The sequence below is a fragment of the Artemia sp. Qi Xiang Cuo genome, chromosome 15 (genome assembly GCF_049724085.1).
Source record: "Artemia sp. Qi Xiang Cuo chromosome 15, ASM4972408v1, whole genome shotgun sequence".
NCBI lineage: Eukaryota > Metazoa > Arthropoda > Branchiopoda > Anostraca > Artemiidae > Artemia > Artemia sp. Qi Xiang Cuo.
In genome coordinates this window covers 63227024-63348919 of record NC_142808.1, presented here as the reverse complement: position 1 = coordinate 63348919, position 121896 = coordinate 63227024, and the positions used below count along the sequence as shown (strand labels likewise).

At 36.1% G+C, this 121896-nt stretch overlaps 1 protein-coding gene across 4 annotated transcripts; it reads left to right on the top strand.

Annotated features, from left to right (window-relative positions):
- The first annotated feature begins 632 nt into the window (after window positions 1-632).
- On the top strand, window positions 633-118221 carry LOC148943977 (uncharacterized). Of its 4 annotated transcripts, XM_089101548.1 has the most exons (12): window positions 633-766; window positions 10213-10452; window positions 15256-15560; window positions 34176-34345; window positions 41121-41314; window positions 46293-46498; window positions 53087-53746; window positions 65019-65122; window positions 73093-73287; window positions 86781-86869; window positions 98672-98747; window positions 117876-118221. In XM_089101548.1, exons 1-12 carry the CDS (start codon window positions 708-710, stop codon window positions 117990-117992), a joined length of 2415 nt encoding a protein of 804 aa, XP_088957674.1. In that variant the 5' UTR covers window positions 633-707; the 3' UTR covers window positions 117993-118221. The 4 variants fall into 4 exon arrangements, with proteins under 4 accessions (XP_088957674.1, XP_088957675.1, XP_088957677.1 ...); XM_089101549.1 differs by lacking the exon at window positions 73093-73287; XM_089101551.1 differs by lacking the exon at window positions 86781-86869.
- The last annotated feature ends 3675 nt before the right edge of the window (window positions 118222-121896 follow it).

Genomic DNA, 121896 nt, shown 5'->3' with positions numbered 1-121896 from the left:
TTTTTTTTTTTTAATAGTTCAACATCCACCTAGACATGCCCTGAAAGCTTCAACTTAAGGCACGTTGCTGGTCCCGCGATATTTCAGATGTGACCTATTGGCAACTCTCTGCACAACCAAGCCACCCGAAGCCAACAGAGCTGCTGGTGGCAGCTGCATTGGACGTGATTATTCAATTAAATTTTTGCGCTTTTCGGGAATTATTTATTTCGGAATTATAATTTCTTTTCGGAATTATAATTTCTGTCCATTTCATGTTGGAGTTATTATATGTATCTGTTTCTGCTCGTCTCAGGATTTATTTGGGTCTCTTGTTCTCTTTCATTTTATATTTTTAGCACCGTGTTTTGAAACGAATTAAAAATCAGGGGCTTCGTTCTTATTTACTGTGCTACAGAGAAGGAGCTTAATTTTGCAATCCCTTACGGACTAACTCAGATATTTCAATAAAGAGGTTACATCTTAGGGACCTGAAAATATTGTGAGTCTAAGGGTGCACAAGGTTTTTATCATTCTCCGTAGCCCAAACAAGCCCCAGCTGGTAAAAGGTATTATATGCCATCTAACTTAAAAATCTATCTGTCTGCTAGATGATGCGGTAAATTACTCAATTGATGTTTACGGTTTTTCCAGGAACTTCAAAACAAGGTTGCGTACTTGGCGTAAGAGAGGGGTGAATCCAGTTGATCAGCTTGTAAGAAGGTTGAATGAGTTTAAGGATACATGCTATAGAAAAAATGTCAGATATACAATCGAAACCTGACGAGTGAGTAACTGGTTGATACAGTACTCCTAATAGTACATAGCTTAGTGCTTCCAATGAGGTGTTTAAGGGCTATAGCCCTTTGAAGATATTGCCCATGACCTTTGTTTTTATTTCTTAGGTAAATGGGGTAACGTTTACATTAACGAAATATTCAGGTAGCTAAGAAATAAACTTACCTCAATAGTTAGAATGGTACTTATGCACTAATTGGTACACACCGCTATAGACTGTATGAAGGAAACCAGACACGAAACCCGCTAACGGGTATTTGCAATAGAGAAATGGAATGCAAAACGTGGTTTTCATTGTGTTTACAATATTTAAACTGTTGTTTTTTGGGATTTAGGCGGGGGAAAAAGGTACCTAGGCTAGGTTAGGTTACGTTACGTGTTTAATATTTACTTTTCTTTCCCCTCCCCCCCCCCCCTAATGTGCAAATATATAGCCAAAATTTATTTATAAACTATTATATATTCATCATATTTTATTTTGTTTTTTGTTAGCATTAACCAAACTTGACTTCTTTCGTGTGTACCATTTATTGCACAAGTACCGTCAGAATTGCATCCTGAGTCCAAATTTAAGATGTGTATTTCCGACGTAAATGGATTTTAAATTTGGATTCAGGCTGCAATTTTAACTATAGGGGTAAGTTTGTTTCTTAGCTATCTGAACAATCCGTTAATATAAACATTTTTAAGACCCTATATTTTTCTTTTGACCTATATTATAATTTGAAAACCAATTATTACACACTAATTCTGCAAAAAAAATATATTGGTAATGAAGGCGGGTTTTTTCGGTGAGGGTATAAAAATCATTTGGATCACAAGTGAATTTCACCCCCTCCCCCTGATGATAAGATATATAGCCTGAATTATAAAGTTGCATTGAATTTTCTATTTATTTATAAAGCTATTAAATCAATTTGAACAAGTGACATATGGAAAATTCAGTGTGTATATACAGTTTAGGCAACATGTTTGACCATTATGGGGGGGGGGAGGTAAAGCTCATGTGTGATGAAAATAAATGTTTCGTTTGAAATTACGATGAAATTCTGATTCTTAAGATACGTCTCTTTCTTAGCTATCTTAAAATTCAGTTGATCAGAGTAGTAGCAATATCCCTCTCAAACCCAACTCTTAAAATTTTATTTTTGTAGTTTTGATTAGAGAAAAATAATTGGTTTGGTATATTTGTTTTCAAAATAAAATATAATTATCCAGGATAAATTCTCATCTCCATAATATGGAGAGAGCTTTTGGTCCCTCGGGCCTCCAGAGTTTTTTTCAAATGAAAGTAAATTGGGACATTAGAACTTACATCAAAGAAACTATTTATGTAAAGGGACTGTCCCCTCTTTGATCCCTCCTTTTCGACCTAAGGTTTTATAGTGGTTTGAAAGTGCTTGTATCTGAGTAGTCGTTCTCACAAAATTGGAACATAAGTCAAACTTTAGCATAAAGAAAGAGGAGCGGAAGAGGGGATAGCCCCCCCCCCCTCATATACGGAAGAGTTTCCGCTTGTTTTAAGTTTCAATTTTGCGTTTACTTTCATTTGAGAAAACTTATTCTTTTATTTAATTTCTTTTGGTATTTGTGCATTATATCTCATCCCCCGCTAAACACGAAAGAAGTCAAGTTTGGTTAATGCTAATGAAATAAAATAGGGTCAAAATATAATAGTTTATAATCAAATTTCGCCTTTTTTTGTACATTAGGGGGGGGGGGGGTAAAGCATAGCATATATTAACTACTTAACCTAACCTAGGTACCTTTTCTCCCCCTAAACCCCCCAAAAACAACAGTTTAAATATTGTAAATACAATAAGAAATCCAGCTACCAGCTAGTTTTAAACAACAACAAAAAGAAATTTTTTTCGGTACTTGTGCATTATACCCAATCTTTTATGTATCTCAAATGAGACGCGACAATTACCAGGACCAAAGTATAATCACCTACGGAACAAGTACTGACAAAACCTATCCTCTCCACACAAAAAAGTGACCCTTTGTATACCTATGCGAACCTGGCAACTAGTTAAACAATTCATCCTGGTCACTCGTCGCCTGAATCACGCTCTAGTATAATTATTGGCCGGAGCAAAGTACTTTGGCTTGGTGCGATTAAGTAGTACAACATTTTGCGTCTAGAGGCGCTGAGGTACGCGGGGTCACTTTTGGAGAGTTTTGTCAGTACTTGTTCCGTAGGTGATTATACTTTGACCAGGACAGATGCAGGAGAGATATACAGGAGAGATATGCAGGAGAGATACCCGAAAGCCGATCATAAAACAATTGTTAGAGTCGAGTTATGTGAAACGGGTGATGTAAAATGAATGACAAAATTAAAATTTGGAATTTGCCAAAGACAGAAAAAGAGGAAGTTGAATTTTTTGAGGATAAGGGTTTATTGCCGAAGACAAAAGAGTGTAAAAATGGACACACCATGACTTTAATCCATTTTGGAGGTGTTGTAAGATAATGGTAATTTTGTTAATAAACCATTGTAATCGGGTATCTGTCTTTTTTTTATCTGTTTTTTTTCTTTACCCCCTCCCCCCTATGTGCAAATATATAGCCCAAATTTTTTTCTAAACTATTATATATTCATCCTATTTTATTTTATTTCATGATCATTAACCAGACTAACAGTTTATGAAAGAGTGGGTATAATGCACAAATACCAGGAAATCACGCTTTGCGACCCATTTGCCCATTGGAAATACCCGTTTGACTGGTTTCCTGTAGTATTTCATTGTACAGTATATAGCGATGGGTGAGATATAATGTACAAGTACTGTTCTATTTTTTTTTAACTATACCCAGGGTTATCGTAATACGAGTCGGGCTACCATCCCCCCCTCAAAGCCAACTCTTCAAATTAAAATCTAATTTTTGCACATGGTTGATTCAAGAAAAATAACTTGTTCAGTGTATTTGCTTTTCGGAATAAATTATAATCATCTAGAATAAACTATTATCCCCGCAATGTGGGAAGAGCTTTTGCCCAAACTGTTTGATTTTTTGCTTGAAAATTCTCACCATCTCTTTACAATGCCATGCTTTCCAGCACAGTTTATAGAATTAGCAGTATGATTATTCTCTATCTCACTCATTATAAAAACCCGGACCGGGGTGCGAGTGCTCCGGAGAACGTTTTTGCAGATATAAACATAGGCGAAGTCAGATTAGCGGGAATGCAGGTTAGTCTGTTTCCGATTGTTTCCATCAAAGTGCATTGAAACAATCGGAAACAGACTAACCAGCATCCCCGCTAATGCAGAAATAAGTGGGAGGAGCTTTTTGTTCGCACCGAGAACGAAGACCAGAAATGATCTGCGATAAGCTTACTGGTATATTCTGTCTACTGTGCTTTCCAGCATGTAATTTTTTCGTGTTTTTTACTCCTACTATTTCTTTTCTGCAAGGCTACAAACATACATATTTGAAAAATTGGTACATAACCCCTTCTTCAAAGGCCCCGCCAGAAAATTTACCAGGGGGGCGGGGGGCAGACGCAAAAATAGCAGTGGTGGTTGGGTGACAGTTCAGGTGGTTTAGGGCACCAAACTACGATTTAACCCCGAAGGGGGTGGATTTGCAATCAATTTAAAATCCTGAGAAGCTAATTGATTAAATTAGCAATAATTATATTTTAGGCTTCCCAGTTGCAAAAGAAATAATGCCACGCGGTGGTAGTACTGGATTTAACCACGTTGATTCGCTTTATTTCGGATGAAATTAGGCTACGTTTGATGATCTGTAATTGCGTATCAGCTATAGTAAGGTGGTGGAGGGGGGGGAGTCATTGTTTAGATGGGGGTAATGTAGATTCCTAAAAAGTACATTTTAATGGACAAACTGATTACTCTTCATGAGGCTTCAGATAAATGTTGAAAGAGCGGGGGGGGGGGAGTAGGAATTAATTACATTGTCTGTCTATACAGCTAATATGTTACATTTCCATATCTACCAGCACAGAGGTAGAAAAGGCAAGGCAGGTCATCATCAGCCCCGCCATGAAATTTCTTTGGGGTGGCAAATATTGCTAAGAACTTAGTTTTTAGCACTTTTAAATGGTAATATTTTTCTTTTTCTATTTATATGAGGTACTTCAAGTACTTCTATTTAAAAAAATATGTGTAAAATATTTATCGATAAGAAAATCCTATTCTAGAGGTTGCGATGGCTTCAGTTATGTAGAAGATCAAAAGTGTCACAGAATTTCCATCCATACAAACAAACAATAATAGGCCCTACTCCTTTTCATCCGACCAAAATTGCTATCCATCGCCAATTTTTTAAATTATATTCAAATTTTATCCAAAATTGAAATTGCAAATTTAACGTTGAACGGTGCTAATCAATGTACAATTATTGATTTACACATTTAAAAAGCAATTGACCAAGGATTTAAGGGACCGATACCTCCAATTATATCTTGGTTAGGCCTGGGTATGATTTGGAAAACAATCAGAAATTAAATAATAAAGATCTTTTCAACTGAAAGCAAGGAACAAATTTGAAACCCATTTGAACAGGTTATTCTTTGTATGAAGGGGGCTGTCTCCTCCTTACCTCCTTAGTGTTTAATGTGAAGTTTGGCTTTTTTCCATATTCGTTAAGAAAATTTGCAATTGGAAAAAAATTCAAAGCACTAAAAAACTTTTTTTAATGAGCGAGGAGTCGAAAAGGGGGCAGTCCCCCTTATGTATTTATATTATATTTATTTATATTTTTTTATTTATATTTATATTTTTATATTTTATATTTTTATATTTTTATTTATATTTTTTATATATTTATATTTATATTTATATATATATATATATTTATATTAAATTTTTTTATTTATTTATATTTATATTTATTTATATTTATTTATATTTTATTTATATATAGTAATTTATATTTTTTTTAAGTTTTAAACTTGGTCTTTACTTTAGTTGAAAAACCTTTCCTATTTGTTTAATTACATTTCATGAAACTATAAAGTTTTATGAATATAATACTTTTGGCAACGAATAAAAAACGAGCAATATTTCAATGATTTCTGTTTTAATTCTTATGGGTAATCAAACAGTTCGTGGTAACAAACTGAAAGTAAGAAGTGACCTGGCTAAATAGTAACCAAAACTCTAAAAACGGAATTTTGATACCAACAGATATATAAAAAAAAATTGGCTTATTATGCTGATTCCAAATATATTAGTTTCATTAAGTCTAGTCTTGCCTATCAAAAGCTACGAGCCTGAGAAATTTGTCTGATTTCCGAAAAACGGGGAAAGACTCTCTTGAAGTCATATAATTTTAATGAAAATCACACCATCAGGTTCAGCGTATGAAAGAACCCTACTGTAGATGTTTCAAGCTTATATGTGCAAAAATGTGGAATTTTGTAATTTTTACAAAAAGAAAAATCACGATTGCGTGTTTTTTCCCCAGGGGTGATCCTACCGACCCAGTGGGCCTAGAACGTCGGGAGAGCGCTCATTCTAACAGAAATGAAAAGCTCTAGTGCCCTTTTTAAGTGATCAAAAAAATTGGAGAGCAACCAGGCCCACTTCCACGCCACTTTTTTCCGAAAATCGTCCATAAAAATGTCGAAAATTTTTTGGTTTAGCATAGTTGAAAGGCCCAATACTATATCTTTAGAGACAAAATGACCCCCTACAGCCCCTGGGTCCTGGGGAAAGTCTTTTAAGTTATAAAATTCGCTCATTGTTTTATTTGTTATTGGGAAGTATGCATACATTTTTCGATTGGGGAGGGAAGGACGAATTTTCAATGGAGAGGATAGTCTCAAAGGGGGTGAGATTTTGAGAGAAAATTTTACACAGACTGAACTTGCCAGAATTCGCATACAAAATTTCTTTATATGTCTTGCTTTCTCTTTACCGATTCAATTTTACGCGTGGAGATGTTAAGGGTAATTGTCTGGGGTAAATTTTCACCAGAAATTGACTGTTCCGAGGATATTTCTATGGGGAGGCGGATTTTTCCGTGGAGGTGGAGCCAGTTATCCTGGGGTTATTTAAAAAAAGATCAGAAATTAAAAATAAAACAAATTTTTTTCACTGAAAGTAAGGAGCAACATTAAAACTTAAAATGAACTGAAATTATTACGTATATGAGGAGGTTTGCCCCCTCTTCAACATCTCACTCTTTACACTAAAGTTTAAATTTGCTTTAAAAGTGACTCCTGAAACACAAGGGTCGTTTAATTAGAACAATAAGTAACTTTTTGGAAGTGGCAAAAAACTGTAGCCTGAAGAGTGAGGTGCTGAGAAAGGGGTCATTCCCCCTCATATACGTAATAATTTATGTTTGTTTTAAAATTTAATGTTGCTCCTTACTTTTAGTTGAAAAAAACTCTTTTTTTTATTTAATGAAGCTTAGAGAAAAACAATTTCTAAAGTCAATTGAAAAAGTATGTCAGTTAAAGTAAAAGCTAAAAGTATATACAAATGAAAAAAAGTAAGTAATTACAAAAAATACACAAAACAATAGCCTACTTAAAAAAAAACTAAGATATAAACTCCCAGCATTCAGTTCTATTGAGCAATGCCGAAGCATTGGACGGATATTTTTTAATAATATCGACAGTTTGAACTTGGCTATCAAACACCACAATATTTAATGCCTTTAGACTCAGTGTTTATAAAAAGTAACGCATTACCAAAGTAGTTTGTTAAAAGTAAAACATTAAAACTAAAGTTAAGAAAATTAAATGAAGAATTTAAATTCAATATTTTTAATTTAACTTTGAATGCCAAAAGCTAGTATATTCGACACCTTTATGCTTCATAACTGTAAAAAATTATATCTTTTTCAAAATGACAACTAGATAAACACAATCACTCCTGGAAATTTTTTTTTAGATAAAACACAAAAAACGTATCCGTTCAGAAGGAAAATATAGAAATTCCCAACATTCTGTGCAGGAGAAACAATTATGCTTATAGTGGCTTAGTATATAAGCTTGTGGGTACTCTTGCAATGCAAGCAAAGGTTGACGGAATATTACCCCTTATTATACGGAATGTTACCGTAAGAAAAAATTCTTGCTAAAATTACACCTTATTAAGTTGTTTTCTTTGGGTTTTCTATAATTATACCAACTTTATTGTGTTCTAATAACTGCACTAATTACTAATAAACAAATACATAGGCTATTTAGGATCGCCATAAAAAGCTGATTCGTTGACTGAATGCCATCAATACTTAGGCTCTTATACTTTCGTTATTGATAAGGATCATTATTTACTTACCATTAATTACTATGAAGAATTTAAATTTTGCTCCAATCAAATCATATAGAAAAAATGTTTGTGGAAAACTGGTTAGGGGTTACTCAGTCAGAAATTTGAACTTATATTTTCCTTATTATGAGTCGAAATCTATTGGCAGGCAGCCAGCAATGGGGCAACATAAATTTTCTCCATGATTTTCCCCTATTCTGCTCTCGTTCCTTCGGTTTCCTTATAATTGCTTTATAGTCTCAAATTTCCCGGGGGGGGGGCATGGCCCCCTGCCCCCCTGCAGGTGCCCTTGAACTTCTGAGTTACTCTATTCGATTCATCTACAGGATCCCGTGTCTATGAGCCTGAAAAAAAATGTCAGTTTTGCACATGAATTTATGAGTAAACGAAAATGCCAAATTACCATAGTTTCTTATAGAATTTTTGTTGTATTTTAAAATTCTTATATCGTGGCTCGTAAAAGACTATTGAGAACCTTAGAAATTAGTATTTCACATTCGCAAGCAATTTATGTACTTCTCTGCTTCTAATAGAACATCCTGTTTTTGGGCGGGTTTTGTGTTGTAAGTAAAGTACCATTGTTTCAAAATTTTACAAATACAGAGTAATATCAAAAGTAAGTTTGTTTGATCTAGGTTTGTAGATATATTTTGTCTAAACTGCACCTATTTGTGTATAAAGAGTACTGATTATAGAACTACCCTCTCAATGGTATGTTTCGTGTTCTTCCTCTCGAGTTCGTTTCCCCTCATCATTTACAAGTCAAGCAGGATTTTTTGTCGGAAGTTGATATCTGGAATGGAATCGGTATGTGTATTTGGCAAAAATTGGTGCTGGCCCCATCACAAAATAGTTCTCGGCAAGGGCTTCGTTTGGGGGGGGGGCAAGGGGGAGAGTTGCCCTCCCCCAAATAATGTGGAGAAAAAAATATACCAAGGCCCTTGACCATCCGAATATGGACCCCTCTTGCCTTTCAATAAAAATGCTGGAGATTCACCTCTGGTTCTTGGATTGCATTCGCCTGCTTGAACTAAGCTTAGGGTTTCTGATTTGAGTACAGCAGTGAAGTGGCAGTTTGGTTAAGAAGTAGACCCAAAACCCAAGTTTTAAAGCCAAATTAAAATTGACAACAACTTGAAAATTTATTAAATTTTGTAAAGTTATTATGAGATTTCAGGAATCACCTGAGATTTATGAGATTTCAGTTATTATGAGATTTGAGGAATCACCTGAGATTTAGTGAGATTTCAGTTATTATGAGATTTCAGGAATAACCTGAGATTTATGAGATTTCAGTTATTACGAGATTTCAGGGATCACCTGGTGAATGTTCCTGAATGAGATGTTGCCTGGGTGCACCAAACATTCTGGTAAATTCTGGTGGATATTCTGACGCAGCTTTCAACAAATTCTGTTAGACAAGTTTCAATAGGTTTCCTGAATCAACTGTATAATCCTTTAAAAAAGAAAGAAAATGTGGCAGATTTCCTGAGCATGAGTATGGTTGATTTCATGAGCCAAGTTCTGGGAACTTCATCAGCCAAATTCCAGTACATATTTTAAGCATAAAAATTCTACGTAAACTGCCAGCTAAATATTTCTGTAGATCACTGACTTAAATTCTGATTGATTCTCTTGGTCGAATTCTGGTAGACATCGCTCTACCAGTTTTCAGTATAGAATTGCAGTCAAATTCTACTGAGTGCCTTGGGCAAATCTCCGATAGATTCACCGAGCAATACTCCACAAGGTCTTCGGAGCAAAAATCTGGCACAGCCCTTAAAAAGTAATCATGTTGAAGTAAATTTAACCAGTTTTTTATTGTTTAGAAGTAAACCAAACAGAAATGTTTGATGTATATTATGGGGGGGGGGAGATTTTATCACACTCATTTCCCTATTAGAGACAGGACAACGCGGGTCAATAATTACGATATATCGTAATTATTAGAATAAAATATTTTAATATTTTATTTAAAAAATAAAAACTATGAAAGTCTAATTGTACTAAAACAAGGAGAATTGTGAGCCATCCCTTCCTTTCCAAAAGAAAGAAGACCTCCCCAGTGTTTCTGTACAAAGCAAACATAACTGAAGAGACGTGCATATTAATCAATAACAAAGATTAGAATTATTTTTTGGTTAAAATAGATTTGCAATTTTAAAGATATCTTTTATAGTACTTCAAAACTTCATAATATTCCGCATGAACATGAGGCTTATCACCATGGTGGTGGCGTTCTTGGAGTTATTGGTGGATTAGGCCACGCCTTAGAAGATGTCCTTGTATCAAATAGTCGTAAAAGAATGACGTCGACAGGGGAAGAGATGACGACAGATGAGCGTCACTGGCGTCACGTTGCCGAAGAAGAAAGAACCTACAATGATGTTCATCCCGAAGTAGCTCCAGACACAAAAGTGTAAGGGTGTTTTTGTACTAAGGGAATACCCGACGATTTGTAACTATTGAGAGGAAATATAGTTTTACCTGGAATTATAATTAACCGGTTAATTTCCGGTCAAATTGCCACATGTACAAAAAATCACTAATCTGATCAAAATAATTTCGGATGAATTATAAGTTTGGCAAAAGATGCAAACAATTAACCATGATCAAGTGTTTTCCTCTTCCTGGATACAGGAAGAAATTAAACCCAACCAGTCATGTTGCTCAGACAGCCTTATGAGACAGCCATTTGGCTCAGCATAGTTTAAAGACTCAGTGACTATACCTCTTTGGATAACATGATCCCGCTGCCCCTAGGTAAAGGGCAGGAGTGTAGCTCCAGCATTTTATTGGGGACAAGAGGGGTCTCCATCGGGAGAGTAAAGGGGCATGGGCTATATAATACTTTTCTCTCCAAATTGTTGGGGGGTAACTGCCCCCCTCCCCCACCCGAAACAACTCCACTGGTAAAGGGGTTCTAAGTTATGCAATTTGCCCATTATTTACATATAGTAGACTAATTATTGTTGAGAAATATACGGAAATTTTTGGGGGGGATTTTTCCGGGGATAAAAGTTTCCATGGAAATTTTATATGGGGGGGAGAGGATTTTCATACGTGACTTGAAAAATGGTCACAAGTGAAATGAGAGAACAAGTTTTCTCAACTGAAAGTAAGAAGTACTATTAAAACGCAAATCGGACAGGAATCACTACGTACATGGGGGGGGGGGCCTGCGCCTTCCTCATCCTTCGCTCTTTACGCTGAAGTTTTAACTTTTTGTCTCAATTCTTTAAGAACGACTCATGAAACACAAGGGCCGTTTAACTTTAATGAGAATCCTTTTTAAAGATCGTTGAGACTTTAGCACAGAGAGTGAGGGATGAAGGGGTATCTCCTCTGGCATACGGAGTAATTTCTGTCTGCTTCAATATTTGTAATTTTGCTCCTCACTTTCAGTTGAAAAAATTTATATTTTATTTAATGACGTTACAAATATAATATCTGCTATACCAAACTTGGTGGCCGATGTTTATCCCCCGGCGATTCCTCCCACCCCCCGCCAGAAAATACTCCTCCCACGGAAAATACCCATCCCCCCGTGGAAAATACCCCCAGCGGAAAATACGCCCGGAAAATCCCCCCCCCCCGCGCGAAAAACACCTCCACCCCGCAAAAAATATCCCCCGCGGAAAATCTCCCCGTGGAAAATAAGGCTTTCCAAATTGGAGAATTTTATTTGAGTTTTCTTATTTATTTCCGTAGGGGGAACGGGTTTTGATACTTGTGTATTATGCGCCACTCACTCAAGTTTAGGGTGTGTAAAATTCGAGAACACACCAGTTTTTCCGTTAGTTTCTTCGTTACTTTAGAAACAAATTTGGGCTATATATTTGCACATTAGGGGGCGGGGAGGGGTAAACTAGGTACAATTATTCTGCATATTATGAAGTAAGACTTGTTTTCTGACTTCAAACTATCCAAATACTTTACCCCCCCCCCCCCCCGGGGGAAAGAAAGCTTTCCAAATTTGAGAATTTTATTTGAGTTTTATTTTTTTAATTTCCGTAGGGGGAAGGAGTTTTGAAACTTGTGTATTATGGGCAACTCACTCAAGTTTACTCTGTGCAAAACTCGAGAACAAAATAGTTTTTTTTCAGCTTAGGGCGAGACAAGACAAAGACAAATGACAGAATGCATGGGAAATATATAATTTGGGCTATAAATTCCACAAAGGGGGCGGGGGTAAGGTATTTGGATAGTTTCAAGTCAGAAAACAATTATTTTTAGGTATATGGCCACTAAAAAATTGCAGAAGAATAGCGAGGTATCTAGAAAAAAAAATCCTAGTATAAATGTAATGTTTTATTTTAGTATTTTATCCACGTGTTAAATATTTTTTTCTCAATAAACGTTTTTCCAGGTAATAAGTACTATTATTAGGTTAATGTAGTGTTTCATTCAAGGGTTTTATGGTTTTCGCTGATCAAAGTTTATGTTATTTGTGCCTTTCGTTTATGTTATTTTACTATGTTCGTAGCCGTGTTATTATTTGGCTTTAAAATACACTTATTTATCTAGAAATATGCAGACTAATTGTACCAAACAGATTTTTTATACAGACCCGCTATACTTTACCCTCCCCTCCCCTAATATGCAAATCTATAGCCCAAATTTATTTCTAAAGTAACGAAGAAACTAACGAAAAAACCGATGTGTTCTCGAATTTTAAACAGAGAAAACTTGAGTGAGTGGCGCATAATACACTGTTTTAAACTTGCTAATTACTTTAGTTGAAAAACCTTTTCTATTTGCTTAATTACAATTCCTGAAACTGTAAATTTTTGTGAACGCAATACTTTTGGTAGCGCAGAAAAAACTAAAAATATTTCAATGATCACTATTTGGATTTTGATGGATACTCAAAATGCAGAACAACGGGACCAAACATATTTTGTATACAGACCCACTGTGTTTTACCCCCCCCCCCTAATATACAAATCTATAGCCCAAATTTATTGCTAAAGTAACGAAGAAACTTAAAAAAAAAACGGTGTGTTCTCGAATTTTACACAGCGTAAATTTGAGTGAGTGACGCATAATACAGAAGAGCAAAATTCCTTCCCCCTACGGAAATTAAAAAAAATAGAACTAAAAAAAAATTCTCAATTTGGAAAGCCTTTTTTCCACGGGGGGGGATATTTTCCGGGGGGTATTGAACGAGGGTATTTTCTGCAGGGGGGTATTTTCCGTGGGGGTATTTTCCACGGGGGGTATTTTCCGGGGGGGGGGGGTGCGTAGTCACTGAGAAGGTAACGCCTAGAACCACCAAACTTGTATATAAGAAAACGTCAGTTTTCCAGGTTATTTATTCATCGATTTTATTCTCATGACAAACACAAATTATATCCAAGAAATTGTCACCCATGATTGTTGTAGCCACATATAGACGGAAGGAGCACAGGGTTTATCCACCCCCCCCCACCCCCCTCAACATCCATTGCACCCATGGTCTTTATAACCAATCAGAGATGTTCTGATGATATCTCGCTAGGTACAAATATATATCTTACTATCCCTGTCTGTTTACAGTCTGTTTTGTACTTTTTTGACCCCTTCCCCCTGCTAAGAAGTCCATTCCCTACCTAGAAGAATTTCTTCTTATGGGATTACAAAACCTCTTAAATAATAATATGTTCTTTATGAATATCCACCCTATTAATATTATTTTAATCTTATTTTGTGCCTTTCGTTTATGTTATTTTACTAAGTTCATAGCCGTGTTATTATTTGGCTTTAAAATACACTTATTTATCTATAAATATGCAGACTAATTGTACCAAACAGATTTTTTATACAGACCCGCTATACTTTACCCTCCCCTCCCCTAATGTGCAAATCTATAGCCCAAATTTATTTCTAAAGTAACGAAGAAACTAATGAAAAAAACGGTGTGTTCTCGGATTTTACACAGCGTAAACTTGAGTGAGTGGCGCATAATACACTGTTTAAAACTTGCTAATTACTTTAGTTGAAAAACCTTTTCTATTTGTTTAATTACATTTCATGAACTGTAAAGTTTTATGAACGCAATACTTCTGATAGCGCAGAAAAAACTAAAAATATTTCAATGATCTCTATTTGGATTTTGATGGATAATCAAAATGCAGAATAATTGTACCAAACATATTTTGCATGCAGACCCGCTATATTTTACCCCCCCCCCCTAATATACAAATCTATAGCCCAAATTTATTGCTAAAGTAACGAAGAAACTTAAAAAAAAAACGGTGTGTTCTCGAATTTTACACAGCGTAAATTTGAGTGAGTGACGCATAATACAGAAGAGCAAAATTCCTTCCCCCTACGGAAATTAAAAAAAAATTAAATAAAAAAAATTTTCAATTTGGAAAGCCTTTTTTCCACGGGGGGGGGGGGGGGTATTTTTCGGGGGTATTGAACGAGGGTATTTTCTGCAGGGGGGGGGGGTATTTTCCGTGGGGGTATTTTCCACGGGGGGTATTTTCCGGGGGGGGGGGGTGCGTAATCGCTGAGAAGGTAACGCCTAGAACCACCAAACTTGTATATAAGAAAACGTCAGTTTTCCAGGTTATTTATTCATCGATTTTATTCTCATGACAAACACATTATATCCAAGAAATTGTCATCCATGATTGTTGTAGCCACATATAGACGGAAGGAGCACAGGGTTTATCCACCCCCCCCCCACAACATCCATTGCACCCATGGTTTTTATAACCAATCAGAGATGTTCTGATGATATCTCGCTAGATACAAATATATATCTTACTATCCCTGTCTGTTTACAGTCTGTTTTGTACTTTTTTGACACCCTCCCCCTGCTAAGAAGTCCATTCCCTACGTAGAAGAATTTCTTCTTATGGGATTACAAAACCTCTTAAATAATAATATGTTCTTTATGAATATCCACCCTATTAATATTATTTTATTCTTATTTTGTGAGTAAAAAATAAAACTATTAAGCCTGGTCTTGGTAGGGACGCAAGCAAAGGGAGCTTTTTGGACCCAGCTCTTCTTCTGAAATTTGAATACTTGTCTAAACCTTTTGCATACTTACTTCACGGTTAGCTAAATCATTCTTTCTTTGGAATGAAAACAAACGCTATGTATGAGGTGAATCAAGGGTCCTATTTAAAATATTACTGAGGCAATGACACTTCCCTGCACTGCTCCTATAGTAGGGCACTTTATAGTTCTAGTTCTAGTAACTAGTTCTAGTTTATCTTTATTTTAGAAACACAAATCCAACGCCATCTGATGATAAAACAACAACCACTGGCCAGCAGCACATTTCCCATTTGACTCATGCCTGGCCAGAGCCAGATTCAAAGCTCATGGTTGGCAGTAATCCTAAAGCTACTCCGAGCTCACAAGAGGAAATGGAACAAGTGCGAGTTCATATGGAAAAAATGGGAAAACAGCCATTTAACAAGACGGTGTCCCACCCTGAAAGTGTTCCCCGTCCAGTAAAAAAAGAAATCAGCGGAGAGGAACGACCAGCCATTTCAGAATTCGACAGAGCTCTTGATAAACTCACAGGTAACTTTGAATATTGTTTCGGCTTATACTAGTGAAATTTGACATTCGAAAAAGGACATATAGTAATAGCAATGCTTTTTCTCCAAAATGTAAATCGAACCTCGATAACTCGAAATCCTCGATATCTCGAGTTATTTTCAATCTCTTGGAAAAGCCTGTAAGTCAAAGAAAAAGCCATGCATAACTCAAAATAATTTTTCGGTTATATTTTACCTCTGTAAGTCGAAGGAACCCGCAGAAATACCTGGTTCAAACCCGAGTCTTGCGTTCATTGGCGATAAATTCAAAAATGCCTTACCATCCTGAATTCACAGCCCATGAAGTTTGCTTACTGGGACCCCAAACAGATGATTTTGAATTGAAAATCAAGTATTTTGCAGTAGGCATCAAGACATGGCTAATTGTAGAAAAACCCAAGACAGATAGTCCGAGTAATTTAGAGGGAAATTCTATTCCTCAGCATCAAGCGTTTTCAGCTGCGAAGTTTCAACCCCGTGTTTTACTCCAGAATTCGCTTTGTGAAAACGCTTGATGCACTAGACGATAACAACCCGGGTCTGAAGCCGCTGAGCCTGAAAACGAGGCTCTAGAAAACTAAATTTATTATTGATATTTGATGAGATGAGATGGGTTTTATTTTCAACTAATAATTACATCATACTTAACTGGCACTTACCACATTTTTAGAATAACATTATCAACCAAACGTAGAAATAGTAAGAACGTATGACGTTTTATTAAGCCACTACTGTCGCTTGAGCAGCGTCACACAATCTTTCTTCATGAACCAAACTCATTCGCTCTTCCTACTCTTTTCTTACCTTTCAAAACAATTTAACTCTCCCGAATTAAAAAAAAAGATAACAAACAACAATCAAAAATATTTAATTCCCACCCAACAAAAACTTTTTAAATCTAATTTTAAACTGAAACTGGTTTTCTAACTCCCTAATGCTCTCCAGGAAACCATCCTATCCACTAGTTTATCCACTAGCTTTACCCACTAGTTCTTCCAGTGACCGTGCAGAAATCGTCAAAGCAGTATCATATGCAAATGCTGTAAAAGTTGCTTTAGGCATATAGAACCTCAACGTATCGACGTTTACGAGAAAGAGTAACGGACCCAGGATTGAGCCCTGTGGAACTCCATATTTTTCAGGATTGACTCAACTAACGATGTCACCTAACATTACTTTAGTTGATTTTCCATACAAATATGATTTAAACCAATCCAAGCAAATATCTTTATCCCCGGACTAGACAGGCGACACAGCAACAACTCAAAATCCACAGTGTCGAAGGCTTGTTTGAAGTCGACAAAGATCGTTAAAGAAATGAAACCTTTTTCTAGAGCTCCATTGACTACATCCAGAAGATGGTGAACAGCATGGCTAGTAGAATGTTTACTGAGGAATCCGAATTGGCTGTCACACAATATTCTTAGTTTATCCAAATATTCCTGAAGTCTCCTGTGAATTATCTTTTCATAGATTTTTAGAAAAATTAGGCAATAACGAAATTGATCACCAATTCGATAGTTCTTGTTTATTGCCTCCTTTATACAATGGTATTACCTTTGCCAGTTTAAGACCACTAGGGAATTCACCGGTCTGGAGTGCTAGATTTATCAAATGAAGTAGACAAGGTAATATATAAACTAGGATAGCATTTAAAGCCCTAAGATTAAGTCCGACTATTCTAGCCAAGTTGGACTTCAGTCCTTTCACTGTGTTCTCGATCTCCTTTGCTCAGCACTTCTCGAACGAAAAACTACGCCCTTCGCCTCGATTATCAATAAAGGACTTTTCCAGATGTCTTCCAGACTTTTTAGCTACTTCACCTTAATACTTGCACCTTTGTTTGTGAAATATTTTCCGAATCCCTCTGCCATTTCCTGTTTATCAGTGATTTCAGTTCCATTCACCAAACGGCTCTTTACTCCATCATTATCATTAGTCTTCCCTTTTAAAACCCCATTTATTAGTCGCCAGGTTCCTTTTGCATCACCACTTTTACCAGAGGCAACGCTATAGCGTTGCCTATGGTAAAGACCATACGGCTCCTATGTTTTATTATTATTTATTTATTTGTTTTTTTCCCAGAGGTACTTCATATGAAAGGGGTCGTCGTAGAAACTTCAAAGGGGGCTTATTCGATTGGAAGTCGAGAGTTCTAGTGCCCTTTTTAATATTCGAAAGTGATTGGAGGGCAACTAGCCCCCCCCCCCACATCCATGATTCCTCCAAACACATCCAATCAAAATTTTGAAATTGCCATTTTAGTTGATTTCCAGATAGAAAATATGTTTTTGAGGAGGACACTCCCCAAGAACCCTCAGGGCAAGGGTTTTAAGTTTCGCCCTTATAGAAGACGTTGTCGTAGAAACTTCAAAAAAGGCTCAATCGATTGGAAATTCAAAGGGCTAGTGCCCTTTTTTATACTCGAAAGTGATTGGAGGGCAACTAACCCCCGCTCACACCCACCTCTTCCCCAAACACATCCAATCAAAATTTTGAGATAGGTATTTTATGAAACGTAGTTTTAAGTTCTGGAAATTAGGTCTTTTAGGATGACAACTCCCCCACAGCCCTCAGGGCAAGGGTTGTAAGTTATGCCCTGGGGGCATATAAGGTTTTGTATGTACAACGTTGTCGTAGAAACTTCAGAAAGGGCTCATTCGATTGGAAATTTAAATGGCTAGTTCCCTTTTTAATAGTCAAAAATGATTCTAAGGCAACTGACACCCCTTCCACGCCCACCATTTCCCCAAACACATACAATCAATATTTTGATATAGCCATTCTGTTCAACGTAGTTGAAAGTTCTGGAAATTATATGTTTGAGCAGAAAACTCCCCCCACAGTCTTCAAGGACAAGGGTTATAAGTTATGCCCTGGGGCAGTTCATGTTTTTTGGATTTTGTGCAAATCGCGGATATTGGCGAATAACTCGCTTTTATGGTTGTTAGGTAGTTGGTTTTAATTCTTTTAATTTTTGGCTTTTATTGATTCATCGTTTCGTTTCGCGCTGAAGAAGAGAGGCGTGTGTCCTCTCGAAATATTAGCTTTGTATTTTAATTATAGTCATTTTGCCTACAAAAAACCCCATTTTTCTCGTTTTTCTTTCTTTATGTGATGTCAGGCCAATGTGGTTTAAGAAATTATCTTGGGCATATATAGTTCTTATGGATCGGATCCTCGTATAAACTTCGGAGAGGGCTCATTTGATTGGAAATTGAGAGTTCTTGTTCAATTTTTAAGAGTCAAAAGAGATCGGAGGGCAAATAGCCCCCCCCCACCACGCCCTAAATGCATCAGATAAAAATTTTAAGATAGTCATTTTGTTAAAAATAGTTCAAAGTTCTGATAACAAAATTCCGGTGGCGACACAGCCCCCCAGGGCCTGGGGGTAGGCGTTGTATGTTATGCCCTGTAGGCATATATGGTTGTTATGGAAGGGATTCTCGTATAAACTTCCTAGAGGGCTCATTTGATTGGAAATTGAAAGTTGTAATTCACTTTTTAAGAGTCAAAAGTGATTAGAGGGCAGGTAGCATCCCCCCACACTCCATTTATTTTTTTCCCAGAGGCTGTTCCTATAGAAGAGGGCGTCGTATAAACTTCAAAGGGGCTCATTCGATTGGAAATCGAAAGTTCTTGTGCCCTTTATAAGAGTCAAAAGCGATCAGAAGGCAACTTGTCCCCCAAGCTCTTTCTCCCAAATACATCTGATAAAAAATTTGAGGTAGCCATTTTGTTAAAAATAGTTTAAAGATCATATAACAAAACTCCTTTAAGTATGGTCATTTCGTTAAAAATAGTTCAAAGGTCACATAAGAAAAACTCCTGTGTCGACACCCCCCCCCCCCCGGACCGGGGCAGGCGTTGTAAGTATTGCTCGGGGGGCATATATGGTTCTTATGGAAGGTATTCTCGTATAAACTTCACAGAGGGTTCATTTGAATGGAAATTAAAAGTTGTAGTTCACTTTCTCAGAGTGAAAAAAGATTGGAGGGCGACTAGCCCCTCCCGCCCTCCACGCCTTTGGGTTTATCGGATGGATAAACCCATCCGATAAAAATTCCAGGTGACCATTTTGTTAAAAATAGTTCAACCTTCAGATAATAAAACTCCAGGGTCGACACAACTCCCCAGTGCACAGGGACAGGCATTGTAAGTTATACTCTGGGGATATATATGGTTCTTATAGAAGGGATACTCGTATAAACTTTAGAGAGGGCTCATTTGACTGAAAATAGAAAGTTCTAGTTCACTTTTAAAGAGTCAAAAGACACCGAAGCTTAATCTAGTCCCCCCCCCCACGCTCTTTTTCTCCAAACCCATATGATAAAAATTTTGAGATAGCAATTTTGTTAAAAATAGTTCAAACATCAGATAATAAAAACTCCGAGGTTGACACAAACCCATTTTTTCACTTTGATACCAGTTGATAATTTGATGAATATTTGATTTATTTTTTTTTTTTTAAGTTTGACCATGAACTAAGGAATTTTATAAAACTTGAAATTTTTTGCAATCAAAAACTAACAAAAATTAATTTAAAAAAAACTTTCTGAAAAATAAGTTTTTCAACGGAAATTAAAGGCCATTTTAAACTTTAGCTTAAAAGATACAAATACCTTTTAAAATTCAAACTCAAAACGATCAGAAATTACTATTAAAGAATAAATGAAACCCAAAACGAACAAAAATTAATTAAACAATCATAGCAAAAACATGCAACAAGTAATAATATAAATGAATAAATAGATCTTAAAGCGAGTAATGCTTAGATTGAATATGAAAATCAAGCTTAAGACGAAATAAATCTTTTCCTATTGAAGTACAAATGAAACTTAAAATAAACAGAAATTAAATAAACAATCAATGCAAACAAACATACAATACATATTAATGTAAATTAATAAATAAATCTTAAAACGAATGAAACTTAAATTGAATATTTAAATCAAGCTTGAAACGAATAAAAATCACCACAAACAAGAGTTTGGGTATGACCATCTCTCACTGTAAAAGTCTAAAACCTACTGCGTCATTGGCGCTTTACTGAAAACTATATGCGTCTTGAACAGTCTTAGAAAATATAAACAACATCAAATTGAATATTTGATGTATAAATATATTAATTGTTGAAAGATCCATCAGTTCAAGAATTTATTTCACTGTAATTGTATTTTTATTTTCAATGCTGTAAGAACAGGAAAAGAAAATATTTGTAATATAATTCGTTTTCAGTTAAGCACCAATGACGCAGTAGGCTTTTGGTTTTTATTTACAGTTAGGTAAGGAGGCAGTATCCAAACACTTGTTTGTAGTGAAACTATATTCGTCTTTAACAACTTTAAAAAGAGCTAATAGATTAAACTGAATAGTTAATGTATAATGATATTATAATGATATTAATTGCTGAAAGCTCATCAGTTCAAAATGTTACTATAATTTTAATGTTTATTTTCAATATTAAGTACAAAAGAAAATATTTGTCATATAATTGGTCTTCATCCCATGCTATAGTACTAACTTGCTCTTTCAGCTTTCTCAAGTTATTCTCTCTCTTATTTCTGTAAACTCTCTTACTTGGGTTTTTAGCCGAAGTTGTAATACTATTTATCATACAAACAATCTGGAGGTGGTCAGAAGCAGGTTGAAGGAGAACATCACAGAATGCTTCCCTCAATAGATTTGAAGAAACAAATATGATATCAGTTAATGTTGCCGACTGAGCAGTGATACGGGAAGGAATCAGAATCACTGGGTACAAATCATGAGATAATGCAAGATTTTAAAATTCTAAATTAAAACCATTTAAATTCAATAAATCAAAGTTAAAATCTCCCAGAATAACGCACTTATTTGAAAGTCAAATCTTGACATTAAGTAAAGTCTTGAAATTTCAAGTCTGTAATATACTAATATAGTTATTTTTAACGTTGTAGCGGCTATAGGAAGTAAATTTAGCGATTTCCTACCTCTGTATTTTGAATTTTCCTTTGGCTTATCTCTATAACTCGTTTCCTTTATATGTCCAAAATTATACAGAATGACTTCTATAACTCGGATTGTGCATAAGTCGAACCAAACGTAAATCAAAGGAAAATCTCGTGGTCCCGTGAATTTCGATTTAGCGAGAGTAATTCTTTTATCTGGCATAACTGAAAAAGCGTCGCACGGGTTTCTTAATATTTTGTTAATATGAGTTACGTTTAAGTGTAAACTTTCCTACTTTAACAAGTTCTTTCATGCTAGGTAAAACAAAAACCCATCAACCCATCGTAATCACTATCTCAAATCATCACAATTATCATAACTATTCAAAATCTAAATACGTGGCATGACGATTGAACCTCTGCTTAAACGTGAAATATTTTCTGTGAAAAGTTTTTTAGTTTTGTTCTCAAATTTATTAATTGCTCATCTATATATTGTATTTGGTTGCTATTAGATTGACCTTTCCGTAACTTTACGGAAAACTGCGTAATGTAAAATTCTATGTAGAAACGTAGTCCGTTCGGCATTGTCTACGTCACTGAAAAAGCGTTTCTTGTAAGATTAGGGCCGTTTTTTCACTCATCAATGTACTAAGATCTTACATCTTTTGTCAGAAAACGCTTAAAAGTGAAATCTTTGAACTAAGATCTTACATCTTTGGTCGTTTTATTCAAAAGTCTTTCATCGTTCTTCTCTGATCAGCGGTCTGAGAACAATGATGAGTAGATCATCAAAGTTCTCTCATCATTGTTCTATATGGGAGAAAAGTGGCGGTCTTCACACTTATTGCTAACATTAGTGAGCTGTAAGATCTTAGAACAAAGATGAGTTAAAAAACGATAATCTTTGCAGAAAGATGTGAGGTCTTAGTGCTAAAAAACGGGCCTATTGTATAACGATATGTATACGGTTCCTGGGGTCATTTGAAAGAACCGTTGAATGACTCTATCAAAAGATAACTAATACATCCTATTAAACAAAATACGTTCGAATAATTGGTATAATCCATGTGCCATGTCTCAAGGCGATTAGAAGTTTCTATTTTTACTGAAAACGCATCATATTCATTAATTTTTTTTACAATTTTTAACTTTCGTGTAAGAAATGTTTGTGATGAAAGCTAGAAATAATCTTTATTGTGCAGACATCTGTTTCTCAATAACTATCAAAACAAAAAAAACGATTTTTTAGTTTATTGTCGGTGTCAGAAACACCGTTCGAACTATTGTCACCAGTTTACTCGTAAAAGATGAGCCAAGATTTAAATTCAAATAATTAATTTGATTTCAATAATAGTCTAAATTTAAATAGTATAAGATGAACAAAAAATAGGTCACAAAAGTGTTCATCAAATTCATTCATCTTCTAAACGGCTTTTTCTAAGAACAAAAAAGGATTTTTTCGGCTTTTTGAGGAACATAGAGCTACTAGTCACTCCGATTTTTTCTAAAAATACTATTAATACCCCCGGACTTTCGTGGAAAACAAAAACTGTTGCATTACTCCTCTGCTACGTAGATCATAATTTAAATAACAATGTGGCCCCAACTAGGGTCCGAGAGGGTGCTTTCGAAGGTCTAATTTCATTTTGTTCCCCACTTTTGAGCTATGAAAATTTTTTTGAATGTTCCTGTGGCTTTTGTAAAAAAACAAAAAACACCTCACTTGGATAAGAATCGGTAACGTAGCCCCTTTGGTGCCCAGGTTGGTGCTTCTTTGGATCTAAACTCGGGGTTGTTCTAAGCATACATTGAACTTCAGTATTCTCAGCTTTAAGATTCTAATAAATTACAATCTCATCGCTATTCTGTATACCCGAAGCCACCATCGTCTCATCCAAATTACTTCATTGGCTTCCATGAGTTCCAGAATTTATAATCGACAACCCTGATTTTAAATCCATTCAAGTTTCTTCGGTAACAAACATGGCCGTAACCAGGGTTTTTGTTCGAGGGTGGGGGGGGGGGGTATTTTTTCAGGGGGATGTGGAAAAACTTTAAAAAACGCATCAAAAAATTGTTTATATGCATTTTGTTACGTTTTTACGAGTCGGACAAACATTTCAGGGTAGATTCAAACCCCCTAACCCGTCCGCTTGGATGTGGCCTTGGTACCGGAACAAGTAAGATGCTGCTCTGAATTTAGATCTCAAGACCGCCTGACCCGGGTATTGAACAGGGTTGCCATCATACACACTTCGTGTGAAATGCCTTTTTTTTACCTTAGAGAAGATGCGGAAGAGTGAAAATCACTCTTTCTGAGTGTTAGTTTTCATTCACTCTGAATATCAGTAGTTGGCAACTTCGCCAGAAGTGTAATTAACCCATGGAACAGGGTTACCAACTTGCACACTTTTCGTTAGAAATGCACTATTTCATACCTAAGAGGTGATGCACAAGCAGCGGCAACCGTGTGCCTCTAATTTTTTTGAATTGCACCCCTGTTGAGCAAAAATCACTCTTTTTAGGCCTTGATTTGCACTTTTTTGGACTTCAGCAGCTTGCAACCCTGGCACCAAAGAACCAACTTTAGTTTTACCGTACTTCCCGTGAGAAGCAGTTCTAACGGGGATAATTTTTTTCTTCTTCAAAGCTATCACATGTCTTCAGAGTATCTTTATAATCTTAAAAGTAGAGAATAAGTAGAAAAAATGTCTCATAAGCTGATTTGGCCCGTAGATTGTTTTTGAGTGTCCCACTGAACGACAAAATCTGGAACGCAAGTTCTCAAGAAGCCATTCAACACTAAGGTACCAAGGACATTAAAACTGAAATATGATAGTTTGATTTGGTTTATTGGAGACTAATAATGATATTTATCTTCAAAATTATAAAAATTTGAAATTTCAATTTTTAAAGAAAAAGACCTCAATGTGTAGTTATATGGTATTGGTTTTAGTGGGCACCAAATAATAATAATAATAATAATAATAATAATAGCAAATGAGGTGGGTGAAAAATCCTAAAAAAAATACGCTAGAAACACATGGCACGAAACAGCTTAATAAAGTGCAGCTTTTCTTTGAAGATGTTTTTATCTTTGAGAATCAAGTAAGGTTTCAATCTGTCCAATTCCCTACAGAGATTTATAATCGGCTTATTTTATTTACTTGCTATTGACATTTTTGCTGCTTGAACTTAAATTGACTTGGTATTTAGTGACTTAGTAAGTACTAAGATTCAGACAGAACGATTTAATTACCTTAGAGGATTGTACTATTTGTGCATAGCAGCGATACTGATAACATATATTAGGCAATAAGCAAAAGAGGGGAGGGTTCCTGCCGCAAGTGCCGTATGTACCTGCCGGTATTTAGTTACCCTTAAATTGCGGGGAATTGGTGAGCGGGTCCCGACGCTTCCCACGTTCCTAGTATTGTGTGATTCAGTGGACTTCGGCTGTTTTTTTTGTGAAAGTGATGACTGAAAAGCTGGTATTCAACCCAGTTCTGAACGTTTTGAGCAGATCACTCATTGAAGGGGTGAAATTCGATCAGATTGTGAAAAGCGCAGTGAACTATTTCGAACATGATACAATCATACAAGCTAAAAAGACCCTTCACAGCGAGTTGGACATTCAAAGCCGGATGGGTTCGTATGCCAAAGATGAGGGCAACATTACTGATGTGTGCAAGTCGCTAGTCTCTGCGGCAAAGCAAAATGTCCCGATCCCGAAATTTGTGATATTTAGTCCCTGTGTAGTACCTGCCATCGGTGAGGCAGTTCACGCTACAGTAATTTCCAAAGTAAACGAACTCTCCAGAAAATTGGATGGAGTTATGCCAAATACTAGCCGCTCTACAGTCACCCTGCCAGATAAATCTCAATCGTCCCAACCACACCCCTGAGGCCGCTTTCCTCTGTGATACTAAAAGACCCTCCAACAGACTTAAAATGCCCAAGCGAACGCAAAGCATTTATCGACAAACTGTGCCCATGTCCAGACGGCGATATAACCGAGTTACGCCACTCTAATACCGAGTGGAAACTCGTGGTTCGTTCCAAGCAAACCGCGAGCCAGATAGTGGATGCAGCTAAACGTGCGAAACCGTCGCTCAACATCTCCCTCAAGGAACCTGCTTTTTTAGCTGCGATCAAGCGAGTGCCGGAGGATCTAGACGAACAGTCTCTTAAACAGCTAATCCCCAAGTGTAATAAAACCCTACAGTGTGGCTAGTCTCGAATATTTAAAGTCTACTTTCCGACACGAAATGACCTCGATACCTTTCTCAAAGTTTCAGTGAAAATCAGATATGAATACCTCCCAGCTGATGAGTTCGTGTTCTTACCTCGGCGCTGCTTTAATTGCCACGTAATCGGTCACCTAGCCGCAGACTATAAGAACGGTTCATTATGTTCCAAATGCGACTCCGCCGATCACAAATCTACGTCCGATACCCCGTGTCATAAGGCAGCCTTTTGCGTTGGTTGCAAGAAGCAGGGTCATACTTGATATAGTGTTATGTGCCCGAAAAACCGTAACCCCTCAATTTAATGACCTCGTCAATAATTCTTTTATCGTGGAATATAAACGGCTCTTTTATCAATAAACTTCCGTTTCTGGAAAGCCTCCGTTCTGAGTTTAGTGTGATTTGTCTCCAGGACATTTTGTTACTAAACATGGTCTGAACATACTTGAGCTTGAGGATATGACAACTTATTGTGTACCCGCTAGACAGCTGAACAATAGAGGCCGACCCTTGGGTTGACTTATTACGTTTGTTAAATCAGCTCTCCGTTCTAGTATCTTCGAAGCAAATTATTATTATCTAGCTGTGAGAGTGGATTGTTCTGTGTGTATTAGTGTGTATCTTCCCACAGACTATAATAATGACCAGTCTGAGCGTAAATTTGCGTTATCTTGTGAAAAACTAGGTTCATGTATAGACAAAATTCAACACTTAACACCTTGCATTATAGCCAGCGACTTTAATTGTAATATGTCAGAGCCGAATTATCAAGCTTCACCGTGTACAACACTAGTTAAGGGCTTATTTAGTGATTTCTTGTGTGTTTTAATATATCATCCGATTTTACGTATGTTCACACGTCCTCGCGAACTTCCAACCTGGACCACGTTGTAGTATCGTCAGATTTGCGAGCGGATATAGCAAAGGTTGTGTTTGATTATCAGTTGTCTGATCATCTTCCCATAACTTGCTCTGTCGGTATGCCATCTTCTGGTCACCAAACCACACCTCTTGCTCCTTCAGCACCTCGACACCGTCGTATCTGGTTGAAAATTGATCAAGCCTTATTCATCGAGTTGGTAGATTCAGTCCTGAATAAAATCAGCGTCCAATTTCATCTCCTTCAGAAGTCACTCCAGTTACCTCAAAAAGAGGTTTCGATTTGTCTAGATATATATTGATTGGGTCCCGACGCTTCCCACGTTCCTAGTATTGTGTGATTCAGTGGACTTCGGCTGTTTTTTGTGTGAAAGTGATGACTGAAAAGCTGGTATTCAACCCAGTTCTGAACGTTTTGAGCAGATCACTCATTGAAGGGGTGAAATTCGATCAGATTGTGAAAAGCGCAGTGAACTATTTCGAACATGATACAATCATACAAGCTAAAAAGACCTTTCACAGCGAGTTGGACATTCAAAGCCGGATGGTTTCGTATGCCAAAGATGAGGGCAACTTGCACTGATATGTGCAAGTCGCTAGTCTCTGCGGCAAAGCAAAATGTCCCGATCCCGATATTTGTGATATTTAGTCCCTGTGTATTACCTGCCATCGGTGAGGCAGTTCACGCTACAGTAGTTTCCAAAGTAAACGAACTCTCCAGAAAATTGGATGGAGTTATGCCAAATACTAGCCGCCCTACAGTCACCCTGCCAGATAAATCTCAATCGTCCCAACCACACCCCTGAGGCCGCTTTACTCTGTGATACTAAAAGACTCTCCAACAAACTTAAAATGCCCAAGCAAACGCAAAGCATTTATCGACAAACTGTGCCCCTGTCCAGACGGCGATATAACCGAGTTACGCCGCTCTAATACCGAGTGGAAACTCGTGGTTCGTTCCAAGCAAACCGCGAGCCAGATAGTGGATGCAGCTAAACGTGCGAAACCGTCGCTCAACATCTCCCTCAAGGAACCTGCTTTCTTAGCTGCGATCAAGCGAGTGCCAGAGGATCTAGACGAACGGTCTATTAAACAGCTAATCCCCAAGTGTAATAAAACCCTACAGTGTGGCTAGTCTCGAACATTTAAAGTCTACTTTCCGACACGAAATGACCTCGATACCTTTCTCAAAGTTTCAGTGAAAATCGGATATGAACGCCTCCCAGCTGAAGAGTTCGTGTTTTTACCTCGGCGCTACTTTAATTGCCACGCAATCGGTCACCTAGCAGCAGATTACAAGAACGGTTCACTATGTTCCAAATGCGGCTTCGCCGATCACAAATCTACGTCCGATACCCCGTGTCAGAAGGCAGCCTTTTGCGTTGGTTGCAAGAAGCAGGGTCATACTTGATATAGTGTGAAGTGCCCTAAAAACCGTAAACCCTCAAATTATTCACCTCGTCACTAACTCTTTTATCGCGTAATATACACGGCTCTTTTATCAATAAACTTCTGGTTCTGGAAAGCCTCCGTTTTGAGTTTAGTGTGATTTGTCTCCAGGAACATTTTGTTACTAAACATGGTCTGAACATACTTGAGCTTGAGGATATGACAACTTATTGTGTGCCCGCTAGACAGCTGAACAATAGAGGCCGACCCTTGGGTTGACTTATTACGTTTGTTAAATCAGCTCTCTGTTCTAGTATTTTCGAAGCAAATGATAATTATCTAGCTATGAGAGTCAATTGTTCTGTTTGTATTAGTGTGTATCCTCCCAAAGACTACAATAATGGCCAGTCTGAACGTACATCTGCGCTATCTTGTGAAAAGATAGGTTCATGTATAGACAAAATACGGCACTTAACACCTTGCATTATAGCCAGCGACTTTAATTTTAATCTGTCAGAGCCGAATTATCAAGCTTCACCGCGTACAACACTAGTTAAGGGCTTATTTAGTGATTTCTTGTGTGTTTTAATATATCGTCCGATTTTACGTATGTTCACACGTCCTCGCGAACTTCCAACCTGGACCACGTTGTAGTATCGTCAGATTTGCGAGCGGATATAGTAAAGGTGTTGTTTGATCATCAGTTTTCTGATCATCTTCCCATAACTTGCTCTGTCGGTATGCCATCTTCTGGTCACCAAACCACACCTCTTCCTCCTTCAGCACCTCGACACCGTCGTATCTGGTTGAAAATTGATCAAGCCTTATTCATCGAGCTGGTAGATTCAGTCCTAAATAAAATCAGCGTCCAATTTCATCTCCTTCAGAAGTCACTCCAGTTACCTCAAAAAGAGGTTTCGATTTGCCTAGATATATATTGCGCAGAAATCTGCAATGCTCTCCGCTTCGCAGAAAAACAAGCTGTTCCTCTGCAAAGAATTCGTAAATGATTCATTCCCGGGTGGTCGTCAAATCCAGATCTCGTCATTTCATGTGGTCAAGCAAAATTTTGGTTTTCAGTATGGAAAGAGTGTGGACGTCTGAATATGGGTCTTGTGAACAGCATACGGATTTTCACGAAGTGAAAGTTTTCTATGGCCCTGGCTCGGCATCGGAAAAGTCTAGTCAATCATTATTCTGCCCCTGCCAAACAAGATAGAAATATGATCTTCAAGTTTGTCTCTCGTTCTGCAAAAAATTCTTCTTCACCATCCCCAGCCGACATCCCTGAAGATGAATGGTATGCCCATTAAGAATCGGAGTTCTCAGCTCCTGACCCCTCCATCGAACTACCTTACGAGGCTGCCTTGGATCAGTTTCTATCTTCTCATCCCTAGAAGATTTTAACGTCAGTACCCGCTCTGTTGAAGATGCCATCTGTAGACTCAAATGGAAAGGCTCGTCGAGCATTGACTAAGTCAGTGTGATCCACTTGAAATATGGAGCTAAACTTTTTGTGGCACATCTCTCTCTGCTTATGCAGATGATTTTCTCCCAAGGGATTGTTCCTGCCTCTTTCTGCATCGGAGATCTGAGTCCCATTTCTAAAAAGGGAAAATCTGAAACTCAATGTACATCATACCGTCCACTTACTGTAGCTACGTCACTGTGCAAGCTCTTCGAGTTACTGTTTATACAGGAACTCGAAAAAGTATACTACAATCCTCCGCATCAGTTCGGCTTCAAGCGAGGAACTGGATGTGCTGATGCCTTAGCAGTCATTGCTAATGTCTTGATAGATGCCCAATCTTCTGGAGAAAGCCTTTCTTTGGCAGGACACGACATTAGACGTGCATTCGACTCTAATCCATGCTGCGATGCTTTTGAAGGCCGGTAAACGTGGGTTGAATCTAGCTGTCATTCGTTCTCTCAGGAATCTGTATTCTAGATTACGGATCTGACTGAAACTGCCTCCTGACAAGGGTTTGACCCCCATTCCACGCACCCGACTAGTTCCAGTCAAGAAAGGAGCACGTCAAGGAGTAGTCACCTCTCTCGACCTTTTCAATAACTGTGTCCTTGATGCACAAGATCAATGTCCATCTTCGCTGATTCTGTCATCTGCTAACTTGTCTTTGGTATGTTACGCGGACGAAATCCTGAATTTTAGCCGAACCCTTCAGCGAGCAATTGATATCTTCGAAATCCTTGAAGCCGAATATCTTAAAGTTGGACTTCAGTTCAACTCTTCAAAATAGGAAATCGTCCTATTTAATTGGAAAACTGATTTTTGTGTTCTTGCTCTGTCAAGCCAATGGATCACCTCATTTATCTAGGTTTACCCATAGGTTCGTCTATCCGTCACACACCAAAACTTCTCCTCGAATAGCTTAAACGACGAGTTTCAGCGTCTTACGCTTCAGTTGTATCGTGCAAACTCCGATTCAACCGGCTGCTTCTAGCAAGCTTGTATAACCCCATCGCTCTTCCTCACATTTTTTATATGCCACGCCCTTCTGGAAACTTCTCACTAAAACTGACCAGAATATAATCAGAGCAATATATTTTTGTTTTGCGAAGTATTTGCTTCGTCTACCTCCGTGGTATAGGAACTCGCATTTAATTGAAAATTTTAAAGTCGCAGACCCTGACGTCGCCGTCGCTAGACGAATAGCGAAGCATAATAGAAAAATACGCCAAAATGAACACGAATGGTCCCCTCTGCTCATTCAGTGAATCAGTGATTCGTTTTCTTTGTTGATTCAGCTTATTGTAGTTTGTGTCTTCTTTTTTCTTTTAAGTGCTCCGTCTTGTTGTATTATTTGACGGGTTTTTCAATTAAAATGTAAATTTAAGGGAGGAATTCGTTATCAAATTTAACCAGTTAGTTTTGCTTATCTATTTTTATAGTAATAATTTATTTTTGGACCCATTAAGATTATAAAAAAGTGGAGTAACAAAAGAAAATCATAGGCAGCGCGCTAGCACTGCCTAAGTAAAGAACGATGTGGGCACAATGTGTTGTTTTTCTCCATACCCGGACACTTCGTATCGAAGGAGTCGTCGTAGAAACCTCGAAAAGGGCTCATTCGATTGGAAATTGGAGTGGCTAGTGCCCTTTTTAATGGTTGAAAGTGATTGGAGGACAACTAACCCCCTCCCCACGCCCATCATTCCCTCAAATACATCCAATCAAAATTTTGAGATAGCCATTTTGTTCAGCGTAATTGATTTCCATATAGAAAATATCTTTTTGTGGAGGACACTCCCCCACAACCCTCGGGTTAAGGGTTTTAAGTTATGCCCTGGGGCATATAAGGTTTTTATAGAAGGCGTTGTCGTAGATGCTTCAAAAAAGGCTCAGTCGATTGAAAATTCAAAGGGCTAGTGCACTTTTAATTTTCGAAAGTGATTGGAGGGCAAATAGCTCCCCCCCCTCCCCACGCCCATGATTCCCCCAAACACATCCAATCAAAATTTTGATATAGCCTTTTTGTTGAGCGTAGTTGATTTCCACATAGAAATATCATTTTGAGGAGGACACTCCCCCACAACCCGAGGGGCGAGGGTTTTAAGTTATGCCCTGGGGGCATATAAGGTTTTTATAGAAGGCGTTATCGTAGAAACTTCAAAAAAGGCTCATTCGATTGGAAATTCAAAGAGCTATTACCATTTTCTAGTAGTCAAAAGTGATTGGAGGGCAACTAGCCCCCCCACGCCCATCATTCCCCCAAACACATCCAATCAAAATTTTGAGATAGCCATTTTGTTCAGCGTACTTGATTTCCAGATAGAAAATATGTTTTCGAGGAGGACACTCCCCCACAACCCTCAGGGCAATGGTTTTAAGTTATACCCTGGGGGCATATAAGGTTTTTATAGAAGGCGTTGTCGTAGAAACTTCAAAAGAGGCTCACTCGATTGGAAATTTAGAGGGCCAGTACCCTTTTTAACAGTCACCCGAGGCCAACAGCTGCGAACACTCCTCTTCCACTCTTCTCCATTCAAAGCTTCCCTCTTTACACCCTCCAAAGAATTTCCTTTGAATCCTTACTTCCCGCCCCATTCTGGGACGACAACTGCTTTTCGTTAGGCCCTAGAAGAGTAGCTAAAAAAGCTTCACATTCATCATTTATGAACAAACAAAAGAAATTGTAGAAAATGGTGGTTTTTGAAAATTAAGGCGGTTTTTTGGAAATGAGATTGATCTAAAGGGGGTCCAGAAGGGGACTAATCATGATTTTTAGCCTGAGGTAAATGATACTGTCTTCATTCGCTTTTTTAGGTGAGGCTTACAAGTGAAGGTAAGGCGGATAATGGGACAATTATAATTATATCACCGTTTTGGGTAATGCTCATTATCATGGAAAGGTGGAAAACGTGCACCAGCTATTATAAGCTAGCTAAGCAGTATTGCCAACGAGGTACAATTGTACCGTTCTTGTACAATCTAGAGGTCCTGGTACAATGCGGTAGTTTGGGACATTTTTTGGTACAGTCAAATTTTCCGTAACATATTGGTTTTGTTTGCTCCTTTTTTACTCAGATATCTCTTGCAAGTTTAATTTCATCGAAAATTTTATTCTTGTTATGGCAAATTTTTTATCTGCTATTCAGATGGTACAAATTAGTCTCTTGTGGTACAGTTTAGTCGGAGAACTGATACAGTTTATTTCAAAGCGTTGGCAACGCTGTAGCTAAGTACCTGCTCAGTGTGCCGCCTTGGAATTCAAATTCTGAACTTAGCCAAAGATATTCCGCCATAGATCCGTGCACTAAGTGAGTCCAAATCGATCAACGGGCGTATAATCAAGCTTTAGGTCATTTGTACGAGTCTTCGCTAACTCGTTTGTGATTTATGTAGTTCGTCTCGTGACGTGGTATTTTGTATTTATTGTATGTGTGTTTTGTTTCCTTTCCTTTGTTTGCTCGTTTATTTCCTTTATTAGTGTTTTTTCTTTATTAGTGTTTTTTCTTAATTAGTGTTTATCTTTAGTATTTTTCTTGTATTTATTTTTTTCATTACTCCACTTGTGATTTTGTATCTTTAAAGTGGGCAATAAAACACATTCAATCATTCATTAAATGTTTTTTTTTTCAAGGGGGAAGATATTTTATTCATAACCTCAACTGGCTGAGAAGTTTTGAAAATTCTCAGATATCCTGTGTATTCTAGAATTTTTTCTTAACTTTTACATAAATCTAAAAAAAAAATGCAATTTTTTTATAAATGAAAATTTTTGATGAAAGCAAAAATTGCTTTAACTCTCCTTATTGCAAATACAGCATGATCAACATTATAGTCACATTTGTAAGTAAGATCAAGATTTCACATTTCTACAGTAACAATAATGTATCCTGTTCGTAATTTGTTGTTGAGTAACGTTCAAATTTCAAACATAACGAGTAAACAAATTACTGTTGATGTGACAACCTTACAAACGTAAAGTCTTGGAGCTTCTCAGATAAACTGTGCGCTTCCAATATTTTCATATATTTTTACGGAAAAGAGAAAAAGATTAAGTAAAATTCTGTTATAAGTTGGAAATTTTTTTTTATAAAAACAGACTTTTATTTAAAAAAAAAAAAATGATCCCCATTAGAGTCATATGTGTCAACAAAATCAAGATTTATCACAACTACAATATATCAATAATGTATCATGTTTTGTTCATGTTATGTTCATACATTCATGTGTTCGTTATGTTCATATGCTTAAAATATGTCTGTATTTTATGAGTAATGCCCAAATTTCAAACGTACTTTATGAACAATATAATGTTAATATGGGTTTTTAATACGATTTTATCATTTTAATTTCCCCCTATCTGCATGGCAGATCAAGGGGGGGGGGGGCTAAAAGGCGCAAGTGCCCTGGGCGGCATGCCGGGTGGCTAAATAAGCTGAAATTGTAATATTTTTGGGCAAAGAATTTTATGTTTACAGTAGAGGGCGGTAGATACTGCAGCAGGGGGCGGAAAAGTCTATATCCCCCGAACCTTCCGGTGAAAAACCTAACTCTGGATCTACCCATCTGTATTAAAAATGGGATGTTAAAATTAAGAAAAAAAATCATCCACAAATCTTGCCTGTTTTATCAACAGGTGTGATTGTGATTTGGCTCGAGCTTAATGAAACTTGTATTTTTAGGGGTTTATAACAATGCCCATCTAATGGCCGAAGACATACATTCACACCCTGAATTGTCCAAAAAAACTTATAGAAGGCACAAGAGCGAATCAGAAACCAAAACGAGCGAAGAAATATTTGAAGAAGCACTGGACAAAATAAGTTCTGCCTATGGAAGTAGTCACATAACAGTAAGTTTTTAATTAACTATTAAACAGATTTAAATAACTAATTCCGCTGGGTTTCTCACATAGAAGTACAAGCTGTGTCGCACAAGCCCAAAGTTAAGAATTGACTCCCAATACTCGATGGACTGAAAAGTTATTTTTCGAAAGGACTAAATTATTATTTCTTTAAGTTAGTAATTTTTTTTGTATCAAGTTAATTATCAATTAAAATTAATTTTAAAATCATATTAGGTAAATATAATTTATAATTTTAAAACATTTTTAATAAATTCATTTTTGGTATGCTTCATAGAACATTGATAAGGTTTTAATAGCAATTTCACTGAAGCGTTAGTTAAATGCTGGTTTCTGAAGTATAAGTTTGTTGCAATATCACTAAAGGCAGTTCTTTCACTTTAGCGTAGAGTCAAACTTTAGCGTAAAGAGCGAGGCGTTGAGGAGGGGACAGCCCCTTTCATATTTGGAATAATTTCTGTTCGTTTTAAGTTTTAATGTCGCTCCTTACTTTTAATTTAATTTCTGAACGTTTTTGAATTAATGCAGCTTTGATTTTGGCTCACCGTACACGAATAATTAGAACGAAATTTGCATATTAATTTATTGTTTTGGCTAAATGGCTCTCTCGAAATTTTGTTGTGATGTAACTTACGAATTGAATTACGTAACGATCTTATATATTTGTATGTTTGTATTACGTATATTAGTGAGATACTCCTAGTCAATACCTCGCTCTTGACGCTAAAGTTCGAATTTTTTTCCAATTACAAACCCCTGAATAGCAAAGGCCGGTTAATTAGAATAGATAGCTATTTTTAAAGTACCAAAAAAAAAACTTTACCGTAATGGGTGAGGTATTGACTAGGGGGTGCACCCCCTCATATACGTAATAATTTCTGTTTGTTTTAAGTTTTAATCTTGCTCCTTACTTTCAGTTGAAAAAACTTGTTTTTTTTTATTTAATTTCTGATATAATGCTGGGAAATCCGGCGCCCCCCTTCATAAAAATGTCCCTTCCCCCACGGAGATATCCTCCCCCGTAACCCCCTCCTCTAGCCCCCTCCCCCCACCACCGTAAAAAAATCCCTCCTGAAACGTCTGTATAATTCCCATTTACCATTACTAGGATATATGTAAACAATAGGCAAAGTCCAAAACATGCAGTCGTACCTTTGATGACTTTGGGAGACTGTGTTGTCCTCAGAGAAATATTAATCAGATTTTCGACTAGTTTAAACAAAATGGCCATCTCAAAATTTTTATTGGGTTACTTCGGGAAAAAAATTACCATGGGAAGGGGCCAAGTTGACCTCCAATTTTTTTGGTCACTTAAAAAGGGTACTAGAACTTTTAATTTCCATTCAGATGAGCCCTCTCACGATATTCTAGGACTAATAGATCGATACGATCACCCCTGGAAAAAAAAAACAAACAAACAAACAAACAAATAAACACGCATCCGTAATCTTTCTTTTGGCAAAAAATGCAAAATTCTACATTTTTGCAGATAGGAGCTTTAAACTTCTATAGTAGGGTTCTCTAATACTCTGAATCCGATGGTGTGATTTTCATTAAAGTGCTATGACTTTTAGGGGTTGTTTCCCCTTTTTTCGAAAATAAGGAAAATTTTCTCAGGTGCTTAACCTTTAATGAGTAAGCCTAAACTTAATAAAACTTATATATTTGTAATCAGCATAAAAATCTGATTCTATTGATGTATCTATTGGTATCAAAATTATGGTTTTTATAGTTTTGGTTATAATTGAGCCGGGTCGCTCCTTACTTAAAGTTCGTTACCACGAACTGTTTGATCTTGACAATTAATTTCTAATAATTTTATTATTTCTAAAAATAAAACTAGACATATTAATGAAGTTTTTTATTAGGTATATCGGAAATCCAACAAATCATCATTTAACATCAGACCAATTCTGGTTCATTGTTTGTTCATGTTGAAGATGATAACTCATGACAATTGGTTTTAGGAGGAAATTGGTCTTAAAAGGAAATTGGTCTTGTCATGACATACGGGGAATACAAACACCCCGGGCACGTGGTGATTGAGAGAGGGTATTGGTGGGCAACTTGAAAATTTAAATGAAAAACAAAATTCTGTTAACTTGTAAAAATATTCTTTTTCGTAGCTCAGTATTTGGGGTAGCGCCCGAATGTCTCCTTGGGAAATAACCATGTACCCCCTATGTATTATTATTGGTTTATTTATTTATTTTCTTCTCCGGATTACTTGTAAGGATTGATCATAATCAACTCGGCTGGGTGCTCATTTTGATTATAAACTTAAATCTTTTATACCTTTTAAAGCTTCAAGAGTCATTTGATTTTGACCCGCTTCCTCTTGATCCCACTTTATTCTCACAATCCCATGAGGGTGGACCAAATATTTTAGGTAGCCTTTTTGTTCAGAATCGTCGAAAAGTACAAGAAATACGCCTCCAGGGCAACATGGATCTTGAGCGCCCGATTACCACAAGAGTGTCGGGAATCACTCCCGTTACTATAAGGTCCACATAGTTTGTTAGGAGGTGGAGGGTGTTAGGGGATCCCAAAGTGAATAAAAAAAACTTTGCCCTGATTAGTTTGGAATTCTTAATTTGTTGAGCTAAGAAACCCGAATTGGGAAGAAAAATCCAAAGGGAAACAATCGTTTCCCCAAAAATGGGACACGACAGAGGTTCAAAAAAGACGGAGAACCGTTTTTCCTGAACGGCTTCAAACTTAAAACTGAGAGTCCCTAGACCAAGGAGACCCTAAAATACAAAATTAGTTTTAGTTTGAAGAAACAGACTCCAGAATGTGACCCTAAAATGAAAAAACGTTTTCCAGATTGGCTGAAACTTACATCCTGAAGTCCTTGGGCTTTGGTGATCCCAGTCTACAAGAAAAATTTGAGAAGAACATTTGGTTCACTCCCAACATGGTGACTGAAATTGACCCCTGTTGTTTTAAGCTGGGGCAGGGCCCCTCCCAGATACGGGGTTTCAAAATTCTATAAGTAACTTTCAAAATTTGCTTCTTGTATCGGACGCAGTATCAATAAATTCTTTAATTATATATTATTTTAGGTTTCACCTTAAAAGTTTCTTTCTAAGAGAACGTTTTCTCCAGATGTGCTTCTTTAACATCTTGTAAATTTAGACTATTTTAAACAAAATTGTCACTGCACAATTTCAATCAGATGCGTTTAGTGAAAAGAGGGGAAATTTTTTAATTTCTTTTCAATATCAGCTGTTTTGTGTTACAAACTTACAAGAACCATTGCACAACCCAAGGTAACCATACATTTTGTCGGGAGAAGAAGGGCGCTACTGCACCCGGAAATGGGCCATAGAACTTGTTGTCTCTGACTAGTTTGAAAATTTCAATCATAGAACATGGGTTAAGGGGAAACCTAAGAAAAGGTTATTTTGCCCCCCCCCCCCGTACCGAAGTAGAACCCTAAAAGTGTAAAGATTCTTCTGCGACCTGTTCAAAATTTATAACCTTGTTACGGGGTTAAGCGAGCTCCAATGCACAGTAAAAATCATGAAAAATGCCCTCCCCCCCCCAAATAAGAGTCAAAGGGCTTAAAACTTCACCCGTAAATACGTTGACAAAGGAAGCACCCTCGTGCGAAAAAAAAATTGAGAATATAAGCCCTAAAACTAAGACCGGATTTTTTTTCTTGAAATTAAACACTCATTAAATTGAAACTTATATATGAAAGGGATCTATTTTTGTAAGAAAATTCACCAGAAAATATGGTAATTCTTCCAAAAAATGGGGCTAAAAATAGAGCCAGCCAACTTTTATTTCTGAAAGTCATGAAACTGATACTTGTAAGTTTTTGGGCAAAATGGACCCTAATGAACAAAAATTATGTTGGGTGAACGGGTCCTTAAAATTTAGATTGGGTTTGAACATTTTATGTAACTCCTTGTATCTAAAGACACCCGATTCACCAAAGATAAATATTTCACCTGAAACTGGGAATAAAAAGGGCAAACAAATTAATTTTCATAACCAGTTTCAGACTTAAAACCGTATTTTCCCTGGCAAATAGACCCTAGTTATGCTAATTTAGTTGGGGGCACAATTCTCCTCCTAAAATATGACCCAGAAAAGGGCCAAAGAATTTTTCCAAAATGGCTAGATTTCTCAACGATTGTTTCCTCGGGTAAGGGGACGACACATTTTTGGGAAGCGGAGTGTTAGGGGGTCTGCAAATGAGTTGAAATAATGTTTCCTTAATCAGTTTGAAACTTTCTACTATAAGTCCCGGGACTAAGAGGAATCTAATTTGTAAAAAAATTAGTGAACCAATTTGGGCCCAAAAACTGGCCAATAAAAATTTTCTTTTTCAAAACAGATTTTGAAAACCATAGATATATTTCCTGATTGATTTTAGAAATATTCTTTAAGTTAGCCTTGATTAAATGAAAGCTGTACAACTATCCATCAGTGCAAAAGAAGAAAAAAAAAACAGAAAAAAACGTCAATTCAAGCTTCGGTCATATAACCTGACCAGCGACATAAAACTGATCTCATTTTTGATTGTCGGTCCTAAGTTCGAACCACTCAGAAAGAAAACCAATGCATCAAGTACTTGAGACAGAATTTTATTTAGAAGGCAGACCTATTCATAATAAAAAAAATTCTTTAGATAATTTGACTTTATCGATTCGTGGTGCCAGAAAATGGGATTAAAAACTGCTTCGTCTCTAATAGGCTTGAAACTGACGGGTACGTTTAGACTAAGATGGGTAGAACTCAAAAACGCGAAGGCGCCTCAAATTAACTCAAATATTGTTTTGTCCAATTAGCTTGTACCTTGTTGAGCATATACACTGGGTAAAATAGAAAAGAAATGAGAAAAGATAAAAAGAAGCAAAATGAGAAAATGAAAATAGTAAAATGAGAATAGAAAATGAAAAAAAAAATTAACCGAGCATTCTTTTTTCCTTTGATCGGCATGAATCTTTTAGGGTGATTAGAATGAATTAGCAGTACATTAATGAGGATAAAGAATTTTGGAAACAAATTGTTGTCTTGACTCTTAGTAAATCAGTTCAAAAAATTTGATATTTTTTTCTCAGTAAATCTAATAAAAATTTCAAGGAATGTAGACAGCGCCATGAAAATCGCGATTTAGATAAGAAGCCGAGAAACTAAACCTGGCATTGATTTGCGACGTTTGATTTTATCAAGATATCAAATCTTAAAGATTATCTTTTAAGATAAGAAATCATTTATTTAAACAAAAACAGTTAGAAAACTGGGTTATAATTTTTTTCAATAAAATGATGAATTTATTTAAGAGCATGTTCAAAGGTGTCCACAGAATAAAGGTCAGGATGGTTTCTGCGCTATAGACGACCAAAAATTAAGCAGATTTTCAATCAATAAGAGAAAAAACCCCTTTCCATCCAAAATTTTATAGCAAACATATTAGTAGAAATTTTTTAAAAATACTAAAGCTGCTCAAAGATTCTCACTGAATATTCAAATTTTGTCCAGAATTTAAATTACAATCAAACATTTAAGTTTTTAAGCAGAAAATATAAAAAATCCCTATACTTACAAAATTGATTAATAACAAATTAATGTCAATTAAAAAAAGACTGAAGTTAGTTAGAAAAACGTTCTTTAAAAGAGAAGCTTTTCAAGAAGTAAATAGCCAAACATGCAATTCACCATCATCATAATATTTTGATTTATAACCCATCACAAAAAACTGGGCAGAGCCCACAAAAGACAGTAAAAATAAAAACAAAAACCCAGAAACAACAGAAATAAAAACTCACTTTGACAACTACAAACAAGGGACAAACAGAAATGACCAAAGATGGGAAGACTTTCTAGCATTCAGTAGAGAAATCACAAATACGCTTCTCAATAATCCAAGCTGGGTCTGCCAATCGATACTTTCTTTACAGAAAAGAGTTGCTTGCTCACACTTTGTTGTTGTAATTGAAAAGCTGTTACGTGATCTCTTTTCCAATGAACGGATATTTAGCTCACTCGATTCAGCTCAGCACGTTCTATAGATTACTTGCGTGTTTCCCATATGAGACCCAGGACCAACGATGCTTGGAAGTTTTCACTTCTTTTCTAAATTCATTTTGTTCCATTTTCTCACTACTGCATTCCCCAAGAGATTTGAATCTCGGCAGTTGGCGGCGGCCAGCCTGTATCTGCCGTTAGCCAGTTGAGAAAAAAAAATATGGTAGCACACTCTAATATAATTATTTCCCTGTTTCTCAAATCCCCTACCCATTTATAGTTTCATTGCAAAGAGTAAGGGTAACTTACAAGGATTGAAACTGGCACTAATGTCGACAAAAAAGAACCCTCAACGCTGTCTAGCGTTTGGAGACACTTGACATTTATTCAGTGTAATATTTGATTCAATTTAAATATTTGAATTATTTAATTCAATAATATTTAATTCAATTTGTCTATTTGGTAAATTAGTGTAGTAATAAGTGTCTAATCTCAATTCTTGACAGAAAAACGATTACAGAACTTGAAAAAATGTCGTTTCGCTAAGCGCTAGATGGCGTTAACGGTTGTTTTCTCCGACACTAGCACCCCTTTCCACTCTTATAAGTTACCCTTTGGGTTCATCTTTCAGAATAGTCATCTGTTTTGAATCATCTCTATTCAGATCTGTTCTAAATTCTCCTCTATTGATGCTTAAAATTCATTTCATTCATCAATTCTGTCTTTTTTTTATATTTGGAAAAAGGTGATAATTTAAGTAATATGCTATTTTCTTTCTTAGGCAAGAGATAGACTATCTGGGAAATCAGAGGAAGGTGTGGCATATCAACGGCGGTTCAGTGAAAAGGGTGATTCTCGAAAACAGCTCGATGAAGCTCTTGACAAACTTACTGCACCTTTCAACTCAACCCGAATTACTCCAGAGGAGATGCTGACTGCTACTACATTTCCTTCCAAAGAAACTATCAAATCTGGGTATTTATATAGATTTTTGTCATTGCAAACTAGTATAAAAGTGTAAAAGACGTTCTTTTTTGAAAATTTTCGTTTTAAATCCCATATTTTTGGTTCTAAATCCCCTGTACGTGTCCGATTTCAATTGTATTTTTTTTTACTGGGTTAAATGCAAGCGCGAACCACCAAAAGTCGAAACCAAACGCTTTTGGAAGATCCTCAAAGGTGAATCACTGTGTATGCCTTCTTTCCCCTTTGGATGTGCCTGACAGTTTCATAATTATGTCAAAATCCTGGAGAGTGGGGGGAAAGTTGGAGCCAATAATACTAAATCAAGTGGAAATGACAGTTAAAACTGATAATTGAGCCATATTCTACCATAAAGGGGAAGATATCCTGAAGAAAACTAACCCGTTTCTTGGATGCTTGAATCATGCAGGCTTATCTTAGTTTTGACAAGATTTTTGAAGAAACTAAATTTCAGCTGGGAGGGCAAACGGGAGTCGGGGGGCAAACTGAGGCTTGGGACAGGAAGTCTCCACCCTGCCCCATAGCAAATTACGCCCCTGGTGCCAGAATTTTACTTTATTTTATATGAGCACCCGTTGACCTGTTTAATGTAATAGACATAACGTATTTACGTTTAAGATTTATAACGTATTGCTTTATAATATCACGCAGCTTAACGTATTTGTGTCCAGGTGTGTCTTAACGAAAAACTGCCAATCGGGAATATTCAATGGAAACCAAAGCTGGCATGTAGGACTGTCTTGTGCAAACTGTCAACTGAAAAAGCAAATTATTTGGAAATTGACCCAAGATTTTAACACAAATTAATTAATCTTTTAATTAAGATAAATTAAGCTTAAAATTAGGTTAAACTTCCATCGTCCTAGTCTGTTTTTCAACAATCTGGCGTTAGTGTTTGTGCCTCAGTTTATAATTCAGCAAGCTTTTCAAGAATATTGTTCATTTTTGACGTTGCCAGTTCAGAAAATAACAAAAAAAGGGTAATTCAAAGGTGTCGGTTCTCACTAAAATAGGGCCTTGGATGGCTGGTGGTTAGTGCTCCTTTGGACCCCAACCCGGGGTAGTAGCTTTCAAATCTTGGGACGCTAAGGTATCTAAGGACGGAGAGGAGCTTGATGATTCCAGTATCCGTTAGAAGCCATTAAGCGAATCAAACAGCTCGTGGTAACGAACTGTAAGTAAGGGCGACCCGGCTCAATAGTAACCAAAACTCAAAAACGGAGTTTGATACCAGTAGATATATCAAAAGAATAAAATTTTTATGCTTATTTCAAATATGTAAGTTTGATTAAGTTTAATCTCACCCAAAGGCCGTACCCAGGATTTTTTTCCGAGGGGGTTTTACTCCGAAAAAAAAATTCTCGAGGGGTGGGGGCTAACACAAAAAAAACCCAGAAAAACCGCTTACAAAATTTGTTTTTATCCATTTTTGTTACGTTTTTACGTGTCAGACAAATTTTTTTTTTTGGGGGGGGGTTCAAAACCCCCTAGCCCCCCTTCTGGGTATGGGCTTGATTTCACCAATCAAATGTTAAGAGCCTAAGAAAATTTGCTTGATTTTCGAAAAAAGGGGAGAAAACCTCCAAAAGTCATAGAATATTAATGAAATTCACACCATCAGATTTAGCCTATCAGAGAGCCTTAATGTAGAGGTTTCAAGTTGCTATCTGAAAAAATGGGGAATTTTGTATTTTTTGCCAGAAGAAAGATCACGGATGCGTGTATTTGTTGTTTTTTTTTTCTTCCAAGGGGTAATCATATCGAACGAGTGGTCCAAGAATATCGTGAGAGGGCTCATACAAACGGAAATTGAAAGTTCTAATGCTCTTTTTAAGTGACCAAAAACATTGGAGGGCAGCTAGGCCCCCTCCCACATCCTTTCTTTTTCTTAAAATGGTCTGATCAAAATTTGAGATAGTCATTTTGTTCAGCATAGTTAAAAGACCGAATAGCTATGCCTTTAGAGATATCATGACCCCCCACAGCCCGTGGGGAAGGGTCTTTAAGCTGCAAAATGTGCATATTGTTTACGTATTTTTTTATTATTGGGAAGTATGCATACATTTTTCGAGGGGCGGGGGACGAATTTTCCGCTGGTGGGATTTTCCATGGGGATAGTTTTTCATTGTCCAAAATTTTTATACAAAATATTTATTATGTCTGGCTTTCTCATTGCCGACTCAATTTTATGCTTGGAGATGTTAAGGGTAATCGTGCGGGGTAAATTTACATCAGGATTGAATTTTCTAGAAAGAAAATCCGTGGGGAGGAGGGATTTATCCGTGGTGTAGCCAGATATCCTGGAAGTACTTAACAAATGGTCAGAAATTGAATAAAAACATAATTTTTTCAACTGAAAATAAAGAGCAATATTAGAACTTAAAACGAACATAAATTATTACGTATATGAAGGGGGGTGCTCCTCCTCAACACTTCGCTCTTTACGCTAAAGCATGGATTCTGTCCCAATTCTTTAAGAAAGGCTCTCAAACAGTGTTCAATTAATTAGAACAATAAGAAGCTTTTTTCTAAAAGTACTAAAAAACTGTAGCGTAAAGACCGAGGTCTTGAGGAGGAAGTAACCCCTTTCGTATACGTAATAATTTCTGTTTGGTTTTAAGTTTTAATGTTGCTCGTTACTTTCAGGTGAAAAATCTTTATTTTATTTAATAACATGGTATAAATCGTGTAGAAAATCAAAATCTCCCTGTATATAACAATAAAAAAATTTAAATAACATTATTAATAACAATTTTAGATAACAATTAAAACAATTAAAGATACTATGTAGTAAAACTAGACTTTTAATTCTTATGACTTCTTATTATTGGCTCTTGGCGGTAATAAAGAGCATGGAGGTAATAAAGCATTTAATAGGTAATAAAGAATGTAATAAAGCATGTACGTAATAGAGCATGAAGGTAATATTCTATTCATCTATTCATTTTCTATTCATAGTACTGACTTCTGCTTTCTTAGTGCAACGGTTTTAGCAAGCATTAGCCAAGAACATATAGCCAAATCTTGAATTCATTCTATATATGCTTACTTCAACACTCTTGTTCATAGCAGCCTAACGAATAAGATCTGAAACACCGTATTGTTAACTTGTTTAATAGTAAAATTTAATATTATGCTATCGAATACTATATATTATATATTCTATTATAAAATCTGTCTGAAAAATATTTCTTTCTGGAATAGCTTTTACTGCGGCTGATAAATCATCTCCCGTCACTCAATAGTCAACTGGTAATTTTTTGAAGAGTAATTTTAAAGACATGAAAACAAAATTGGACTAAAAAAAAGAAAAATTCTGAAAAATTTGACTTAAATAAGGAAAAGATGTTAAAAAGCAAAAAAAGAATTGAGAACTGGACTCAAAAAATACTTCTTTCTGGAAGTTTTTACAGTGGCTAATAAATCATCTTCTATCTACAAATAATCAACTAATAAATTTTTATAAAATAATTTTGAAGCCATGAAAACAAAATTGGATTATAAAAGTAAAAAAAAAAATAACAAAAAAAATTAGGCTCAAAAAAGAAAAAAATAGGGAATTGGACTCCGAAAAATACTCTTTTCTGGAAGTTTTTATAATGGCAAATAAATTATATATCAATAAATAATCAACAAGTAAATTTTTATGCCAATAATTTTGAAGCCATGAAAATAAAATTGGATTCTAAAAAAAAAACTATATCAAACAAAACTAGACTCAAAACAGGAAAAAAAATTTATCAAAAATGAAAATAAAATAGGTAATTGGACTGAAAAACACTTTTATATGGACTAGTTTTTACAGTGGCTGATAATTCATCTTCTATCACTTAATAATAAACTAGTAAATTTAAAAAAAATAATTTTGAAGCCATGAAAACAAAAAACAAAATACCAAACAAAATATGCTCAAAAAAGGAAAAAAAATTGAAAAATTCGACTCCAATAAATACTTCTCTCTGGAATAGTTTTTACAGTGGCAAATAGATCATCTTCTATCAATCAATAATCAACTAGTAAATTTTTACAGAATAATTTTGAAGTTATGAAAACAAAATTGGATTCTAAAAAGGAACAAAATATCCAACAAAGTTGGACTAAAATAGGAAAAAAATATATAAGAAAAGGAAAAAAGTTGGGAATTAGACTAAGAAAAATACTTATTTCTGGAATATTCTTTACATTGGCAGATAAATCATCTTCTATCATTTAATAATGAACTGGTAAATTTTTGCAGAATAATTTTGAAGCCATGAAAACAAAATTTGATTCAAAAAAGGAAAAAAATACCAAAAAAAGGCAAAAAAATCAAATTATATAAAAAAGGAAAATAATTGGGAATTGAACTTCTCTCTGGAATAGTTTTTACCGTGGCTAATAAATCGTTTTCTCCAGGATAATTTTGAAGCCATGAAAACAAAATTGGAATTCTTAAAAGGAAAAAAAATATCATACAAAATTGGACTCGAAAACGAAAAAAATATCAGAAAAGGAAAAAAATTGGGAATTGGACTCTGAAAAATGCTTCTTTCTAGAATATTTTTACAGTTGGTGATAAATCATCTTCTATCTCTTAATAATTAACTGGTAAGTTTTTACAGAATAATTTTGAAACTATGAAAACAAAATTGCAAAAAGGAACAAAAACATCAAAAAGGAAAAAAAATTAGGGATTGGACTCAGAAAAATGCTTTTCTGATAAATCATCTTTTGTCGCCCAAAAATCAACCGGTAGCAGATCTGGTTAAGTCACTTGTAAAATAGAAGTTGTATCATACAGTTGTAAAACAGAAGTTGTAAAAAAGAAGTTGTATAGTTTTAAAATAAATAGTTGTAACGTAGAAGTTGTGTTATTCAGTTGTTAAATAAAAGCTGGAGATTAAGATTGAGTCGTAAAACAGATATAAATGTCTTCCAAACTTGCAAATCAAAATGATTTAATATTAAGAATGTCCATTATTTATTTCAGAATTCAAGAGCCAGGTGAAAGTCGAGACTATTTCGAAGAAGCTGTCCATAAGTTAACAGCTGTCTATGGTAGCTCAGCCGGCCAAGCGGATGATATTCAACATATTGTTGATGAAGAGTTCCATACAACGCATGGCAAACCTCCAGCTGAGATTCCAGAGGCCCGTAATCGGACACCTTTGGATGACGCTCTGGACAGTTTACAAAGTTAGTTCATATAAGACCCTATTATCCTTAACTTCCTGTCCCTTCAATTTGTTTTATTTTCCTGGAAGGCGATCCATTCCAGTTTCACTGGAAATAACTGGAACTGGAATAACTGGAAGGGATCTTCAGATTCCTGGAAGGCGCTTAACTTGGTAAATAAAGCTTTTAGGAATAAATTTAGAGCAAAAATACTGCTTCGGGAAATTATCTTCTAGCTCATAAAAAAAAAGAATTATCACATAAAAAGAACTTGTACCTTAACTATTCAAGCTAGAATTGTGAAATTTTTGCAAAATAATTTTGAAACCGTTAAAACAAAGTTGAACTCAAAAAAAGAAAAACAATCAAAAAAGAAAAAAAAATGAGAATTGGACTCCAAGACAACAAATATATGAGATCGAAAAGCTTAAGCTATTGACTCAAGTGAGCAAACCAAGCTGAGGGAGAAGAAGTCAGGCTGTATTCCCGAGGGCTGAAGGCCCTAGGGAGTGGAGCAAAATCATATTAAAGCTGGCTAAGTCCGATCTTTGGCTGGTCTATTACAAATTTGAATTGAAACAAATTTTGTTTATTCTTGTTTTTCTTTTATAATTGTAAACTTATGCAAATTCTAAGTGAAATCACTTTGCCAGGCCTTAAATACTCCGTTCTTTGCTTCAAAATTTCCAATTTTCTAATTCAAAATTTGTTTTTTCTGCTTAAAAAAAAAACTTGTTCACCCCCTTGGACGAGTAACTCTTTTTGTCCCAAAAACTTAAACTCATCTTTTTAGCTACAATTATTGATATAAGAGTGAAATATTTTAAATGCTTTGCCAGTAAAATTAATCATGATTATCATGATTAGTCATCTCTGTTCTCATGATCGAAAAATAGCTTAATTTTGCTCAGTGTACAATTTTTGGTTTTCGTTTTATTTTTTTTTTCCCCCTTTTTTTCCCTTATGTTGTGCTCGGTCATTTAGGGGCTCTGCGCTCTTTTTTGTTTTGACAAGTTGTAAACATGGGCGTACGTAGCCTCTTGTCTAGGGGGGGGGGCAGCCGATTATGTGATAAAGAGAGGGGAGAGGAAGCTGAAGTTATATTGTCAGTTCACAAAACCTTACATTGCCAGCAAGTTCTATCATACCTATGAAATCTTTATTAATAAGTAATCATCAAAAATCCTCAATAAGCTTCAGCATTAATCTTCCTGGATTAGAGCTAAATCTTTCCAAGATATTATAGATAATTGCTTCTTGTTTTACTTTTATTCTGTCATTTCGGCTGTTTATTCCCAACTTTTTCAACCATCTTTCTTTTATCAACTGCTTTTTTAGCAATCTACCTTTTTTTCAACTGCTTTTTTAACCTTCTGCTTTTTCAACCATCTGCTTTTTCAGCTATATTTAGCATAAATTTGAAGTTGTAGGGGGCAGCAGCTCCCCTGCCCCCCCCCCCCCTCCGTACGCCCATGGTTATAAATAAATTGAATTGTCATTTCATTAACATTTCGATTCTTTCGATATGAACCAGTTGATTCTTCATTTTATTTTCTTTTTACCGTTCCAAGGTAGTTTCCATCATCTTTTTCTTCCTCCAAATTTTATCCTTCATCTTTGTATTTCAGTAAGTGGCTGAACTCCGCTTTTAGTAAATCTTCAATGTGAGCAGTGCTCTGTTGCGTCCTGGCACATAATTGTTTCTGTATTTTTCACTTGTATAAATACATACTATCTTTAGCTGTGACTTATATGAGTGATACACATTGATATTTTAGATAATATCAGCTCGTTGATCTGAAATTGCAACTTATCTGAATGTCAGAAAATTCAGTTTATTCAGAAAATTCAGTTTATTGAATATGAAATTTCTGCTTAAAACATATGTCTGGCTTCAAGAAAAATTCCACATGAAAATGAGTGAAATTGAAATTATAAATATAGAATTTTTAATGTTTTAAGAATTTCTGAGTCATTTTCTTTGTCTTGGATGCTGACACTATCAGAGGTAATATCTTAGCGATACCTTAGCAAAAGCCATGTGCATATCATGTATTTTTTTTCCTGCCACTTTTGATAATATGGGTTGTCATGAAAACTTGAGTGAGTTCATTCAAACAGATAAAACAAAAAATCGTAAAGAAGAGATAAACGAGGACAAAAACAGCCTGTGAAAAACAGAAGAAAAAATTATGCAAATATTTCAGTTGAAACCGTAACTCAAATGTCCTCAGTGCAGAATAATAAAAAAAAAATGAAGATTAAAGTGCAATTTTTTACATTTATTTATTAATGTTTTTTTTAATACATTGTTTTTATTATTCTGTACTGAGGGTTCAGTGGAGGTCTCAGCCGAAATATTTTTATGTATTTTTCTGTATTTTCTGTATTACATTGTTTTTATTATTCTATACTGAGGGTTCAGTGGAGGTCTCAGCCGAACATTTTTTTTCTGTTTTTCACTGGCTGTTATTGTCCTCGTTTCTCTCTTCTTTTCAATTTTTTTTTGTCTTGTCATGATTAGCCAGTGTGGTCTCAGAAATTATTCAACCAGATATTAAGGCTTTCCTGCCTTTTTTGAAGTGGCAGGTAGCCCCCCATGGTCTTTTCGGTGCCAATCCCTTCAGAAGTCCTCCCATGATATCGAATCAAAATTTTGAGATAAAAATTGAATGAACTCGAAAATGAGATGAACTTGAATGTGTGCTTGAGATGAAGTATTTGCATTTTAAAGACAACAAAATGGAACTTCTGTTATAAATGACCTTGACATGACCTTGACATAAATGACATTGACATGTTTTATATTTTATATTGTATTATATTATATTTATATTGTATGTTTTATACCTTGCCATGCATTTATAAAACAAATAAATCAACAGTTGCAACAAGGTAGGATATGAAAAAGCTCTTAACAGAGTGGTATGTGAAAACAATAGTATATATAAGAATACCTAAAGGGTGGGGGTTGGGTCGTCTTTAGCCTGCTAGAGGAGGAAAACTGTGGATTTTTTACCTAACTTAAATAAAAATATCCCTCCCTCAAATTTTGTAACAGGGATGCAATTTAAAAGTTAGGCACAAAACTAGAGCTAATCGAACATTTTGACTCAAAATACAAGTCTTACTTAAGATTTTAGTTACAATTCAACATTTTAGTTCAACTGACAAAGTAAAAGAATTTAAAAGTATTTCTAAAATTAACCAATACTGAAACTGCATGAAAAAAATAAATGGAAGTTAACTTGAAAAATTCCCCCCCCCCCCCAAAAAAAGGTTTTTTTCGAAGAAAGCAAAGAATGATATCGAAAGTCAAAGCGAACAAAAAAAAAGTCATGCAATGTGTCAAACTTAAAACAAACGAGAGATTGCTGTTGTCGATGAACTGAAATTCAAATTAAAATGAATAAAAAATGGATAATTAAAATGAGCAGAATTAAAATGAATAACTACATCATAGGCAGCGCAGTGGCGCTGCCCAAGTAAAGAACGATGTTGGCACAATGTATTATTTTTTTTTCTTTAGACCTGGGCACTTCGTATCGAAGGAGTTGTCGTAGAAACTTCGAAAAGGGCTCATTCGATTGGAAATTGGAGTGGTTTGTGCCCTTTTTAATAGTCAAAAGTGAGTGGAAGGTAGCTAACAATCTATCCACGCCCACCATTTCCCCAAACACATCCAATAAAAAATTTGAGACAGCCATTTTGTTCAGCGTAGTTGATTTCCAGATAAAAATTATGTTTTTGAGGAGGACTCTCCCCCAGAGCACTCAGGGCAAGGGCTCTAATTTATGTCCTGGGGGCATATAAGGTTTTTAAAGAAAGTGTTGCCGTAGAACCTTCAAAAAAGCTCGTTCGATTGAAAATTCAAAGGGCTAGTGCCATTTTCAATAGTCAAAAGTGATTGGAGGGCAACTAACACCCCTTTCATGCCCACCTTTTCCCAAAACGCATCCAATCAACATTTTGAGACAGCCATTTTGTTCAACGTAGTTGAGAGTTCTTGAAATTAGGTCTTTGAGGATGACAACCCCCCACAGTCCTCAAGGCAAGGGTTGTAAGTTTATGCCCTGGGGACATATAAGATTTTTTTTTATAGAAACTTCAAAAAGGGCTCATTTGATTGGAAATTGAAATAGCTTGTGCCTTTTTTAATAGTCGAAAGTGATTGGAAGGCAGCTAACACTCCTTCCACGCCCACCATTTCCCCCAACACATCCAATAAAAATTTTAAAATAGCCATTTTGTTCAAAGTAGTTGAAAGGTCCGGAAATTATATCTAAGAAGCTGACGCTCTCCCTACCGTCCTCAGGTTAAGGGTTGTAAGTTATAACTTGTCTGCATTATAAGTCTTCTCTTGACTGCCTTGTTAATAAGATTTTAAAAAAGGCTCATTCGAATGACAATTCAAAGGGTTGGTGCCTTTTTTTATAGTCGAATGGGATTGGCGGGCAACTAACCCCTCGCTTACGCCCACCATTTCCCCAAACACATTCAATCAAAATTTTTAGATAGCCATTTTGTTCGACGCAATTAATAATTTTAGAAATTAGGTATTTGAGGATGATAGCCCCCTCAAATTCCTCGGGGCAAGGGTTGTGAGTTCTGCCCTGAGGACACAAGGATTTTATAGATAGTGATGTTATAGAAACTTCAAAAAGGGCTCATTCAAATGTAAATTAGTTAGGCTTGTGCCCTTTTTAATAGTCGAAAGTGATTGGAGGATAACTAACACCCCTCTCACACCCACCATTTCCCCACACACATCCAATCAGAATTTTGAGATGGCCATTTTGTTTGACGTAGTTAAAAAGTCTTGAAATTATGTCTTTGAGGATGACACTCCCCCTTTCAGCCTTCAGGGCAGGGGTTGTAAGTTATGCCCTGGGGCATATAAGGTCTTATAGAAAGCGCTGTTGCAGAAACTTCAAAAAGGGCTCATTAGATTGGAAATTTAAAGGGCTAGTGCCCTTTTTAATACTCGGAAGTGCAGAAATTATCATGAGAAGGGCTCAAAACCTCTATGCCTTCCCAAGGCCGGAACATAATTTACTCTTTACTGAAAAAATATAAATGCTTTTACTTTTATAACTTTAATAAATCAAATAATATTACCATTTTGATTACTAAATATCAGTATATGTGTATTTAACTGACAATGCACATTAAATTGTATTTGTTTTTTTTTTGTAAATTGCAAATTATGCTCTGGCCTTGGGAAGGCTTAGGGGTTTTGAGCCCAACTCATGTTTATTTCTGCGACTCGGTTATTTATTGTAATTTCTTTTCGTTTTGGGTTTCATTTATTTATCGATGCTGATTTGTGGTAATTTCACGCTTGGTAGATGTTTTGATCTTATTTTTGCTCAATTTCGGTTTAATGGAGTTCTTCACTTTTCTTTGAAAAACTTATTTTGTGGAAAAAGTTTTTTTAATTAATCAAACATAAAGACAATAGGTGCTAGCACTTAAATTCCAGAAATTCGTTTGCGTCTTATTCAACACAAAATATGGTTTTAAATAATTTTTCTGTATAACATCGAAAAATGCCAAATTGCTGAGACTTTCTTGAATTAAAATCATTATATTTTAATTAATCTAATCTCATTCTTCAAACATGCCTTGTGTCTGCATCCATAATTTCTTCATATTAAATAAATCCCTTTCAAATAATCAGAAAACCAATAACTAAATTATTAATTGATTTTAACAATTAAACTATTATTTCATAAAAAAAAGAAAAAGATTGCTTCAAAATTATGAATGCTTATTTTAAAAGTTTTATTTTAGCTTCAATTTTCTATATGTTTGAATGAAACGGAGAAAAAATATGAAAAAGTTGTGACAAAAATTGTACTTTTAAAATAGTAAATCCAAAGTGAAAGTCACAAAAGTGATATCTCTAAGATTTTTTTCTTATAAGTTTTTGAGCCTTTCTGAAGTATTGAGAGGGGAAGGAGTAGCTCCACTCTTATTCGAGGTCGTTTTAATGAGTATACTTTGATTGTATTATATCTTGTTTTTTTGGGTTGCTGATGTTTTAACAAATAAAACAGACTGATCGAAATAAAAATGGTTTATAATATAGGACAATGATGTGCTGGCCCTTATGGCCGCATCCAGGTCATGGTAGCCCTCAAGGCCGCATCCAGGTGATGGTAGCCCTCAAGGCCGCATTCAGGTGGTGGTAGCCCTCAAGGCCGCATCCAGTAGGAGGGTTAAGAGGTTTGAATCCTCCCCTTAAATGTTTGTGCAACTCGTAAAAACGTGGCAAAAATGCATATAAACAAATTCTTGATGTGTTTTTTAAAGTTTTTCGTACCCCCCCCCACCAGAAGAAATTGTCTCCTTCCTTTAAAAAAATCCTGTATGTGGCCCAGGTTGCCCTGCTTTTACTTTTGTTAATTTGGGTTTTATTTTGACTATTCATATTAACTTCTGTTAGTTTTGGTTATATTTTTTCTTTCACAGTAATTTCTTTCTGCTTGAAGTATAAATTATTGGATGGCATAATTTTTATCTGTTTCAGGTTTTGATATGACCCTATTTTTTTGACAATCTTATTTTCTAGAAACACCCTAAATAATTAAAAAAATTCTATTTTAGATAAGCTACATAAAGGCCTGCACGTTGAAGACTTTCCCCGCTACCACTGGCCCGAAGTTCCTCAAGAGCAGAGGCCAAAAGAGGGAGAAGCTCACCCCATAACTGATGCAGTCAAAGACTTGATGGCCAAAAGCAAACATATGGCTGGACAAGGATTGGAAAAAAGCAAGGGAATAGCAGAACAAGGAGTGGAAAAAGGGAAAGAACTAACCGGATCTGCAACTGAAAAAGGAAAAGATTTAGCTGAGTCTGCTCTTGAAAAGGGGAGAGAGGTCACTGGATCTGCTATTGAAAAGGGGAAAGAGGTCACTGGATCTGCTATTGAAAAGGGGAAAGAGGTCACTGGATCTGCTATTGAAAAGGGGAAAGAGGTCACTGGATCTGCTATTGAAAAAGGGAAAGAGGTCACTGGATCTGCTGTTGAAAAGGGGAAAGAGATGAGTGGATCTGCCGTTGAAAAGGGGAAAGAAGTCACTGGATCTGCTATTGAAAAGAGTAAAGAGGTCACTGGATCTGCTATTGAAAAGGGGAAAGAGTTCACTGGGTCTGCTATTGAAAAAGGGAAAGATGTCACTAAATCTGCTGTTGAAAAGGGGAAAGAGATGAGTGGATCTGCCGTTGAAAAGGGAAAAGAGATGCTTCCGGATGTAGAGTTTGCAGGTAATATTCTGTTATTAAAGATAGGTTGTGAGTTTGCTTTATCTAAAGACTGTGCATTAGATCTTTTGATTATTGGAGTCCTCTTTAACTGATATTTGACTTGATCATGGGTATTTTTTCAACTATCAATCTTTTTCATATAACCTTATAACATATACTTCATGCACAGTCAAATGCACCAAGGACATTAAAATGAAAAAATGTTTTCTCCCTGGACCAACCTTGTGTTTATTCATACCTAAGAAACACTAAGAATTTTCATTTGGTTGTTTAGAATCATGAAGTTTTAGGGCAATGCCATGATTTCGTCAGTTTTCTCGCAGTGAACCATGAAAATAAATAAGCATAACAGATCCGTTAAATTTGATAATGATTTTATCAGTGAAAACCTCAAAAATTCACAATCTATTAATTCTCAAGAAAAATAAACCTGCAAATTTAGCTTATTTTTTGCTAATCTTTTGCTAATTTTCACATCGTTTCCGTTTTTAAATTTGGCACCCGCTCTTATAAAAAACTTCATAATTCCAATATAGAGGTGTTTTCATTAAAAATTGAATTTCCAGTTTCCTGAATTCTTAGACACACCTGGTTGGACAAGTTTCCACTGAACCAATTCAAAAAATCAAACTTCCCTTTCACTTTTTTCAGTATCTCAGGAACCAATATTCGGAATTGGTTGGAGAAGTCAATATTCTTTAATGATTGTAAATTCTTTATTGTTTTTGTTATCCAAAGATTATTGCGTTTTAATAAGTAAGACCTCGTAACGAAAAAAATGTCTTCGTTAATAAAAAGTCCAAATTGTTATTCTAGTTCTTCGGGAAAAAAATAACTTTTTATTTGCATTTCCTTTGCACAATTGTTCTTTGAGCTGACCACATTTGTGGCTCTTTAAATTGCTCTCAAGAAAGTACTGGTCACATTTTAAGTTTGCCAAGATCAATTAATCCCCCAGAAGAGATGGGGGCTTGAGGATGGAAGTTTCCTTCACATATAATATGAATTTCGACCCTTCCTCAACTTTCTTGACTTTACTTTCACTATCATATGAAAACAAAAGGAATGTAAAGAAAGTGGAGAAAGCATTAAAATATGAACTAAGGAGGTGTGAAGTAGAGGCCATGGATAAAATTGCCGAGGATCTGGAAGATGCAGCTAGACAGCATAATAGTAAAATATTGTACTGACATGTTAAAAAATTGAGAGGGAGTAGTCAATGCGGACTTGGCCCAGTTAAAGATAAGAATGGGGCCGCAATTAGCGATAAGGAAAAAACTAAAGAGAGATGGGCCGAACATTTTGGGAATTTGCTTAAGTTGAAGGAAAGAGTTGAAGGAAAAAACATAGAGGAAAATAAAAAAGTTTGTGATACCTTGGATGTGAAGGAAGATTTTTTTTTTGTGAGGAGGAATTAGCGACAGTACTAAAAGGACTAAAGAATAATAAGGCTCGTGGTGCTGATAGGGTGGTAAATGAGTTTCTTAAATATGGTGGCTCTGAGGTTAGAAATATGTTACTGAAGATTATGAAAATGATTTTTTAAAAAGAGGAACTACCTAATAATTTTAGGAAAACTTCAATCGAACCAATTTAAAAGAAAGGAGACAAAAGTGAGTGTGGTAATTATCAAGGGATTAGGCTAGTCTCCGTAGGTAGTAAATTACTGAGTAATATGATACTTTCTAGACTGAGAGATGCGGTAGACAAAGTTTTAAGAGAAGTACAATGCGGTTTTAGAATAGGCAGAGGATATGGCAACCAAATTTTCACTTTTAACTTAATAATTGAAAAATGCCTAAGTTGTCAAACAGTTCTAGTTTTCAGTTTTATAGAATATATGCAGGTGTTCGATTCTGTTGATAGATGACCTTAAGCAAAGGTTTTATCCTTGTATGGTATACCGGACAAATACATTAAAGTGACTAGTGCTATGTACGAGAATAACACTGCTGCGGTTAAGGTAGGAAATGAGGTTAGCAGCTGGTTTTGTATTAAATCAGGATTTAAGCAGGGTTGTGTTCTATTCCCCTTTATAAGGATTATTTTGATGAATTTTGTTTCAAGAAGCACAAGAAATGTAATGGGAGACCATGCAATTAAATGGGAAGGAAGAAGCTTCTTAAAATTACATTTTGATGAGGAATCAAGTATCCTAGATGAAAGTGTGATCAAAATCAATGAAGTTTTAAAGGTTTTGCGAGTTCAGGGTGCTAGAATAGGTTTAAAAATTAATATTAAGAAGACTAAGTCACTAAGGTTAGGAATGAGTGATGATGAAAAGGTGATGTTGGGTAATGAATAGATCGATCAAGTGGACAGCTTCACTTACCTTGGTAGTATTATTAGATAAAGATGGTGGGAGCTGTGAAGATGTCAAAAGTAGAATAGCCAAGGCTCAGGGTGTTTTTTCACAGTTCTGAAAAGTCTGGAAGAATAGGAAGATAAGTCTGCAAACCAAGATTAGAATATTAGAAGCTACAGTGATGACAGTGGTCAAATACCGGCTGACTGACCGTATTTCAAACAATAGACTATACGAAAAATGTGGTTCAATACCGCTCTCTAGGGCTGTAATAAAGGAGAGGTTGAGGTGGCTAGGGAACGTTGTGCGGATGAAGGATGACAGATTGTCGAAGATTGTTCTTTTCAGCCTACCGTCTAGGGCTAAACGGAAAGCAGGTCGTCCTCGTCTGGGGTGGGAGGACGTCATAAAGAAACATTTAATGGAAATGGAACTTCAAGGGTTGGCGTAAAAAGGGAGACTTTGAATAGATTGGGATGGAGGAGGAGCGTGCATGGCTGTGTTGGCCTCAGGTGGCTAGGTGCTGCGGTGAGTTGTTAGTAGTAGTATTAGTTATTTAACGTAATAAACACAAATATTAACTATTATAGATATATATCATTACGCCAGGGATCAATTTAAGTTTTGCTAATGCATAGCAATTAACTACAAAAGAATTTCAAAAGGTACCCAAAATTTAAAAAAACTACGTAAACATCCATAGACGCATCCTGTACTAAATAAAAGACAATAATAAAAAAGACAATCGCCTTCTCCCAAAACGCCCCAGGCTAACAACCACCATCCAAATGCAACTCCATCCACCCACACCCCTTCGGCCCACTCCTCCCTTCAGCCATATAGCCCCCTCACATCCCCACGCTCTTTACACTAAAGTTTGAATTTTTTTCAAATTCTTTACGAGAGACTGATCAAACACAAGGGTAGTTGAATTAAGATGTATTTTTTAAGAGTTTTAAGAGTTTAGCGTAAAGAGCAAGTGCTGACAAATGGCAACTTCTCCTCATATACTGAACAATTTCTTGTCCGCTTTAAGCTCTTTGCTCCTTACTTTCAGTTGAAAAAATTTTCTTTTTTTTAATTTAATGACATAAAGTGGCTAAACATTCATTTGTAAAATTAGTTTTCAAAATAACATTTCCGCGATACTACGGAGGAAACTGTGGGGGGGGGGGGTCAGGTTGAAACTTTCAGAGAGTGTTTGGGGAGAGTGGACATTTAAATGTGACTTTGGGGGAGAGAGGGAGTGTAAACAGGCTTAATTTGCCTTGAAATTAACACTTAAGACAACGAAAATTGTATATAAGGTGAAACTAAGTAGAACACAGTCAATTATAACAATAATTTATTGTTACCCCTTGTCCATAACAGTGCTGCGTGGAAGGGAGTTTGAAAAAAAGTGAAAAGGACTCTGACAAAATTATGCACAGTTATCAACAGCTTTAACTTTCATGCACTCACTCAAAATATTACAAATTAGTGTGACACTTTACAACTTATGACAGTGGGCGCTTGATAGAAGAGGCATTAAGGAAAAACCGGCAATTGCATTACACTGGTCAGAAGACCTGCGTGACAGTTTTTCCATCTTTGGCAAATGTCCAAATACGCCATACCGTCAGGAGATGGGGTTATTACGAGTTCAAATAGGGATACTGAAGAAATACTTGCGAACCTTAAGATGAACGATCGGGGTTTGATTTTTGTTGGTGGCGGAGAAAAGTGTTAACAGGGATGTCAGAATCAACACATGGAATGCGGAAGACACATTATACAGCCAACCAAGGGTTCTCTTATCAAATTGGCCCTTTACACTTGCAAGAAGCCAATGGAAGTTCTATTTCGAGAAATCCGTTATAAGCTTTCTTATGGATACATTTAGTATTCCAAATGGAAAGCCTGAATACCTAAGTGAACTGAAGAATAGCCTATAGCTGAACTAACCTGGACTGTATCAGTGGAGGCGGTCTATGGTCCAAAAACAAAAAAAAACTCAGGTTTCAGAGTGGCAGCTGAGAGACCGATTTCATTCAGTCTGGAGCAAACAGCATCAATGGGGTTCTGTAGTGTATCAAATTATTAGCTAAAAGAATAACATATTGAAATTATATTCAATATGTAGGAAATTATTTTCTTAGAAAATTTTTCTTGTCAAAAATAGTTTTTATTTTGTTCACACATCTGAAAATGACACAATTCCTTCTAGGAATGACGAAATACCCAACTTAGTTTTAGCTAGTAATTTTTTGTTAAGTCAACCTCAGCACGCTGAGCAATCAAGCGTACGATCAAAGCTTACACTAGCTTCTCAAAAATTCTTTTCAAAATTCTAAAAACTCGGAAAAGTCCTGCGAAGTTTTTTTTTGCTAGTTTAGTAGATGGAGACTACCCAGAATGCTGGGTAGTGACCCGTCTAGTAGTGACATGTCTGAAAACAAATCTATGGCATTTCTCCGAGGAAGTCTTAAACAGCGCTGGCAAGCACCTCTAAAATGTTTTTCTTCTCGTTACACTCAAAACCATTTCCAATTTTTCACACTTATCTTCGCGGATGCCAAGGCGAAAGAAAATTTCATATTTTTACAGAGAAATAAAACAGAAGTTTGAACTCTTTGAAGAAACATTTATTTACTTCATAATTGAATTGTAAAAATATGTAAATTAATTTTCTTGTTCGGACTTTACTTAAGCTTGAAACGTGTCTCGAGTGAGGTTTTAAACCGTCCCCTTCCTCACGCCCCAAAAAAGTCTTTATAATTTCGATATCAGTTTTCTATGCTTTTACCAAATTAAAATACAAGAAAAAATCTACTGCGGCTTCTGTTAGCAGATTTGAACACAAACAGCTGAATATCATCTTGCGCCCGAGCCATATTATAGTCAGGTCGTCAGTAAAAATTTAAGATTTGTGATTGATTCTTCTTTGACCTTAACATCGTATTGCAGCTACAGAAGTGGAACATTGAAATTGCATAAATTTAAATGAAAAACGTTTAAAAATTTAAAATTTGTGATTGATTCTTCTTTGACCTTAACATCGTATTGCAGCTACAGTAGTGAAACATTGAAATTGCATAAATTTAAATGAAAAACGTTTAAAAATTTAAAATTTGTGATTGATTCTTCTTTGACCTTAACATCGTATTGCAGCTACAGAAGTGGAACATTGAAATTGCATAAATTTAAATGAAAAACGTTTAAAAATTTAAAATTTGTGGTTGATTCTTCTTTGACCTTAACATCGTATTGCAGCTACAGAAGTGGAACATTGAAATTGCATAAATTTAAATGAAAAACGTTTAAAAATTTAAAATTTGTGATTGATTCTTCTTTGACCTTAACATCGTATTGCAGCTACAGAAGTGGAACATTGAAATTGCATAAATTTAAATGAAAAACGTTTAAAAATTAAAAATTTGTGATTGATTCTTCTTTGACCTTAACATCGTATTGCAGCTACAGTAGTGAAACATTGAAATTGCATAAATTTAAATGAAAAACGTTTAAAAATTTAAAATTTGTGATTGATTCTTCTTTGACCTTAACATCGTATTGCAGCTACAGTAGTGAAACATTGAAATTGCATAAATTTAAATGAAAAACGTTTAAAAATTTAAAATTTGTGGTTGATTCTTCTTTGACTTTAACATCGTATTGCAGCTACAGAAGTGGAACATTGAAATTGCATAAATTTAAATGAAAAACGTTTAAAAATTTAAAATTTGTGGTTGATTCTTCTTTGACCTTAACATCGTATTGCAGCTACAGAAGTGGAACATTGAAATTGCATAAATTTAAATGAAAAACGTTTAAAAATTTAAAATTTGTGATTGATTCTTCTCTGACCTTAACATCGTATTACAGCTACAGAAGTGGAACATTGAAATTGCATAAATTTAAATGAAAAACGTTTAAAAATTTAAAATTTGTGATTGATTCTTCTTTGACCTTAACATCGTATTGCAGCTACAGAAGTGGAACATTGAAATTGCATAAATTTAAATGAAAAACGTTTAAAAATTTAAGATTTGTGATTGATTCTTCTTTGACCTTAACATCGTATTGCAGCTACAGAAGTGGAACATTGAAATTGCATAAATTTAAATGAAAAACGTTTAAAAATTTAAAATTTGTGATTGATTCTTCTTTGACCTGAACATCGTATTGCAGCTACAGAAGTGGAAGACTGAAATTGCATAAATTTAAATGAAAAACGTTTATCAACACAAATTTGTTGCCCGGTTTTTTTACTAATACTTTGTTTTTGTGTCTTTTAAGTGATGTAAACCGGCGTCTTCTACTTTGTAAGGTTTATTAATTTTTACAAAAGCCTACCTTCATCTCAATACGAAATTAGAATATAAAGTTAGGTACTAATTATTAGTTTACCGCCATTTCTCTTACAACCAATTAAAATGGTTCAAATGTTTTTAGCTTCAAATTCTTACGGTTTTTAGGGACTTGAACATCACAAGAAGTCGCGAGAATAGGTGCAGGCTGTGCATAAAAAGTTTCAACTGATATTTTAGTTTTCTACTAAAAGTATGTTTGTGTAAATCCTCAATCCGTGTTTAACTACTGCTACTGACAACTCACGCAGTACCAAGAGCCTGAGGCCAACACAGCTACGCACGCTCCTCTATCCCAATCTATTCAAAGCCTCCCTCTACAACCTCCCAGGAAGTTCTCATTTCCTTTAAATCTTTCTTTATGACTTCCTCCCACCCCAACCGTAGACAACCAGTCAGTAATAAATTGATACAAAAGTCTAAAAATTCTAAGAAATTCTGGATTCTCAAACATCTCAAAACTCCCACCGAAATTAAAATACTGAGCTTCAGGATAAATCTTGCAAAAATGAAGGCACTGACTTCAGTTTAGATCTCAGAGCACTTCTGCCAATTAAGGCTGAGAGCAAAGGGCGAGAAGAAACGTAGAAAGAACTATATAGTAAGAGTCATATAAAGGGAGTTAACAATTCAGTAATAAAACTAACCTTGGAAAAATAAGATTAAGTTCAAAAATTACAAATTAGGAAGCGTTTAAATAGTTTCCATATTGATTTGTTGCTAACACCAATCATGGTTGCAGCAGCAGCTGCAACCTAGTAAAGAGCGAACCACAGCCCATAGTAATCAAAAGTTGAAAAATGCGTTTTCAAAAAAAACGGTCTAGTGACAAAAAATTGCCATTTGAAATTGAATCAGGAATTGTAACTATTGCTTCGGTTATTCTCAGAAGTAAAAGTTTATTGGGAAAAGAAATTTATGGTGATTTCGAGAAAGTGCCTGAAACCCCTTGAGAATGGTGTCAAATCGAAATAAAAAGTATACCATTGGAATTAGCATGGTCGAAAACCTTGTGTTGGATAATTACAATCCCCCACCTTGAACAACAAGGGAAATGACTTTTTTGCATGAGAAGTCCTTTTCTAGAAGGACTAGGGGGTGCCCAGAGCATCATGGAGAGGTGTGTAATAGCTCATTCAAAAGGGATTTAAATTTGTAAGTGCCCTTTTTAAGTGACCAAAAATATTGGAGGGCAAATAGCCCCCTTCCCTACAGGCCCTCCCCCCCCCCCCAATTAGTCCTATAAAAATTTTGAGATTAAGTTAAAAAACGTAAAAAAAAATTCATCTGACACTCGCCAAAAGTTACAAAAACGCGTTTAAAAAAAACTGCCTAGTGAAAAAAATTAACATCTGACGCTGAGTCAGAAATGTTAACTATTATTTCGGTTCGTCTTAAAAGTAAAACTTTATCGTGAAAAGAAAGTTATGGTGATTTCGAAAAAAAGCCTCACACCCCTCGAAAATGGCGTCATATCAAAATGAAAAGTGTACCATTGGAATCAAAATGGTCAAAACCTTGTGCAGGAAAGTTACAGTCCCCCTCCCTGAACAACAAGGAAAATCACTTTTTTGTATCGGTAGCATTGAGATCTGTCTCCCGTTCTTTTTTTTTCAACAGGTCTAGCGGGCTACCAGAACATCATAAAGAGATTCTTAATGGCTGATTCAGAAGCTATTTTTCATATCTACGTTATTTTTATAAATTCTGCCATATGCAAGTGCCATATGGCACTCAAATGGCACTTTTTGTGCTATTTCTACCAGAACATCGTTGGTAGATCTTGAATAGCTCATATAAAAGATATCGCACATATCTATTTCTTTCATATAAATTCCATCATCATCAAGTTCAAAATGGCACTAAAAACGGCACTTTTGGTGTCGTGTCTCAAGTGGAAAAGCTGCACTGTAAAAAAAAAAATTATTTCCAACACGATGTTTTGCTTGAATAAAAAACAGTCAAAAAAAAAAATCAAATGTTTATATTGAAACCGCGACTCGTTTATTGAAGTCCACCAAATTAGGAAAATTATTAAGTTTTATGTACTTTTCAGTAGAAAAAATGCAATTTTCATCGTAAATAGACTATATTAATCAACACGGTTTGAACTTCAACAGTAGTTTGAAGTTTCTTGCATATCATTTTGACTATAGGACCATTGAAAGTAATATGTTCAGTATAAGTTCAATTCAAATATTTGAATTATAGCAGAAAAGAGGGAATGGTAATTGAATTTTGAGTATGAAAAGATAATTATAAAAATAAGGAAATATATTTGTACTTTGAAACAAGTTTAGCTCTCTTATCTTCAAAATGAACACACGGAAATTTATGTACAAAAATTACCTTTTAACGTTTACAATCGCTTTTTTTGTGCTAAATACATTTTTTGCGAGGTTTTGTGGGTAAACAGTCTCTTAAGATGCTACCCTTATCATAAAAGTACTAATGGGAAAAATATATGGTTTTTCTTAACTCAATTTTTTCTAATTAAGAACGAAAATCCTTTTGTGGGAACAACTTATGTTTTTGCGATGAACGTCATTTTTGTAATGAGACCCAAAAAGCGTTTAAAAAAAAAATCCCCTGGATTTTCCATAAATATGCTGCTTTCGCTGAATAGCCAAGTAAGCAAATATATCGAAGAAAAGAAGACGCCTGCAAGGGTATTTCAGTCCTTTACATACACATAAAGGAACCAAAAGTTTCCCCAAAAAAGAGAATTTTCTAAAATGGTGCAGATTTCAACTGTACTCAGAAATACTACACTTTAATAGTATGAATCGTGCTTCAAAAGCTCATGTTTGCTACAGGATTAATTAAAAAATAGGACGTTGGCCCAGTAAGTTTATCAAACAGTTCATAGTGTTAAACTGTAATTAACGAACGACTCAGCTCAATTGTAACCGAAAATCAAAAATGAAATTTTGATAACAATTGATAAGAATAGGGTTTTTATGCAGATTGCAAATATATAAATTTCATTGCGTTTAATATCTACCCACCAAAGGCTCCAAGCCTCAGAAGAAAAAGGGATTTTGATGGATTAAGGGATTTTGAAAACAGGGAGCCTGATTCACGAAAAAGGGAGAAACACGCCCCAAAAAGTCAAAAAATCTTAAATGTAAATTAGACCTTCAGATTCAGCGTATCAGAAAATGTTATTGTGGGGGTTATGATCTTCTATCTGCACAAACGTGGAATTTAGGTTTTTGCCAGAAGACTGATCACGGATTCGTTTCTATTTGTTGTTCTTTGTTCTAGTGTCCTTTTTAAGAGACCGTAAAGATTGGAGGGCAACTAAACCTCCTCCCAACACCTAATTTGTCGCTTACTTTGTTTTCGAATGCTATGATTTGAGATCAATTTGACAAACAAAGAATCATCTCCTTCAACTACCAACAAATGTATAATATTGGAATATAATATTGCCTATTCATTGGAAAAGGCACTTGTTTCATTTTTAAAAGTCGGGGAAACAACCGAAAGTGCACTTTGTGGGAAGGTGCCATCAAGTAAAATTTATAAAAAGTGATTAAATATAAATATAAGCTTTTAATGAGCCCTTAAAAGGCTTTCTTTTGTTACAGTAGCCATCTAGTTTCTGCTACTCAGTTGGTGACTTATAAGATCCTTTCTTCATTGTGGCGTTTTCAGGCAAAGTGGACCGAGTAAAAACCGTTTTTTGCTCATTGGAAAACAAACGTTCCTGAAAAAAAATTTAATGTTTTGCGAAGCACGGATAGTGAACTTTATGTTACAGACTAAAATATGTTATATAATATAATTATAGACTAATATATAATAGAGTATAATATAATTATAGACTAATATATGTTATATATCTTCCCCTAAGAGTTTATTTTTTTTACAATGTCAATGACAACAGGGGAATTGCTTGTGCCGCTAGTGAGGGAACATTTGAATCAGGTGGCGATATTGTTTTAGTTTTTCCGTGAGGGATGACTAAATAGTCCACTAAGTCCACTAATAGCTTTGATAAAAAGATTCCTGTCTGAGCAAAATCAAAAGTTATTCTGTATTTTTTTTTAATAGAAACTAACTGATTTTATTATAATTCAAATTAACCTGAGATCAAATTTAGACTATGATTTTTCAAAGGAAATTGTTAGGTCTGGTAATTATCAGATTTATCAGACCTAAATAGTCCACTAAGTGGATAGATCCCCTCCCATCTAAAATAAAGACAGAAAACATGCGTAATGACCAGGAAAAATTCTGCTTGATTTAAAAGGAATATTAAAGGGAATATTAATTTTTGTGAGGCTGATTCATCCACTAGTGAGGGATGACTAAGGATGACTAAGGTGAATGATTTTAGAATACAAGTAAATTTACCAAGATTTTGAAGTTTTGAAGGGAAAAGGACTGAGCCCAAACACATCATTCACGAAGTTTTCAGATTCAGCTTTGGTGACAAGGTATACATGCACAGTCGCAGTAACGTCAATAGAATTTAGTTTTAGACTAGGCATAGAGACCAGATAAAAATCTTGCTTTTAAAAACAGCTTTTGTCAATTACAGCCAAAAAACAAAAAACGCACTTTCTGTCGGATCGATCGCATATCTTTTACCGTTTTCTGGTAATTCCAGGTGGCAGAAAGGAGCCAGTAAATCAAACCTATGCGCCTGCGTCCGATATCCCAGAGCGGGAACAGAATGAACGAGCCGTTGAATCCATTAAGCATTATACAAAGGTAAGTTGCACTAAATTGTTGTCGGCCGGGTGTAAAGGGGATCTTAGAGAGACCTTGGGCTCTTTGGCTTTTCACTCATTCTAAGTCAAGATTAAAGTTATTACTGTAGTTTTAGAGTTGGATATCCATCGGGAGCCCTAAGGGAAATAATGGAAATAAGCCAGTAATAGGAAAGTTATCGCCAGCTCAGCACTCATATTGCATGCTTAGTCAAAATATATTCTTCCAAACGAAGGGTGAGCAGGAGATGAAAAAATAAATATTTTAATGATTGCTCCTTCATTTACCAATATTTTACCACTCTTTCAAATGTAATCACACAGAAACAGAGGAACTACTTGCAACGTTATTATAGCTCAAAACAGTTTTTATTGGCTGAAAATTTCATACAAAAACCCAGGAGGACCAATCAGATCTCAAAAAGGTGGGGGTTTCTTTTCTGACATGAGCTTAAGGAATAAGATGATTGCTGTCTTCTTGAAAGATATAGAGCAAAGAAATTAAATGAATGTCTTTACTAAGGAGTTACAGGAAAGAAATCTCTCTTTTTCTCTTGGTGTAATTCTGTTGACCATGATCGTCACCTTCTTCCTGTCCTACCTTTTTTTTTATTCACTACTAAATGGTATTAATTGGATAATATATACCTGATTTTTCGGGGGAGGGTGAAGATGATGGTCTTCCACTGAAATTGGGGGAAAAAACTCTAATGCCACCAGAGTAATCTGGCGGTACCCCAAAAGTCAGTGCAACTTCTACGGGCCACGGATTTCTGCTTTTCCCGTCTCTGGACGTTTACACAACCGTCAGGGTTCTCTGGGGGCTTACACAACCGTCAGGGTTCTCTGGCAAGTATACTTTCCGCGTGGTTTTCGTGTGTCATACTATTTGGCCTCAGGTACCATAAAGATCAAACTCCCCCAATTCCCCCCTCAAGGAAAGATCTCTGGCTTAGTATACGATCTATACCAAGCTAATCTAATGTCAGTCTCGCTGTAGGCTGCCGATCCTACCTAAGCCAATCAAAATAGGTCAAAGATATAAAGGAAGATTTCTTATCTGTATTCACAACAAAATATATATATATATATATATATCAGAACTCAAAAACGGAACTAAAGATAAATCTCCTACAATTAACGAATACACTTTAGGACACGCTTTGCGCGCGCACGCATGACCAAAGGCGCTGAATGGCCGAGTCAAGTTAAACTCCCAGCATTCTTTGAAGCTATAAATTTAAGCTGTATGAGTCATTGCTCACCTGGCTTTTTCAGACACTAGCTAATTGGGTGTATCCCATTTGAGCGCTTTCCCATTTGAGCGCCATGGCTCGCAAATGGGAATTTCCTATTTGCGCGCCGTATTTTAATTAGTTCAGTTGTGTCCCATTTGAGCGCCAGATAATATTTTGCGTTTCCTCTTCATGTTGAAAATCGCTCTTCTCTTATCCAAGTCCGAAATTGAACTGAACTGAGCTAACAATCTTGCACCCTCTTATAACATTTACTTCGAGCGCCCATTAATCCTAATTTACGATGCAAGGTCAGGTGACCTAATTGCGTAAGCGATTGCACAACCGTTTACCCACAAAATGCAATAGGATTTAGTGTGGGGGCATATTTTTTTACCCTCTTATAACAAGTATTTAATGATGCCAGGAACAATATTTCTGGTTAGTATTAATAAGTCAGTTTGACAATGAAGAGCTCCAAGAATAAACAACTGCTAGAACACGACGGTTTCGTCTACAGATTCGATAAGCCGATTTCTGGAGGAAGAAAGAAGAGCTGGAGATGCATGAAGAAGGGATGTCTTCAGTGGATTCATCAGTGGCTTCAGGACTGTCATTAGTGGATTCCTTCAGATGTCTCGTAATAAAAGATTTCCCGGGGTTTAGACATTGAAGATAAATGAAGTTCTTCATAAGAAGGGCATTTTTCTGAAACAAAAGGGGCCAACTAATTTTTAGGGACTTTTTTCAAATAGACTACAAAGTGGTTTCAGATTGGCTAAAAGGGCTTATTGCACTGACTTACTGACTGTAAACTTGTTTCTGATTCGTAGTTAGTTTGAACATTTGTATACTATTTGAAGTTCTTTTGTTATGTTGCTTACGTTACGGAATGGCACATGGGACCAGGGTAATAAAAAAAAACTATTTGGATAAGACGTTCCTGAAAAAAAAAATAGAATTTTGATAGAAGAAAGCCCCGAGGTTCATCCCTCCCCTCACCTGAACTAAATCCTTGTCATGTTTACTCCGTGAATAATGTTTTGCATTAAGTCGGACAATTACAAAAAAAACATACCACTTCTCATCTTGTGATTCGCTGACAGTTGAGCCAAAAGAGCAAACGAAAGATCACTTTTGTATAAGTACGCATTAAAATTATTAAAAAGGTTCTTTCATTTCATTGATTTACATCTATGATACGTTCTCATCAGCCAATCAGATTATTGCTTACAGTCCTGCATTTTATAACCCTATTAATAAAAAAAAAACTTTTGCACACAATAAGTTTTTCAAAAAAAACGAAAGAACTCCATTAAACCAAAAAAGAACAAAAATGGAATAAGATATTCTACCAAGCATACAACTACCATAAATCAGTATTAATAAATAAAAAAACCCAAAACAAACAGAAATTAAAATAAGTCAAACTCAAAACGAGCAGAAATTAATCTGAGTAGGGTTCTAAACACTGCTTTCTAACAGCCAGAATATAATTTGTACTTTACCGAAAAAATTCTTTTAAATTTTTTAACTTTTATAACTTTAAGAAATCAAAAATTAATTTTTGAATAGAAGGTTTAGAACCTACTCAGATTAATTTCTGCTCGTTTTGAGTTTGACTTATTTTAATACTTTCTTTCAAATGTTTTCAATTTTTTTTTAATGTTTTCACTTTTATAACCTTAAGAAATCAAAAATTAATTAAGATTTTAAGGAATAAATATCGGCATATGTATATAAAACTGACAACGAAATTTTTTTTTGTAAATTAATTTGAATTTTTTCAGTAAAGTACAAATTATATTGTGGCTGTTAGAAAGCAAAAACTTATTTTGTGTGAAAAGTTTTTTTGATTAATTTCTGTTTGTTTTATATTGACGTAGTCTTTTTCAGAGAGAAATACTGAGCCTCTTCTGAAGTTAAACAACCAATAGCTATCTCAAAATTTTGATTGGATATGTTTGGGGAAAAGGTGGGCGTCGGAGGGAGGTTAGCTGCCCTCCAAACTCGACTATTAGGACACTAAACCTTTGAATGTCCAATGAATTGAGCTATTTTACGAATGAGCTCTTTTAATTCTCTGGGGAGCTCTGGGGGGGTTTATCCTCAAATACATAATTTCCAGAACTTTCAACTACGTTGAACAAATTTAGGGGGGGGTTAGTTGCTCTCCTTTGACTTTCGACTATTAAAAAGGGAACTAGCCCTTTCAACTTCCAATCAAATGAGCCCTTTTTGAAGTTACTACAACAAAACTTTCTATTAAAACCTTATATGCTCCTAGGGCATAACTTACAACCCTTGCCCTGAGGGCTCCGAGGTGGTTATCATCCTCAAATTCTTAATTTCCAGAACTTTCAAGCTCTGGAAACTTGGGTGTGAGAGGGGGGTTAGTTGCCCTCAAATCCCTTTCGACAATTAAAAAGTGTACTAGCCCTTTGAATTTCCAATCAAATGCGCCCTTTTTCAAATTTCTACGACAAAGATTTCAATAAAAACCTTATATGCCTTCAGGTCATAACTCATAACCCTTGCCCTGAAGACTGTAGGGGGAGTTTCCTGCTCAAAAATATAATTTGCAGTACTTTCAACTGCCTTGAAAAAATTGCTTTCTCGAAATTTTGATTGTATGTGTTTGGGGAAATGGTGGCCGTGGAAGGGGAGGTAGTTGCCCTCCAATCACTTTTGACTATTAAAAAGGTCACTGGCCCTTTCAATTTCCAATCGAATGAGCCCTTTTTGAAGGTTCAACGACAATAATCTCTATAAGAACCTTATATGCCCCCAGGGCATAGCTTACAACCCTTGCCCTAGGGGCTGTGGGGGTTTTCATCCTCAAAGACCTAATGTCCAAAACTTTCAACTACGTTGAACAAAATGGTTATCTCAAAATTTTTATTGGATGTGTTTGGGGAAAAGGTGGGCGTGAGAGGGGGGTTAGTTACCCTCCAATCACTTTCGACCATTAAAAAAGGGCATTAGCCCTTTGAGTTTCCAATCAAATGAGCCCTTTTTGAAGTTTCTACGACAACTCCTTCGATACGAAGTGCCCTGGTCTAAGGAAAAAATTAATAATACATTGTGCTAACATCGTTCTTTACTTAGGCAGCGCGATTACGCTGCCTATGATTGGCTCTCCTGTTTGAGCTTTTAAACCAGGCAAAAGAACATGAAGCCAAATTCTAACTGATTGGCTCTAATTTTTAAAATAACAAGCCAATTAAATGAGTGAAAGCTTATTTTTTATTTTAGGAAGATTTACCGCAAGTAGTCCCTCTTTGTCTGTAACCCAATAATGTTGAACTGTCCTTTGAGATACAAATCGAACTACAAATTGAAGACCGAATTTCGGAATAAATCCGAATCAATGCAACATTTAAATGCCTAAAAATTGGCCGTGCTAGTCAATACTAGATTAAACCAATTAAGCCAAATTGAACCAGATTGAACCAAAATAGATCGTGCCAGTCTGTACTAAATTTAATATTTAGAACGAGCTAAGATAAATAATGACGAAAAGTGAGGAAGATTTTAATTAAAAAAAAAATTGCTATGTTATTTTTTGAGCAAGTTTGTTTTCTTTTTATATTGTATTGTACATATTGTACATGTAACTTTAGTGTTAATAGATTGTACAACCTTGATATTGTTTTCACAAATTCATAATTATCTTTTCTATTTTTTTGTGAGATAGGATGAAGTTTCGAAAAAGAATTATATAATGATTACAACTCCCATTAATAAAATTTCTATATTATGTATTTGAGAGAAAAAAAAAACAAAAAAAAATTGTCGTCGTTGAAGAGAAAATTCATTTTTCCTAGTCCTGTCACCGTTCATTCAATAGAGCCTTTATAATCCCTAAACGTGTTTCTAGTTCTGCCCAGCAATTTCCATTTACAAATCTACTATTCAATCAAACAAAATAGTCTCCAGTGTTGAGCTAGCCACAAGTTTCTGCACGCTGTACAACAATGTAACAAACTTGATAATATAATTTAATCTTTCAACTTTTAACCAATTTACTTTAATTACCCATTTTTTTTCTTCTAATTTTTTTTTCAGTGTCACTTTAGTTTCTTTTTTTATTCTTTTGGTCCTTAACAAGTTCCCTTTTAGGATCTTTATTGTTATTCATGTTTGCGTTATGTTTTTATTCGAATAAATTGAATAAATGGAATTTCGAATAGGGGCTGAAAATATAATGCAATAAACTTAGTAGAATAAAAGATAAGAAGATGTACGTAGATAAAAAAGATAATATTCTATTTAGAAGGTTGTTCTTACTAGCAGAAAAATCAATTTTGTTTCACATAAAAAAACAGAAATAAAAAAATTTAGCTCAATTACATTCATGTATCAATGGTAAATTAAGCAGATGCATAAAAAGAACAGTCAAAAAGGACGAGAAACAGTCAAGTGAAAATAATAAATGACAAACTGATAATCGGTCAAAAGTTAAATTAAAGAAGAGAATTTTCTGAATATTCAAATTAAATTAGGGGAAAAGTAGCAAAAAGTGAAACATAATTTATAATAGGTTAAAATCTTATTCCATACTGCCTACGTATCTGAAATTCTTTGATGTTTTCCTATGAGATAAGGTACGTGTTGGTCTACCAAGCCATTCCTAAGATATTAAAAAATGCATTATTTGGCTTGGATGCGTCAGGACATCGACACGTCACGACCACTACCGTCAGGACACCGACAAAATCTGTCAGAACCACCAACCGTCAGGACATCGACAGTCATAACATCGACACGACAGGACAATGACAAAATCCGTCATAACATCTAAAATTGTAAAACAAGTTTTTTGGGATTTAGGGGAGAAAAGGTACCTAGGTTATGTTAGGTTACGTATTTAATATATGCAATGCTTTGCTCCCCCCCCCCCCCCTGATGTGGTAATATATAGCCGAAACTTTTATATGCTTATTACTATTATATAAACTTATAATTTTTTTGTCGATGTCCGGACGGATTTTGTCGATGTCCTGACGTGCCGATGTTATGACTGTCGACGTTCTGACGGTTAGTGGTTCTGACGGATTTTCCTTGTTGACAAAATGACGCTTAGTGCTTGTGACGGTTAGATGAAATGGTAGAACCCCTATTTGGCTAACCACTTTCGACTTTTCTGAAGAAAATTACTATCTGAAAATTACATAACCATTTATTGGGAATTTTTGGGGTTTGTACCGAAAAAAGTCGCATTGGAAAGGGGCTGGTTGCCTTCCAATCACCTTCGATTCTCAAAAAGGACACAAAAACTTTCAGGTTGTAATCGAATGACCCCTGCCCAAGTTTCTACCACCCCTTCCATAAAAATGAACTTCCAACCCCGTTTTTCAGTAAAACATACTTAAGGTATAGTGCAGCTATCGAAAATTAAAGCCATTTTGAGTAGTGCTCGTAGACTTTAATTGGATGCTAAAATTAGGATCAGCAGCTGCTTCCGCAGTGGCATTCAAAAGGCTTTATGCTACAAAACATACATGTTAAAGGAGAATGGATAACTTTCGAAATTCATTGTATGTTTTTGACTGTTTAAAATTCCTCTTTGTAATTTTTCTCTATTTGTGCGAGAAAGACTCTTTTAAGGGTTCAGTATGATAATAAAAATAGGTTATAAAAAATAATAAATGATTAAAGTAAATTCAATATCAAAAGTTCCATTTAACTTGTTTTACAATGACTGAGAAAAGGGAAATATTGCCGTTAGAAAAAAAATTTCTCAAATATCTTTAAAAACTAGACACATAAAAAGTGGATTATTTATTTTTATTACCTACAAGAGTTTACCTCTGTAGTATACCTCTATTTTTATACTCTGGTGTATTTTGGAATACTCAATTTTTAAAAAAATTTAATAAATTGAATTTTTTTAAAGAAGTTATTTTTATTAAGAAAAAAGTAGGTGACATTAGATAAATTATGAGATATTTTTAAAGACAGTTTGAAGGCCACCGAGAGGAGAAGAGGTGGGATATAAAAAAAAAAGAAAAAAAAAAGGAATATAAACAAACAAACGTACAACCTATCGCAGAGTAATAAGAAAAGAGGAGAAAAAAAAACACAAAACAAGAATATAAACTCCAAGCAACGACACGAAAGGCAGAAAACAACTACTATCAAAAAAAGAAAAAACCAAAACACAGGCTCATTCGAGTATAGAGGTCATTCGAGTATAGGAGTCAACCTTTTTGTAGCATTTGCATTATCTGGAAGCAACACTTTTTTGACATGATAAATGCATAAACAATTTACAATATTTGAAAAGGATGCTAAAATCTAAAATTCTAACTCTGTATATATTTGAATTGAACATATAACACATTCCAGAAAAAGCAGAAATATCTAATTATCTTGAGACCAGAATAAGATATCTGAACGCAGATATTTTGTTTAATCAGGTGTGTTATAAGTGAAAATTTTAATAACAAGCAGTGGCGGATCCGGGGAGGGGGGGGTGATGGGAGCTTGCACCCCCCCCCCCCAACATAGTCTAAAGTAGTGTAATTTACGTAATTAACGCAAGTTTGAGTTAGTTAAACTTGCTCCTAACGCAAGTTTGTCGGATCAACCTATTTTGTGACCCCCCCCCCCTAAAAAATCCTGGATACGCCACTGATAACAAGTGTCCTTTAATGTCATCTGAAATCGCAGTAGCTGGTATGTATGTCAAGATTAAAGCCCTTAGACTAAGTATATTTGCCCTTTGTTGCAGCCCGTGCATCAAACTTATGAACCTGCGAGGGATATTGACAGAAAGTCAGAACTTGCTCGTGAAGGAATGAGTACTGCTGACTCAACAATAGACAAAACAGGGCTGGATTTCGAAAGATACCGTGGAGCTGGCTCAGGAGCTCTCCGTCAACGCATCCTTCAAGAGGGGCAAGAAGGGAAAGAACCAGCTGAAAGGGTAAGGGCGGAATTTCCTATGACAATTGACAATATTCTATTTCCTATGCAGTTAAGTTTGATTACAGTCTTTTAAATCAATGCAATGCAATACACCGTACAATGATATTCTTCTTCTTCTTCAATAGGTTGTGGCGCTGTTCAAAATGTTTTTTCGGGTTTTTCTCCAAATGAGTTACTGATGAGTAGGAGAATTTCGCTCTCAGGCCACAAATTTTGATTAGGATTCTCTAACGCTTTAATTGGTAGATGAAAGTCCAGAATACGATCTAGGGACCAAACCAATGCTGCGTATATTTCCTAGTGATTTTCGATGTGAACTTCATGGCCATGTTTTATTATATAGCAGAAATAATTGTTAAGTAAAAGATCTGGAGTCGAACTTGCCTGCCATGACAAAATCAAAGAAGAAAATCTTGAAAAACAACAGGTCTATGGCCAGAAGGAAGAAATAGAAGAAAAATCACACGAATTTTTTTCCTATATACATCAATGCATCCTCAGTGTTTAAAAGGACAGAATCTAAACCGTGAACAATTTTTACAAAGTGAAATCTAAAATCATAAAAAGTGAAAAATTGAAAATCAAACCAATATACACAATTGCTACTCCATGAAGAAACCAAGGAAGTAGAATATATTACTACAATGACGCGCTCTTCTAACATCACAACCAGGGTTGTTACCACTTGTGATTTATCACTATTTCTAGTGATTTTTATATTACCTAAACAAAAAAAAATCACTAAATTAGCACATAAATCACTAGATTGTTGAAGAAATCACTAAAATCTAATGATTTTTCCAACGGGTGGCAACCCTGATCACAACTGCAACGTAGAAGTAGTCATTGTTGTGCTATCATAGAGTTTGTCAAGCTAACGCTCTATGTTTCCCGATTTTTTTTTTTATTCTTGGCTATTCTGTGGTAAAATTGAATAATCGAAATGACCCTGCTGAAAATTTTTTGCCTTAGACAAAGGAAGAGCACATTTGTGATTCTGTTAAGAAGAGCAGAAGAGCACATCTGTGATTCTAGTGTAGGAAGTTAATGTTGCCATGAAAATTGTGGGAGAACAAGTTGAACACCTTCCTTGAAGTAGAAGAAAGAGGTTTAGTTGCACCAATTCGTGAAAATATGAAGTACGAAATAAAATATCTAGTTGGGGGTGGTATTTTGGTTTTCTCTGACTATTTTTAAATGGAAAACGCCAAAGAAGGACATTTTCGAAATCTAAGGAGGTTTCTTTTTAGGCTATTCGGGTTTCTCAATTTTTTAATAAAAATAGAAAAGGGTATTTACAAAATCATGGTGCCCCTGACGTCAAACTGGTATGTAATACGGTTTCGATTAAAATAAGATCGAAATATTGAAGACGGGTAAAACTTTTAACAAGACAGTGAGCTTCGAAATATTTTTTTAAAGGTTTCTTGTGGAAGTAAAGAGCCAAGTTGAAACTTAAAATCGAACAATCTACAGTAGTACCTCGAATAAACTGACTCGTGTAATTTTCCAATTCCCTTAGAAATCTAAAAACTAGTGCTTTACTGAAAACACAAAACCCACTCCCAAAAAAAAAGGACGTTCAATTTGGAGCTGAAAATCCCATAATTATTATGAAAAAAAAGACTAATTTACAAGGCTCTATACCGATTATGAAATTGATAATTTTTGGTATACAATTATAACTGCAAAATTCGAGCATGTTCAGTATTCAATAAGGCGCAAGTTTCAAGTTGTCTAATGTGTGAAGCAATAATTTTGTTCCTTTTAATTTTAGATTTTTCCCTACTTCTTTGTGAAAAACTTAGTTTTTTAGGCTGATTTCTGATCGTTTTATTCTTTTCCAGAATAGACGATAAACATTAAAAAAAGGGATCTGTTTAATATGGGGAATCAAACTTATGAAGTCTTTAGAATTTTTTGTTAAAATAGGATATTAAATATAGGAATTAAATATAGGTTTTATTTCCTACCCCCTTAAGCTGGCAACACAGCTAAACACTTGTTTAGTTCTCACCTACCGGGGGGGATTGGATGGGGAGTATACAAGAAGGGGGCTTGTAATCCTTCGGTTAAGGGTTTTCTACAATGAAGAATATGATGGTTCGCTTTTTATCCTTCCCAGCCTTTTCCACTCCAGAAATAGTACCAAAAAGTGCCATTTTCGGTATCATATGGCGCTCAACGATGGAGGCATTCAGACAAATTTACATGAGGCCCATAGTGAAAAGTGAAGCCTCCTCATGTAAGGAATAATTTCTGTTAGTTTTAAGTTTTGATGTTGCTCCTCTCTTTCAATTGAAAATACTCGGTTTCTCATTTGATGACATGCTGACATAGAAACTTTTTTGTTTTCTAGCTTCCCCTTCTCAGTTTATTAACATGCCAGTACAATATTTTACAATTATGCCGTTATCTTCTAGATCTTCGGCAATTTTATTCATGGCCTCCATTTCATATCTCCTTAGTTCGTAAGTAGAGATGCCTCAGAAGGTCCCAGGACTCACCCCTGCTGCCACCTACAATTTAGTTTAATGCTGTCAGAACACCATATATGTGCATAGAGTCATTAGTGAGAATGATTGCGTAATCGGTCAATGACCTCTTTCTCCAGGTGTGTTTTTGGCACGCTCTCAGCGAATGTTATGCCGTCCAGGAATTTGGAGCACCTGTGCTGACAGTCATTAATCAAATTGTTTCCAGGGACTGTCTGACAGATGACGTCAAGTTAATTATTGTCTTTGGAGTTCGAAGAGAACTGTCTCCGGGGAAGTTAATTAATGTCTGACAGATGATGTCATGATTGATTGATTGACACAAAAGGGGAATTAATTTGTTGTTCTAAAGAGAATTGATTTATGAAAGGGAAATTAATTTGTTGTTTCTAAAGAGAATCGTTTCCGAGCAAACGTTTTGATCTTAGCGCGCGAAAAGGTTTCCAAATAATTTGAAATGCATGAGCGCAGGGACGCCAAACAAAAGGAACATGCCGAAATTCCGTTTAGGGATAATTTGGGCGAAACTGTTTTAGACAGGTTATGGAACTATTTCGGCGATACAGCTAGAGACATTTTAAAAGATGATTTTTGAAGAGATTTTGGAAGAGAATTTGAGTGTGGTCCTTATAATACACAAGTTTCAATTGAACAGTGTTGTGAGGTCCTCTAACCCAACCCCAAAGGTTCCGATCCCCCTACCCCAACCCCAAAGGTTCCGATCCCTCTACCCCAACCCCAAAGGTTCCGATCCCTCTACCCCAACCCCAAAGGGTTCCGATCCCTCTACCCCAACCCCAAAGGTCCCACGGGCTCCCAAAGGACCAATCGGCCCTCAAGTGCCGCCCAGACCCCTAAACACCCTCCCCAGGGCCTCAAAGGCCCCCCCAAGCTCTCAAAGGGTCACCGGAGCCCCCAAAGGCCCTCCCCTGGCCCCCAAAGGCCCTCACCCGGTCCCCAAAGGCCCCCCGGACCCTAAAATGCCCTCCCCCGATCCTTAAAGGCCCCCCAGGCTCCCAAAGGGCCCCCGAACTCCCAAAGGCCCTCCCCCAGTCCCCAAAGGTCCACCGGGCTCCCAAAGGCCCTCCCCGGTCCCCAAAGGTCCACCAGACCCCAAAAGCCCCCCCTGTCCCCAAAGGCCCTCTCCCGGTCCCCAAAGGTCCCCCAGGCACCCAAAGGGCCCCCCAGACCCCAAAGACCATCCTCCAGACCCCAAAGGCCCTCCCCAGACCCAAAAGCCCAACCCGAGCCCCCAAAGGCCCTCCCCCGGCCCCAAAGGTCCACCCGACCCCCCAAGACCCCCCACCAGTCCCCAAAGGCCCCCTCCCAGTCCCCAAAGGTCCCCCAGGCATCCAAAGGGCCCCCCGACCGCAAAAAGGCCATACCCGAGCCACCCCACGGCTTGCCCCGGTCCCCACAGGGCCCCCTGGGCTCCCAGATGACCACCACAGCCCTCAAGGGCCCCCCAGATCCCCAAAGGGCCCACCGGACCCCACAGGTCCTCCCCCGGTCCTCAAGGGTCCCCCCAGACCCCCAACGGACCCCCCGGGCCCCACAGGGCCCAATCGGTGCTCAAGGAGCCCCCGGCCCCCCAAAGGCCCTCAACCGATCCCCAAAGGTCCACCGAGCTCCCAAAGGACCAATCGGTCCTCAAGGACCCTCTCAGACCCGCACAGACCCTCCACAGGCCCCCAACGGCCCATCCCGGTCCCCTAAGGTCCCCTCGGGCTCCCATATGACCACCCCACCCCTCAAGGGCCCCTGGATCCCCAACCGCCCTCCCCCGACCCCTCCAAAGAGCCACCTCTCCCTTTTTAACACTTTTTATGGCTTTATTATATCCTTTTAGAACAAGTTCCTTTCATAATGTCATTCCTAAACCCATTTTCCAACTTGGAGTACCAATCCCTTCACTCACAACTAGACCTTACAGCTTTTTGGATACCTCAACATCAAGAAATACTTTTCAAAAGTCATTTCAGAGCAAGTTACTTTCTTAATGTCCCTCCTAAACCCATTTTCCAACTTGAAGTACTTATCTTTTTCACCCACAACTATACATTACAGGTTTTTGGATACCTCAAAACCAAGAAATACTTTTCAAAAGTCATTTCAGAGCAAGTTACTTTCTTAATGTCCCTCCTAAACCCATTTTCCAACTTGAAGTACTTATCTTTTTCACCCACAACTATACTTTACAGCTTTTTGGATGCCTCGACACCAAGAAATACTTTTCAAAGACCATTTCAGAGCGAATTACTTTCTTAATGTCCCTCCAAAGAAATTTAAAGTTCAATTCTAAATTTTTCGGTGGAAGATAGAAAAAGTAATACCATACTTGTGAATATTTTCACGGAAGATAAAAAGTTCTAGTTCAATTTAAAATTTTCTCAACGAAGTCAAGGAAAGTTCAAGTTCTCTTCTGAAATTTAGCAAAGAACACGCTTCAATTCTAATTTATCCAGAGAAAATAAAAATCTTCCACTTCAGTTCCATATTTCGCAAAGACATAGAGAAATTCAAAGTTCAATTCTAAATTTTTCGTTGGAATATAGAAAAAGCAATACCATACTTGTGAATATTTTCACGGAAGATAAAAAGTTATAGTTCAATTTAAAATTTTCTCAACGAAGTCAAGGAAAGTTCAAGTTCTCTTCTGAACTTTACCAAAGAACACACTTCAATTCTAATTTCTCCAGAGAAAACAAAAATCTTCCACTTCAGTTCTTTATTTCACAAAGACATAAAAAATTTTAAAGTTCAATTCTAATTTTTCGGTGGGAGATAGAAAAATTAATACCATACTTGTGATTATTTTCACGGAAGATAAAAAGTTTTAGTTCAATTTTAAATTTTCCCGGAAGATAAAAAGTTCTAGTTCAACTTGCTATTATGTTTGCGAAAACACACAAACTCAGAAAAAATGTTCAATGTTCCTTTAGTACCTACGCAATTAGACTAAAAATGAAGATATTTATGCAGAGTTTCAACTCGCTATGGCTAAGTTTGCTAAAAACAAGCTATTTTCTTGCGAAAACACACAAAATCAGAAAAAATGTTCAATGTTCCTTAAGCACCTACGCAATTAGGATTAAATGAAGAAATTTATGCAGAGTTTCAACTCGCTATGGCTAAGTTTGCTAAAAGCAAGCTATTTTCTTGCGAAAACACACAAAATCAGAAAAAATATTGTTGGGTTAGGTTAAGTTAGATTAGGTTAGCCTACGTCCGCGCGCATATAGGTTAGGTAAGGTTGGATTAAGTTAGGTTAGGTTAAGTTAGGTTAGGCTAGGTTAGCCTACGTACGCGCGCGTACGTAGGCTAACCTAGCCTAACATAACTTAATCTAGCCTAACCTAACCTGACTTAACCTAATCTAACTTAATCTAACCTAAGCTAACTTAACCTAACCTAACTTAATCCAACCTTACCTAACCTATATGCGCGCGTACGTAGGCTAACCTAACCTAATCTAACTTAACCTAACCCAACAATATTTTTTCTGATTTTGTGTGTTTTCGCAAGAAAATAGCTTGCTTTTAGCAAACTTAGCCATAGCGAGTTGAAACTCTGCATAAATGTCTTCATTTAAGCCTAATTGCGTAGGTGCTTAATGAACATTGAACATTTTTTCTGAGTTTGTGTGTTTTCGCAAGAAAATAGCTTGTTTTTAGCAAACTTAGCCAAAGCGAGTTGAAACTCTGCATAAATATCTTCATTTTTAGTCTAATTGCGTAGGTACTAAAGGAACATTGAACATTTTTTCTGAGTTTGTGTGTTTTCGCAAAGATAATAGCAAGTTGAACTAGAACTTTTTATCTTCCGGGAAAATTTAAAATTGAACTAAAACTTTTTATCTTCCGTGAAAATAATCACAAGTATGGTATTAATTTTTCTATCTCCCACCGAAAAATTAGAATTGAACTTTAAATTTCTTTATGTCTTTGTGAAATACAGAACTGAGGTGGAAGATTTTTGTTTTCTCTGGAGAAATTAGAATTGAAGTGTGTTCTTTGGTAAAGTTCAGAAGAGAACTTTAACTTTCCTTAACTTCGTTGAGAAAATTTTAAATTGAACTAGAACTTTTTACCTTCCGTGAAAATATTCACAAGTATGATATTACTTTTTCTATCTTCCACCGAAAAATTTAGAATTGAACTTTGAATTTCTCTATGTCTTTGCGAAATAAGGAACTGAAGTGGAAGATTTTTATTTTCTCTGGAGAAATTAGAATTGAAGTGTGTTCATTGAGAAAATTCAGAAGAGAACTTGAACTTTCCTTGACTTCGTTGAGAAAATTTTAAATTGAACTAGAACTTATATCTTCTGTGAAAATATTCACAAGTATGGTATTACTTTTTCTATCTTCCAACGAAAAATTTAGAATTGAACTTTAAATTTCTTTATGTCTTTGTGAAATAAAGAACTGAAGTGGAAGATTTTTGTTTTCTCTGGAGAAATTAGAATTGAAGTGTGTTCTTTGGTAAAGTTCAGAAGAGAACTTGAACTTTCCTTGACTTCGTTGAGAAAATTTTAAATTGAACTAGAACTTTTTATCTTCCTTGAAAATATTCACAAGTATGGTATTAATTTTTCTATCTTCCACCGAAAAATTTAGAATTGAACTTTGAATTTCTCTATGTCTTTGCGAAATATGGAACTGAAGTGGAAGATTTTTATTTTCTCTGGAGAAATTAGAATTGAAGTGTGTTCATTGACAAACTTCATAAGAGAACTTGAACTTTCCTTGACTTCGTTGAGAAAATTTTAAATTGAACTAGAACTTTTTATCTTCCGGGAAAATATTCACATGCATGGTCTTACTTTTTTTATCTTCCACCGACAAAATTTAGACTTGAACTTTAGATTTCTTTATGTCTTTGCGAAATAGAGAACTGAAGTGGAAGATTTTTATTTTCCCTGGAGAAATTAGAATTGAAGCGTGTTCTTTGGTAAAATTCCGAAGAAAACTTGATCTTTTCTATCTTCTAAGAAAAATTTGGAACAGAACTTTAAATTTTTTTCATCTCTTCGAGACAGATCTGAACTAAAGTGGAAAATTTTTATTTTCCGGGAAAATATTCATAAGTATGGTATTGCTTTTTCTATCTTCCACCGAAAAATTTAGAATTGAACTTTAAATTTCTTTATGTCTTTGTGAAATAAAGAACTGAAGTGAAAGATTTTTATTTTCTCTGGTGAAATTAGAATTGAATTGTGTTCTTTAGTAAAATTCAGAAGAGAACTTGAACTTTCCTTGACTTCATTGAGAAAATTTTAAATTGAACTGGAAATTTTTATTTTCCGGGAAAATATTCACAAGTATGGTATTGCTTTTTCTATCTTCCACCGAAAAATTTAGAATTGTACTTTAAATTTCTTTATGTCTTTGTGAAATAAAGAACTGAAGTGAAAGATTTTATTTTCTCTGGTGAAATGAGAATTGAATTGTGTTCCTTAGTAAAATTCAGAAGAGAACTTGAACCCTTCTTCAATTAGTTGAGTAAATTGTAAATCGAACTAGAACTTTTTACTTTCCGGGAAAATGTTCACAAGTAAGTTATTACTTTTTCTATCTACCACCAAAAATTTAGAATTGAACTTTAAATTTCTTTATGTCTTTGTGAAATAAAGAACTTAAATGAAAGATTTTTATTTTCTCTGGTGAAATTAGAATTGAAGTGTGTTCTTTAGTAAAATTCAGAAGAGAACTTGAACCTTTCTTCACTTCGTTGAGGAAATTGTAAATCGAACTAGAACTTTTTTATTTTCCGGGAAAATATTCACAAGTATGGTATTAATTTTTCTATCTTCCACCAAAAATTTAGAATTGAACTTTAAATTTCTTTATGTCTTTGTGAAATAAAGAACTTAAGTGAAAGATTTTTGTTTTCTCTGGTGAAATTAGAATTGAAGTGTGTTCTTTAGTAAAATTCAGAAGAGAACTTGAATTTTTCTTCACTTCGTTGAGAAAATTTTAAATTGAACTAGAACTTTTTATTTTCCGGGAAAATATTCACAAGTATGGTATTACTTTTTCCATCTTCCACCGAAAAATTTAGACTTGTACTTTAAATTTCTTTATGTCTGTGTGAAATAAAGAACTGAAGTGAAAGATTTTTATTTTCTCTGGTGAAATTAGAATTGAATTGTGTTCTTTAGTAAAATTCAGAAGAGAACTTGAACCTTTCCTTGACTTCATTGAGAAAATTTTAAATTGAACTAGAACTTTTTATTTTCCGGGAAAATATTCACAAGTATGGTATTGCTTTTTCTATCTTCCACCGAAAAATTTAGAATTGTACTTTAAATTTCTTTATGTCATTGTGAAATAAAGAACTTAAATGAAAGATTTTTATTTTCTCTGGTGAAATTAGAATTGAATTGTGTTCTTTAGTAAAATTCAGAAGAGAACTTGAATTTTTCTTCGCTTCGTTGAGGAATTTGTAAATTGAACTAGAACTTTTTATCTTCCTGGAAAATATTCACAAGTTTGGTATTACTTTTTCTATCTTCCACCGAAAAATTTAGAATTGAACTTTAAATTTCTTCATGTCTTTGTGAAATAAAGAACTGAAGTGAAAGATTTTTGTTTTCTCTGGTGAAATTAGAATTGAATTGTGTTCTTTAGTAAAATTCAGAAGAGAACTTGAACTTTCCTTCACTTCATTGAGGAAACTGTAAATTGAACTAGAACTTTTTATCTTCCGGGAAAATATTCACCAGTATGGTCTTACTTTTTCTATCTTCCAACAAAAATTTAGAATTGAACTTTAAATTTCTTTATGTCTTTGTGAAATAAAGAACTGAAGTGGAAGATTTTTATTTTCTCTGGAGAAATTAGAATTGAAGTGTGTTCTTTGGTAAAATTCAGAAGAAAACTTGAACTTCTCTATCTTCTATGAAAAATTTAGAATTGAACTTTAAATTTTTTCATCCCTTTGAGAAAAATCTGAGCCGAAGTGGAAAATTTTTATATTATTTGGAAAAATAGAATTGATTAAAAACTAATTTCTTTTTCATTGAGAAAGTGGGTGAAAAAGATAAGTACTTCATGTTGGAAAATGGGTTTAAGAGGGATACTAAGAAAGGTACTTACTCTGAAATGGTCTTTTAAAAGTATTTCTTGGTGTTGAGGTATCCAAAAAGCTCTAAAGTATAGTTGTGGGTGAAAAAGATAAGTACTTCAAGTTGGAAAATGGGCTTAGAATGAACATTAAGAAAGTAACATGCTCTGAAATGACTTTTGAAAAGTATTTCTTGATGTTGAGGTATCCAAAAAGCTGTAAAGTATAGTTGTGAGTGAAGGGATTGATACTTCAAGTTGGAAAATGGGTTTAGGAATGACATTATGAAAGGAACTTGGTCTGAAATGGTCTTTGAAAAGTATTTCTTGACGTTGAGGTATCCAAAAAGCTGTAAAGTATAGTTGAGGGTGAAAAAGATAAGTACTTCAAATTGGAAAGTGGGTTTAGGAGGGATATTAAGAAATTAACTTGCTCTGAAATGCTCTTTGAAAAGTATTTCTTGGTGTTTAGGTATCCAAAAAGCTGTAAAGTATAGTTGTGGATGAAAAAGATAAGTACTTCAAGTTGGAAAATGGGTTTAGGAGGGACATTAAGAAAGTAAATCGCTCTGAAATGGTCTTTGAAAAGTATTTCTTGGTATCGAGGCATCCAAAAAGCTGTAAAGTATAGTTGTGGGTGAAAAAGATAAGTACTTCAAGTTGGAAAATGGGTTTAGGAGGGACATTAATAAAGTAACTTGCTCTGAAATGACCTTTGAAAAGTATTTCTTGTTGTTGAGGTATCAAAAAAGCTGTAAGGTCTAGTAGTGGGTGAAAAAGATAAGTACTTCAAGTTGGAAAATGGGTTTAGGAGGTACATTAAGAAAGTAACTTGCTCTGAAATGACTTTTGAAAAGTATTTCTTGATGTTGAGGTATCCAAAAAGCTGTAAGGTATAGTTGTGAGTGAAGGGATTGGTACTTCAAGTTGGAAAATGGGCTTAGGAATGACATTAAGAAAGGAACTTGTTCTAAAAGGATATAATAAAGCCTTAAAAAGTGTTAAAAAGGGAGAGGTGGTTCTTTGGAGGGGTCCGGGGAGGGCGTTTGGGGATCCAGGGGCCCCTTGAGGGATGGGGTGGTCATATGGGAGCCCGAGGGGACCTTTGGGGACCGGGATGGGCCTTTGGGGGCCTGGGGAGGGTCTTTGCGGGTCTGAGAGGGTCCTTGAGGACCGCTTGGTCCTTTGGGAGCCCGGTGGACCTTTGGGGATCGGGTGCGGGCCTTTGGGGGTCCGGAGGCCCCGTGAGCACCGATTGGGCCCTGTGGGGCCCGGTGGGTCCGTTGGGGGTCTGGGGGGACCCTTGAGGACCGGTGGAGGACCTTTGGGGTCCGGTGGGCCCTTTGGGGATCTGGGGGCCCTTGAGGGCTGAGGTGGTCATATGGGAGCCCAGGGGGACCTTTGGGGACCGGGGAGAGCCTTTGGGGGCTCGGGTATGGCCTTTTTGGGGTCTGGGGGCCCTTTGGATGCCGGGGGGACCTTTGGGGACTGGGAGAGGGCCTTTGGGGACTTGTGGCGGGTCTTTGGGGGTCTGGTGGACCTTTGGGGACTGGGGAGGGCCTTTGGGGGCTCGGGTAGGGCTTTTGGGTCTGGGGAGGGCCTTTGGGGTCTGGAGGATGGTCTTTGGGGTCTGCGGGGGGCCCTTTGGGTGCCTGGGGGACCTTTGGGGACCGGGAGAGGGCCTTTGGGGACAGGGGGGGGGGCTTTTGGGGTCTGGTGGACCTTTGGGGACCGGGGAGGGCCTTTGGGAGCCCGCTGGACCTTTGGGGACTGGGGGAGGGCCTTTGGGAGTTCGGGGGCCCTTTGGGAGCCTGGGGGACCTTTAAGGAACGGGGGAGGGCATTTTAGGGTCCGGGGGGCCTTTGGGGACCGGGTGAGGGCCTTTGGGGGCCAGGGGAGGGCCTTTGGGGGCTCCGGTGACCCTTTGAGAGCTTGGGGGCCTTTGAGGCCCTGGGGAGGGTGTTTAGGGGTCTGGGCGGCACTTGAGGGCCGATTGGTCCTTTGGGAGCCCGTCGGACCTTTGGGGTTGGGGTAGAGGGATCGGAACCCTTTGGGGTTGGGGTAGAGGGATCGGAACCTTTGGGGTTGGGGTAGAGGGATCGGAACCTTTGGGGTTGGGGTAGAGGGATCGGAACCTTTGGGGTTGGGTTAGAGGACCTCACAACACTGTTCAATTGAAACTTGTGTATTATAAGGACCACACTCAAATTCTCTTCCAAAATCTCTTCAAAAATCATATTTTAAAATGTCTCTAGGTGTTTCGCCGAAATAATTCCATAACCTGTCTAAAACAGTTTCGCCCAAATTATCCCTAAACGGAATTTCGGCATGTTCCTTTTGTTTGGCATCTCTGCGCCAATGCATTTCAAATTATTTGGAAACCTTTTCGCGCGCTAAGATCAAAACGTTTGCTCGGAAACGATTCTCTTTAGAAACAACAAATTAATTTCCCTTTCATAAATCAATTCTCTTTAGAACAACAAATTAATTCCCCTTTTGTGTCAATCAATCAATCATGACATCATCTGTCAGACATTAATTAACTTCCCCGGAGACAGTTCTCTTCGAACTCCAAAGACATTAATTAACTTGACGTCATCTGTCAGACATTCCCTGGAAACAATTTGATTAATGACTGTCAGCACAGGTGCTCCAAATTCCTGGACGGCATAACATTCGCTGAGAGCGTGCCAAAAACACTCCTGGAGAAAGAGGTCATTGACCGATTACGCAATCATTCTCACTAATGACTCTATGCACATATATGGTGTTCTGACAGCATTAAACTAAATTGTAGGTGGCAGCAGGGGTGAGTCCTGGGACCTTCTGAGGCATCTCTACTTTCGTAATTCAATGCTTTCTCCACTTTCTTTACATTCCTCTTATTTTCTTACGATTTATCACTCAGATTATTTTTTTACAAGCCCCTCCACTATTAAATATAAAGCACTTTCCTCCTATATATTCCTAGCTGTGTTTCTAACTTTCTTCCCTTAGACACCATCATTTATATATGGATTTATTATTAGATTTATATATATATATATATATATATATATATATATATATATATATATATATATATATATATATATATATATATATATATATATATATATATATATATATATATATATATATATATATATATATATATATATATATATATATATATATATATATATATATATATATATATATACATATAAAAATCTAATAATATTTTGAAAAGCCAATACACTAATTGATTATCTTTCCCCTAAGCGTAGCTATACAAATATATGCTCTAATATAAAGAATTAGGGTTGAGGAGGGCGGTAGCCACCCTCAGATTTAGGATAATTTTATTTAGAATAATTTTATTTTATTTTATTTATTTCAGATTTAGGATATGGTATTGAAAACAATTGGAAATTAAATAATTTTTTTTCAGATGAAAATAAAGACTGAAATTAAAAATAAAAACAAACAGAAATTAACCTGCATACTAGAGCACTGCCCCTTCGCCTCAAAGACCCACCTAGTTTATTATAATAGTTTATTAACGAATGCATTTATACAAGGGCAATGTTTCAAAAATCAAAAAAAAAAAAAATTGAAAGGCATTTGGTAAGTAAAACACTCGAAATCGCCAAGTGGCTATTTTTTGCACTCATTTTAATGAATTTTAAATAAAAAGAATTGCTTGTTATTGAATTGCTTGAAAAATTGCGTGTTTTAAGTTTTTATGTCACTCTGTACTTTCTTTTGAGTTTTTTCTTAATTTCTTTCAGAGTTCACAGTGTTCTTAAAAGTCTTACCTGCTTTCAATATTTTCATTTCATTCTAATTTTAAATGGAAAGGCGGTGTGGTCTAAAAAGTTATTTCTCATACAGCTTTAAAAGCAGATATATTAATGCGTTTGGATTCAGAGTTTTATTTGGTTCTAGGAAATCGTAAGTGGTCCTAAAAATACCGACATTGATCCGAAATCCTTCCTTGTTGGCAATCAGAAGTTGCAGGTTGCTGAAGAAAAAGAGTAAGTTTTTCTTCAATTTGGACCCAAATTCTTTTATTTTCATATTTACAGTTGGTGCTTCATCCATCTAGTGTTATACATGACACTACTGCTTAGGCCTTGAAAAAATAAGACGTCTTCATCTAACTTTTTCTGGCAATGTTAGCCAAGTGACGTCAAGGCCATTGACTAGTCAATGCGTTTCACGTCTTGGTCGGACCTTTTTTCGCGCCCCTTGATTGATAATTCATATGGCACTTGGCAACATCACCCGATTTACTCAGGGTGACACATTATTTACGTGGGGTTCACACAAAATCTCTAAACAAGCCAAGTCCAACATATTACAGAAAGAATTGAAAATCTATTTAAACCACATTTGAATATATGTTTTTTTCATATTGGTTCTCTAAAAATATAAGGTGTTCCACAAGGTACGGTAAATAAGCTTTGAACAAATGTTGTCCGAAGTTGCGGGAGTGATTACGGAGAGACTATTTCTTATGATATTGAAATTATCATATTATTAGATAAATTTCGGTATTATTAGAATATAATATTATTACATACTCTGTGGTAGCACAATAGAAGGATGCTCTGGTTGGTAATAGGGACCCCAGGGATTTATCCCCGCTGCAGCAAGGTTGGGCGACAAGGTTTCTATTGTCCCATAAGAAAAATACAGCAACTGAAATGTCGATTCAATACCCTATTCACCAGCAAGAGCTCTGGGGGATCTTTATTTTTTTTTATCAAATTATTAATTTCAATTATAATTATATTATTACGTTAATACCAATGATAACGAGAAGGCTGAGATGGCTAGGGCACGTTTTGAGGATGAAGGATGATAGATTGCCGAAGATTGTCCTTTTCGGCCACAGTTTATAGAATCATCCAGTAAGTTTATCGCAGATCATTTCTGGTCTTCATTCTCGGTGCGAACAAAAAGCTCCTCCCACATATTCATGGATTAGCGGGTTAGTCTGTATGCGTCAATCAATGAGAAATGGTTCGAAATTGTATCATTCATAATTGTGAAAGCAGAAAAAAACTTGGTGAGCCAGCCAAGTGGTTTGCAAGTGTCTCATCTCACAGGTATGACTTAATTTATATACAATTTATTATTTAATCTATTATTTACAAACAGTCGACTCAACTGTTGGGCATTTGTAGTATTTTATAAAAAAAAGGGGGGGGGGGGTTGATGAAATTTGTGAAAAAAAGGAATTTTTTTTCTTCTAATAATCTGTATTTTCTTTTTCTAAGATAGAACAAATATGCCAGTTTGGTCTTCAATAATCTGTATTTTCTTTTTCTAAGATAGAACAAATATGCCAGTCCGGTCTTCAATAATCTTTATTTTCTTTTTCTAAGGTAGAACAAATTATTTTAGATATTTCGTATTCCTGTCTTAAAATAATCTTTATTTTGAGAGAAATTCGATACAAATGAATAAACGAACAAACGTATTAGGTTGTAGTACGGTTCTTTGCAAAACTTTTTTTTTTGAATTTTTTTCTTAAATCAAATTTTTTTTGGTTTCTAGCTGATATTTTGTATTATTAATTAATTGTGGGATTACTTCTTGTTTTCTTCTTGAGTTTTACACAGCGTAAAATTGAATTAGTGGCATATAATACACAAGTACCAAAAATCCTTCTTCTACACACAAAAAAAACAAAGCTCAAATAAATTTCTCAAATTCGAAAAGCCTTATTTTCCGCGAGCGGGTATTTACCGGAAGGGTATTTTCCGCGGGGGTATTTTCCGCAGAGGGTATTTTCCGGGGGAGTATTTCCCACGGGAGGGTATTTCCCGTGGGGGGTATTTAAAACGAGAGGTATTTCAAGGAGGGGAGGGGGGGGGTAATCCTCGCTGGTGTTTTCCAGGGGGGGGGGGTGGTAAACGCCTAGAACCCTGTGAACCATTCGCAATTTACATAATTTACTGTTCTTCCCTCGGGGGTGGATCAGTTCATCCCGCAAGGTATATTTACTGCCCCTTTTCGAACATAGTATTTTAATAATCCAGATGCACATAATGTGTTCTGATATAACTCCAATCTCCCTAATCCATAATTTAATATCTTCTTGCCTCCCTCCTCCCAGATCCAACGCATTGAAATTTGGAATTTTATATCCAACCGATTTCTGATAGATTGCAGATACACCATTCCAATTACTTCGCAACACATACTGTCTTTTGATTTACCTTGTTTGACTCTGCATGGAAGGGTGCATAGACACCCTTCCCCTTCCTTTCCTCTTTAGAATCTGAAACTTTCAAATCCATGCACCTAATTGTTCCCTATATATTGCAGATATGCTTTTTCAATAACCTGGTTGCCTTATACTTTCAATTTACCTCTGCCCCTTTTCACACAGAGAATGATCTCTGAAATTTTCGAGCCACTGACATCCAAGGCGGTATTTATAAGATTTACAAAGACTATCTGTAAAAAATTGTCAATTTGCATAAATAACGAGATCTTATGGAGCTGTGGATATTACAATCCACGGAGATAGACATATGACCTTTAGACTATTCTGAACAAAATTACTATCTAAAAATTTTGATTAGATGCCTTTGGGGCTTTTGGGGGTGGCTACAAAATAGAGCGTGTGAGCGCTGTTACCCTCTAATCACTTCGAGACTTAGAAAATGGACTAGAACTTTCGACTCCAATGGAATGACCACATTCCTGCACTTCTACGACCTCCCCTCCCCCTCTATAGAAAATGGCCATGAAAAAATATATATATAAATAGTACATGACAGGCACATAATTCTTTAATTTTCCTCGAAAAACTTCTTTTTTGGAAAACGATTGTTTAAATTGAATTACGCAGATTAATTTCCTCTATTTTACTCAAAATTTTCTAGTAAAATTGTCATTAATAACTCTTAAACGTATTGTCAAGCCTTTAATATTTGTTTTTCATATCAAAAATAGACTATAATATTAAAGATATACAAAATGATTTTCTAATTCATATTTCAAATTCTTCTTCTTTTCTTTCTTTTATCCAGAGTTCTTTGATCTACACTGAAATATCCCGGATGTAACTCCTTTCCTCCTTTCCTCTTATTTTTCCTTTTCCTGATGATGGGTTGGTGATGCTTCATGTAATGGCTAGAATCAAACCGGCTGTTGTTTTTTTCCCTACTCCTGAAAATAAAATAAAAAATCAATAACATTTCTTTCTTGTTTTATGCTATAAGACTCTCGGATTAAGTGCCATTTAATTTATCACTATTTCACTATCATTCCCTTTACTTTACTACCTATCTACCTTACCTCTTACTCGGCGTTTTGCTTTCTACCTTTCTACCTTTCTGATTCCTCACATACCTAATTTTTTCTCCTAATACATTTTATATACCTTTTCCCTAAAAACTTTTTTTTAACAATTTCCTCATTCGTACGATTCTCCATCTGTTAATTTGGCTATTTAAAAATTTGGCTATTTAATATGATTGGCGTTAAATGGCTATTTAAAAATGGCTATTTAAAAATTTGGCTATTTAATATGATTGGCGTTAAATGGCTATTTAAAAATGGCTATTTAAAAATTTGTATCCGGTATCATAGAGGTTACAAGGGAACGCAGACAGCTGAAAAAGGTACGGAAGGAGGGAGGCTGGTTGCCCTCCAATCACTTTCAGTTCTAGAAAATGTGGCAATAGAAGTTTCAGTTTCTTAATCATATAAGCCCCCTCCCAAGTTTCATCAACAGCCCCTTCCATACGAAGCGGCCGGGGAAAATTCTGTTTTGCAATTTTCTTGCCTTTCATCGGGCCACGTTTAGGAGGGAGCGATAATTTTTTTATCTTCTGTATTTGGGGCCCCTCAGTCCAAAGACTTGAGAATACAAGTGTCTATCCAATGGGAGAAAAGTTTTTAGCCCTTATTATGGTCATATTTTTCTGAAAAATTAGGGGGGGGGGGGGTTGCTCCAAAAGAATATTTTTGGACATGAGGTCCTTTTGGTCTAAGGAGTTACGGCTGTAAGTTCCAACCAATCAGGAACAAATAATTTTGCAGTGTTTTTGCTCCTCCTGGATTCGTATCCTTCCAACAGTAAAAATTGTAGTCCTTTTTAAGGGTTAAGGGAGAGATGAGGGATGGGAGGTACTAGGGATAAGGGATAGGAGGTACTTTGGTTCTTTAGTCATGTAAATTGAAAGTCCTCATATGATTCCACCTTTAGAAAGATGCAACATGCCCACCTTTCTACTAAACAATTGATGGTGATAGTGGAGGAGGGCGGGGCCGAAGGGCCATTCTGTGCCTTGGTAAAAAAGACTGAAAATCATTGTATGTTTATGAAATAAGCAATGTGTTGATGACCTTGAAGGTTGGTGAAGGTTTCCTCTCTTGGTTTCATAGGTTTTTAGTAAATTCTATAGGGTCATCTCCAACACGGCAGAGGCTACCCAATATCTGTTGTAATGTTAAAGTGGGATCAATATTTTAGGAAATTGTAGAACGGATTCAAGGATATCAGGAATAAGGTCAATTTTAACTAAAAGAAAAATGATGATAATAGTAGATTTTTTAGGTTGCACGCTCCTGTTACTTCAGTACATTACACCGTTTTCCTGTCTTCAAATGAAACAGTTCGTTGTAAACACAGTTTATCGAATTATCCAGTAAGTTTATCGCAGATCATTTCTGGTCTTCATTCTCGGTACGAACAAAAAGCTCCTCCCACTTCTTTCTGCATTAGCGGGTTAGTCTGTTTTCGTCAATCAATGAGAAATGGTTACAAAGTGCATTATTCGTAATAGCGGGTTTCCACTTGTTTCGTGTCCAAGAGAAATCTGACTTGTCTACCCGTGAAAAGATCTAATGCCGCTTATGTTTCTATCTGCAAAAACGTTCTCTGGAGCACTCGCAACTTTGGTCCGGGTTTTTATAATGGGTGAGATAGGGTATGCTAATTCTATAAACTGTGGTGGTAACGAACTATAAGTAAGGAGCGACCCGGCTCAATAGTAATCGAAACTCTAAAAAACGGAATTTTGATACCAATAGATGCATCAAAGGAATTGACTTGTTATGTTGATTTTAAATATATAATTTTATCAAGTCTAGTCCTACCCATCAAAAGTTACGAGCCTGAGAAAATTTGCCCTATTTTCGAAAAAAGAGAAAAGCACCCCTAAAAGTCATAGAATCTTAATGAGAATCACATCGTCAGATTCAGCGTATCAGAGAACCCTACTGTAGAGGTTTCAAGCAACTATGTGCAAAAATTTGGAATTTTGTATTTTTTGCTAGAAGAAAGATCACGGATGTGTGTTTATTTGTTTATTTTCCCAGGGGTGATTGTACCGACCCAATGGTCCTAGAATGTCACGAGAGGGCTCATTCGAACGGAAATTAAAAGTTCTATTGCCCTTATTAAGTGACCAAAAAAACTGGAGGGTAACTAGGCCCCCTCCCATTCTCATTTTCCCCAAAGTCACCAGATCAAAATTTTGAGATAACCATTTTGTTCAACACAGTTGAATAATCTAATAACTATGTCTTTGAGGACAATTTAATCCCCCACAGTCCCCAGAGGAAGGGGTGTAAGTTACGAATTTTACCCATTATTTACATATAGTATTGGTTATTGGGAGGCATACGTTTTGCTTAATGGTACACACCGCTATAGACTCTATCAAGGAAACTAGTCAAACGGGAGAGACAGATACTCGGTTACCATGGTTTATGAAACAAATTTGGGCTATATATTTGCACATTAGGGGGATGGGGGGGGGGGGGGGTAAAGCATAGCATATATTAAATACGTAACCTAACCTAACCTAAGTACCTCCCCCCCCTAAAACCCAAAAAACAACAAAGCGTGAGAAACCACGCTAGTTCATACAGGCAAAGAGTTCATTCATTAGACAGTTTGTACTTGAGTTATTGGGACATTGGGACATTGCTATGAAGGGGGCGCCGAATTTCCCAGCATTATTTAAAAAAAGATCAGAAATTAATTAAAAAAACAAGTTTTTCAACTGAAAGTAAGGAGCAACACCAAAACTTAAAACAAACAGAAAATATGACGTATATGATCGGGTTCGCCCCTAGTCAATTCCTCGCTCTTTAAGCCAAAGATTTTTTAGTACTTTCATTAGAGCTATTTATTCTAATTAACGGCCTTTGTGATTAAGGGGTCATTTTTAAAGAATCGGAACAAAATTCGAACTTTAGCGTAAAGAGCAAATGTAACCGCAAATGTCGATATACAACATTTTCGTTTACAACTGGAAGTGAATTAAGGCTCTGTTTTCAAAATATATATATATATATATATATATATATATATATATATATATATATATATATATATATATATATATATATATATATATATATATATATATATATATATATATATATATATATATATATATATATATATATATATATATATATGTGTGTGTGTGTGTGTAAAAATGATCTGGATAGGTCGAGAAGTTGAGAAGAGTCGTTAGAGCCTTAATTTTGAAAACAATTCATATGAGTGATGTCATATTTATGATCACGTTTCAAGAGTATAAATTACATAATTTTCGACCCAGGAGTGGTCGTATCGTTTTTAGTTTCTATGACACCTGCAATATTACAAAAGACGACAAAATGACTGTGAGCAGCTAAAAAAAGGTATGGAGTATGGCTTGTGGTTGCTATTAAATAAAAAAAAAGTCATTTTTCCAACTGAAAATAAGGAATAACATTAAAACTTAAAACGAACAGAAATTATTACATATATGAAGGGATTGCCCCCTTCTCAGTACCTCACTCTTTACGCTAATGTTTGACCTTTTGTACAATTAATTATTTAAGAATGACTCCTGACAGACAAGGACCGTTTTCTCCTCTTTTTAGGAACACACTTGAAACAAGCTATTTGCATGCTACAGGGAGGGTTAAGTAATTAAGTGAACTACAGGGGCGGATCCAGAATTTCTTTTAGGGGGGGGGGCAAAATAGGCTGATCGATAAAAATAATTTTAGGGGGGCGCAAAATAGGTTGATCCGATAAACTTGCGTTAGGAGCAAGTTTAATTAGCCCACACTTGAGTTAATTGAGTAAATTACACTACTTTCGACTAAGACAAGGGGGAGGCGCTCCCCTCACCCCTTTGGATCCACCACTGGTGAACCAAAACCAAGTCCAAAACATAACAGGGAAATTTAAGCTGCCAATGCGGAGTAACAAAAAAAAAGCATCTGAAAGAAAAAGCAGATAGCATAAAAACTGTATAAAAAAATAAAATTAATATGCGAATTTCGCTTTTAATTATGCACGTACGGTGAGCTAACATCAAAACATGCATTGAATCAAAAACGTTCAAAAATTTAATAAATAAACAACTTTTTTTTTACTGAAAGTAAGGAGCGACATTAAAACTTAAAACGAACACAAATTATTCTGTATATGAAAGGAGCTGTCCCCTCCTCAACGCCCCGCTTTTTAAGCTAAAGTTTTACTCTTTCTCACAACTCTACTTTTTAAAATAATAAAAACTTTAGCGCAAAGAGCGGGGTGTTGAGGAGGGGAATGCTCCTTTTATATACGCCATAATTTCTGTTCGTTTTAAGTTTCAATGTTGTTCCCTACTTTCAGTTGAAAATAACTTCTTTTTTTTTTATTAAGAGATAAGAGACAAGGACAACGAAAGAATTGAGGCCTTGAATGAGTGTTGCACTTGCCATAGACAGTAAAGAAAATACCATCGAGCCATCTTAATGATTAGATAAAATAAAACTTTAGAAATGGATTGTTTTAAAGTAAATTTGGGCTGGAGGATAAACCAGAGAGGCTATAACCTGACACCCTAAGGGGGTGCTCCCCCCAGGGCACGAGTCTTCTCTCACGATATCCTGCGATGTATTATTCCCATTTATTATACCTTGCATCTTCCGTTTTGACAGACTTTAAAACCCGCAAAATAAATGCCCCCCGCCTTTTGAAGACAACCTGATTGCGTGATTGGATGGAGGATATTGCTATCCTTTTATGCATAGAAATCCTGGATCAGTGTTCCTAAGGTAACAAACGTATTTGCACCAGATGCAAACTTTAACTCTCCTGAATAATACACAGTTTCTGTCTTCATGGCTGAGACGCCTCTCCTCAATGACAACAATTGGAGGGGCATTTGCCCCACCCTCAGATATTTTATCCCTCCCCCCTATATTCTGAAATATACATTTTTCTGTATTTTCATTGTTAAAATACCTGTTTTGGTATGTTCATTAAAAAAAAAGCTCCCCTCCCTATGTTTTGAAAAATACATTTTACACTACTAACTAAATTTACTTGATTGACGCCACTGCAGATTCTCCCCCTCACCCCTCTTCCTGTGACTTTCTGAATGAGGAGGTGACTGGCTAAAATTTTTAAGACCTTCTTTATTTTGCTCTTCATAATCTGATGCTAAAATTTCGATCACTTGTTCCGCTCGAGACACTCCTATAAACATTATGGAAAAAATTAAACTGCATTTTGTCCAAGAGGAGGGGTGTTGTCTTTTACTTGGCAGTCAGCACATTTGCATAAGCGTACGTAGAACCCACAGTATATAAATAATATACAGTAAGATCATTCACAATCTCAACCATTATACAAAGCCGGACCGAGATGCAAGTGCTCCGGAGAACTTATAAACATAAGCGACATTAGATTTTTCATGGGTAGACAAGTCAGATTTCTCTTAAACACAAAACTTGGCTCTACCTTTTTAACAAAATTTTAAAGAATCTAATTTTGAATTAATTTATTCCAATACATATATGTAAAAATTGGTAATTAGTAGTGTAATGTTATCATTAGATGTTTTTCAGAAATTACAAGTAGGTTTCAAAGTCTCAAATTGGTTTCAAAGGCATTTTCAGAAAATTTCTATGATAATACGTGTTCCAGGCTAATATACACTGAATTGCTGATGGACGAGGACGGACGAGTATACGGGCAGAGCTTTTATACGCGCCAAGACTGTATTAGCCAAATATTATTGAGTCGTGATTCTACTGTATATTATTTGTACATAGTGGTAAAAACTGAGCAAGATTAATTTTCACCCAAGCTGGTGGTAATCTGTTTCTTCGCTGGCGGATACGTTTACATTAATTGCGATTGTGCAACTCACAAACGAACAACAAAAGTTTCCCCTATTTTTGCAATAGCTCTTTCACAATTTTCCCCTTCAAGTTGGTAATTATGTGTAGTGTTGCTTTCAACCCAGTAAGAATGGCCATTGAAATGTAGGTTAGGGTGAATTTCAAAAATTGAGGGTGAATATCCAGCTGAAACAAAAGTAAACATAAATGGGACGGTTGATTGCAGACCGAATGAAGAATAAAGGCTCATGAAAGATCTTACTTAAGTGACAAGGACACTTCAAATGGAAGTCTGAGTTTAAAGCTAGTTAAGTGGAAAGTAATACAAACATGTTTTAAAATAAAACATAAAATCGCGAAGAAACGAAGAAAATGAGGACAATTAACAGCCAGTGAAAAATTTGAAAAATTATGCAAATATTTCGGTCAAGACCTCCGCTTGACCATCCTCAGTGTAGAATAAAACTGATAAAAGTATAAAAAACCAAACCTTAAAATAAATACACAAAACTAAAATTGGACGACCCTTTCTCAGTAACGGTGAAAGGATAATTTATAACATGTTTTAAGAAATTAAGGAAAAGATCGAGGTTAAAATTTAAAAAAAAACGCCATTCCTATACAGTTCTTCAGTTTTGAGAGAAGAGGGTGCCAAATTAAGAAGGAAAAAACAAGCACGTGCGCGAAAAATTTGTAAAAAAGTTACAAACACTTGAAAGTAAGATTTCATTTTAATTGTCCTTGCCACTTCAAGAAGTTATGGCCCCCTTTTACCTCAACCCCCCATGCGACTTGGCCCAATTTAACTGAACGCTCGTTCAACCACATTACAACTCAGACCCATTTAACTGAACTCTCGTTCAACTGAGCCTAATTTAGCTCAATCTAACTCAACCCCCGTTAAACTCAACCCCCGTATAACTCAACCATCATGCAACTCAGCCTCCCTTAGCTAGTACACACTCAAGAATTGAAGTTAGGTTAATCATAGTGAAACATACTAAAATATGATGAAAATATAATAGTTTAGTATTAAAATTATAGAAACTACAACAAAGAATTATGGAAGGCGGCCGTCCAGACCGCCTTATATTAAATACGTAACCTAAACTAACCTAAGCCAGCGAAAATATCAAGTAAACATTTAATTAAAATATAGCTACAATGTAGTTTCCCACCGAGCCGAAGCTAATTGTCTGGCATAAAGACTGTTCGCAATATAAATTATTTAGTGTGTACCAGCTAACAAGGAAGTACCCATGTGAATATTAATGTTAATATTATTGTCCCTCAGTTTTTCAAGAAATTAAATTTTGAATTTTTCAAAACTCTCACGGAAGTTTTTCTAAACCCTCACACGGAAAACGTTTTCCTCAAAACGTATTCCTCTCAAATTTCTTATCCCGCGCCTATCTTGCTATCAATCGCTGCTTTACTCCAAGATATAAAAAAAACTTCCATCCCTACAATAGAGAATACAATAAATAACTACAATAAATAATAGAATTTCCCATTCCCTTGTTTTTTTTTTAATTTTAATTTTTACATTTTTTAAATACTTTATAAATTTCACTAGTCTATAACTAACTACTGTATTATTACAATTATTGAACTAATAAAAAATTAGTTTGCTTTATTATTTTTTTAATTGTTGGGGTTTTATGACATGTATTTTTTAGAACAGTTATCGTGCGAAGGTTTGACCAAATTGAACGGATGATTCTCCATTCTGTGGTGACGCCATTTTTGTAACTTTTCAGTAGAGCTTAAAAAGGAAAAAAAAATTGTCCATGGAGTATGTCTCTTAGTCCATTGATATTGCCGTATAAATATATAATTCCCCGTTGTTTTGCATCTCGACTGGTTACTTCGTCTTTGTTAGCCCGTTTTCTCAGATTCTTTACCTGGTGAGAAGCATTTTACCAAGAGATTTCAGTAAAAATTTTAGACGAAAACACTATTTGAAATAATTCAAAAATAAGGATGGCAATGCGGCTGTGATAATTAAAAGGCGACGCCATTTTTGTAACTTTTCAGTAGAGCTTAAAAAAGGAAAAAAAAAATTGTCAATGGAGTAAGTTTCATCATGATTCTCCATTCTGTGGTGTTAAGCGTGTGATTAATGCATACTATAGCCAATTTTAAATTATTTTTGTTTTCAACCATGCATTTTTTTTATTCCGGATCGTTTATTTTTCATTCTTCTCAGTTTATTGTTTTTTTTTTGCTTTGTTTTTCTTTTTTAATTTTGACTCCAATTATAGGTCCGGCCCAAATATATTCTTTTGAAATACATTTTTTTGAAATATATATCTTCTCGCTACAATTTATTTTGCTTGGCTTTTTGGAAACCGTTTTTTTAGGATTTTTTTTATAACTGTTCATCAAAAGTAATCGAAAACGGTATTATACAGCCTTTCCGGTTACCGCAAGCAAACTCGCCCCTGAACTATACGTTATTGATTTGGAAATATATTAGGCTAATTAATACATTTTAGCCTACAAATGTTTTAAGATATTATCAAAACCGCCTGGGTTCATTGCCCTGTGTGAATTGTCTCCCATTTTCAACGAGTAGAATTAGACACTCGGCAGATTTTGAGTGGTTCGTTTCAACAGAAGTGGGGCGGACTTTTGAAGACTACTCAGTTTGTTAGAAATAAATGGAAATTGAGAAAGTTAAAATATTTCAGGCCAGCGACGAATTTACCTCAGAAACGTGGGATTTTCTCGAAGATATCGGGGATGTTTTTCGGAAAGAAAGAGCAGGTATGTTTTTTGTGTTTTAATAGGCCTAAAGATCGACTAATGGAAGGAAATGGGGTACCGCTCAATTAGTTGCGAAACACGCGAGACAGCCACTCGAGAAAAGCAAAGATCAAATTGGCATTATCTGGTATCTCCTATGGGACACTGAATAAACAAGGGGTTTCTCCCTCCTGGAACTAGATTTAAGCTTTAGTTTTTTGGGGGTTTAGGGGAAAAAAGGGGTAAATTTCTACCAAATCATATTATTGACTTATGCATAAAGTGAATATACCGTTCGATGTCTTTTTTATGCTGATTACGAATATAGTAATCATTTCTATCGGAAATGAATTTCAGCACCCCCCCCCTATATATGCCTATTCAGGGTATATATTTCTACAACCTAACCAAACCCTGAATTGGCATATATAGAGGTGGGGCTGAAACTCATTTCTGATAGAAATGATTGTTATATTCGTAATCAGTGTAAAAAAAAGGCATTGAATCGTGTATTCACTTTATTCCTAACTCAATAATATGATTTGGTAGAAATTTACCAAAAAAGGTACCTAGGTTAGGTTAGATTGCGTATTTAATATATTTTGTGCTTTACCCCACCCCCCTAATGTGTAAATATATAGCCGAAATTTGTTTCTAAATTATTATATTCATCATATTTTGTTTTATTTTAGGATTATTCAAACTTCATTAGCATTAATAAAACTTCACTTCTCGCGTGTTGCCTAGCAAATAGAACAGTACTGGAAATAAGTGTGGTCATGATTTAGATGAATAAGGTCTTCATATAGATGTGGATAAGGTTAGCTTTTCGCCCACTTTGACCTATGGATTTAATGCTGCTTCTGGGGGGAGGGGCGGTGACTTCCCGCCACCCGATGTACATCTCGCAACGCCACGTGTGCCGTACAGTTTCTCCACGCTTGGTATCATTCTCCAACGCTTGGGACAGTCCCTAAGACACCTGGCACAATCCCCACTTGCCTGGCACACTCCCCACTTGCCTGACTGGGTTCCGACACTCTTGGTACGCGCCACCTGATGTACATGGTTTCTGTTAGAGAGCAACCCTTTACTTCTGTGTATACCAACTGTTGATTATGAACGTTGTGGACCAGCTGTTGATAAGAAATAGGAGCTCCAATTTCTGAAAATATAGGGGGAATAGGGGGAAAATATAGGGGGAATTTTCGAAGTTTTTTATGAAGATGAGACAAAAAGGCATTCTTCAAAATCCAGTCTGTTTTTAATTTTAGAAAATACCTGACAAGTTGTTCACACCTCTTTCCCTGTGCCTCCCTCATTTACCCCCCTTCCCTGATGAGAATAAGCCTAAAAACTAATGGCACACCCACGGGTCTGATAGCCTAAGCAAAATTGGCTTGATTGTGCTAAATATGCGAAATAGCAAAGGACCACTCTTCTCCAATTTCGCACAACGATGCATGCGAAAAAGAGCTTCAATCTGCTGGGCTAGATGGGGAGGTCAGGCAAATCCAGGTCTCATACTGCTTCGAATCTTGTGAACTAGTCTCTTAAAAATATTTTTATGTTTTCTTTGTGTGTTTTACTTTTTTTGCGTGTGTTCTATGTCCTTTTTTGTATTTTTTACACACTCAGAGCTCCAGAAATCTTGACCATAGAAATGTGGTCGTGATTCACGTAAATTAGGCCGATGTACAAAAGGAAATAAGAGCAGTGTTTTTGCTAACTTCAGAGCTGTGTATTTTTGATTGTAAAAACAACTGTTAAACATCATGAACTAACTATTGATGAGAAATAAGCCCAAAAACTGATGACTTACTTGACTTAAGGCTCATGCTGGTGGTCCAGCGTAGAGAGAGATGACTTTTTTCCTTCATTCCGTACGGTCCTGCGCAAGCGGGACTGCTTCTTACAGATAAGTACCGATCATGGAAAACTAATGGCAGACCCACAAGTTCTATAAGCAAAATTAATCGGGTTGTACTGCATACATGATATAGCAAAAAGCCACTTTTTTCCCAGGCAATTGCAGTCTGCCACGGCCCGTGCGTGCTACAGCGGGAGTGTGCTCCAGCCACTTCTATTGATTCGAAGATGGTCGTTTTCTTTTCTTCTACGGGCCTAGAGGTTCAATAATTAAGAAGTTTGGGGCGGGGGTCACGTCATGATTCGAATGGATCGAGGATTATAAATGAGTTAAGACCGTAAAAGAGTGGTTTTCCAATAAATTAGAGCTGTTGTACTTCCACTTCTTCATTTTCGCCAAAACAAACAGGGATGATCAGTGCTGAGCCAAATCAGGGTGCAATTCCATCTTGGAATTCCATCAATTCCATCCAGCTCTCCCGTAGCTCCAAGGTTTCAAAGAACGAATCATTAAATTTGTACTGACCACCAGCGGCGTAGCTAAGGGGAGGGTAAAAGGGGTGGCTGTCCCTTGATGCTGCCTCTGAGGGGTCGCCAAACTGAGTTTTTCTGTTTTATAAACCATGTTTTGTTAACTAATGTGGTAGTTATGGCAGGGGGGGGTGGAAAAAACCGATATTGTTCCCGGGCACTAAAAATCCTAGCTATATCTCTGCTGACTAGATCTAAGGGAAACATGGTAATAAAATAAAAGTAGTTCCATTAGGTTCCTTATTTTATGCTCTTTCGAAACATCATGATCAATTTTATTGCATTGTATACCTCTGATGGTCTCAGATCTAGCAAATACAATATATAGGAAACTAAAACAAAACACTAAAACAATGAAATTCTTGCTTCATAATATGTAACTTGTTCCTATTAATCAGATTGTCGTATTTCCTTCAATTCGGCCGTAATAATTGAAAGGGAGGCTTAAAAATATCGCAATTATTCCATCTCGGTCAAAAATGAGTTATAGGCTATGTGTTGTCGTTACGAAGCAAAAAGACACATGGTATTTTTGGACTTGGACAAACTTTGAAGACAAGAGACATACTCCATGGACAATTTTTTTTTCCTTTTTTAAGCTCTACTGAAAAGTTACAAAAATGGCGTCGCCTTTTAATTATCACAGCTGCATTGCCATCCGCATTTTTGAATTATTTCAAATAGTGTTTTCGTCTAAAAATTTTACTGAAATCTCTTGGTAAAATGCTTCTCACCAGGTAAAGAGTATGAGAAAACGGGCTAACAAAGACGTAGTAACCAGTCGAGATGCAAAACAACGGGGAATTATATATTTATACGACAATATCAAGGACCATCAGAGTAGAGGGGGGGTTGCACTCAGGAAAGTGACCATAGCATTTGAAGAGCATGAAATAAAGGATGTAAAGGTACCAATTTTATTGGCATGTTTCGTTTAGGGGCCTATTTTCGCGAGGATGAGAATTGGACTCACGTTGGCCCCTTACCTGCATCAAAGCAGCCATTTGTTAAACAAAAAGTGCGGTTTTATCCATCCAGTTCCAGAGTTGCCACCACGGTCAGTTTTTAAAGTGGTACAATTGCCCAAATTTGCGTGCTTTTTCGGCGCTAGTCCAAATTTTTTGATGAAATATAGCTAAAATAGCATTTTTGTGCTAAAGGTGGCAACACTGTCTAGTTCTACTCTGGTCAAATAGAGGAGGGTGGAAGCACAAACATACTTCCATTGAACAAATTAGCGCGGAAACACAAATTCACGTGGATACAAGATTTTATCCCAGCTCACATCCTTCTGAACATTGCCTCTCGGTGTGACAAGAAATTCAACGTTTGATCTCCTAAAATGTGTTTGTTAAGAAATTGGCCTGCCGTTCTCACCTCTCCCCTACCCCCACCCATGAAATAACTCATTTTAAGTTCTTCCGTGTTTTTATGACAAAACTTATGATTATTCGATCGTTTTTGAATTTAGATGAACTGATTCAGGGACGTAATTTGCCATGCGGTAGGGGGACAACTCCCCCTCCCAGACCTCAGTTTGCCACTCCCAGACCCCAGTTGAAATTAAGTTTCATCAAAAATCTTGTCAAAGCTTAGATAAGCCTGCATAATTCAACCATCCACAGAAATAGGTCAGTTATTTTCTTTAGTATATCTTCACCTTTATGGTACTATATGGCTAATTTTTCAGTTTTCAATTGATATGGGAAATTTGACTCCAACTTTGCCCCCCCCCCCTGCCAGGATTTTGACAAAATTACGCCTGTGGATTGATCACTCCCCTTCTACAAAGAAAATACGTTCCGTTCAAAATGAATTTTTGTTTACGTGCGAGACAGCGCATGCGGAGGAGGTTGCACAAAATGTTGCATAACCCATCTGTGTTTACAATTCATGCTAATAGGACGAGACATTGAACTCGAATAACCTTACTTCCCGCTCAAGGGGTTATCATGAAAATGTAAATACTAGTTTACGTCTATTGTATGACTTCGTTTTTACATCAATCAATAGTTATTTATGAAATTGAATCTGTGTTGTAATTTTTACAGATACCATTTCAGTTTTTCATCGAAGGAGGCAGAACTTAAAAAAAAAAAAAAAAACATTTCAGGTATCCTCGCACGTTCAAAGTATCGAAATTTAGAAATGTGTATGCAAACTTGTCTAGCCCCTCCATCCACAGTAATGTCAAAGCCTCCCAACTCCTCTATTATTATAGTTCTGTCAAAAGGAGGCAAAATCAGAAGTACATTTTTAAAAATGTTATATTTTTAAAAATATTGGATTAATTCAGAAGTGACAAGATAAACCCATCATGTGATCGTCGACTCGCGTCAAGTGTAGCCTAATACTCGCTACCAGTGCACTTTCACCCCCCTCGTATTGAAATTTAACCTTAATATGGTATATACACAATTTGTTTTTATTGTTTGTATGTCGTTTTTTTTCATTGTTTGGCATTGTGATTCAACTGTTAATTAGAAAAAATGGAAAAAAAGTGTAAACCAACAAAATCAGTAAACTCTTATCATCCTAGGGCTGTTTCAGGCATTAGCAGGGGGGGGGAGTATATGAACCTGATTGCATTCTTTTTTACAGGCCTAAAATTGGCACAACGACAAAGGGTAAAACAGGTGGAGTAGTTATTCGGCTTCCATTACTAAACTACGTGTGGTATTAAGGAATAATGTGTTAAGAAATAGATCACAAGGAAAAACCAATGGAATTAAAACATACGAAGTATAGGATAGTGCCTCTCTTTTCTCTTAGAGCCTATTTTTCAGTGGCGTAAATTCATAAAAATTCTGGGGGGGGGCAAGATTTTTGCCACCTCACAGAAGAAAATTTGAAAATTTTCAATTTTACTTTTTGAGGAAAGTACAAAACTATGCTAATTATATTCTGTTAGAAAAAAAGTTTGAATTGGTGGAAGTGTCTATTTCAGAGCGAGTGAATTGCTTGGAAAGAGCATTTCCTGCCGAGAAGTAGCGGACATATTAGACACATTATTAAAAGCAGTATTGTTCCTTAAATTGGGCTTCTTAGACTCCTTTTTAGGGAAGCAAATTACTTAAAAACATATATTGTGATGTGAAGGATCCAAGCCAAAAAAAAAATTTATAATCAGGAAATGTCATTTTGTTTTGTTAAGAATTGAATTGAGTGAAGGCCTAGAACAGGGTTTTTTGGCGCGAAGCGCACTGGCGAAAATGAAAAAAAACCTAAGAAGGGGCAAACTCCATGTCTCAATAGGCAGCCTCAAGTGGGTTTAATTAGCAAAATTCCAAGAGAGGGGGAAATCGAGCCAAATTAAGTGGTAGCCAAATTAAAATTATTTGGATAAACTTTAGAACACAATTAGATATATAAAAATTTAAGTAAATAAACACAATTAAGCAAATAAGTCATAAATTTGTTTGCATCGCGACTGAAGTATCCAGAGAGCCACTATTCTAATGGGAAACGTCGTTGCTTCAGGGAAGCAAACTTGTCGACGGCAATGTTAAAATCTATCTTTTCGCTTTTTTCCGGCTGGGTTGCTATAACTAACAAATCGCTAAGTCGCTCATCAGTCATAGTTGTTCTGAGATATGTTTTAACACTCTTAAGTGTTGAAAAAAATTTCTCGTTAGAGGCAGTTGAAACGGGGAGCGTCAAAGCAATTTCGAAAGCTTCCGAAATGACAGCAAAGGCGTCTTTGTTCATGTAGAGGTAGGCAAGAGCTTTTGATGGGCATTCTGGTTTCATCCTTTGTAAATAAGATTTTGCCAAGGCTATCTCCGACTCAAACTTCAACTCATTTACTAATAATGTAGGAAAGTCACGTACAAAGTCTTGTATTAGACGTGCATACAGGAACTTCGGTGAACTTGGCTCAAACGCTTCTAAGCCTTGGATTACTGAGGAGTTTTCACCAAACCTTTGTCTCAGCTCCGAAGTTACTCGGTCGACTATGAAGTATAAAATGTCCGACCTATAAGTTTTAAAAATGTCAAGATCCTCTTCTGTTCGATTTCTTGCTCCGGCACCGACAGTGGTTTCGACGTAAAAATCGAGAAGGCGTCTGCTTATAGCAACCAAGCGTCTAGGCTTCTATATTTGGATTGAGAACTGCTTGCATAAGCTTTTCGTTGCTTCGACCATTTTAAACCAACGCTCTTCAGATCGGAGCTCTAGAAACTGTTGTTGAACTGCTTGAAGCAGAGAATTTACGCCTGAAAGAACGAGGCTCTTGGACTGGAGTTGTCTGGATGCAATATCTATCGGACCGAGGATCTGCTCATTATTTCAAGAATGAGCAAGAATTTGGCATCAATTGTTGCCAACAATCCAAAAGCTTCAGAACGGTCCTCTTTTGAATTGGCTTCATCTTAAATAACCCTGAATGTTTCGAGAATAACACCTAAACGTGTCCAGATCTTCTGAATTGAGGAAAACCAATCACCATCGAGTGTCGGCTAGCCGCTCGAGCTCAATCTTCTTTTCTCCGCGTTCTTGTTCGGTTCGAAGGAATTTCGTGACGTGGCGCACTTCGGCTGAGAAAGACATAATGCCTGAATGCAAGAAAAGAAGTTTCTAACCTCCGGACAAGAAGCTATTGACTGCACAAGCACAAGATTTAGGTGATGGGCGTGACAATGAATATACCTAGCTTGTGGTGCAAATCCTTTAAGAATAGCCTGAACACCATTACATGCGCCGCTCATGACACTCACACCATCATAGCATTGAGCCACACAGGTACTCCAATCCAGTTCGTGCTTTTCAACAAGATCCTTGATTGCATTAGCAACGGATGCAGCATCTAATTGTTCAGGATGTGTACTTCCGAATGTCTCCTCGCGGATGTTAGAATTACTATCAATAAACCGAATAGTTAAACCAAGCTGCTCTTTTTTCGACAGATCTTTCGTTTTATCTGCGCAGATTGCCCAATATTTCTTAATAGAGCAACTTGTTTGTTCTCGCAAGAAGTCAGCCAGTATGCTTATAAGACTATTTCGGTAGTCGGGACTCAAATAGCTTCCATACCGACGTTTTAATTTTTGCTGAAGATCCGGGGTTCCCTCTGTCATCATTTCTAGTATTTCTATAAAATTCCCTCGATTGTGTGAGTCGTCGTGTTCATCATGACGTTGAAATAGGAGCCCTTGGCGTGCTAGGGAACATGCCACTTTCGCAAGTGTGACTATATGCAGGTGATTTTTCGGTATGGCTTCCTTCCGATTTGAATAGAGAGTTGCAGCTATTGACTCAGATGTGCCACACTCAATTGCTTTATATTTGGTCCAGCTGCGATTTGCTTCGTTATTAGCTTCTGAAGCCTCGTGTTTTCCAATTCTTTCGAATAGCTTTTTCCAGTTATTCATTCCTGTGTCGACAAACACTACGTTATCAGAAGTATTTCCATGATTTCTTGTTAAGGAAAAGTGCCGACAGCAAAAGCAGTAAATGGCGTCTTCTTTAATAGAGTATTCTACCCATGGTTTTTCTCTTAGGCTTTAGCAGAAAAACGGCGACCGTTTGTTTTGGGGTATTCGGCTAGCTTTGGCTGGTTGGGTGCCTCCCTCTTATGGTGGGAGATGTCAAGATTGCCCCTCAATATCGTATCCGATGCATCGGCTACACTTCCACCCTAGAAAAAATCCAGTGCTTTCGCTTTTAAACGTTTTAACTTTATTCAGAGGCCGATAGCTCTGAAAGAGTTGTTCCCTTAAATAGGTGTCTAGGAGACATAGGAATAATAGACTTTCTTAGTAAATATTTCTAGAATTTCCAACGCTCCGCAGCAAAGAATACTGTTTTCAAGCCATTTACTTCCATTTATACAGAGACTTTCGCCACTCTAAACCTTTTTTCGTCGGTACTGTTTTGGTTTTGTTGGAAAACTTTCGTCGTGCTCCCCCCCCCCGCAAAAAAAAGTGATAGTGACGCCCCTGCTCCTAGCTTCTAATTAGCTTTTCTGCTACCGTTTAGTGTTACGTATTGGCATTTTGCCCTTAATAGTTTTCGTTTTTGTTATTTCATGATTAATAACGGGATGGTCTATTAAACAAGGTGCTTTTTCTCTCATTTCTAATAATAGCTTTATTTCCGCCAAAATTGACGATAGCATACAAATATCTTTCGACTGATCATTTAATACGCTCTAGCATCTTCTGCATGTTTAAGCGCCTCCAAATGCTCAAATTCTCAGTTTTTAGAATTCGGTAGAATAGTATAAGCTAGTCAACTGAAATTTAAAAGGGTTAAAACATATATATCGTTTTTTGTCAGTTTAACTACGAGTAGAATTTCGTAAATTAAACGATAACATAATCCGAATAAGAAACTTAGCAACTCAATACAACAAAATTCTCGTACTTACCTAGCTTATCAGCAAAATCTAGGAGGGCAAGTCGTAAATTTTGTTTTAGATGAAGCACGCTGACGTGAAGCGAATGCCTCTCAATAACAGCCAATTTAACTTTAAAAAGTAGAATTTTGTCACAAAGCAGCAATTTTTATTTATGATAAAACTGTCACTTCAAATGTAATTTAGCTTTTTGTCGTTCCTATTTTACGCCAGACCCAGTTTCTAGGGTGGGAACATAACAAGAGGTCTAAATAATGGTTAGCGGCTACCTAGATAAAATGTCTGGGACTTAGGAAAGCATTTAATGCTCTTTCATTCTCTTAAGCTCTTCCAAAACTCTTTGCCATAAATTATGTCTGATAAATCAGGCTGTAGTCCCGGTAGTCATCTCTGAAGTCCTAGCCTGCCCCCCCTCCTTGAATGACACCTCTATATCTATAATTGTTTCTTATATGCTCGGTTATATGATTGTCCCCACAAAATTTGCGATTTATACATTAATCCAAAGTTGTAGCGCGATATCAAGATTTTACTTCTGTAGGCTAAACTTTAGTTCGCATGGAATTTATTGCATGAAGCAAAGGCTATATGTTTATATTAGTCAAACCATAAATGGCAAAATTACAAGCCTCACTTGGGCCAGCTTCTGTTGCTGCTACACTATCCACCAACTTAGCTTTTTTAGCTGGTTGGCTGGGTTTAAAAATATTGATTATTTATCTCTGACTATTTCGCACACTCTTATTCAACAAATTAATTCACATTCACAATGCCACAATTGCCCACAATGCAATGCTTTTGACAATGCTAGAAAAAACACGAGTCTCCGGGTTACGCGTCATTTCGTATAAGATTTTGTATTCGATAAAATTTGTATTTTTTATTCGGATGAAGGATAAATAAGGGTATAATCTAAAAAATCTCGGGGGGCAAAATCAGGTCTGGTGAGGGGGGGGCAAAACGAGGTCTGGGGTGGGGGGGCAACTGCCCCCCCCCCCTGCCCCATAGCAATTTACGCCTATTATACGCAATTTACGCTATTTTTACGGCAGTGGTATCAATCAGAGGGGCAGGAGGCTTGTACCCCCAAGAAGTTTTCGCCCCTCCTAGATTTTGAAAAATTACAAAGAAATACCCGAAAATTTTTTTGGATAAATGTTTTTCGGTATTTTCATTATAAGAATTGGGGAAAACGAAAATTTACCCCCACCCCAAGACTCTTATTATTGGTGAATTATAACCACTGGTTTACACTTAACTTGCATATAAGGACCATGCCCCCTCAGATCAGAGTTTTACAATTTGCATAAAATTTTATAATGCTTTATATATAGTTAATAATTTTTTTTGTAAATTAACCCCTTTTTTCGAAGTTTGTTCCTAGGTGGGGGAGGGGGGTTGTCACAGAATTTCATCTGCTTATTGATATGGGCTATTAAGAGAAAAAGTACTGATGTAGAAAGCGGTAAGTGCGCGAAAAGTGAAGTTTCGTTAATGCTAATGAAATAAAACTAAATAGGATGAAAGGTACTCTTGCATTATATGGACCTTTACAAGGAAAACAGTCACGAAAATTTCGTTTTTCACGGGTTAACCACTATAGAGTAATACAATGATACCGTGGTTTCTATTGCGTATACGATATTTAAACTGTTTTTTTGGGAGGGTTTAGGGGGGGGGGAAAGAGACCTAGATTAGGTTACGTATTTAATATATGCTATACTTTACTCCCCACCCCACCCCTAATGTGCAAATATATAATCCAAATTTTTTTCTAAACTATTATATATTCATCCTTTTTTATTTTTTTTCATTAGCATTAACCAAACTTGACTTTAGAAAGGCATATATAATGCAAGAGTAGGCCTACCGGATGAAAATATAAGACTTCAGAATCAAATTTGGGCTATATGTTTGCACATTAAGGGGTGGGGTGGTGGTAAAGCATAGCATGCATTAAATACCTAACTAAACCCACTCTAGATACCTTTTAGTCCCCCCCCCCCTAAACCCCAAAAAACTAAAGTTTCAATATAGTTCTCGGAGTGAGAACCATTTTTAATGCCTGTCTTCATACAGCGTCTCATATAAGTAACGGGTTTCGTCCTATCTGATCTTCAATACAATTGTTGCGCGCTTACCGCTTTCTACATAAGTGCCAGAGGAAATTTTCACTCCTTCCCTTTCTATTCATTCCATTCTTCCCTATTCATTCACTCAGCATTTACGCTGAGTCCCGCACTGTTACATAATACACCTGATAAACTTGAATTAATATAGATAAACCTTTGTGTTCCAACTAGAAATTTTATATTTGAAGCAAAAGATTCAAAAGCAAGATTTTATAAAGATTTGCAGCACGGTATTAAAAATAATCGGCTTGGGCGTCGCCATGGCAACTACTTGTTTAACAATTGGATTTATGCTTTTTGATGTTTGAACAAAATTTGTTCTGGTACTTGTTCATTATTGAGAATATACTTAAGAAGTTTGATTTGCAAGATCTGACAGATCTGACAAAAACCGGTTTAGCTACTTGTTCAAAGAATGAACAAGTGTTGCTCAAAAGCTTATAGGTAATTTAGGATCTAATTATCTATAATCTAATTGATACTTACGTTGATACGTTGATACGTTGCAGGTACGTTGCAGGTACGTTGATACGTTGCAGGTACATTTTAATTGACTATTAGGTACTGGTGCATTATGCGGGCACCCCCAAGAAGTCAATTTTATTTAATGCAAATGAAATAAAATTAACTTTATCCCCGCCCCTATATATATATATATATATATATATATATATATATATATATATATATATATATATATATATATATATATATTAATTCAGTGTATTATTCCAAAGGGTATATATTTGCATATTAGTGTGGTAGGGGTGGAACTAAAGCTTCTTTCCGACACAAATACATCTTAAATTTGGATTCAGGATGCAATTCTGACGGTACTTGTGCAATAAATGGTACACACGAAAGAAGTCAAGTTTGGTTAACGCTAACAAAAAATAAAATATGATGAATATATAATAATTTAAAAGCAAATTTAGGCTATGTATTTGCACATTAGGGGAGGGGGGAGGGGTAAAGCATAGTATATATCAAATGCGTAACCTAACCTAACCTAGGTACCTTTTCCCCTCCTAAACCCCAAAAAACAATCGTTTAAATATTGAGAAACCACGCTTTGCCATCAATTTATTTAGCAAATCACCCGTTGTCTGCTAATGAAATAGCAGTACGTAACCTAACCTAGGTACTTTTTTTTTGCCCTTTCAACCTCAAAAAACTTTAAACATTTTTTACGGAGTTAGCAATACCTCACAAACCTGTTTTTCATTAGGATTTCATTAGATTCTAGATGCGGGTCTTCGCGTGTATACTGGATTCTTAACAAGTACCGCATTTCCTTTGTTTCATGTTCCTTTTCAATATAATAGTCGCTGCACTGGCAGTGTACATCCCCCCCCCTGATGGCCCCATATAAAGCCCTAATAATGTATTTATCCGTTAATTCTGTCTCGGGTACTTGCATATTATCAGGCCCACGCTCAGGAAGTGAAGTTAGGTTAATCATAATGAAATATACCAAAATATGATGAAAATATAATACTTAGGAAACAAAATTATGGAAACTACAACAGAGAATTATGGAAAGCAGGCCACCCATAAATTATTATATTAAATACTTAACCTAACCACATAATTATTATTATTAAATAATAATTATTTTATTATTAAAATAATTTAATTATTAAATATTTAATTAAAATATACCTGCATTGTAGTTTATTTCACGAAAGAATAAACTGATTATAACCGAATGCGAGAGGAAAACCGGTTTACTCAGATCAAATAAAGCAAACTTCTTGAGTGTGTTCTGGATAATACGTAAGTATCCAGTCTAGTCCTTCATCTTTGGTTCTTTGTTAAGGCAGTTATCTTGTTAGTCTGAAATTTATCTGCGTCTGTGACTGAGTGCAAAAATTAGCAAAATACTATTTTGAGCGATTTTAAAAAGTGGATAACAATGGGTGGAAACATGATAATTTGGTTAACAGAAACACGCTAACTATTATAAAGCAATATTTTCATTATTCTAGTGTTTTCTTTTAGTTTATACACATCTTAGGGCCGTATGTGCAACCATCAGCGAAGAAGGGGTATACTGTCAGTGTAGGGGTGCAAGGTGCACTCGTGGGGAGGGGGTGCACTCTCAACGTAGCGAATATTATATTGAAAAGGAGCATGAAATAAGGAATACAATGGTACTATACTCTCAGAGAGGAATGCAATCTCAGAGTTGGGGTGTGAGGTGCACTTGTGGGGGTGCACTGTCAGTGTAGCGACTATTATATTGAAAAAGATCGTAAAATAAGGAGTGTAAGGGTACTAATTGGGAGGGGTGCACTGTCAGCATAGGGGTATGAGGTGCACTTCGCGGGGGGGGGGGTGCACTGCCAGTGTAGCAACTATTGCATTCAAAAGAAGCATGGGTACTTGTCCAGAACCTGGTACACATGAAAGAAAGATCGCATCGAAATCTCAAAGCCACTATTGATAAACTGGTTTGTGACGGGTTGCTCACTCCGTGATAAAGATTTAAACTGTTGTTTTTTGTGGTTTAGGGGGACTAAAAGGTATCTAGGTCAGGTTACATATTTAATATATGCTATGCTTTACCCCCCCCCCCCCCTTCCCCCCTAATTTGAAAATATATAGCCCAAATTTGTTTCTAAACTATTATATTTTGATCCTATTTAGCTATATTTCAATAGCATTAACGAAACTTCACTTCTCGCATGTGTACTCAGATTCTATACAAGTACCGAAGCATGAAATAAGGAATGTAATGATACTATTTGGGAGGAGTGCACTGTCAGCGTAGGGGTTAGAGGTGCACTTGTGGGGTTGGGGTGCACTGCCAGCCTAGCGACTGTTATATTGAAAAGGAACATGAAATAAGGACTGTAATGGTGCTACTTTTATTTTATTAAGATTTTTCTTTTAGAAAAGCCCCTCCTCCCACAATGTTACTCTAATTTCACTCCTTCCTCGATTCATTCAGCTGACCTGTGTGTCAGTCTACATTATTTCTTTGTCTAATTAAATCTCGAAATATTATAGAGAAATTCTTGTGCTCAAGCTAGAAATTCGACACCCGAAGAAAGAATATAAAACTGAAACAGGTTTTCTATGCATTATTCAGTTCGGTAATAAAATTAGTCATTCAGACATCGGCATGTAAATTATTTATTAGTCCCTTTGAAGCTGGACAAAGCTGTTTGGAAAGGTGGTACTGGTACGTTAAACGGACACTTTTATATACTAATGAGAGACGAAACCCGCCAGACTGGTTTTTTCAAAAGACCGCTATTCAGAAGTGGAATGCAAAGAGTAATTTTCATTGAGTTTACGATATTTAAACTGTTGTTATTTGGGGTTTGGGGGGGGGGGAGAAGGTACCTAGGTTAGGTTAGGTTTCGTATTTAATATATCGTATGCTTTACCATAAAGTTAATTTAGGCCACATAACCAATTGGTCCTACTCTTCTCCTGAATGTTTTGTGCCCGAATTTTCTACGCCATTTCCGCTACTGGGAAATCGCCCTGGTTTTTGACTTCTTAATTTTTCTTTTGTATTTATTCGTTTTTCATATCAAACATTAAAAGTTGATTGCTTGAATTGATTAAGTGGAAACTTGCACAGCCGTGGACATCTTAAATAGGAAAATCGTGACGTGTTTTTAATGAAAGAAAACCTCCGTTCGTCGTTATACTGACGGATTCAGGGGGAAGCCGGGGGACCGGACCATCCCTCTCCCAGGGTTTTTTCGGTACCCTCTTTCCCTGTTTTTTCTTTTTTTACTCTTTTTTTAGAATAAATTTGTGAACTTGGTCAATTATTGGCACCTTTGTCACACTGCCCCCCCCCCCTTCACAATATTTTTATCATTAGCGCCCTTATCACATTGAGTCTCTTTTTAAGTAGTGCCTGACAAAAAAAGGAAGCGTGGGTGAAAAATCCACCAAAAATCAGCTAAGACACAAAACAACTTAAGGAGGTATTGCTTCCCTTTCAAGACCCAGCTGTGTAAGAATTTTCACTTTTACTTATATGAAAAGGGTTGTTAGATTTAACTGATTACCATCACTTATTTATTTTCACAATTCAGAGCTGCAATACGAACCAAAATGTGGTATTGCTGCTAACCATAAGAAAAATCTTAGAAAAAATATCTTATAAATAGGCTTAAGATGGGTCCAGAAGGGCTAAAATTTTATTTTGATGTCCTTTGTGCTCTAGCGTTCTCGCATATATAATATTGCTTTATGTTTTTGATGTCCAAAATTCATCAAAGGAAATTCTAAATTCAATAAGGTTCAAACGGAAATTAAAAATTTGTTCCAAAATTGATGGGGCCTTTCCAGGCCAATTTAACCCAGCCCATAAAAAATAATAAATATTAAGTTTAACTACCTAATTCCTAGTTCTAAGTATGCAAAAAGTTTTGCAGTAGAAAATAAAATGAAATTAAATTTGTTTTGCGAAAGAGTTTAAAAAAAAACTGACCTTTTCACCGAACGAAAGTCACTCCTCTATTACTGTGATTAATATTGATAATAATCAAAGTATTGATAGTAATACAACTTCTGTAAATACTATAAAAAAGTGATAGTATTTGCAAAAGTATGTATAATTGAATATTTTATAGTCATGTAAATGAATTCTTTTGTTTATCGTTTTTCTCTACTATAGCTCGAAGAAGCAACTAAAGAAGTTGCTGACGATATTACTCGTCCTAATTAATTTTGGTTAAATTAATTAGGCCAAAACTAAATTAATTAAATTTCTCGTCAACATATCTTCGTTAATAGTCTTATCTTCGTTAATATTTACTGAAAAAAAATTTAAATGAATTTACTGAAAAAAAAAAATGCATTGTCAGTTTAAAATACGTATGCTGAATAATATATAAATAATATATAAATAGAGCATTGAAACCTTATGGCTCTTTACTATAGGCAGGACTAGATCATTATTTCTGAGCTACGACCATGGACTATGGATGTCATTTACGTGATCATACTTCGCTGGACGGAGAACTAGAATTTCCTCTTCTGTACATAGGGGCTTTAGGTCTCTCACACATGTTGAATTTCGTAGCATAATTACTCTCAACGTCATATCCCTTTATTCAGTTTCTGTTTCTGTTGGGGACTTCAGTTTCTGTTTCTGTTGGGGACTTCAGTTTCTGTTTCTGTTTGGGACTTCAGTTTCTGTTTCTGTTGGGGACTTCAGTTTCTGTTTCTGTTGGGGACTTCAGTTTCTGTTTCTGATTCTGTTGGGGACTTCAGTTTCTGTTGGGGACTTCAGTTTCTGTTTCTGTTTCTGCTGGGGACTTCAGTTTCTGTTTCTGTTGGGGACTTCAGTTTCTGTTTCTGTTGGGGACTTCAGTTTCTGTTTCTGTTGGGGACTTCAGTTTCTGTTTCTGTTTCTGCTGGGGACTTCAGTTTCTGTTTCTGTTGGGGACTTCAGTTTCTGTTTCTGTTGGGGACTTCAGTTTCTGTTTCTGTTGGGGACTTCAGTTTCTGTTTCTAAAATTACGCGAATTTCTGTTTGCTGATAGTAATGATCATCAACTTTATAATTAATAAGTTTTGGATGCTTGGAATATGCATAATTTTTTTTTGTTCTTATACAATAGCCTATACATATTTTGATTTATCTTCCTTCTTTAGAGTTTTGGTTTCTATCAACAAAGGTCGTTCTGTACTTGCAGTTTTATTACTAGTTTTAATCCAAGGCTTCTTAGAATGTGAGTGAGGCTAGTGTTTCGACATTCAATCCCCCTATTTAGAATTAATATTCATATACAATACTTGTTTTGTTTGTTTTGGGCTTTGTTTATGTATTGATACTGATTTGTGGTAGTTTTTTGCTTGGTAGATTATTTGATTCTATTTTTGTTCATTTTTGGTTTAATAGTTCTTTACTTTTTTTTTTTTTGGAAAAACTGATTTTGTGGAAAAAGTTTTTTAATTAATTTCTTTTCGTTTAATATTGACATAGTCTTTTTCAAGGAGAAAAACTGAGTCTCTTCTAAACTAAAACAACCATCCCTTCCATAAAAACCTTTAATGTCCCCTGGGCATAACTTACAACCCTTGCCCCTAATCTCTGGGGTTTGTTTCAATCCCAAAAGCCTTGTTATATGTTATTTATACTATTTTTGAATAGAATGGCTATCTCAAAATTTCTATTAGATGCATTTCGGGACAATACGACGTGTTTTGAGGGGGGGGGGGGAATGTGGTGGCTGTCCTTCGATCACTTTGACTCTTAAAAATAGCACTAAAGCGTCTGATTACCAATCTAATGAGCCCCCTCCGAAGTTAATATGACCGCACTTTCTACAAAAACCTTATATGTCCCAAGGGCATAACTTACAACCCTTGCCCTGAGGGCTAGGGGGATTTTTATCTTCAAAAGCATAAATTCCAGACCTGTCTGATACGCTGAACAAAATGGCTATTTCAAAATCTTGATTGTGAGTGTTTGGGGAAATGATGGGTATGGGGGGGGCATTTGTCCTCTGATAACTTTCGACTAATAAAAAAGACACTAGTCTTCTCAATTTCCAATCAAATGAGCCATTTTGAAGCTTCTACGATAAAACTTTCGGAAAAACCTTATATGCCCCAAGGAAATAACCTAGGACCCTTGTCCTGAGGACTATGGGGGAAGGGTCGTCATCCTCAAAGATATAATTTCCAGACCTTTCAACTACGTTGAACAAAATGCCCATATCAAAATGTTGATCGGAAATGTTTGGGAAAATGACGGGCATTGGGCGGGGTGATTCTCCCTCCGATTACTTTCGACTATAAAAAAGGACAATAGCCCTCTCAATTTCCAATCGAATGAGCCCTTTGCGAAGTTTCTACGACAACCATAAAACGGTTGACATTAAATTGATGATATCAATTCCCTTGACAGGATTCTTTGAATGCCCTTCGTATGTCAAATGCATTTGTAGAGATAAACATGTCAAAAGATAAAATATTCGATCGTCCCGTCTAGAAATAGTTGGAAATTGAGCCTTCGGCATTGATTTTTTTCCATGTTTTTACCCAAGTTCTCCTTACTTCAGGAATTGATCTGCAAAGTCATTTCTAAGTTTTACTACTGTCAAATATATGTCCCCCCTCCCGACTCATCAGAATTGTGGTTCCTTGAACTGAATTTTTTTTAAGCATCCATGTTATCCCCAGATATCCACGTTTTTAGGACAAATTCGCCATTGCTCTGAAATATTTTCCTTTTTTTAGTCCCTGTTTCATGATACTAGTTCCCAAAAATCCAGTATAGTTGACTCATTATTTTTTTCTTTCTGTGATTGTATAATATATTCAATTACTATTTGCATAATCTGCTCATACAATAGTTTCCAATCTGGACGTAACTTGCAGGAGAGCGATATTTATATAAGTATCACCCCCCCCTGAAAAATAACATTTTAGCCAGTGTCTCTGTAATATTTTTAGTGTTCGTATAATTCAGCTCTCCGTTGTTTCAATTCACCCAATATGATGTTTAGATTACTTACATAGAGTAGGGAACTTCAAACTGAAATTTGCTTGACCTATACGATATACGACAGAGATTTGAATGTTCAGACAGAAATGAGGAGGCATTGGAATCTTTGCTTTACCGAGGACTAATTAATTCTAATCTTCCCCCTTGCTTTCATTGAATCCCCAAGAGACGTATATCCGACGCTTCAGTTGGGCTGATCTGTTCGGAAAGCGCGTATATCACCGATTAAGGATCAAAGAAAAAAAAGCAACATAAATCCAGCTTAAGTCTTGTAAACTCTATTAACATCGCCTATGATCTGAAAAAAACAGACTTTAAGCTATGTTTGTGTTTTTTTTAGCTCATGACGGGTCATAGACTCACCACAGAATTGTCAAGGCTTTACAGATAGGCAGAGGTTGAATTTGAAAATACTTTCCAAGTACCCGCTTTGGACTGTAGATATGTTCAATAAAGTTTTGATTTTAAATAACCAAAAAAATACATTGATACCCCCCCCTTAAAGCCAGGCCTATGTTTAATATATGTTTAGCCTAAATTAGCTTAAAGTTCTGCAACTTCTTTGGTTTATCTACTGTAGGATCGTCCAACTTTTGGCCTGAAGACCGTATGGTGCAGATCAAGTGTTTTTGCTATTAACAAGAAACAAACGGACCATACCCTCCACCCAGTAAAAGCCATTAGTGTAGGCTATATAAAAAAATGGTCTTACTTGCCATGTTCCCAAAGATAATGATTTTAATTCAAAAGAATAAACCATCTTTCTCTTATAGGCACCGACGGGGTCAGTGACAGAGCATCCACAAGTGAGCGAGATGAAGGAGCGAGTGAAGGAGCAAGGAGAAAGCGTCGAGAAGGCCACAAACGAAGAGGCGCTCATTCTCACCTAACTTACGATTCACCAAATCGGGGTGAAACAAAGGGCTTAAACCCTTGTATAGTCAATGATTATTTGGTGATGATGATTAATTTGTGTTGCTTTTGAACGTCTTTTTTTCAATTTCACGGTTTAATTCTCTTGTTTGTCAGCTTTGAGCCTGGCCCACTTCTTGAACCGTCGAGTGACGATTTGTTTATAATTTTTCCGTTTTTTTCGTAAATAAAAGTATAGTTCAAATTTTTGAGAAGATTCATTTCTCTTGCTGATATAGATTTCCTTTAAAATTAAGGATTTTCCTTTAAAATTAAAGGATTCTTCCTTCCTTTAAAGGATTCCTTTAAAAAAAAAAAAAAAAAAAAAAAAAAAAAAAAAAAAATTCCTTTAAATAAAAAAAAGAAAGGATAAAAGAAATCCTTTTAAGGATTTCTTCCTTTAAAATTAAAGGATTATGGTATAAAGGTATACCTTTTCGTGCTTTCAACCGAGTGCTCCAGGAAAAACTCCAAAAAGTGTCTGCGTTTTACAAATTCTACTAATCTTATCACAGCTTCAAGCAGGGTTAACACCTGCAGCATAAAACTGCTATTTTAGCCTTATTTCATCATGTGTAGCACTGTAGCACATGCTACATTGAATGCAACACTTTTTCTCTTATATGACCAAATTAAAAATATAGACATATAAAATGAAATTACAGGATGTGTCTCACATCAAAATATATGTTAGAACATTCTTTATGCATGACAATAATCCAGATACATTTAGATACGGGATATTCGTGTGCGCGTGTACATTTTCCCATTAAGCATTCTAATCAGCGATGACCATACGTTTTTATTCCTTTACTTTATTTTACTTTTTCCCTTTATATTATTTTTATTCCTTTACATTATTTACTTTAATCCTTTACGTTATTTTTATTCCTTTCCATTATTTTACTTTATTCCTTTACATTATTTTTATTCCTTTGCATTATTTACATTATTTCATTATTTTGCATTATTTACATTACGTTTTTATTCCTTACATTTTATTCATTTTCATTATTACTGTATTCCTTTACATTAAAAAAAATCCTATAAACTAATCTAAGTACGGGTAAACAAACCATGCGTGTGTCGTGGTGAAAATTGTTCTTTGACTAGCACCGAAAATCGCTATGTAGCACGCAAATATGGGCAATTGTAGAACTTTAGGAACTGATAGTGGGGGCAACCCTGGGTCCGAGTGGGGGACGCTTCTTGAGCTTTTGAGTGATTAATTGTTTATAATCACAGTACAAGTATGTATGAACAGTAGCGAAAATTCATATACTCTCCATTAAAGATTTTTGACGCACCAGTCTAGACCTCTTCATGACTCCGCCTCTTCACACACGGGCAATGACAAATGTTTAGTGCATTACCACGGGCTTATGAGAAATTATTGCTGTGATGCAAGAGGGATATCTTTCTGGATGCTTTAATCTGTTTCATTATGTTCGTATGCTGTGGTTTATAATCTTCCTTTTTCTTAACCACAATTCGTTTTTTTTTAAGATTTAAATACGCATTTAAATCCAGAAAAATGAAAAATTATTGTATAAAAATATACCTTTTTGTGTTTTCAGTCTAACGCAAAAAAAAAAAAAAAAAAAAAAAAAAAGCAGGCCGTTTCTTGTTTGTCACAGCTTCGCGTCTGGCGCATTTCTTGAGCCGAAGAGCGACGATATGGAGACATTTATCAGTTTCGCATTAGCGATTTGTAGAGTGGAGACGACAAGCTTTGCAAGAATCTATTCATAGATAACATCTCTTAAGTTTGTCAATGAATTAATCTCCATGAGTAAGTAAACTATTCTGAATTAAAATTGCGACTCAGAGATTTCTTTGTTTTTCTTGAGATATTTTGGTTATTGCAAAGGACTCGAAAAGATCTATTGTAAGTTGTATTGAATATAATTGCTATTGACCTTATTCAAAAAAGGATTAAAAGCTAGTATGTGGATTAAAAGAGGATCCAGCCAATCTACCGGTTCTAAAATGCTTGTGTTCTTCAGTCTATGATCTGCCAGAACGTGAACTGCCAACAACTTCAATGGAATTACTTTGCAGAATGGCATTGTGGACTTGTAGAATGTAGTAAACGGGAGACGCGTTGAATAATTGGTACGTAAACGGGAGACGCGTTGAAGGTTGACGTTGGAATTGCTGGTTGATGTTGGGATTTGCAGGTTGAGGCTAAATTTGCAGGTTGGCGTTGGATTTGCAGGTTGGCGCTGGATTTGCGGGTTGCCGTTGGGATGTGCAGGTTTACGTTGAATTTGCATGTTGACGTTGGATTGTTAGGTTGACGTTGGGATTTGCAGGTTGACGTTGAATTTTCAAGTTAACGTTGGATTTGCAGGTTGACGTTGGGATTTGCAGGTTGACGTTAGATTTTCAGGTTGACGTTGGGGATTTACAGGGTCTGGCAAATGAAAACGCACTTCAACAGCAAAAGACAAATTCAAAATTTGACCTTCATTTTGAAGAAGCAGGATGAACCCTTTTGAAATTCTCAGGCAAAAATCTCGGTCATCCTCATTGCAATTCCACTGGACTTTCCCAGGAGGCAAAGCTCTTATAATATGAACAACCTCAGTTGCCATGCAGCTGCAGGTACTGTGGACATGCTCAGTCATAAATCATTGGAAGCCTTTTATTTGGGGTCTCCAATTACCTTTAAAATGGCTCACAGAACTTAGAGATTATTTGAATTACCCCTAATCTATGCCATCTACCTTAATTGTACCCTAAGTTGGCCAGGAAATACTTGAAAAATATTACCTGATGTTGAATTTTAATTAAATTGAAAATTTAAGTTAAAATTTTATATTTAATAAATAACAAGTCCCATAATTGATTCGGGCAGTAATATTATTTCCATATTTTCGAGCATAACGAATTATGCTTCTTCTTTATGAAAGATTTCGAGGGGGAAAAAGATATGTTCAAAAATATAATGTAAATTTTAAAAGGCATTCAAGAATCTGTGGAAAATTTTTGTTACCAAAGCCTCGTTTGATTCAAAAATATCCAGCTGACGAATGCTAGGTTTTCCCGATGATTTTAGAACACATATGTTACGGTATCGTTCATGTCAATTGTATGAGACATTTAGGCATAAAAGATGTTTTTTATTCTTCTATTTCCAAAGTAAAGTAACAGTAGTTGTTCGTTTTAATTGTTTTATATTAATATGGTTGAAATAACTGCCGCTCGAATTATGTGTATTTTAATAAGTGAATATTTTGCCCATGACAAATCAAAATAAAATCGTGAGGTTCAGAAACCTTTACCTCAGTCAAATCGAAGGGGGTTTTCACAAATTACAGCCAAAGACGAACAGCGGATTAGAGGTTTATCATTTGCACTTGTCATTATTCGTACCCGTTACCTTAACCGGTATACCATACCAGACCCCTCGAGATTGGTCTCAACCTTAGACCTTATGCTCCCAGCAAAACACAATTTTACAACAAGCTTACAACTGCAACTTTGATTAAGAGGACAAAATACTTTATCATTGGATTCAATAGTTTCTGACCTATCCAGAGCCAAAAGTACTACTTAAGCTTTTACGTAAGAAAACAAGAGAGGAAAGGAAATAATAAATGAAAAGTAAAATCAAAAAGGTGGGAAAACGAGGATTTTGTTAGCCAGTGGAAAAATATGAAGACGAAGAACAAGCAAATAGTTGGACCTCCGCCAAGTCGTCTTCAGTGCTGAAAAAAAACAACAGCAAAAAAATAAAAACAAACAAAATCTAACCTTCCGCAAAAGTAAAACAAATGTCCAATGAAAGTGGCAAAGCCTTCCGTGTCTCCTAATTGCAAACCAAATGTTGAGTTTATACATTGTTTACTGGGTTGGTCTCATTATCCCCTATAATGT

What these genes read in the sequence shown, in the direction of transcription:
- LOC148943977 (XM_089101551.1), top strand. Translation starts at nt 708, where the DNA reads ATGAGTTTAAGGATACATGCTATAGAAAAAATGTCAGATATACAATCG. An exon ending in ATGGAAGTAGTCACATAACA is followed by an intron (nt 34,346 to 41,120) that starts GTAAGTTTTTAA and finishes TTTCTTTCTTAG; the next exon opens with GCAAGAGATAGACTATCTGG. An exon ending in AAAGAAACTATCAAATCTGG is followed by an intron (nt 41,315 to 46,292) that starts GTATTTATATAG and finishes TATTTATTTCAG; the next exon opens with AATTCAAGAGCCAGGTGAAA.